This window comes from Aptenodytes patagonicus, chromosome 3 (assembly GCF_965638725.1).
Source record: "Aptenodytes patagonicus chromosome 3, bAptPat1.pri.cur, whole genome shotgun sequence".
Taxonomy (NCBI): domain Eukaryota; kingdom Metazoa; phylum Chordata; class Aves; order Sphenisciformes; family Spheniscidae; genus Aptenodytes; species Aptenodytes patagonicus.
Window position 1 is genome coordinate 37160851 of NC_134951.1, and position 144179 is coordinate 37305029.

Below are 144179 nucleotides of genomic sequence, written 5' to 3' on the forward strand. Positions count from 1 at the left end.
GTCAAACCTATGTTGCTGTCACAACCTGAGTGATTTATGATTAAGAAGTTCAGGATCATCATAGTCCTTTTACTACATCATCTTTTGAAGTGTCAGTGCAAAACTGTAGGAAGAATATAATGAAATACTGTGAAACATTGTTTAGTTTAAAGGACAGTGGCTGGCATTAAGATCGCTTCACTTTTTTCAAGTAGAAGGTTTTAAATGAGAATATCATAATAATGCTACCTAGGCTTTTTTTTTCCTCGTAGAAAAACTGTTTGTTCTTTGAGGCATGGGTGTTATATTTTTCTACATATATGAACAAAAGTTAAAAAACACTGATGATTTATCAGAAATAATAATTACTACAGAGTGTCATTTTTCAGACAAGAAAATAGTTATCCAGAGCTGTTGCTACTATAGTAGCACTTAGCTCATGAGAACCTTTATCCTCTGCTCCCCCTGGGTTATCTTTAGTTGTCCAAAACCCACAGCAGTTTGGGCAATACCACTTTTGTATACCAACTTCCAACTCCAAAGAAACACCAGTCTTTTTGATGCCTGTTGGATCCATGTTCCACTGAATAATGTGTTCATGTTCAGCTACAGCATTGCCTACCGCTCTCGTGAGGAACACCTCTTTACTAGTTGGGCTGCTGACATCCCTGTGGTTTGCGCTCTGCACACCAGTGCTGGTACATGCAGAAATTTCCAAAACAGATGTGATGCATTGCATTTTTGTATAAATTCTCACCACTTGCACATCCTCAGTTCTCCAAATATGGTTTCTAATTCATCTAAAAGATCAAAATAGTGTCTTCTTTCTATTATGTGAATTCTTAATCATAAGATTTTCTTAATTTAATTCTGATAATCTTTGCAGAGTTTTAATTCTGAATCTTGCATTATGGTATTATTTTTCCCAGATCTCAAACAAAACCAATTCTGTTATCTTGAATTCATGTAAATTCTCCAGCTAAAACTACAAGACTGGCTGTTCAGCCTCACAGCAGTCAGGCTCAAGCTCTTCCACAATTATATATTCCTTTTGTATTCTCTTTTTAAAAAAACTCCAGATGTCTCTTTTATTTTGAATGCAGTACCCCACTATTTTTTTGTATCAGTTTCATGCTGGTCTGACAAATAATGAGCATCAAGGTGGGAGACCCGTGAATGGAGAGTTACTCTGTGAATGAGTTAAGGATCTGGCTGAACCATCTTATTCAATAATATTCAGAATTAAGAATTTCAGTTATGTACAAATATTTTAGTGGTTGCATGTGCTGATTGTGAATTTTTCAACTAAAAACTTTTTTCAGGAAATACAGGTTCTCTGAAACCCTCTGAAATCCTCTGAAACTCAATATCATTTCTCAGGTCTGGGACAGAATTTGATGTTAAACACAGCTAAGAGACCTGGTAGCCCAGAGTAGCCAATAGCCCAGTGGGTATAGCCCTCAGCTGGGTCGTGTAGGAAACTAGGCAGCCCACAAGCTGGGTGCTTGCCTCTTCCTTTCTGTATCTCCTGTTGATGCTTTTCTACTCTGCTGTACATATGAAATTTTCATTAAGCGTGATGACTAGATCATCAGGTTGGCATGAGGTGGTCTTAGGTTCACTTAGTGTCACAGAACAAACTAAATGACAGTAAGGTTTCTGCATTATCAGGCATGTGCCCTAAATTTGGACTACTGGTACAAACTCTCTGTGTAAAACTAAATTCTTCAGTAGATGCCACTTCACTAAAACCCAAATGCATTGGATGCAACATCATTTTCTCAGGTATAAGATGAAACTAGTTAAGCACACTTGAAAGAAAGAGCTCTACTCTTTAAATTATTTAATCTAACATGCACCATTCTGACAGAACTGGATTAAGGTCTGTTTTCCTATGCTGTTACACTGACAGATTTAGTGTGGTATCCTCTAGTGGAGGAGTTGTGATCAGCAACAAAGAGTAGGCTGGAAGCAGTGTCAAAAGTCAATTAAAACACCAGCCCAAAAAGCACGTCTGACTGGCATCTGATATCAATTATGACAATCCCATACTCTTTTCTCCCCCTTCCCCTTTACAACGTGACTTATACACTGCTGGCAAACATAGCTAGCTCATTTGATATGTTTTACACACTGCTGTAATTGTATTGTTTGTTGTTCAAGGAAATATACTGTTTTCTTTTTATACTGATTACCTCAAGTACAGATAATAATACTGTTTGCCCCAACTTTCTGGCATTCCCAGTAGATGATGGCTAATCGTTCTTTCAACCCTACAGAAAATGAATATCATACACATCTTCCTTTACTTTCTGAGCTGTAATTCCTTGCGATCCTCCTACAGTGCCTAGAACAGAGAATGGCAAAATTTGCTTAAGAATTGGTATATTATTCTGTAGAGGCAAATGACTTTTGGCTAGGGAGGTTCTTATGGTAGAACATCGACAACACTTTTCCATTATGCTTGTTTTCCACCAGGAAATATAGCATGTCAGGGCAGACTTCTGATCTTTCAAATGATGGAAGAGGCACTAAATATTTTAAAATTATAAGGCTCATTTCAGTGGATATATGTGTATCGCGTTTTTCCATTACACTCTATGTCATGGTTTAACCCCAGCTGGCACCTGAGCACCACACAGTCGCTCGCTCACTCCCCCCACCCCAGTGGAATGGGGGAGAGAATCGGAAGAGTAGAAGTGAGAAAACTCATGGGTTGAGATAAGAACAGTTTAATAATTGAAATAAAATAAAATAAAATAATCATAATAAAATTATTATTATTAATAATATTAATAATAAAAGTATATACAAAGCAAGTGATGCACAATGCAATTGCTCACCACCTGCTGACCAATGCCCAACCAGTCCCCAAGCAGTGGCCCCCCCCCAGCCAGCTTTCCCCAGATTATATGCTGAGCATGACGTCACATGGTATGGAATGTCCCTTTGGCCAGTTTGGGTCAGCTGTCCTGGCTGTGCCCCCTCCCAGCTTCTCGTGCACCTCCAGCCTTCTCAGTCGGTAGAGCATGGGAAGCTGAAAAGTCCTTGACTAGTGTAAGCATTACCTAGCAACAACTAAAACATCGGTGTGTTATCAACATTGTTCTCATCCTAAATCCAAAACACAGCACTGTACCAGCTACTAGGAAGAAAATTAACTCTTTCCCAGCTGAAACCAGGACACTCTAGAATTAGAATGCAGTTAAAACATCTAAATTTTTAAAAGGGAGTGTGTATTTTTAAAGAATAAGATAACAGAGTATCAGTGTATAATCAAAACTGTCAGGAGATGCACAGATTTCAATGTGATGCTTTTATGTTTATGTTTTGGTGAACTGTTCAATGAAAAAGAGGTTCGATTTCATTTTAGTGAGTATGCTGACAGCAAAATACATGGCTCATCTGCATGCGTATCTATGAGAGAAAACGTCATGGTTTTATAGTTCTCAATACCTCTAAAAGTAGAAAATGTGTTTCTAAAGAGACACAAAAGTTTAAACTACAATAAATATGGAAACTAATTGTTTTCTTTATTTCACTAAGTGTGCTGGAAGGGTAAAGAAATATATGAAAGACACAGAATAATGGACTGAATAAAGCCCAGTCAGCTGGATTATCAGTGGAGGTATTGAGGTTATTACTATCATACATTGATAACCCCGTGCTATGCTCTGTACACCACTGAGTAGCAGAGGAACCTTGCTCTGAGCAGGTCAGGCTTTGAATAGACTTGACAGACACAACAGTAGAGAAGGGAAATTGCATACATCTGGGCCATACTGTGTGATGTTTGCAAATGTCTCATTAGTCTCAAGACATAGAATCATAGAATCATAGAATAGTTTGGGTTGGAAGGGACCTCTAAAGGTTATCCAGTCCAACCGCCCTACAATCAGCAGGGACATCTTCAACTAGATCAGGTTGCTCAGAGCCCCGTCCAACCTGACCTTGAAGGTTTCCAGGCATGGGGCATCCACCACCTCTCTGGGCAACCTGTGCCAGAGCTTCACCACCATCAGCGTAAAAAATGTCTTCCTTAGATCTAGTCTCAATCTACACCCCCTTTAGTTTAAAGCCATTCCCCCTTGTCCTGTCACAACAGGCCCTGCTAAAAAGTCTGCTGCCACCTTTTTTATAAGCCCCCTTTAAGTACTGATAGGCTGCAGTAAGGTCTCCCCAGAGCCTTCTCTTCTCCAGGCTGAACAACTCCAACTCTCTCAGCCTGTCCTCACAGGAGAGGTGTTCCATCCCCCTGATCATTTTCGTGGCCCTCTTCTGGACCTGCTCCAACAGGTCCATGTCTTTCTTATGCTGAGGGCTCCGGAGCTGAACACAGTACTCCAGGTGGGGTCTCACCAGGGCAGAGTCGAGGGGCAGAATCACCTCCCTCGACCTGCTGGCCACGCTTCTTTGGATGCAGCTCAGGATACGACTGGCCTTCTGGGCTGCGAGCGCACATTGCTGGCTCATGTCCAGCTTTTCATCCACCAGGACCCCCAAGTCCTTCTTGGCAGGGCTGTTCTCAATCCCTTCATCCCCCAGCCTGTATTGATACCGGGGGTTGCCCTGACCCAGGTGCAGGACCCTGCACTTGGTGTTGCTGAACCTCATGAGGTTCACACAAGCCCACTTCTCGAGCTTATGCAGGTCCCTCTGGATTGCATCCCGTCCCTCTGGCGTGTCGACCGCACCACTCAGCTTGGTGTCGTCTGCAAACTTGCTGAGGGTTCACTCGATCCCACTGTCTATGGCATTGGTGAAGATATTAAACAGTACCGGTCCCAATATGGACCCCTGCAGGACGCCACTCGTCACCAGTCTCCATCTGGACATTGAGCCGTTGACCACTACCCTCTGGATGCGACCATCTAACCAATTCCTCACCCACCGGGCAGTCCACCCATCAAATCCATATCTCTCCAATTTAGAGAGAAGGCTGTTGTGGGGGACCATGTCAAAGGCCTTACAGAGGTCCAGACAGACGACATCTGTAGCCCTTCCCGTGTCCACTGATGTAGTCAGTCCATCATAGAAGGCCACTAGGTTAGTCAGGCAGACTTGCCCTTGGTGAAACCATGCTGGCTGTCTTGAGTCACCTCCCTGTCCTCCATGTGCCTTAGCATAGCTTCCAGGAGGATCTGTTCCATGATCTTGCCAGGCTCAGAGGTGAGACTGACTGGCCTGTAGTTCCCTGGGTCTTCCTTTTTTCCCTTTTTAAAAATGGGGGTTATGTTTCCCTTTTTCCAGTCAGTGGGAACTTCACCGGACTGCCATGACTTCTCAAATATGATGGATAGTGGCTTAGCAACATATGCTGCACAGGTAGGTTTTAACAGGAAGGTTTCAGACAACTAGAAAGAAAACTGAAGGAAGAAGTGATGAGATGGGTGAGTCCAGGTAAGAAGAAGATAAAGTAGTTTATTTGAGCAAATCCTGCAAGATGAAGAAAAAAGAGGTATTTGTGATGATACCACATCGATCAAGCTTCATCTGAGCCTCAAAGTTTGATTAGGCCAGCTATATGGGCTGGCAGCCTCTTGCCTTCAATGGCATATGCAGGAATGATATAGTCAGCATTCACATATAATTGCTTCTCACCCCTCAGACCAGCCACCAGATAGTGGTGATTGTTCGGGTGATGGCAGAGAAGATCTAGCCTGAGTCCAGAGCACATGTCAAATCCATGTTATAGACCTGGAGGAAATTATTATAACCACTCTATTACCATAATGCGATGTATACATGCTTTTTGCTTTGTCTATACTTGTTTCACGTGCTACATATAAAAGCATTTCTAGAGAAAGATTATATAGCAGATCATCTCTCTAGAGTTGCTACATATGTAGACAGCAAAAATGAGAACTGGAAAAGTAGTAAAAGCAGAATGATGTTTGGGAAATGCATCCATAGCTGAATGTTCAGAAATGAACTGATAAAAGCTGGTGTTATTTAAGTTAAATTAAAAGCGTATGCGTGAGTCACACCCTGGGTAGGGAGTTACTTCAATCAGTAACAATATGTTAAAAATATTTTAGTGAATAGTTAGTTCAGTTCTTTCTTTGCATACCCTTATGTTAATTTACAATACTGGCAACACTTCTTCTTTTAATCTTCGTGATTTACGGGCTTGTTACTGTCCGATACACAATATATGTACCAAAATCTTGATAACTGAATTTCCTCAAATTCCCCATCTTTTACTTAGACAAGACTCCTAATGATGTCAGTAGAACTGTTCACTGGAAAAGGCTTGTAGTCCTCAAGGCTTTGTAAAACCTGGGCTTGGTTAGTTTACTGCTGAAAGTAATCCCTTCCAAGAACAAATGGAGACCTCCCGCATAAGTAAAGCAAGTAGGATTTTACTCCTGGAAATCATGCATGTCTGTCTAATGGATTTGCTACCAAGTATTATACTAGGTTATTAAACACCAAATTAAAGTACTTTAAAGGTCTGACAATTGCTCTCAGGAATTACCATACTTTTTAACCAACCACAAATTATGTCTTCAAAAAGAAGTTAAAAGAGGAATATATTTCAATTTTCACCATGTTACATTACCAATTATTAGTTTTCAAAAACCCAAAACATTGGGTTTTTTTGTTAAATAGGGCAATATTTCAGAGTTACATTTTAGTTCTATACTTCAGCCAGGAACACTTCATGCTTTTCACCAGAGAATCACACCTTTATAAACAATAGCTTGCTCAAAGGGTGGTTTCACAAGTTGCCTGATTTAGTTTTAACATGCTGCCCTGTTTGACTTGCCTACGGATTTGAACTTTGATCCTCTCCAATGGAGTGGAAGACTCTGGAAAGCTCTTCCTTGCTTTCTTTACCCCCAAATGAACATTTTATTGCTTATATAAAGCAGAACTATTCCTATAGTGGATGTGGCAAAGGTGACAAACATCTGTAATTTGATAATTAAACATAAACTTGGAAGAGAAGTAAAACTTCAGATCCTTGTTCCAAAATACATACAATAGGGACCTTAGCCTGCTCCTCACATTTTAAGTCCTTAGCCATTGGACTGCTTTTTATTTATGATTTTGACCAAAAAACCCATTGACATGCTGGAGTGTCTTGAGCAGAGATGTCAAGATAGTCAGGGTGTTGAAGCACATGAACTGAAAGGAGAGGTTGAGGGAGCTAAATTTGTTCATCCTGGAGAAGAGGAGGCTTTGAAGGAGATCTTATTGCTGTCTACAACTACCTGATAAAATGATGTGAAGAGGGTGGACCCAGACTCTTCTTAGGGGTGCATAGACAGGACGAGAGGCAAAATATACAAGATGGAAAATTTGCATTGAATATAAGGGGGAAAAAATCACCATGAGGATGTTCAGCCTCTGGACCAGGCTACAGAGAATTTCCTTCCTTGGAGATACTCAAAACCCAGCTGGACGTGGCCCTCAGCAGCCTGTTCTGGCTGGGCCTGCCTTGGGCGGGATGTTAGACAAGATGATCTCTGTAGGTCCCTTCCAGCCTATGTGATTTTATGGTTCTGTGGAAAAAAAGTACAATAGATTTGAGGGGAAAAAAAATCTTCTGATGAAGAAATGTTTCACTGAAGTATCCCAACTCCTCTTATTGAGGTACTAAAGAGTATGGAACAGAGAGATGTGTTTTACAAATCGAGTAAACACTTCATAATATTTTTAAAAACAGTAAACATCTTCTATCAAAATGGCACCTATTTATGTAGGTATAGTGTGATATATAAATTAGTTTTGTATCCAATAAACAAATTCAGAATGTCTCCATTCAGCCTAATGCTTTGGATTCAGTATGCTGTGAAGACAAATAGGGAAACACATACAATTTGTCTACCTCTGTCTCCTCCTGAGTTTTTCCACACTAATAAGATCAACTACTTGTCAGTGAGTTTGACATTGGCTATTGCAGACAGCCCTTCTGAGCTTGATTAATCCGAGGTCATGACTTCAGGGTGCTGTTAAAATGGAAAAACCTGAAGGCTCACTCTGTGTAAAATATGCTGAGGAGAGAAATTCCACCTAGCTTACCCAGACTAGACGTTATTCACACCTTCCCCTTTGAAACACAAACTTTCAATTCTAAGGCGTGGAGGCAAAATGGAGTGGGAGTGCTACTACATGGTTTAAGAACTTCATACATAGTAAGCAAGAAACTGCTAACTCCCTCTAGCCACTGTTTCTCTCTTTTTTCTTTCTTTCTTGTTTTCCTTCCTGCTCAAGTGGGACCCTTTGCTGCACTGAAGAATGATGAAGAGGGAAGGAGATAAAAGAAGAGGTAAAAAAGAAAGTTCCAAAATAGCCACACATGGTCTTCTCTTTCCCTTCTTTTTCTCACCCTTGTTTCTGACACACCAGATACCCCTGCCAATGAGACAGCAGAAGTGAACTGCAGAGGATATTTTCTCTTCCAGTCAAATAAAATAGCTCTTTTCCCTTGCAAATAGACAGTTAAGTAAAGGTATGTCATCTAAATGTAAGTTGATAATTCCTTACAGAAAACTGAATGTACAATGCAGGGGATAGTATAGCTTTTCAAATAGGCTGGATGCAAGCAGTCCCAAACTGCCAAGGTCAGCAAAAGATACTGCAGTACTCTACGTGAGGGATTATCGAGTGTTCTGGCACTGTGACGGCCCACAGTAAAGCCAGGTTCTCAAATGCTTGGCTGGAAGGATTGGTGCTCCTGTTACAATCAATAGGATCAACCCTTTAGCTCTTGAGTCAACAGAAAGTCTTGAGGAAAAACTTTATATAAATATGCCCTTAAATTTATTGAACTGTATTGAACTGTATACAGCAGAACTGTATACTCTGAACATCTGTAAAGGGCAAATACACTCCCACACCTTAACCTGGTTTGGAAACTGATACTGTGGACTGAGTTCTCCACTACATTCAATCACGCATTGTTGCTGCTAGACACTGCAAGACCTGCTTAAAATGATCCTGTTATTATATGATGGGATTTTGTATGCAACTTTGATGAGAAACCAATCAAGTTATACACAGTGAAGAATACATTCTTTCCATATTATTAGTTCAGTCAAGATTTACACTTTTTTTGCCTTTTAAAAAATTTAAATAAAATGAAGGCATTCTTCCTGGAAACACTATCATATTTGCTTTTTCAGATGAACCATTAATGACTGGATGAAAAGACCAGAATTAAACCATGAACTATATAGTTCTTAATCAAGAATTCTTGAATAATTGCACATTATTTTGGCATTTCAGATCAGGTTTATGTCTTAATATTTAATGACTATCTTATTATGTTTACACACTTGGAATGTCCTAGAACTGTGTCATTCCATTACATATAGCACGTATTCTTCATGTCTATAACTTTTTTTTGCTCAGGTTGTAATGTCTTTTTTTCCATATCAAACACAAAGCACTGATACTGAAAATGAAATGCCTAGGGCAAAGCTTTCATCAAGTGTCAGCAATTTATGGCGTCCAAGTTGAAAGTGAACATAGACAGAATTATGAAAAAGTAGCATTTTTATTGGAGCATTTAAAACTATTGAAGCCAACATTCCTTCACTTCGGTGGAGGTGGATTCATTCTCTACTCTTATTTTAGTAACAGATTTTTCATCCAGGAATATTAAAATAGCTCTACACCTCACAAATTCTCTGCAGCACAATTCTCGCCCTCCTCCTCTTTCCTGGCATCAGTGGTGGACTGCTTTCTCCACTGAGATTAGGATCTACTTAGAGAAAAAGAAAGGGAGACTTCATTCACTCCCTGAATTTTCATTTGGGTCATCCCAAATGCTTACTCTAGTACCAATTTATACAAGCTGAGATGAGGGAAGGAGATGTTATAATTTATGCAATTAGATAATGCCTTAAAAATATGTGCACAGCATACGAAATCAGCATTGTGTTACACAGCAGACCTCCCCCTGTTGCCAGGTAATTGAAGCAGGGGGGCATTTATATCCTTATTGCGGTCACGGATGTGACCATAGTCTAGTGTAGAGCTATCTAGGCTAGCTGAGAATCCTGTAGGCTGCTGAGGGAATTAAGGGTCACACAAAACAAAGAGGGGACAGCAGATTTGTCCATTATTTGGGAGGGCTACTGAGTGCATCTCAGACTAATTTGCTTAGAGTTAAAGCTATTTTTCAAGTGTTGGATGTCTTAAAATCTAAATATGGTTTCAGTCATTCTTGCAAAGTTTACAAATTTAGTCTGAATTTACTGGTTAGTTGTGAATCAATTTGTTTTATATGTCTCCATCCAGATAACTGTAAGGGGAAAAAGTGCTAGATTGGATACTAGTACATGCAGATTTTCTTCTCTCCTTTAACCAACAGATTTCAAATGTATGTTTGAGACTCCTGAATTTACACTTTGACATTGTAAGCAGAAAAAAAGGATTGCTTCACCAGCTTTTTTTCTGCCAAGGGCTATGTGAAAATGGGGTAGAATAGGTCTGACATGAGGGCTTTAGAGGCATCGCCTTTAGTGTTTATATACTCACGTGGCTACATAAACCATCTGACAGGCAGGGCCTTCAAGTCTCAGTCCACTCTAAATATTTGACTCAGTATCTTCGACCTCTCTCTTGAGTGCCATCAAGCTGTAAGGTTTTGTGAGGTGAAGTGTTAGGATACTCCTGTCGTAACTGCTCTGCTTTGCACGAACTATTTAAAAAGTAACATTAAAAGAGTTGCATAAGGATAGGGATTACCCTCTTTGCTGGTGCTTCAGATGTTCGTCTGGCAGGTGGGACGCTAGGGATTCCTCTCACTTTGCTTTAAACATCCACTGTGTCTACACATCTCCATTACACTTGTACCTCCTGTCAGAACTTGTTCCACATGCAGGAAAAAGAAATAGAGATCCTAAGTTTAAATCACCTGAACTGTTGTTACAATAAGCCTAAGAGGAAGATAGTGGCTACAGAGGCCTCAACCCTGTGGTTATCCCAAAGTGGAAAAGAGCATAATGGCAATTATCCAGTCCTAGTTGAGAGTCAGAAACAAGCTCTGTTTAGATGTTTAGATCATACAGGTAAGTAGAATAAGTTGTATTTGTATTTAATTTTCTCACTTTTGTCTCTCACCTGCAGTTGTCTATATTAAATGTTATGAATAAATGTTCACATCTGCATTTTATTTGCTCTGGCTTAAGTCTAACTGGAAAGTAGCAAGGCATTCCTCAGCCAAAAGCATGACAAATATATAAACTGGACATTTTGGACACTTGAACAAATGTCAATATCTGCCCAGCTCAGCATCCGTTGGTTTTAAAGAGTAACAGAGTCAGGTGGAGATCTGGCATTCTAGAGGGCAGCATAGACAGAATTGTCCTCCGTGACATTAAAGGTTGTCTGGCGTACAGTAAAAGAGCTTGCTGGCATAAGGAGGGAATGCACATTTAGGTCTTGAAGGTCAAAGAAGGATGTCGTGTTTATTTTAGATCTTAAGGTGAATCAAATCCTCAAAGTGCTTATTTCTTGCTGTTATTTAAAGGAAGCTGAGGATATCTGTATGTAAACACCTGAATTTAATCAGATGAATCTGACTTTTGTGTAATGATAAATGCTATTTAAAATGGGTGTAAAAACATCACAGGAAACGAGATCACTTTTTCTCTTAGTAAGGCATATAGCCTGGTTGTTAAGGTATTTTCTTGAAATGAGTTCAAAACTGTAGCAGCTGGACCTATTTTTCCAAGTATGAGTGAAAAATCTAACCTTGAACTAGTGAGTAAAAGGGAGAGGAAAAGAACAGCAGCAGTTTAAGGAATTTTTATTTTGTGAATCCTCCCTTCTTTGTTTTACTTAGAGTATAAAAAAAGTTTCATCTCGGGCCAAATGCAATGTGTTGTATTAAACTATTTTTACTTCATTTTCATTTCAGCAAGGATGAGAAACAAAAAATATTTATATTTTGATCCAAAATTTTTTTCCAGCTTAGCTGTTAAACAGAGAAAACATCAATTCAAACAGCCATAAAGTCCTGATATTGATCTCATACCAGACTAAATCAGGAATTACTCCAATAAAGTTATTTGGGTATGTTGGTATAAAATGGTGTTATATAAATGAAATCAGAATCAGGCCTTGATAACAGCCCCCATGTAGAAGAAACATGCTGAAACCTCATCTAGACAGGAGGAAATGAGCAGCAAAGCTCATACCAAGAAGGTATTCCAATAGAATTTAACTGTTCCAGACAAGTTCCCATGTGAAAACACTATTTCAGAAAAAAAATAGCTTTATTCCAAACTAAAGCTAAATCAGCTAAGCTGATTCTACAGTCTTAATTGCAAAGCAATTATTCTGGATTAAGGGGGTTTTTTATGCTGAATTAGTGACCTCACAGGGAGCCATTATGTAATAGTTATTGTGAAGCAGTTATTTCAGACAGCTACCAGTCAAGGCAACCCTTACCAACTGCATATTCCTTCCCTTTTTCAGTGGGTGACCATCTTCCCTTTTCTGTGTTTTCTTTTCCTTTTTATAGCAATTTTCCCTCTCCTTTACTTGTTTTAGATTACTTTTTCCTCTTTAGCTTTCTTATAAGTCTTCATTATAGAAAGAAGTCTACAGGATTTTTATTTCACATTCAGAGCAACTTGCACAACAAAGAGAAACAAAATCTGTTGAGGACAAATAGAAAGACAAAGAGATTGCTTAGATATCTTAATGATTTGTGATGTCAGTGTCAAAAATATGAAAAGTGGCATAGCTAGATAAACCAATGCTCTGTTTTGGAGGTGTGCACTGAGATATGATCCTTCAGAAAAAACAGATTTAAACAGAAAATATAGTTCAGATGACACAGATGGGGCATAAAACACAATACATTGTTTCTTTCTATTTTGGGCAATTGATCTCATAGCTGCGTCTTCCTCAGAATGGGCACAACAGGGAAAATTACCATGATCGTGTGTTCCTCACTGATGAAGTCTTTGAACCCATTTTGGAAGGAGTCGTGGGAATATAGAACTGTATAGAGTCTGAAAAACAAGACATAGATGAGTGACTAGTAGCTGAATAGAAACATGAGAAAAGCTGTATGGATTCAGATTAAAGGTCTGTTTTGCCTAGTACCCGGACTCCACCAGTGACCTGAAACATAAGCATGAAGGAAGAATCATAGAATAGAATCATAAAATCATTAAGGTTGGAAAAGACCTCTAAGATCATCGAGTCCAACCGTCAACCCAACACCACCATGCCCAATAAACCATGTTCCTAAGCGCCTCATCTACACGTCTTTTAAATACCTCCAGGGATGGGGACTCCACCACTTCCCTGGGCAGCCTCTTCCAATGTTTAACCACTCTTTCAGTAAAGACATTTTTCCTTACATCCAATCTAAACCTCCCCTGGTGCAACTTGAGGCCATTTCCTCTCGTCCTATTGCTTGTAACTTGGGAGAAGAGACCGACACCCACCTCGCTACAACCTCCTTTCAGGTAGTTGTAGAGAGCGATGAGGTCTCCCCTCAGCCTCCTCTTCTCCAGGCTAAACAACCCCAGTTCCCTCAGCCGCTCCTCATAAGACTTGCTCTCCAGACCCCTCACCAGCCTCGTTGCCCTTCTCTGGACACGCTCCAGCACCTCAACGTCCTTCTTGTAGTGAGGGGCCCAAAACTGAACACAGTATTCGAGGTGTGGCCTCACCAGGGCCGAGTACAGGGGCACGATCACTTCCCTCCTCCTGCTGGCCACACTAGTTCTGATACAGGCCAGGATGCCATTGGCCTTCTTGGCCGCCTGGGCACACTGCCGGCTCATGTTCAGCCGGCTGTCGACCAACACCCCCAGGTCCTTTTCCGCCAGGCAGCTTTCCAGCCACTCTTCCCCAAGCCTGTAGCGCTGCATGGGGTTGTTGTGGCTGAAGTGCAGGACCCGGCACTTGGCCTTGTTGAATTTCATACAGTTGGCCTTGGCCCATCGATCCAGCCTGTCCAGGTCCCTCTGCAGAGCCTTCCTACCCTCGAGCAGATCAACACTCGGTTGGACTCGATGATCTTAGAGGTCTTTTCCAACCTCAATGATTCTATGATTCTATGAACACTCCCGCCCAACTTGGTGTCGTCTGCAAACTTACTGAGGGTGCACTCGATCCCCTCATCCAGATCATTGATAAAGATATTGAACAAGACCGGTCCCAAAACTGAGCTCTGGGGAACACCGCTTGTGACCAGCCGCCAACTGGATCGAACTCCATTCACCACCACTCTCTGGGCCCGGCCATCCAGCCAAGAACAGAGCATACACATATAACATTTCCCCAAGTATTCTGCTAGCTGCTAACTATTTTTTATCATCCCTTACACTTAATGTGTTCTGTCTATCTAGTAACTGCAGTAGATCTGTATTCCAAGTTCTTGCTCAATTTCCCTTTAAAAGCATGCAAACTTTTTGAATGAGCTTTCTCTGTCATGGAGGTCTCTGTTCACGACCTACAGCCACCTCCTCTTGTTTTTGTGATCCTGACTACTGCTGGTTTCATCTGCAGACCCTTAGTTCTTGTGTTGGAAGAGCTAGCAGTCAGACAGTTTGCCCTCTCCATGCCACTCATGATCATGTAGACCTCTTTTGTATCACCAGTGACTTGTAACCACAGACTGGCAGTCTGTTGCAAAACCAATCACCAGCAGGAACCCCTGTACCTACAAAGCTAATGTTTCCTTCTTTATGTTTAACCTGTTTTCAGACATAACTTTAGGGGGCAGAGGGGAAGTTGTTGTCATAGTGGGAAGTCAGACACTCAGGAGGAAATCACTCTCTGGAACTGAAAGTTCCCTGAGCTTTGTTACTATTTCTTGGGCCTGGAGTGTTTTACACCATCGCTTCATCCTTTTGTCTTTCATGTGGTCTCATGGCATACTAGACACCTTTCCTGGTTAATAATGACCACTAGAAGACACTCCTTTCTCTCAGACTCTTCTGTTACTCTCTCTGAAACAATACGTATGGGTCAGGGAATACTCCTTGCGACTCTTTATAATGTGAATCGGGACACTGGTCACCCTATGCTTTCTGATCATTGCCTTAAAGGACAATGCTAATACACGTAAAAGTATTCATTTACACTATTTAAAACAGACTGCATAGTCACAAGGTTTAGAGGAAGAAGTGAAGAGGAACAAAAAAAAGTGATGCATCTCTTTAATTAGCATATGGATGAATTAGCCTCACTCTGTATAATCAGGCAGCCAGAATGAAAGATGCATCTCAGAATTCCCCACTGTGAGGGGAGTTATATGAAGTGCTTGTCCTCATATCATCCTATTTCTTCACATGCTTATGAAATAGGCTTGGGGATCCAAACAGACTTAGGGAACTACATTTTCTTTCCTAGTCTTATATTTGGGGATGGATTCAAATTCAATCTTTGAATCATCTACTTATGATTCACTGACTCAGTTGTGATCTGGGATTTCCTCCCATCAGCCCATTGCCTGCTTTCTCCCAGGTTGGAAATGTTAATGTCCTTTGGAAAGGACCCCATATGGTTCTTACCTGCCAAGAAAATGAATAGAAATAGCTAACAACTGTTCCCTTGCTTCATCAGGCATTGAAAAGTTGTTTACACACTGTGAGGCCCAATGCTCCTTATTGACAAGCTAAGCAAGTCTCAAAATCCATTAAAAATTCAGTGAAGTCCCTTTACTTCTTCAGCCTGCAAATACAACTTGCTACTCATTCAAACTTCATAATATTACACAATTAGCATCAATGTGGGCTCTAACCCTCCAGACATGATACAAACAAATCATTAAGTATGCAGTGGATTGAAAGGACTTCCCTCCTTTCTGAATCGGAGTGATAGATACTGTAGCAGAGTATTTTGAAGGCCACATAGTCTACTCCTGCAAGAAAGTAAGCGTAACTGGTATGCTTCACTTGCAGGATAAGTGAAGGGGGATAGAGGGAATAATTCAGAAGAATCCAGGAAAGATATCAGAAGATTATATCTGTTTTAAGGTAAGAGACAAAATAATAAATCATTATTAAAATACAACCAACAATGAAGAAAATTGCAGAAGGAATATTGTCTTCTTATACAAGAAGCAGAGCTTATATAACAAAAAGGAGCAAATAAAAATGGCAAAAGAAAACAGCAAGGGGGGCCTCTGTCACAAAAAAAGCTGGAGATCAAAAATGTAACAGGATAAGGAAAAAACACTGATTCAGCTGTAATTGAGAACAACTAGAATGGTGCATGTGTTAATCCTTTCTTAAAGTTTAGAAGAAACAAAGGTTTTCTTACACAATGATGGTGTTCAGTGTCTGAACACTCAACCTCTATACAAGTTTTTCAGTTGCTAAAGAGCAGTTACTGGATTAAATGACCCACTTTCTAACTAATTTTGGTATTTTCACTAAAATATAAAAATATAATAAGCTTTTGAAGTGGTTGTGACACTAATACAGCTTTTCTTTGTTCTAGGAATAAAGAAAATCAGAATCCTTTTCAGGCACTTAACTTCAATTAAGATTTCTTAATAATGAGGCACAAAAAGGAAAATCTCAGGAAACCTCTTGTACACATGATTCATGTCAAAGTTTTAACCTAAAAAGAAACAGTTAAAAATCTTCTTAAAATATTTTTATTTCACAGAGGTATCAGATGATGCTAGCATACTTTCTTTGAGTATGCTAAAATCACACTAATTTACAGCAGCTGACAAGCTGGTCCAGTGCTCTGGAAATCTCGTTCAACTTTTTCATGTCCACAGCATGGATTTTTCCAGAAAAATACATTTTCTTGACATTTTCTAGGCCTTCAATACACCTAAAAATAGAGGCAAAATCACACATTGAGGTTTTATGATAATATCTGCTCTTGTAATTTTAAGAAAAATAAGTACATATGAATCGTTCCCTTCAGTTGCCAACTTGAGATTTCATGAACAAATTACAATATAAATATACCTGATTTAACACCTCATTCTCCCCCTGGTATGAAGATTTATGGATGTCATCACAGCTAGGACTGTTGTGGTTACATTGTTCTGAAACTGACTTTATAATCTGTCTACACCAGTGAGAGAAATCTTACATTTTGGAGTTCTCCCATATTAGCTGAGCCTGAAAACTTTAAGGCACAGAGTAAGCAGTGGAAAAGAAGCTAAATATGTATTTTGGCTTTCCACTGCTTGTATGAACCTGGTATTTTTAAAGCCCTTTGTTTTTCAGCAAGAAATGCCTTCCCAGCAGTCTATCCTCATACAGGAAAAGAAAGAGAAAAAAATCCACAATCCAAACACTTTGACATTGCCATCTATCTTCAACTTTTATATAGGCTGAGATATTGAAAATTCTGTTAAATTGCTAGACTTGATAAAGGCCGGTGCTTTCCTAATAAATATTGTCAATTCCTGTTTCAGGCTGTCAGCAGGCTGCTAAGTAAAAGTTCTCTTTTGGTGTTTGGTAGGGGCAAGTGGCCTGGGGCAGCTACATGATCTTGGGTCGCTTCACGGAACAGAGAAGTGAATAACAAAAGCTTATTTAAGGGCTACATTCGTCACTTCAGTGCTCAGCAGTTCCTGTCACCATTGACAACAGGTTTTTGTCCAATTTATGCTCTATCGCAGAGAATCAGCCGGCCCTAAGACATTTGGTTGGAATTTCCTTAAAGTGCTTTTTAAAAACCTACAGGAATTCTGGTGCAAGTATGTCTGTAACACAATAAAATTAGTGTCAGTAGTGCTTTAAAAGTGGAAATTAATTGAATTTTCATATAAATGGATGCAGGGTTTCTCAGTGAAATGAAGCAATCTATTTTGCATAATGGCATGCATTAATAAAATTAAATACTCAGAGCTTATTCCTAATGAATGTAAACAAGTTCTCTTTGTACTGTACAACTTCTATTATGCTGAGTGCCTGTTAATGAACAGGGTGGATTTTTATTGAGTCATGAATTGGAAGAGTGCTTTTTCTTCATGTTAAAATTTTCTTTTTCCGAAGTCAATCACAGACTAGTTTCTGTTTGAACTTTCTCTGGAGTTTACCAGATGTTCTGTTTGGATTCCACGTTACTGCATTGTGTTCACTAGAGTTCACAGATGGGCTTTCAACTGAACTAATGAAAACCTAATGAAATCCATATACGCATTTACATTTCAGAATACGGTCTAATATAATGCTTTCTGTTGCTGTTTGTCATTCATGCTTAAATCAGCAGAGCAAATGCAAGCCTCTAAGAGACATTGTGAGTTTGCAAGCAGCCAGAAGATTTTGCTTCTCTTCGCTCCTACTATGTGTGCACGTGCCCCCTGCTATTTCATGGTAGCAGATAACTGCACTTTCAGTGGTGCCTGGGTTTTGGTTCTGTTTCAGCTAGTAAAATAGGAAAGCTGAAGGTCAGATAAGAGGAGTGTTCAAAAGCATGTGTCGACAGAGTCGGTTAAACTGAAAGGTTACTTGATATGAGTGGAGAATATTTTCAGGAGCAGAAATCAGTGAGGAACTGGGAAAAAAACATTTTAATCAGTTTCTGTTAAATAGCAATAATGGACAGATAACCCTGAACACTATACTTCCTACAGTCTGGTGTACGAGTACTTGACAGGCACAGAGGGTTTTGCAATATGAGGTCTAACCAGAAGTCAGTTCCAAATGGTGTTCTCTAGAGGCTGATACTATTCAGTGGCTGCAGGGATGGAATACACCCTCTGCAAATCAACAATACTACATCATGGGGAGCAGCCAGCATGCAGGAGGCCAGGGCTGCTATTCAGATGGACCTGGACAGGCTGGAGAAATGGGCAGACAAGAACCTCATGTACTTAAAAAGAAGTAGATACAAAGTCCTGCATCTGGCATAGAATAACCCCATGCAGCAGTGCAGGCTGGGGTCTGACTGGGAAAAAAGCAGCTTTGCAGAAGACCACCTGGGTTCCTGCCGGTCAACAAGTCAAGCATTATCAGCAGCCTGCCTTTGCAGCAACAAAGGCTAATATCATACTGAGCTATGTTAGCAAGAGTGTAGCTAGCAGATAAGGAATATGATTATTTGTTTATTTCCCTCTGTTCAGCCCTTGTGAGCTACATCTGGAAGTGTCCAGGTTTGGACTCCCCAGTAAAAGAAAGACATTGACAAACGGAACGGTCCAGGGCAAGGTCCCTGTGAAGATTAGGAGGCACATGACACATACAAAGGGATTGAAAGAACTGGGTTTGTGCTTCTTTGGAGAAGACAAGGTTAAGGGGGGAATCTTAATGCTGACCCCCTCTATCTAATAGGAGGTTATAGAGAAGATGAAGTCAGACTCTTCTTGAAGGTGCACAGCAAAATAATGAGGGACAGTGGCCACAAGTTGCAAATTCCAGTTAGCTATTGGGAAATAATTTTTCACAATAAAGATAGTCAAAAACTGAAATGGATCACCCAGCGCGGTAGAACCTCCATCCTCAAAGGCAATTGCAATGCAATTGGAGGTGACTGAGCAACCTGATCCAACTAGCTAGATTTAGCTTCAAATCTGACCCTGCTTCAGAATTCCCTTCTGGATCCTGAATAAATGATTCTGTGGTTCTGTTTGGATTTTTTTAATGTCTCTTAGTGACACTGTCCTATTTACAAGAGAATATTATTAATACTGAGGAAGTAATAATTAAAGTCAGTATGAATAATTTTGCTTTCCTCTATCTCCAAAGGTACTCTGAATGCTCCGTAAGGAAGAAAGCAGTGTTTTGAAAGCAGACTAATGACTTTACATTTGAAAAGAAAGATTCTTTCAATTTGAAAGTCTTTGGAAAATTCATTAAATGTTCTGGAACTTGCACATAGCCACCAACTATCCAAGTAATGAAAATGGTGGGTCCAGCAATCATACTGAACAGAACCCATCACTTCCTTTCTAAAGTACTCACATATCAATTGTATTACCTTTTTACTAAGGGTAATAGAAAAAAAGATTTCTGCATGTAATCCTGGGATTGTGACCCACTAACATAGAGCTGTAGCGATATTTTTCTTTCCTCTATTACTGAAGATGGACTCTGGGCAGAAAAAAACCCCCTGTATCCCTTTCGTGTCTCAGCATAAAAACTGGAGAATTTTTGTTCTAGGAAGATATACTAGGAAATTTTGTGACACACGGTTTTCCCACAGGGACCACCTGGCTCTCTAGCTTCTTGGTGGCTCATATGACAGAGTCTGATAGTTGGGTTTCCTGCAGTTCCCTGGTCCTATGACATCCCCAGACAGACGCAGGCAGCCAGCCTTCAGGGAGCTTCACCACCTCCCAGGGGTCCAGTGTTCCTCAGCAGGCTGTCGTAGAGCAAGGGAGCCTGGAGAGTACAATGCATTTCAGAAACATGGTCATGTTCCTGTAGTGGAAACAGAGAGTTTGGCTTTTCATCCCCCAAAAAAGCTTTTTCAAAACATCAGATCTTTTTTGCAGAAATGGTTAAGCTTCCCAGCCAGGTGGGTGTCTGTGCTGAAGATCCATCCAGTCTTGACAAAGTTTTTTAGTCTAGTCAAAGAGCATGCAGTAGTGGCTGTGTAGCCTAGGAAAGCTCATCCGAGGCACAGCTGTCTTCACATTATCCAAAGCAACGGGCAGTGAGTGTCCCAAAGACGGTACAGGTGTCAGAAAACTGCTTTCTCCTATTTTTTAAAGAAACTGATTACTCCATAGTACATTCCTACCACATCGACTCATGGAAAGATAGATGACCTGAGAAAAATCATGAAAGTAAATGAATATTACAGTTGTGCTGTATTCCCTGGAGAAAACACGTGTTTTTGGTGTTCTCTGCTCATGGGAGTGTATTTGGGGGAAGTGAGTACATTTGACTACATATATCAGTGTCTGCACCCGTTCTTGAAAATGTTTATTACTTTTCTTTATATGAAGAGTAGTTTTTGGAAATTATAAGGCATTATAATATATAGTGCAGATGATACTAAATATGATTAACATTTAAATCATTGCAGTCTGACAACAAGGATTACCATAATGAAGAGATGAAGATGTGCAATGCATAAATCACGTCCAAGCATCAGCCTTTTTAGATCTTGATCAGGTCTAAAGAGAAACATACATATGTGTTAGTCATACATCTTTGAATTACAGACGTGTTTGCACACCTCTGAGAAAACAGATGACATTCCTATATCTAGTTGGAGTAATGGCACATATTCTTGTCTATAAGCAGTGCTTTACCTCATTTTGCCTGCAGCATTTCTCCTCTTCCTTTTCATTTATTTTTCATATTCGGTATGTAAATGACTAGGGCCAAGCCAAGAAAAGGACCCAGACAGGTACTAGACAAATGGAGATAAGAGTTTCTACCTGTTGTAGTTTAACCTCAGCTGGCAACTGAGCACCACACAGTCGCTTGCTCACTCTCCCCACCCTGCTGGGATGGGGGAGAGAACTGGAAGAGTAAAAGTGAGAAAACTCATGGGTTGAGGTAAGAACAGTTTAATAATTAAAATAATAATAATAATAATAATAATAATAATAATAATAATAATAATAATAATAAAAAAATATACAGAACAAGTGATGCACAATGCAATTACTCACCACCCGCCGACTGATGCCCAGCCAGTCCCTGAGCAGTGGCCCCCCCGGCCAGCTTTCCCCCTGTTTATATGCTGAGCATGACGTCACATGGTATGGAATATCCCTTTGGCCAGTTTGGGTCAGCTGTCCTGGCTGTGCCCCCTCCCAGCTTCTTGTGCACCTCCAGCCTTCTCAGTCGGTAGAGTGTGGGAAGCTGAAAAGTCCTTGACTAGTGTAAACACTACCTAGCAACAACTAAAACATCTCTGTGTGATCAACATTGCTCTCATCCTAAATCCAAAACACAGCACTGTACCAGCTACTAGGAAGAAAATTAATTCTATCCAGCCGAAACCAGGACACTACCTTGAAAAGCTAATTCTCTAAAAAGATGAAATAAAAAAACCATAAGATAAAGATATGGCTGATGGACAGAACATGTGAGCAGATCAGCTTCAAACACCCAATTTCAGTGCATTAACTAATTTGCTTTTGGTTTTGTAGTTTATGTTGTAAGACAGGATTGTGAATCACCTCCAGAGTGCTTTGTTAGCTGTAAGACGGTGGAAGGTGTTGGAGATGAAGAAAGAAAGGAAAAAGAAAATGGCACAAGGTCTGGCATGCTGAGCGTGAAACCTACAGGGGCAGCAGTGCCTGAAGGTACCTTCCCTGCCGAAGATCACTGCCTGGTTCCCTATTCCATCCTCTTTCCTGAAAGTTGTCTGACTGGAAAGAGCAGAGGGACTGTATGAGACTTGCTCCAGTAGAATTTGTTCTCAGGGTCTGCATTTGGGCCAGAGAAGGTATGTTTAACTGTTCAAGGACTTCCCTAAAAGCCAGAATCTTCTCAGCTCGTTTGGAGGTCTATTGGAACCACCAAAATAGTAGAAAGAAGACTTCAGCGTACATTAATGTATTACTTACTTAAATAGGCTTTATCTTATCTATAGCCTTTCCTTGATTGATACACACCATATATGGGACATTCCTTGAAGGACAGTGTGTTGTACCACTGATTTTAGGTGGGCAAGCAGTAGTAATAAGACCTCTGAACTTTCCAACCATATGTAGTATACTGATTTATTGTCACAGGAAATAAAACAGAGTAACAAAGCAATTTGTGTTGCACAAGCAAGGAATAGCTTCTTCTTCATGACCACGTTGTCAGACTTTCAGTCACAGGACAAGGTGATTCCTGTAACTTGCTTGGTGGTTCTTCAGTTCCCACCTTGGTTTGCTCAGCTTCTCCTTTTATTGTGTTTTTACTCTTGATTATCATATCATTAACATCCAGCTGATTATATTTAAATGTCCTTAGCACAGAGGAACCCAAATAAAGCTAATTACTGTCTATTTTAAAATTTATTTTCTGGGAAATTTTGCATCTTCTTACTTGCCACAGTATCGTACACAACTTAATTTAGCATTGTCTCAGATTTCTTTATCATATCTCTTTACAGTAGTCAGATGTGTGAATGAATTACACCTGCTTGTATAGACCTGGAAGGAGTAAAATAGAATGAGGAAGAAGGTAGTACGTTACCTTCTCATTTAAGCTGAAAGGAGTCTATATACACAAAATGGCTTCATCTATATTCAGGTCCAAATAATCAGTTATTTGCTTCAAGACGCACCTAGAGAAAATAACCTAAACTATACTCAGCTGACACTGAGCTCATAAGTGGCAGCTGCAATGCAGGAAAGGGACCTCGGAGTTATCACTGACAATTATCTATAAACATCAGCTCAAAGTGCAAAAGCAGCCAAAAAAAGCCAATAAAGAACTGGTCATATCAAGAGGACCACTGAGGAGGAAAAAAAGAAAAAAAACCCATGAAAATAAACCCACAGCAACAGAAAACCTCAGCTCCAATCAGATAAAAACATTGTGCGCTTACACCTTCAATGCTGTGTGCGGTTCTGGTGCCCAGCCTCAGCCCATCCCCATCCTCAGGAGGTGCCCAATGCCCAGGGCTAGGGCTGCCCCCATTGCTGTAGGAGATCATGGAGGCAGGCAGTGTCAGAAGGTTCAAAAAATAAATGAGTAGATTTTTGGGTGTCAGGCTGAGAGATACCAACGGGAATGCGATATCCCTATCATTGCTAATCCAGTGACAGTGGAGGCTGGGGGCTGCCAGGGGGTGTACCACAGACAGTAGCCAAGCTTGTGTGCTCCCCTGCTGCCAGAGACAGAGTGGTTCCTTCAATGGGCCACTGGTTTGTCCCTGTCAGGCATTTGTTATTCTTTCGCGAAGGTACAGAGGGGTATTGTATCCACTCCAGAAACCCCAGCAAATCTGGAAGAATCTTATGTCAAAACAGCTGATGGTTGAGGTCTTATCTATGTCATTCAATCCTGCCCTTGGCACTGTGGGTTCAGGAGTGCCTGCTGCCTGCCATTAGTCCACCATTGCCTCAGTGTTGAAGCTGTTCAGCTGTTCAGCTTCAACAGTTCCACTGCTTCTTCATGTTGGCTTCTTTATCCAGATGGGCTGAGTAATCCGCAGCAGCCTCAGACTCCTAGCTCTGGCACGGCAGTGAACTGCCCATTTAGTAAGGAGTTACTTTAACCACATCTCTCTCTTTTGTGCTGCTTCTGAGAGCAGAAGCAGGTGATGCCTCATGGGAAGAGGCACTCTAGTTTGTTGTTTCTTTACACCTCATGCTGATATTATTCCTGGAGAAGTTCATTGCAATAGGCCCCCGCTCTGAACAGGGACCATGTCTTTCTTTTAATCTCCTGGCTGACATTAGTGCCAGTTCTGCCTTCCTCTTTACCATACAGCCTATACGCCTGAAGGACCAGAAAAAGAAAGTCCTCCATTATTGTACTTCTTTTCCTCTCAGAAAAGGAACAATCACGCTAAAAGTAATGGGGCATGCTCACATACATTATCTGCACAGCAAAAGCATGTCAGAGAACCCCAGAACTCATTAAGTTGCACAGAAAGTGTGGCCAGTTTGATGCTGTCCCTCCACTTTACCTGCAAAGTTTTTTCTATATATATAATTTGTTCATGGCAATTATATGAACATGAAAAAGGAGACAATCACCATTAGATAACATTTCAGATTTCATCATTTAATCAGCTCCTATTGCTGACCCTTTAAAAGCATTTGGACTACCTTCTTTTTTTGGTTTTTTTTCCTTCCTTCAGAAAATCAGCTGTGATATTTTCCACATGAAGCAGCAGCAGAGTGGAAGTGCTGCCTGTGGTTAATCTCCTATTCTTAGTCAACATGTACGCTGGCCCCCAGCTCACTTGGAGCCAGCTTGCTGGCTGGGCTAACAGGATTTCCAGACCTGCCTCCTCTCCTTATGGTCGCTGCTCCTCACACACCCTCAGAGCTCCCAGAAAGCATGCCAAAGAAGGGGTTGCCCTTCAGAAAAGTTTATCAGAAAAGGAGTTTAAGGAGGAAGATGAATCTGTACTTGCCCAATCTTTAAAGGAAGGCAGTGACCTCTCCATCTCCAGGACTGTCCTTTCTCAGCTCAAGCACAAGTCAATGGTCTCAGTTTTAGCATTGAAGCTGTCATTTGATAGTGGCTTGGGCAGTGCAATCAAATGAACCCTAGAACACATTTTCCTGTGCCAGATTTGGACTTTGAAACTATGCATATTGAGAAATCAGGCTGACCACATGCCGATGCACCATTGTATGGAGATGCAGCCAGAAACTCAAAACTATGAGTTTGTGAGGGTTTGTGAGAGTATGAGGAACAGACAACAGCAAAATAGGTACTGATTTTCTATATCGCTTTCAAAACTTTTCATAAAGAGAGTTGAAAAGAGTTCTACATTCTTAAATTACTCTAATGTATCTTTTAGCATACTAAATAACCTATTCCTGGAATTTAAAGACAGACACCATTGGTCATTAAATGATAATCAAAATAAACTGCAAAATCTGAAGCTCCTATACTTACACCAAATTCAAGTGACACTTTACATTTCTACCAGTGGCACAAATATATGTCTTAGATTGTACTCCTTTATGCCTCCTAAAGATTTGATGTGGGTTTAACTGACTGCTGTCTTCACTTACCATGCAGCCTTACAAAAGGTAATGACATGGTGACAGCTGGTGCTTTATTCCTTCAGCAGCCATGGGCTCTTAAAGCACAGCTGAATGTCACGTAGTTGTATTGACACACCAACACAAAGGAAACAAACAAATCCCTGCAACCACTTTAGTCAAGATTAAGTCATGATCTTCCAGAAGCACAAACTACGTATTTCCAGAAATAGTAGGCTGAGACTCAAACTCATGAATTATCTTGTCAATGAAAGAGTGGCAAAAGACCTAAATACCTTATGAACATGTTACTTTTGTAGACATGTAGCAAAACAGACATGTAGCAAAAAAGCATAGAGGTATTTTTAACCTGCAAAGGGCCATGGTAGCTGGCTGAAAGTCTACTTGCATAATTCTTCATGTTAACAGCACCAGAAATTAAGAAGTTGACACTTCTACTGCAGCCTGTGCTGTTTTTTCCTATATGCATGAAATAGTGCCAAAATATCAAGAAGACACACATTTTCTTTCTAATGGGTTGTGCTCAACTGCAGCTTCCCAGTAACTTGTTAAGTCTGCAGGGTTTCTTCTCTCTAATTTTCCAGTGACAAATGCAAACAAAGAAATGTGCTCCCAGTTGTGCTCATTGTTATTTGTTTAGATTATTAGAACTAAAATACTGAGATCTTTCAAAAAGAATGTTTGTGAAAAAAATGATAACAAAATACCCTTTAATAACATTAAGTAAAAGGAAGCACTAACGTGTGAAATCATGTATAGCTAAAACTTACTTGCCTTTTTAAAGCTTTTTTGCCTTTTAAGGTTTATTTCACTTTTTAAAGACAATAGATACCTGACAACAGCTCCTCAGCTGTATAATATTAAAGAGCTCATCTGAAGAATGAAGGGCTCCTAGAAGCAAATAAGGGGATATTGTTACCCATGAACAAATTCACACAAGGGATTTTCCACTGCATAAACTGTGACCGTAGCAAAGTTTTGGGGGAAACTAGGAAAAAGTATTTGACAAAGTTTTTCTAGAAGGTCTTAGAAATCTTAAATGTCTTATAGTCATTCAGGGGAGCTCATTTTCAATGTCTGCTCCACACTCTCATGTGTACACTTGTTCATGAATTTTCAACATATGTAAACAAAACTATCATTTTTTTTCTGGATCTTCTCTGCACTCTTTTCACATATCTGCATCTCTTCTGAAGTCTCAGTCTCTAAAACTGAAAATTATTTTTCAACTGAGGTCATACCAGCTCTGAAGATAGCAAAATACTAATTTCGCTCTCTCATATATGAGTCTTATGTATTTGCCCTTTTTTGGAGTAAGATCATATTTCTGATGTGTTGAAACCAAACATACATATTTTGTTATACATATATATATGTAGGTGGATGTCAAATTACATTAATTAGCCTCATGTTAGACTTGAAAGGTAAATTTCCTTGCTTGTGTGGTGCTGATGACAGTATTGCTACATAGTGCAGAAAGGGCTGTACTTTGTAGAGTGTAGATAGTCTAGTTAGTCTGGACAATTTTATCTGCAGACTCAGTGGGCAGGCGAGTAAGTGGATCAGAGAATAAGTGAAATTTCCTCCAGCAGACATTTTTCAGAGTGAATATGTCGGGATTGATCTGGTTGTGTTTGACACCAACTCAGAGAAGGAGACTGGAAGTGATAGACCCTGAACTCCCTTCATTTCTTTAATTCTCTCTTGCAGTGATTTGGTCACAAAGGAGCTGTAATTCAGATTTGTAACTTCTCACTCTTTTCATATTAACAAGGCTGTGCCTTGTATAATGTATCTGGGGCCACATGACCTCCATGTCAAACTTCAAGGGAGATGAAGTTTGGGCAAGAAAAACAGACGTTTGAAGAAGATAGGGGCACAAGCCTCTACAAGACAATGTAACACAGTGGTGACATGCAGTGTGATGCTGAAATGATTATTGGAATTTTTCCTAAAAATCTGTCAATATACATGAAATGTTACAAACATGATGGTAGCACTGAATCAGACAAGCTTCATTTGGTTTTGTAGGTGTAACTGATTTCAACTGAGAATCCCTCTGTGCCTCCAGAACGGATGTCAAGATATATTCCAGCATATTACATCTCTGTGCATTTGCCATGTGAGCTACTTTGATTTTGGCCTTTTACATATATAATGGAAATAAACCTAACCGCTATATTTACAATGTCTGCATATAGAACATGGCATTCTGTTCAATCCTTTTAGCACAGGGAAGCTGGACCACCTGAGACACATGTAACCTGAGAATCAAGGGAGGGACTGACATGGCCTTGAGTATGATTACAGTTCTAAGGGTGAGATGCAGGCATCTAGCTCCCCATAGAATCAATGGAAAGCAGTAAGCACCTCCACCTCGTTTTATGGGTCTTCGGTTAAATGCCCGCCATAATTACCATTGAGAGGGTGAACACCCCTTCTGAAAAGAATACAGATGTATAGTCCCTGACAAAAGCCCATACTGAAAGAATTTTGGAAGCTAAAAGGAGTCAACAGAACCATATCAGCGTTCAAAAGATGGTTTCTTAAAAGCTCCCAGAAATATTAACCATTCCAATAAAAGAGCTGATTTGGAAAGACCGTATTTGTACCCTCAAATTAAATTTCCCATGTCCTGCTGTGAATGCCATTCCTTTGAGAAGGAACCCTCAAGCTTCTATCATCGGAATCAAACATTCAAGAAATGTGACAGGGGAAGCAGAGGCGTCAGCAGATGGTAGCTTGCTTAACCCAACCGCTAGATGAAAAGCAAATATATTAAGAGCTCTGACGTCAAATGACAGGCATCTTTCCAAGAGAAATTCTGACAGAACTTCATATAAATCAAAAGACAGATTGTGAAGCTTTTTATTGGCAATTGCACTTGTTCATGAAGTAAGATAAATTAATAGGGAGCTGAAAGGTAAGCCAAAAGGCATCTTCATTTTGCAGACCTTGCCTTGCAGCTCTGGAATTTCCTGAACTGACAATTGTTAAGAAAATCCAGGGATGGTGTGTTCACATCCACGATTACCTGCAAAGAAAATTAAATTGCAATCACAAGAAGTGCTTCCTAACTAGATATTTAGATGGAATTTGAGACAAAGGAAAGCATGGGGAAAAGGTGCATTTTAGCCAGCTTTGCACTTCTCTAACAGTGGTCACAGCCAGGACCTTAATACCAAGGAAATTTAGAGCTGTTCTAAACTACTTATGCCTTGGATGGCTTTCTTTGAGTTTTATGGTGGCATATAGTCCGGCCAGGAATGCAAATTGTGATCTTGGGTTCAAAAACTCTCTGGAGACTTTTCCAGACTGTCGCTGCTATGACAATTGGAAAGCAGACAAGTGTTTCAGTAACAGAAGTCCAAGGGACAGTCTGTCCTCAAAATCACTGCTGCAAATGCAACTTTATTTGCCCAGGCCTAGATTGTTTCTCTAAGAGAGAGCTGACAGAACTCACAGACAGCAGATAAACACTACAGCCAATACGTCAATAATTATCTTGAAGGAGGCAAAATTTATTGTTTCTTGAATGTCTAGTCAAGCCTGGCAGTTTTAAAGTACTTGAAAAAAATACTGTTATGTAGTTTTCCTAGCACTGTAGGATAAATATTCTGAAGTCTACATTTTTTATATTCAAAATGATTTCACTAAACAAAATCTAGTAAAGAACTAGTAGACAGATACTGCCAAAGAGTGATTTATCTTTTCCTCAGAGAGATATCCTCCTAAGGTGCTTATCTCTCTCCTTTGACTACAGAAATCTACAGAGGAAACCTGAATTTAGGCAATGAACTTCAGGTCTGAGATGTGTTTTTAGACTATTTATGCTAGAAGCTGCTGATGGAAAAAGATCATAACATTGCCTTCATGCTTACATGTCTTCCATATACCTGTGTTTTCACTTCTGTGAAAGAACTTAAATCATTTTCTTCATCTATTCTAAACAAACAGAAGCATTTGCATAAAGTTTTTACCTTCACCTCTTTTTTCCAGTTATTTTGTTTTCATCCAAAATTGTTTGTTTTACAGAAATTAAACCTCACCTTTAGAAAAATGCATAATGCTTTTAATTAAAAATCGTTGGTTTTAGGAGTGTCCTAAACAGTGTATCCTAATGCCATCAAGTTATAAAGGGGCAGAACCCATCTGTATTTTTGGAGTTACAGGGGGATCCCAACAGCTAACTGTATTGGAAGCCGAAGTGAGTCTAACTGGGAATGGGTGGCAGAAGCACCCCATTGTGACTGGCTCAGGGGCTCTGTGCATCCTTGGCATAGACTACCTCAGGAGAGGGTATTTCAAGGACCCAAAAGGGTACCGGTGGGCTTTTGGTATAGCTGCCTCAGAGACGGAGGAAACTAAACAGCTGTTGACCTTGCCCGGTCTCTCAAAGGACCCTTCTATTGTGGGGTTGCTGAAGGTCAAAGAATGGGTGCCAATTGCTAGCACAACAGTGCACCAGCGGCAATATCACACCAGCCGAGACCCACTGATTCCCATCCATAAGCTGATTCATCAACTGGAGACCCAAGGAGTGATCAGCAAGACCCGCTCACCCTTTAACAGTCCCATATGGCCAGTGCAGAAGTCTAATGGAGAGTGGAGACTGACAGTAGACTATCGTGGCCTAAATGAAGTCATGCCACCGCTGAGTGCTGCTGTGCCAGACATGCTAGAACTTCAATATGAACTGGAGTCAAAGGCAGCCAAGTGGTGCCTGATATCACTGATGACTGATATCAGTGATCAGTGATTGATCATTAGTGATATGACTGATATCACTAATGCGTTTTTCTCAATCCCTTTGGCAGCAGAGTGCAGACTACAGTTTGCTTTCACTTGGAGGGGCGTCCAGTACACCTGGAACCGACTGCCCCAGGGGTGGAAATACAGCCCTACCATTTGCCATGGACTGATCCAGACTGCACTGGAACAGGGTGAGGCTCCAGAACACCTGCAATACATCGATGACATCATCATGTGGGGCAACACAGCAGAAGTTCTTTTTGAGAAAGAGAAGAAAATAGTCCAAATCCTCCTGAAAGCTGGTTTTGTCATAAAACAAAGTAAGGTGAAGGGACCTGCACAGGAGATCCAGTTTTTAGGAATAAAATGACAAGATGGACAGGAGATCCCAATGGATGTGATTAACAAAGTAACAGCCATGTCTCCACCAACTAGCAAAAAGGAAACACAAGCTTTCTTAGGCATTGTGGGTTTTTGGAGAATGTATATTCCAAATTGCAGTCTGATGGTAAGCCCTCTCTACCAAGTGACCCAGAAAAAGAATGATTTCAAATGGGGCCCTGAGCAACGACAAGCCTTGGGCCAGTCTGGGCAGGGCAAGATGTGAAAAATGTGCTCTACATTGCAGCTGGGGTGAATGGCCCTACCTGGAGCCTCTGGCAGAAAGCACCAGGGGAGACTCGAGGTCGACCCCTAGGGTTTTGGAGTCGGGGATACAGAGGATCCAAGGCCTGCTATACTCGAACTGAAAAAGAGATATTGACAGCATATGAAGGGATTCGAGCTGCTTCAGAAGTGGTTGGAACTGAAGCACAGCTCCTCCTGGCACCCCGACTGCCAGTGCTGGGTTGGGTCTTCAAAGGGAGGGTCCCCTGTACACATCATGCAACTGATGCTACATGGAGTAAGTGGGTCGCACTGGTCACACAACAGGCTCGAATAGGAAACCCCAGTTGCCCAGGAATCTTGGAAGCGATCATGGACTGACCAGAAGGCAAAGGTTTCGGAATATTGCCAGAGGAGGAGGTAACGCGTGCTGAAGAGGCCCCACTGTATAATAAACTACCAGAAAATGAGAAGCAATATGCCCTGTTCACTGATGCATCCTGTCATTTTGTAGGAAAGCATCGGAGGTGGAGGGCTGCTGTATGGAGTCCTATGTGACAAGTCTCAGAAACTGCTGAAGGAGAAGGTGAATCGAGACAATTTGCAGAAGTAAAGGACATCCAGCTGGCTTTAGACATTGCTGACCGAGAAAAATGGCCAGTACTTTATCTCTGTACTGACTCATGGATGGTGGCAAATGCCCTGTGGGGGTGGTTGCAGCAATGGAAGCAGAGTAACCGGCAGCGCAGAGGCAAACCCATCTGAGCTGCTGCATTTTAGCAAGATATTGCTGCCCGGGTGGAGAACCTGGTTGTAAAAGTCCATCACGTAGATGCTCACGTACCCAAGAGTCGGGCCACTGAAAAACATCAAAACAACCAGCAGGTGGATCAGGCTGCTAAGATTGAAGTGGCTCAGGTGGATCTGGACTGGCAACATAAGGGTGAATTATTTATAGCTCAGTGGGCCCATGACACCTCAAGCCATCACGGAAAAGATGCAACATATAGATGGGCTCGTGATCGAGGGGTGGACTTGACCATGGACACTATTGCACAGGTTATCCATGAATGTGAAACATGTACTGTGATCAAGCAAGCCAAGTGGTTAAAGCCTCTCTGGTATGGGGGACGATGGCTGAAATATAAATATGGGGAGGCCTGGCAGATCGATTATATCACACTCCCACAAACCCGCCAAGGCAAGCGCCACGTGCTTACCATGCTGGAGGCAAACACCAGATGGCTGGAAACATATCCCGTGCCCCATGCCACCACCCAGAACACTATCCTGGGCCTTAAAGTTTGCATGTATACTTCTCTTGCTTTAAATTTCACTTCATCTTCTCAATCCTATACATAAAACGTTGCAATACAAATACTTCTCTACCTGGACAGTTAACAGTGTTGCTAAGCTTTTAGAGGGAACAGAATGCCATAGGATACTTACACACGTTAATCCTATTCAGAGGTGTCTACACCGGTACCACAGTCTTGATCTCTTGGCTATTCAAATCCAGAAGATGCTGAAATGCATCACGCTTCCCTTCCAGTCTGCTCAGCTGGGGAATGGCATGTGCACAGGTCTTGGCTCAGCATGATGCAGGCATGCAGACAGGGCATACACAGAAGCCCAGGAACCGCAGCCCAGACAAGGCATAGGCTAACTTTCCCTGGGCCTGGATATCAATTCTAGATTTGAACTGTTTTCCAGAACTCCAGACATCAAGCACAGCAATGCTGACATACCTGTTTCCTTTTGAGGCTGCAGCCTTCAATAACCCACACCTTCCTGAGATTTACAGAAGTACAATTAACATCCCGATTGCACAGACAGGGAAGTGAGGTACACAGCTAAGGCTGTTGTTCTCTGAATCCTTCAGGCATTTAACTTTCAGCTGTCATGCAGGAGCAAAACTGATAGATTGTTATATCCTAACCACAATGCCATGTTCTAGCCCCCTGTTCTTTATTTTTTTCCTATAACATATTTTCTCAGGCATGAGAGATTGGTTTCAGCTCTTTTGGGGCCATTGACTTTGAATTAGGTTTATGAATACAAAGCAGCTGTCTGAAAGACTGTGTCTGAATGCCCTCAAAACCTACAGAATATTCTGCTCTGGGCTGAGCACCTTTCAGCTGAGATGCAAATATAGCTTTCTGCAGTGATCAGTGCACTTCATTTTAAAGCTGCTCTGTAACTAATTGGATGTGACAGAGCATAGTTTGACATTTCTTATAAAATTGGACTTTCACAATTACTACCTCAACGTAACCAAAATGCTACAAACATAAAAATGCTCCAGCATTTTTATCATATTTACCTATTGTACATACTCATTCCATACTAACTGCATTTTCCTATTAGCTGGGATCTAATTTTTTTCACAGGAAAGGAATAAGAATTGCTGGAATATAAAATTATTAGAAAAATGAATTTAAACAAAGTGAAGTGTGAAAGAAGTTAAATAAATTGGTCTTTGCTTCATAATGAAAGCCCACAGCTGATTGAGAGGAGTTAAAGGAGATGAGAGGGTAAAGGAGACTGTAATATGCTTAACTCGCAAGTATTGGCAGCTGTACAACCATGCAAGAGAAAATTTCCGCAGTGAAGATTCATCACTGTGCGCAGCATCTGAGCGTAACAAAGAGCGAGTATGGAAAAGAAAGAGATTGCCACCTTATTTGGGCCATGTGGTTCTATAAAGCAGCTGCTTACAGAGCCAGGTTTGAGTCATTCAGTTCTTTGCAAGATATAAATGAGATACAAAGTAGTTGTACCAATAAACCTTCTTGGCTGCCTTCCTACCTGTAATCTCCCAGAGTTAACACACACACGTCTCGTGAAACATGCATGTCATGAAACACTGCTACTCATGCCCTTAAATTCTGACAATTCAGACAATTTCCTAAAATCACCATTTATTTGCAGCAAGGGTTTAATATCAAAATTTAGCATTCTTAAATCTGAAGTGGATTAGACTTTGGAACTCTTAATGTAAAATGTTGTATTTGTCACAAAACTGTTGGCTCAAGTACTGCAATTAATGCTGGTCTGTGTTGAAATGTCACAAAATAACAGTTTGGATGTGCCCATGTAAAGCATTGATGAGCTATTGTAAGGCCCAAAGTGTATCCTTACCTGCATTTTATCCATAAGAGATTAGTCTCTTCTAGATAAGATTTGAGCATTTTTCCTGGCTTGATAGGTTTCTGGCTCAATCCTTACCTATAATCCAGACAAGTTTTCATACGTTTATGAATTTCTACACTGTTTCAGGCAACAGTTGATGTTTGTGAACTACTGGGTATTATGTAAATTATATAAAGTCCATTATCAAGTTAAAAAAAGGCCATAAAATAAAAATAGGCATTAGTAAAAAAGTTTAAGAATAGTATTGAAATAATTAGCACATTAGGATGTTACATGCATATTAGGATAGATAAAAACCTGGCTGGATGATCAGGCTCAAAGGGTGGTGGTGAATGGGTCATACTCAATGTGAAGGTTGGTAACAAGTGAAGTATCAGAGGGGTCTGTATTGGTGTGGTGGGTTAGCCTTGGCCTGCAGCCAGACACCCACCCAGCCACTCACTCACTCCCTCTCCTCAGCAGAACAAGGGGAGTAAATACGATGAAAAAGCTTGTGTGGTCAAAATAAAGACAGGAAGTTTGCTTACCAGTTACTGTCACAAGCAAAACAGACTTGACTTGGGGAAAAATAATTTAATTTATTGCCAATTAAAATAGATTTGGGCAAGGAGAAACAAAACAAAACAAAAAAACCCAACACCTTTCCTCCACCCATCCCCTTTTGCCCAGAGGGGTTGCCCAGAGAGGTTGCCCAGTCTACATTGTCAGAAGTTTTCAAGACTCAGCTGGATAAAACCTTAAGAAATCTGGTCTGACCTAAGAGCTGAAGCTACTTTAAGTAGACTGGACTAGACACCTCCCAAGGTCCTTTCCTGCCTGAATTATCCTATGATCCTTTCATCTTAATAATTTAGTAAATTAAAGAGAGAAGCATAAAGGAAATGTGATCATCTGACAGTTATGCTAGTATGACTCACACCAAGAATGCATGCAGTGATAAGTCCTGTTCCCACTGACATCAGTGGGAATCCTGCTTTGAGCTTAATTTCCAATAGTCTCTTAGTCAGCATGAACATAAGGAAATGCAAAATTTTGACTCCTGAAAAATGTAGAAATGGCAAAATACATGGCAGAACAGATTAAGTACTGATAAAATAAGTTCAGTCCAAAACATCTTTATGGTCTTATAAAAACCTTTTACATTATTTCAAAATGTAACATGATTTCCCAATTTAAGAAACATACTTAAACTTTTATCTCAACTGACAAAAGCTTTGTCTTTTCTGAATAATACCTTGTCTTTTTTGAGCTGTACTTCTGAAGAATCAGATGTGTCTACCACTACCTTTGGAAGCAACATTGAAATTCTGTAATAGAAATGGTAGGTGAATACCAAATATTCTGTCTCTATATTCTTACTACATTTTTTCCTGTGAATGAAATGCAATCACCCATTTTATTTTTCCTCCTGTGAATAGTTTTACGTTTAGAAAGATTTTTAAGACAAATTCAGCTGTAGTACTTCCAGGTTGTTCTTAGATATGTTGCAATCTCTTGGAAGTTATTTGTTCACTAATTCTTGGTCTGAATGTTGAAATCTTAAGACGGGCATTGAAATGTGGATATAAACATTTACATACCAATACCCAAAGCCTTTCTTTTCCTTATATGGTTCATCAGAACTTGAACTGCATAGAAACTTTAAGAAACCAGATGTTTTGTTCTCATGGACTTATTCAGTATAGTCCATAAGCTCTTCACTCTCTGTGCAAAGGGAGCTGGAAGTTGGTGATATTGCCAGATGTTACTTTGAAATTATGCAGCATGTTCTATTCTTCAAACCTACCCAGAGGGTGATCCATTTCGAGAGAGGAAATGGGGCTTTTATCCCTATTGCATGTCATTCACTGGCAATGAATTGCCAGAGCCATCCTTCACCACTGTAGGAATAGGAGTACCAAAATAAAGACAGTCCCACACTCCTGCTCCTTCACGCTTATGTATAAATACCTGGTCATCTGCAAGCGTCTCTTGGTCTCTCCTGGGAAGTTTGTGCTCTCAACACCTGTAAGTAGTCAAATACAGCATCACTGTATAAAAGGATTACTTTTCAATAATATGTGTCGTATTATTTATGATGTAGAAATTAGATTTAAATATGCCCTAACATTTATGAATAGTTGTTAAAGCAAGAATGTTGCTGACGTGTTTTTATGACTGTAATACTCACTGTTCACATATTAAAGAAGATAACTACAATAAACAGGTACAATGAAGAATTTGTTTCTCAAGGTGCAGATGTTCATTGTGGTTTGCATTTCTACGCCCAGAAATTCTTGAGGCTATCACATGTTCCATTCCTGACATTTGTGAAGGTAATCTGCTTCAGAAATGTCATAATTGTTTTTTAGCTTGTTGTGTGCTCTGGCGCAAAGAATACTCTTTCTTACAGGAAGGATTTCCATGTTTAAGAATCCAAGGAATGCATGTGGTTCTGACAGAATTATTATGTTTGCAACAGTGCATCTGTCTTAGAGAGATTAACAACATGTGAGTTCTGTAACATGGGAATCACAGAGTTTTGTGATAATATACAAAAGTTTTTCCTTTCAAATTCTCTGGTAAAAGATTCTCAATTTGTTTCATAGAAAGATAATTCTGATTATAGCAAGACTCCTATGGATACCATGTGTAAGCTCCATTTATGATAGACTGCATCATCTTTAAGCACCACTGATATTGTAGGTTATATATGCTCTGCATTTGACAGGCCTGTCAGTGTTTGAAAGTTGCTTTAACTGGTCTCACTTCAGGGGAATATATCAAGTATGAAATTGCACATCTGGACAGAGTCAGAACACCTGCAAGGTACTTCCAAACAGCTGAAGTAAATTTGAAGTTTTTGATAGTCAGTGTCCAAATGAGATCTGAAATATGACTTATTTCGTCCATGTCACAGAAAATGTAAAGCTCACCTTAGTTTAGCCATGATGACCAAGACGAACCTCTTCCCTGCTCCAGTTCTTCTTTCTGGAAACTTTTATTCCTACTGGAAACTTTTTTGTGTAACTCTTTTCTTTTTACTTGGCACTCTTCTTCATGTCTGATTGTCCTACTTTCCTGAAGGATGGAAGCAGCTACAGTCACTCTCCTACAAAAGCTATCCATAAGCTTTTCCTGTCCAGAACATTTGCAGCCATCTTGAGCCTACTGGGGGAAACGAATGTAAAAAATAGCCTTTGGCTAAGAAACAACAACAAAGATAAAAAAGGTCTCTTTCTACAAAATGATGCTATAAAAAGACTGAAAAATAAAACAGCAGTACCTCAACCAGACTGAAGGTCAGCTTTTCCTTTGCTGCTTGACTTTTCTATCACTGAATACAAACAGCAGTGTTGGATGCCTAACTATTTTCCACAAAGAACATATGCATTTTTAAGTACATTTGAAAAAAACAGTATATGTTGGCTCAAACTAAATACAGTACTGCCAGCATTCCTTTTCCTCTGTGAGGCAAGTCATGTCCCTGGAAGCTCAGAAGTGCCAATTTAGCAAAGGTCAGCATGATGCACATTTTTGGTATGTCCAGTGATCTTCTTGCTCATCACCAGTTAAGACACTAGTGCTTGTCATCATAAAAAGCCAAAAGATCAGTCTTAACACAATGTAACAAACTTAAGACAGACCTTGACCTGAAAAAGATTTCTGCTTTTTCACTTTATCCAAAGAATATTAATGTGCCCAAACTATTCTATGATTCTATGATACTATATTTCAACCAAGTGTTTGTTTTGGGCTTAATTCTCATTTCTTATATTTATTACACTATTTACAATTTCTTTTGAACATTCCCAGCTAGTAATGTATGTAATACAGCCCTCCATCATTTTGTAACTAATTATTCTTTTTTCCTGGGAATTTGCCTTTTTTCATTTGTTTCACCTTCCCTGTTGTACACATGGCCAAAACATTCAAACCAGTCTCCTAAAGTCTGCTAAGCATTCAGTGAGATGAGAATATCTGGGTAACTATATGTGCTCTTTCAAATTTTCAGTGTTTACTTCCTTTGGAAACTGACATGGGAAGATCATAGGCAGGAGTCTAACACCAGCCAGAATAAATAAAAAATAAATAAGTAACCTTATAGAATCTAGAAAATGGGTTGTACAGGGTCTTCCAATCCATGCCTCAATTGCAACCAGAAGCATTTATACCTTTGTCAGTCCTGATAGCAGTTTGTTTAAATAACTCTTTAGGAGCCCCACAACTGCAGACATTCCCTGGTTTCTGAAGCTCTCCAAAGTGTACTTCTACTCCTTATAGTAAGAAATTATCCTGGTATTTAAACTGATTTTCCCTGCTGCAGTTTATCTCATCTACTGTGGACCTGGGCATACTGTTCTATTTGTCTTTCTCGAATTTTATGTATTTAAAAATTGTTATTAAATGCTTCCTCCTCTCCTTCATCTTTTGCCCTTTGTATGTGAAGCTTTCTAGATGTTTCTTTTTTTTTTCCCCTTGCTTTTCTCTACACTGTCTCTAGTTCGTCTACACCATCTCTAGTTGCTCTAAAGTGATGTACACTACAAGACCTACTAAAAACTAGATATAGCTAAGGCCTTACTAATGTTAACAAGGCAGAAGTTTTTTTCATGTCTCTTGCAAGCTATACTACAAAATATCCTAGAACATTGCTATGTGACATAGGTCAGTAAAGTTCAGACTGGGACCTACTCTAACTGTCAAATTTGCTGAAGAGCAGCTGCTTAAGTAATTGTTCCCCTGTCATTTTAGGATTATTTTTGCCTAAATTATTATCTTGCACTTGTCGTACAGAATTGCATCCGTAATAAATTTAATTCTGTTCTTTTAGACTCCTCTTTTTGTCTTTGCTTTTTAAGGGTACATGTGAGACTAAAGCAAGTATGATTCTGAGTTATTAATGAAGAAGTGACTTCTATGACTGGCTGAAAAGACCTCATGGATTGAAATATTGTGATGGTTTTGGCTGGGATAGAGTTAATTTTCTTCATAGTAGCTAGTACGGGGCTATGTTTTGGATTTGTGCTGAAATTGTGCTGAAAACAGCGTTGATAACACAGGGATGTTTTCGTTACTGCTGAGCAGTGCTTACACAGAGTCAAGGCCTTTTCTGCTTCTCACCCCACCCCACCCCACCAGCGAGTAGGCTGGGGGTGCACAAGAAGCTGGGAGGGGACACAGCCGGGACAGCTGACCCCAACTGACCACAGGGATATTCCATACCATATGACGTCATGCTCAGCATATAAAGCTGGGGGAAGAAGAAGGAAGGAGGGACGTTCGGAGTGATGGCATTTTGTCTTCCCAAGTAACCGTTACGTGTGATGGAGCCCTGCTTTCCTGGAGATGGCTGAACACCTGCCTGCCGATGGGAAGGAGTGAATGAATTCCTTGTTTTGCTTTGCTTGCGTGCGCAGCTTTTGCTTTACCTGTTAAACTGTCTTTATCTCAACCCAACAGTTTTCTCACTTTTACTCTTCCGATTCTCTCTGCCATCCCACCGGGTGGGAGTGAGCGAGTGGTTGTGTGGGGCTTAGTTGCAGATGGGGTTAAACCACGACAAATATTTATTACCAAGTCTTGCAGTTTGAGGGGTTAGTTAGATTTTAGCTTATCCAAAAGCGAAAGAGTAATATCTTGCCCTGATTTGTATCTTTCTACCTATAGTTAAGAAGCATTTGTCTACTCTTTCAAAGTTGGATGTTACCCTTTTAACCCTTGCTGTTGATTACTCTATAATAAAATACTGCTGTGAGCTCTCTGAAGGGTTATACTTAAATTCTGTTTATAATCCAAATCTGGGATAGACTTTTGTTAAGTAATGTCTCTCATCTTGGACTTGCACCAGGACCTCTGACTTCCACTAACTGTTTTTTTGGCTTCTAACTGGAATTTAAAGTGAAACCATTGGAAGAATTATGATAGATGTGGACAATTGTTAAAAATTAACAGGAAGAAAAAGTTTGTTGTCTTTTTTCCCCAAAATACTCTATTTCAGATATATTTTAATGTTTAGCTAAACAAGTGAGGAGGCACCTTTCTTTGCATAATTTTAATAAACAAATGTTTTGATACTTCACTAATTCATTCCCAATTTCTATGAGATTTCCAAATTGTTCTGTTATGGGAAATATCCAAATAAAACACTGTCTTGTAAAAGAGAAGCCTGTTTTCAGATGGTCGTCTTCTAGGAACTCAAATTTAAATTCACTTCCTCCCCTTGGTTTCTTTGGACTAACCATTTACACTAGTCTGAGTGCTACCTCCTCTGTGGAGGAGAGGGTTCATGTTTGGGAGCTGTCTTGAGAGGATAAGGAATTCCATCAATTCCTGCAGCTGCCAGACGAGACCAGCACACTTTCTGGTCAACAATCTAACTTCTGGAGGTCTGATGAGACCTCATGTTCTCAGCTTTGAACCACTGTTTTCTCCTTGTTTACCTTTATCCTTGAGGATACCATCGAGATGCAAAGCTTACAGTGGAACAAGGAGGACAGCTAATGCACCAGAGCTTGTCTCTTGTTCCAAAAATTGGTTATGAGAGACAAATTTCTAAAACTTATACTATGAGTGCACTACAATCTATTAAATTCAATAAGCATGAAAGTCTTCAGGGTCAGGTCCAATTTTGGATGACAGCACCATATATCTTGCTAGTGAAGGTTTTTCATAGCATCATTATGATGAAGAGCTGCAGTTCATGTCTCTTGCACATCTGAGTGTGTCCAACACATTTGAGCTATTTAGTTCAAGCAGCTTTCTCAGAAAAGTATGGATAGAGGACTGTAAGCTGGCTGAATCCCAACATGACCAAGACCACGTAGAAGAAAGGCTAGGATGTTCAAGGAATACTTTAGCCTTGTGCACAAGCTCTTAAACCTTCAGTTGTGGAGCTGCTCTCATTCCATTGCATATGGAAAAAGAAATTTAGGGAATTATTAGGGATGGAAAGCTTAAATAAGGCTAAATTCCAAAGATACCAGGTGCTATTTCAAAAAGTTGGCTTCTCAAGTGGTCCTCTTCCATGAGAATGTGAGTACAGTGTGTATGATCTCTTGCTGAATCTCAGGAATCTATGTGAGAGTTTACCAAAAATTCCATAAGAAAATCGTCATTTCCCCCCACTTTTTTTAAAAAGCAGTTTCTAATGGAAACACACACAAATACGAAGTATAGTATGTTCCCTGTTCATGAGTTTTAACAAAAATATTTAATTGTGTACTATTTTAATTCAGCATCCTTAACTGTACATTAAGCCCATAGATTACTACATTATGTACCTGTGCCATGTTTTGGCTGCAGAAGGGAATATAATCTTTTCAATTAACTGCTGTGGGAACAATGCTTGTTTTTTCCTAATCCTTTCAATGTTTAAATGTTGCATTTATTCTGAATAAAATTTTGTCCATTATTACCAGTCTAGGAAGATTAATGTGGAATTTCTTGTGAAAATGCACATTTGTCTGCTGCCTAGAATAGAATTATTAAAGTTACATTTTATAAAGATACCCTTACACCTTCCTCCAAATTCAAAACCAGAAGGAACACCTCTTAATGAACTAGAATAGCATGTTACTGGGTTTCTTTTTTGTTTTATTTTATTACAGAAACATGGAAAATTGTCTTGAAAAACTATATTTATTTACTTCCAAATTAGTAACGTCTTTCAGAATAATGTGCAGTGTTGTACATAATACCACATTTTTTAAAGAATAATGTTGAGTGATTTATTGCTATCATCCTCACATTCTCACACACTTCATTTTTGTCAGCTACAAAATGAAACATTATTCAGCAATGTGATATCCTAAGACCTGTGACTTAGGATATGGATCCCTGTTCCAGTCTTTGTCCATTAATCTTCTCTAGTAAAAAGATAGACTTTGGTGAGATGAGTATGTCCCACCACAAACTACAGAAAAGTGACAATAACCACTAGCTCCTAGAAATGGGATGGAGTTCAAAATCTTAAAGGTTCTTCATCACAACTGATCTTGATGAAGCCTGGATTTCTTTGTTCTGGTTTTATTATTTGTTCATTTGTTCACAAAATAAAAATGCTTACCATAGACCTCCAAGACAACCTAGAATCTAACAATATGCTTGATATTTCCTTTGCTGTTAAATACTTGCTTAAGATTCTCATGCATACTACGACAAAGAACAAATAAATCAGTTACAATAGGAGAATCTTGTTTCCAGATTCTAACAAGGACCAGCAAAGGGAACTGCAAAAACATATGAACATAAGACGACTCCAACAAAAGTTAGTCTGTGTGCAGTGTGTTTATGTGAAAGTCATCAGGAACTGGACACAAAGGCAGCAACAGCAGCAGCAAACCTGTCTGTGCTCTGTCCTAGCTAGACTGAACCGCAAACAAAAGCTCAGTTCCAGTTTTCCTTGCAGAATCCGATGTGTCATGTTCTCCGGAATGAAAGAAATCAATAGAGGGGTCTCATCTGCAGTTGGTAAGAGCATTCCTTTCACCAAATAATGAGTAAGAGCAGAGGAGATTCTCTTTCCAAAAGGAACATATTTGCCTTTTCCATAAAATACCTCATGAGATTCATAATGTGATCTTTTTTTGTACGAAAGACCAATCTGCAAAACAAATGAGTTCTGTTTATTTGACTGAAAATTAACTGAGACCCTAAAAAAAGAAACAGCAGAAACAAAATCTCCATTTTGGGGGCAAGGGGTAGGGGGAAGAGGCTTCTCATTCTCCCATCTCTTGCTCTGGTGTGTGGCAAACTATCAACTGCTAAGTGCTGAACAACTGAAAACACGTGTACAGGTTGGGAAAGAAGCTGACAGTGTCCTGAAGAGGTTTTCAACACATGCTCATGATGTTGACTCCATCACATGCACAAACTTGTAAAAGTGGAACCACATAAAAGGGAAAACTACAATTACAGCTGATGCTGCTTAAGCCTAGTGGAGAGCCAAGATGATGTTTCAGATGGTTTGTTTATCTCCGCCTAATAGGGTTACAAGCCTCTGACATTTCAGCAGATATTTTCCACCATGGCAGGGATGAGTTAGTGGGCATTCCACGCGCATGTGGTTTTTCAGCATGGCGCTCCTGTCTTGCATCTGTTTCAGTGTAGCATTTTGTTTACGTGCAAAAAAACCATTCTACTAGGTGCTGATTAAATGGGAATTGTTCATAAGCACACAGGAAGGGGAAAAAAAATAGAGAACAAAGTATAAAATTCTGATTTTCAGTCTAAGCACATGTCAAAGTTGGACCAGCTACTGAGTGTCTTAATAAACTGGAGTGAGATGAAATTTCTGTAAACAGCATATGTACTTCCATTATGTTTCGAGGCCTGTGAAGAGAAGATATTAGTGCGGGTCTTTCCACTGCCTACAAGGCCTTTTGAGAATTTCTCTTTCTATATGACAAATTTACTATGCTTGTACATATTAAAAGGTTGGAAATTTCTATTGCTTGCCAGACAAACCTTTTGGAGAAGGTACTGGAAATTAGTTTGGAAGGTATTTTGTGGCCTGGAAATAACTACAGATTTTAATTGCCAGGTATATATATTTTTTAAAAAAAGGAAAATAGGAAGAAAAGACTTACCTCTCATAACTATATCTGATTCATTAATAAAAGAACAGCTGTTTCAGGGGGTTATTTACAACATCTTTCTTTAGGCATCTAACAGATGCCTAGGTTAAGAGATGGGGCTCCCTCTATGGTCAACATAGAGAAATATACCTCTGCAAGGATGACTGCTAGAATCAGCTGTTTATAACCTAACTTTGCTGCTCTGATTTGTCCTCTGCAGGCACCGGTCTTTCTCCATTGACAACAGAGATAGCAGATTTTGAGTATCTAACAACAGTTTCTTCCCCACCTATGTTGGACTGTAACAAAGAGCAGTGTTGTCAGGAGCAGGACATCAGTTATGTGATGGCCATGATATACCTTAAAGTAATGCCTCCATGAGGCATAAATAGACCACCTTGTATTTTTAGCCTTTTGCTTCTTGTCCTCCAAGACAGTGCCCTCTGCCATATGTAGAAGCCCTGTAGAGAAAGCAGGGAAGAATCAAACATGCTCCATATTTTGTTTCTTCTCCATGAATTTGAGTATTTGAAAAACAATTCATGCTTGACTGTTTCCAGACATTTTCTGATTCATACTAATACCACTTCTTTTTTGCAATTTAATAGTATTTCCTATAGAAATTACAGAAAACAAATGTCTAAAAATCCACCTGCATGTTAAGTAGTCTGATGGACAGCAGTTTTGATGGTGGAAGCAAGTAAAGAATTATTTCCAATTGTGAAAAAAAAAAAAAAAAAAGTATCATTAAGAAGTCCCAGCAAGATCCACTGCCATAGATGGTGGACAGGGACTGTACTACACAAGTCCTGGGCTACTTGAATCAAGGTCCTATTTCAGCTGTGCATTTAGAAATGTAGTTATAATGTTCATTACTGAGCACTGAAATGATCTTGCAAGTTATCTGTGACACTACTTAGGCACAGGCTTGAAAAACAGATTTTCTAATCTGCTAAAAGTATGAACTGAGAGTTGTATTGTACTTGTAGAAAAGGACATAGACATCACCTTTGTGTGCCCCGTTTTTAGTAAGGGAATCATAAAGCACCTTGACACATTGTGCTGATGGCACCCTGGTGATTAGATTGATTATGGAAATTGGACTTTAAATCACTAAGGTGAAAAGGGAGGTTACATTTTCTGAAGCATGTATCTGTAATTTCAAGAAATTAAGCAAGCTGCATTTCAGCTTGATCCCACAGATCTTTCTATCCCTATTCACTCTTCCTGATACAGATTCTGACCCATTTAAGCCTTGATTTATATCTAATTTTACAAATTTCTCAATGAATTCTGTAAAGGACTTCCTAGACTAAGGCAGCATTTAAAAGCAATGAAGCAATAAAAGCAATAAAGATGACAAAATGTGACCACGTAGTTTGTAAATCTATTCTGTCATGGAAACAACTGTTTCCCCTAGTAAAATGTGAGGGTATAAAAGCAATTTCTACAAATTCTCTTTTTTACCATATTGTCTCATATCAGATGATTTAATTATTATACTCAGGACAACTCAAACTATAAGCACCAAATACGAATTCAAGGTTATTGAATACAGCCTGCTGAATTTGGAGGATTTAGTATATGAATATAGCATTTCTATTACATTTGACTATCCCTGTTGAGGAAAGGGAAGGGAAGGGAAGGGAAGGGAAGGGAAGGGAAGGGAAGGGAAGGGAAGGGAAGGGAAGGGAAGGGAAGGGAAGGGAAGGGAAGGGAAGGGAAGGGAAGGGAAGGGAAGGGAAGGGAAGGGAAGGGAAGGGAAGGGAAGGGAAGGGAAGGGAAGGGAAGGGAAGGGAAGGGAAGGGAAGGGAAGGGAAGGGAAGGGAAGGAAAGGAAAGGAAAGGAAAGGAAAGGAAAGGAAAGGAAAGGAAAGGAAAGGAAAGGAAAGGAAAGGAAAGGAAAGGAAAGGAAAGGAAAGGAAAGGAAAGGAAAGGAAAGGAAAGGAAAGGAAAGGAAAGGAAAGGAAAGGAAAGGAAAGGAAAGGAAAGGAAAGGAAAGGAAAGGAAAGGAAAGGAAAGGAAAGGAAAGGAAAGGAAAGGAAAGGAAAGGAAAGGAAAGGAAAGGAAAGGAAAGGAAAGGAAAGGAAAGGAAAGGAAAGGAAAAACAGCTGAAACATTGCAAAGCGATCTTTATTTGGAACCAAAATAGGTTACATAGCAGAGAAAAAATGTGTACCGACACCAGAGGTCAGTGAAACCTATCTTGTCAGCAGGGATTGAGCTGGAGTAGGACAAAGGTACAACTTTAACCAGCATCTGAAATTCATTATATTTCCAAATGTAAATTCCAACACACGTGGGGAATTTGAGCCCTAAGTCTGTATGATATGCTGTACTTACCCCCCCCCCCCCAAGTAATCTGTTATTTTTGAATGCTTTCTTTGCTTTATTTTGACCTTTTCCATCACAATGATGTTCATTTGAACTAAATATGTGTTACATAGGAATTAACAACATATCCTCTAATAAAACTGTTAAGAAATACCATGTTACATCTTAGCCTGAATCTGCAAAGGTCATTAAAAGAAGAGAGTGGAACACAGATTATATATTTTTGTTGCTGTATATGGGAGGTGATTTACAAATTTTGTAGTGTTCTTTTTCACACAGCTATGTTTCATGGAGAATTATACCCCATCTGGTTAAACATGACCACAAAGCAGATCAAAGTCACAGAGAGATGAGGGCTGGAATGTCACCCTGGCTCAGAATAATGAAGAATAGGTTTTCTAAGGTATTATGCAAAGTTCTTAATGCCCTGTTCTTTCTTCTCCAGCTGTCATCCCCCTTTTTATCGGATTTTTTCCCCTCTATTTCTTTCCCACTCCTCTTTTTACAAGTTTTCTTATGGGAAAAACAAATCAAAGAGCTCTTAATTTGAACCTAGCTTTAAAAGCTCCAAAGCCTAAGTGAATCTGAGATCAGATAAAGTTAATAAAACCCAGCTCTAACAGGAATCATTTATGATAGTCCTCATTTAAGTTCCTCCATGGTTTCCTGCTTAGGAATACGGCTGTCATCTTTCATCTTCTCTTTTTATCTAGACTGTTCTTTCACTTATCTTTAGATGATGCAAATCACTGTAGCTCCACTGAAAGCAACTCAGTTGTACTAATTTGGAACAGCTGAGATATTTTTCTGTCCTCTGCTCTGTACTTATTTGACAATAAGAACTCTTTAAGTTACCACTTTATATTTTTGGTGCTTAGACATTTGCTCCATACTAATTTTGCCAAACTGATTTTATTTTTCATTCAAGATTGCTTTTAACTTTCCTACAGTTCAAAGATACACTCCCTTTCCTCTTCTGCTTCTCTCTGCTGAACATTTTCTTTTGGAACATCCTGTAACTCTATAATGCAGCCTCTTCCTTTGGGAGGAACCGGGCCTCTGTAATAGTTATTATGTCCTAACTTTCATTTGTCATGCTTGTGTCCACCATTGAGCTTCTTTCTCTGTTTGCACTTAGTTAGAAGCACTTAATTTATTTTCCAGTTTCCTCAAAAATAATCATGATCAAGTTTTTCCTTGTTTTAACTCTGAATTCCTTTATGTATTCTCTATAATTGCAATATTATAAACATTTACTCAGAACAGCTATCTCCATCTATCTCCATGTCAAAATACAATTGTTTTCCTCTCTCTTCACCAGAAAGAATTAGTTCTGACTCAATTTGTTAAATTTTCTTTATCATTCCTCTTTTCTTTCATTCCCACATGTGTAAGCAGGCATATTAGGTTCATGATCTGCTGCTTTGCTCAATGATAATACTCTTACCCTCAAAATGTTGTTATGGGCAAAATGGAACATACCATATATAAGAAGCTATGAATTTATTACTAGTCCAACTCATTCTTTAACAGTCAGATAATCAAAATTCTTAGTTAATACAAAAAGTCTTTTAATAATGCAGTTTAACTTGTTGCACAAAACCATCCCAAGTATCTACCCCTTTCTTATTGGATTACATTCAACCTTCCAGTATCCCTCTGGGTCCTAATGTTGACAGTTTCTGTCTCCCTCAAAAAAAAAAGGAGTGGTGCTTACAATAAGTTGTCAACATCCCAAAGTCTTCACCAGAAGGAGAGTGATGCTTGTTATGAGGGTTTCTTTCTTCTCAGGAGGTGCATGATGTTGGTAGTGATGCTGTTTTCCTCCTTTTTCTTGGGGTTCACTTCTGTTTATTTTTTTAACATTTTTAAGACAGTCTGCTCACATGTTCTTTCTTTTTACTGGTCCCCAATTATACAGTTCCATTCTCCTTGTTATCTCTAACAACTCTATCTCTTTTCTTTTTCTGACTCACAAGGTTGCACTCCTGCAGTGGCTATTGATTGACAAGTCTGACTTGTGTTTACAGTCTGGGAGATCTGGTATCATCTTGACTCTGTGCTCTTCTGCACTGCATTCTATTCTAGTCATATACAGTTCATTCCGTACAGAATAACTACCCATCATTAATGTAAACTGAAACTAAACTGCAACAACTTTAGACATTGGCTACCTGACTGCTAGACAGTTGTTGCCACAACTGAAACAAGCTAACATCAGCTCAGGCTAAGAAAAGCCCAGGTAAATCCAGAGACCTGTATTGTAGGGCTAGTACAAAAGCCAGAGTAAGGACACTGAATTTTGACTTCTTGGGAAAAATCATTGTCTATAAAGAAGAAGCAATTTTATTCAGCAATTACCTGTAATTGCAAGCCAAAATTAATACTTCTACAGCTGATAGCACAACTTAATGAAAGCCAGCCATAGACAAAAATTAACTAAATGCTGCTTTTTTGCATCATCATTGTACAGGAACATCTGCTTAGACCATGTTCCCACTGAGGAACAAAACTACATGCACAAAAGCCCCTTCGTGATAGAGTGGATTAGAGGATGGAAAAAAAATCCAGTACTTTTCCCTTATAAAACCAGAATTTAGCCATGCTCAGATGCCAGGAAAATGGCTCATGAAACCATAAAGCCTTGAAAAGGGTACTAAGGACTTGAATAGCTCCAGTATGTTTGGTATACTGGCAGCAAAATGCCTTTTCCACCAGAACTTCTGCCACAGATCACCACGCTTCTTAAGAAATATGGGCCACTTGAAGCCACATGAAAGCAGATTTGAATTCCAGTGGAGAACTATAAGCAGCAGAGAACAAATGAAGTAATAATAAATTATTACTATGTTATGTGAAAGGATAGGAAGTATAGGTCAAGAGCACCACTTTCTTCTCCGCTGTAATGACCACAAATCAATTTCCTGGCACTACTCGATGAAGAATTGTAATTCCACTCTTCAGAAATGGTTGTCCTGGTCCACAACCAATTACCACACTCACTCCAAGTGAGATTTATATTCTTTACTGGTGACTCTTTCTGCACCTCATAATGTTGAGGCAGGAAGTTCTGAAAGTTCTGCAAGATATCAGATCCACCTCGGCAACAGATCCATATCTTCCTTTGAAGACACAAAGTTACCCAGAAACTGCAAGTAATCTTAAAATAAAAATGCTGTGTTAAAGGAAAGCACCCTCACACCTTCAGAAATGTATTAAGTGAATCAGTCTAGAGTTTAGCTGCTGAAGCAGTGAACCTCACTAAATCGTTCTCACTGTTTCTCATTCCCTCCAGAGCTATTAGGAGCAAAATGAAGGTCTGATTTCAATGCCACTTTGGCTGCACTAGCATTCTTGATCTGAAACCTATATGAAGTCTATAGAAAAACAATGGCAGTTGGAACATTGGGATTAGATTTTATGTTTATACTACTATATAGAAGAACATTTGGTTTCAACTTCAAGAAAAGAGCTACTTAATTAAGGATGACATTTTCATATATCGGCTGAAATGGGTTTTAATGTCTGGGACCAGCAGTTTCCTAACAGAAACCCAGAGTAGACAGGGTGGAAAAATACTTCCCGACTGATATTTCTGTAGTGTTACTGCCATGGGACTACAGAAGGGGTAATCAAAAGGGTCAAATAGCTCCAGGTTTCACCTGCTGCTGCTGCTGCTGCTGTCTAGGAAAAGAGGTAGAAACTCCAAGGTGGGAGAGTAAAGGGGGAACAGCAGCAGATGGAAGGAGGAAGCAGCAGGCGGAAGGAGGATAATGTTACTTCCCTTGTTTTGGGTCAATTTGTCTGGTCATCTTTAACTTGGTGCAGAGACTCTGTAAGCAGGATATATGCAACTTGAAAGTGAAAAGCAATTTTTAATTGATTATCACACAAAAAATATTTAGGATTTGATGAACTGTCAGACTAAGCATCCATGTGTTCAGCACCGCAATACAGCACCCAGAAAGTCTTTGCTGGCTAGGCAGGAGGGGAAGGTTGGCCCTTGCAGCCTCTGGGGACAAGTTCTCAGTCCTGTTGAGTTGCCATTGTCCCCCAGGTCGGTCGACACTTGTGACTGATAACTTGATCCAAAGATTCCTAACCAACCTCAAGCAGACTCCCTTATTTTTTCCATTGGTATTATATACCTTTCCAAGTTGGTATTTCTCCTCTTGAACGCTTGAGCTACTAATGATCCTGAGTCAACAATCCCACCTCTACCTTTCTTCTTTTTTTACAGACCCTCTCACAGCTCTTTCTCATGACTGAGGAATTTATTCTGTAGTCTGAGCCCAGGTGACATTACCAGGGCTGGTCGGTGCCTGGGATCCTGGGCTGGCAAAGCGGGAAGGTTGCAGCAGAGCTTATGGGGACACTTACACTAAGGAGAGATAAAGGTGAAAGAACAGAGTGTATATTGAGCCTAAAATATTTCTTGCCAGGTCTGTGTGGATTCAGTGAGAATTTGAAAATATCATGCTTAAAAGCAAATAAAAAAAAGTAAATCAGAAAGTAAATCAACTGATTCTGCTGAGAAGTCTGCGTTAAGTGCTTCACCTTACACTGAAAGAGATTAGGTAGGTTGCAGCCAAGCTGTACACAATGGGAATTTTTTTAATTGTAGCACTTCACAAGTGTTTATAAACTTTCATATTTTGCATCATTCTCTCTTCATGAGTAAAGACATAAATGAAAAGGTTCATTACAGTGATCTCAGGTTAGCATATATACACTTTAAATATAGCACAGTTTTAAAAAGTTTAGTACAGCAGGCAGAAAGTAATGGTGATCATTTTAGTTCAGAAAGTTTTGAGTACCCTGACTGCAACTTGCATGTTGCCTGACAGATAGCAAGCCTGCCCAGCTACGTGTTGAAAATAGTTTGACTAATGTGTCCTTTCTTTTTAGGCTCAAACAGATGGAGGGGGTTTTTTTGAGAGAGTCATGTTCTCTCTCTTTTTTATTTTTTTGGTTCCTTTTCAAAATTATTTGACAAGAAATGCCTGAGCATATTTCAACTCATGTATTATATTCTTAAGATGTTTATCTGTATATTTATGCTTCCAGGTTGTTATAGTACAGGGGTGCCTTAGATTTGAACAGCTTTAGGTAGTAATTTACTGTTACCCTTAGCTGTCTGATACATGGCATACTTTCTGATCAACAGAAGGCTGTTGAAGGATGGGTAATCTACAGACTCATGTGAGGTTCATATTTCTTGTAAAAAGGAAGAAGTGAGAGGATTTTTTACATTCTTGTGAAAGTCTTTCTCTTCCTAAGACTCAAAGTGGGTATTTTAAATTTTTGTTCATTATCTTTCACAGGAGAAAGAAATTACCCTTTATCACATATATGCATATCCTACACCAGAAAACACCTAGACTTATTGATTGAAGGACCATGACATCCATGAGGCTGTAGCCTTTCTAAGCAGAATTTACATTTAATTTTGTGTTGCTATATTCCATCAAGCACATGTGCCTGTAGGGAAATTCAGTCCCTTTGCAGAGCCATACATAGATTTTTCAGTGTCTTATTTAATTGTACAATACCTTAAATCCCTATGAATTAAATTGCTTCCATTTTAGCATACTGGCGTGGTCACTGTTGTCTATCTTTCTCTACCATCTCATCTACTAAAAAAGGAGAGAGTATCCATTTCCTCCAGTTCTCTCCCTGACAGCATTTTGAAGTAAGAAAATAATAAGTACCTCATAAGAAAATTGTTCTCATTCCTGTAGAAGTGTATGCACGTTGCCCAAAAATACTGTGGCCATTGCAATCACTTTAATTAAAGAAAGGTGCTCTCTAAAAATAGCTTTGAACAGTACTTCATTCTTTATTCGCTGAAGAAAACAAAATTGTTTCTGAGTCCCAGACCTAAAGAATTAAGCCCATATTATTTCTGTTTATAAATCATTAGTCATAACGATCCTCAGCCAGTAAACCTCCTGATGTCAAGAGGCAGAAACATGCACACATTAGTCTGCTCCAGCTACTGCTACTCTCTGTTGGCTCAACAGCTGCTGACTACTGAATACTCAATTTTATTGCAAAATTTGAAGTGCTTTATATTGAAAAACTAATAAAGGATCACATTTATGTAATTTTTCTGACTATGTTGGAATTCAGTGTCAGAAGTAGTATCTCTTCTTTCCTCAGTAACTTTCTAACTTAACTTTCCTCTCTTCACACATTGCACAATAAAACAGTGCTTTGTTAATATTCTTTAAAACTACAGAAATATTGATGGCACAGTTATAAATTTTTAAACTTATATTATTTTCCAGAGAAATCCAAGATTTTTCAATCAGTGATAGTTCAGTGACATTACAAATTTGTAATTATATGGTAACATTTCCAGAACGTTTATGATCCTTTCTTAATTTCTGCACAGTTGCTAGCTCAACATCACATGATAGTTTGCTTCACTTCTTACAGAATTATGTTCCTTGCTTTCAATCTTGCTTGCTCTGAGCTTTGTTATTCTCTCCAGGGTAGCACTAAGAAAGGTTTGGTCCTGGTCAGTTGAATGAGCTGTTAAAATCACAGCCAATTCCCATATCACCTGTTAAAATCCCACTTCCAATCTGCTCTGCTTCCTGTTGCTGCTGTTTCCTCTCTTGTAGGCCACGCCAGGTATTCTTAGCTGAGAAGGCAGTGCTGTTTGAGAAGTTCACAGCCCTGAGGGATGGGAAGAGGAGATTCACTCCTGCCAGCTTCTCACCACAGCCCCTACCACCTTTTTTCAATGCCACCATCGCAGCCCACCTTTAGAAATAGCTGGTGCCCAGAAAACAGAGTGTGTCTGACATTCACATGCAACTCTTTCTATTGCTGATTTGCATAGTAAATATAAGCACGCATATAACTTGTAGGTAACTTTTTGGACTGTGAGCCATTTGCATTACCGTGCTCATTCCATATAGTAAAACTCAAATAATATTAATTAATTTTCATTCTAGAAATCTGCAAAACCCTATTAAATCTCAGTTAAGGAGGACTGGAAATAGGCAACTGTTCTTTCACATGGATATAGGTAGGTAACGTGGTTCCTACCCACATGCTGTGTCCAAGGCAAGGAGTACTACCTTGGTAAGGGGAAAAGTCTGGGAGCTAGAATACCTGTATTCAAATTCCTGGGACCAAGACACTTCTGGATGTTAATTTTTAATGTAAGTATAATATTACTCATATTTCCTACATCCATAAATTGCAATCCTTAGAATCCAATATGTGTAAAGGTGCTTTGAATTACTCAGGCAGAATTCACTATGTTCTATTATATTCTGTTACTACTTTGTAGTCGAGTTTTATTGCTACAATCATTTCTTCATCTCCGATTCCAAGTATGGTAACTGAAAATGGCATATTTCTCCTCTAAGTCATTTCTGTCACTCATGAGGTCTCTTGGATCTGTGTATTTAAATAGTTCAGATAGGGAAAAACAGTGATGTTTTGACATTTTGGTTTTTCGAATGTGCTTTGGTATTAACAAGTAGCAGAAAGCTTCCTGTGTTAGGCAATAAAGCAAAGCATTTTTTTCCATAAGTGGAATGTCATGTATTATCAAACAGAGTTCTCCCTGTTTCTAATAGTTTTCCCATGTGTTTATTTAAAGGGTCTTGCTGAATCACAGCTCGAATATTTTGATCCCAATTTATTTTGAGCCTTTTATTAGATTTGGGTGAGCTGCGAACTTGAATAATTGTTATTATTTATTAGTATGCTGCTCCAGTGGTATGTATGTGGAATAGAATATTAAATATTTAAATTGTTTAGATGACATTTACCAGAATAGTCATCACAGTTTAGTTAACAGAGAAGTTGTCTTGTGATATTTTGCTTATGAAAACACAGAATAAATCTCTCGGAAGCAAAAGTCTGACATTTACTATCATTCTTTGTTTATATTCTGTAATTTAACATTCACATGTCTTCTCCATAGATGTATGGAATAGTTGCATTAAAATCCATACTCAAGTTACATTTTACACAAATACAGCTTAAGACATAACATTTAAACTCTGTACGCTTTAGGTAGGGTTTACCTGCTCACCATGTAAACAGTGTTATACAACATGCTCAGGATTTATGTCCCAGAGTTTGATGTTTTAAAATGCAGACATTTTTTTCAAAATGTTATTGACTTTGTGTGTTTTCCAGTAAATCCTTAGAAATCCTCAACTCAAAACAGAAAAGCTTTACTTTTTTTCATACAGTTAAGAGTTACTCTGTAATAAAGTTTCTAATCACATTTGTCCCTTATTGACCAAGTACAGTATTGCAGTATTGCCCCAATTCCAGAACATATTTGGGTGGGTTATCTCCTAGTTTGGAAACAGTGTGGACACACATTTTGGAGACTGCTTCTTTGACTGTTTATATTTACATTTTTCACATAGTTTTATTAGTGCTTTGGATAAAAATGGATAAAACTTTCACAAAAGACACAAACAGTTACATGTCTGTGACAAAACTTGTAGGGATCCTTGCAAAACTACTACATCTATAGGTTTTTTCAACCTTAATAAAGTTAAAATAAATTGGAAATGAGAGAGAAATTAAATACAGCAAACGTGACAGCTGTATTTACAGAGATCAGCATAGACATACACTGTAATTCTGTGTCCTACTTAAAGGAATGACATGTCTCAGCTATATTCTAGATTGCGTGTTATCTTCAAAGGTCACCTCTCTCTTTCAGTTTATTTGAGATCTTTTTTACTAAGGTCCCTTTTCCCTTTGTTTAAGATACAAGTATTCAGTTCTTCAGGAAAAACATGAGTTAGTATCAGAGAGAATATTCATGAGAACTAATCTCTTCCCCAGCTTCTTTAGGCAAAAAGAGAGAGAGAAAAGACAGACAGAGAGACAGACAGACAGATTCTCCTTTGGAGAATGACTCAAGACAGGAGCTTAATTTAGACTGGTCTCTGTGTTTAAAATTAGCCATTGTGAATAAGCCTTGTTTATCCACCCCTACCAGTACTGAGATGATAACATAGATGATCTTTAAAGGTCCCTTCCAACCCAAACCCTTCAATGATTCTATTAAAAAATAAAAACAACCACTCTAAAAAAAGGGAACCAAATACTAGCCCAAAAGAGGCATATTCAACTGTGTACTTAATATAAGCATGGATGTAGGAAATAAACATGCACAATGCAATAATTTCTCACAAAACAAGAATTCAGCTTTGTCTGTTATTCCCCTTTTGGAGAAATCAGACCTGATCATCCTTTGCAGGGTTCATCAGCTCTGAAACATTCAGTCAGATTGATCTATTGTATTAGCTAAAGATATATAGGTTTTCTGTAGTCCCCATGGATTCATGGAGCTAAAAACCTACCTTACTGTTTGTTGAGTTTACAGCAGTACATCTGCTTATTGCTATGTGACACAGATTGGTTTTTATGGAGTAGTGACACTAATTAATCCAATATGTTTAGAAAGGAATTGAATTTCCCCATTAGCATGAAAATCTAGGAAATATTTTTTCTGTAGTTAAGGTTTTACAGAGAGTTATATTTATGAAATTCAACAAAGAAACGTGCAAAAAGAAAGAACTGTTCACAGGATTAGTCAACTGCTTGTTGTTCAATAATCATGAAGAGACTTTTTATTTTAATATTCTTAGCTAGTGAGATGATTACACGTCTTCATTTTCATTTCTTTTAATTTCCCATGTAGGTAATACACTGCTAATTTGCTTATTAGCAATCATAACAACTACATTGTAAAATACTAATTGTTGATTGTAGAATAAAAAGAAGTCTTCAATCATTTACCTTTACTTCTTGCTGACTTTCACCCACTTTATTCAACAGTTATGCAACTCAAGCTTGTGGTTCTACCTTATGAAGTTGCTTCTCCATACCAGTAATCTAGTTAGTAGAAGCACAACTGGACAGATAATGCTCATTAGATATTAAAGTTGAATATCCTCCATTCTTTTCCTTTGATTTTTGAGGATAAGCATTTGACTGTTTCCAATGCCTTTAGGATGAGTCCTGTTTCAGGCTTGATACTTTGTCCATTGCTCTACTGAGAACTACGTACCCATGACGGAGCACCTTTGCTCAGCAACTGGACTATTGAAATCTCTGGACACCTGAACAGCCTGGCAACATTACAGAACGTGTACAGTGCAGTGATGGTTCTCACCTGACACCTCATCTGAATATCACCAGACATTTTCTAAAGAACCAAAACATGTAGGCTGTGCTGCAAAAGCAACCCACATCTGGGCACAGTGCAGGGGCTGGTAGAAGGCTTAGCATGGGGCTGTCTGCTCGTGAACCTGGCGAGTGGGGCTTCCTGGCACCGTGTCCAAAGGGAGTGAAAGACCCACTCTGCCATCTGCAGCCATTTATTGTACGGACTCCAGTGCAGCACCTCTGCCCAGCATAGGACATTGACTGTTTAACTGGGAGGGAGTGTGAAGACGCAAAAGCAGAACATCTTTTAAGAATAACAGATTGACCAGCCCGTGCTTTTGTCAAAGATGGACAGTGTGTTGAGAGGAGGAAAGTTGGGCTGTCAGTTCATCATCCAGAGAAGGACTTGACTGGGGCTATCACAGCTGTGTAAGGGGCAGAAAGGATTGATTTTGCTACCTGAGGGTTACTACAGTTAACTAAAATGTTTCTTAGGTTGTTTGGCTTTCTCTCCCTTTACGATAAACTCCTGTTAGCTTGAACACAGTTGTTTAACCCATTTCCTGTGAATAAGGAAGATGTGCTCTTCCTTAAGCATCAGGACAATGCAATTTACTTCTCTAGAGGGCTGTGTGCTGACTTAAGCTGCAGATTTTGTGGATTTTAAGTCTAGAATCTGATTCTCATCCCATGTTGACAACACTTGGTCCCTAGTTACAGAAGCAAACTCCAGGAAATGCACAGCAAGTGATGATATTCCATTTCCATTTTATAATTCAGTGGCACTTTCTGACCTTGAATTTACATTGATCTTTGCTTGCCAACTTTCCTGATAGAATCTAGCTGAGAGAGAGTTAGGAACTGATGATGATCACTGGGTAGTTATAAGGCAAAGAAAAGTTGTGTCTGAACGGCTCTCATCAAGGCCAAACTTAATAGGAATCCAGATTTGATAGTTATTTCAGTATCGGTCACCTGTTTTATTTTGCAGCAGGCAGAATATAGAAAATAATTAGGCTAGAAATCCAAGCGCTTCTAGCATGTGTCACTCCCCGAAATAAGTTAAGGAAAATTATTCTGTGTAGTGGATTGCTCCATAATTGTCTACTTCAGGTTTCCTGTGTTTTCTTCTGATACACTTAGTACCACTCACTGCCCAGGGGTTGGGACATAAGGGTGCAATGGATATTTATTTTAGCCTGGCACTCTTGTTCCAGAGAAAAAGCAGTCCATGAGGAGTTTCTGTACTGTCATAGCTCGGAAGCCTGATGTGCTGAGGTGAGGTCATAACTTCGCTAATGTGACCGTCACAAAGAGGTGTTTCGTGAGAGAAGTTAGCTTCAAAGAGGCGTTTGCTGGAAGCCATAGCAGGCAATGATCAGCTAGCAGAAGGGAACATAAAATTGTAAGTCGGGACAGAGTCTTGCAACAGGGTAGTGCTGTCACAGTCAATAGGGCTTTATGGAGTTCTTGCAACACATAACGGGGACAAAAGGCATGGCCAGGGACAGACAAAGGACCAAAAAAAAAAAAAAAAAATCAGCTTCGAAAGAGAAAGAAAAAAGGTGAAATCCATAAGAAATCAGTTGACCAAACCCAGCATAGACAGATGTGTCATCAGGGAAGAAAATATTAAAAATTATCTCGGTATGTTTTCCTTTTTATTTCAAAGACTTCATAAAACATAAAAAATAGCTATTTTACACAATGCTTCATAAAGAGGCTGTGCTCAGGTCAGCCCTTTTTCTCTTGCATGCAGTTGTTTGATAATCATCTGCTACAAATGTTTCACAGCATATGGTATTCCCAAAAACAATGTTTCAGATCCAATAAAGAAAGCCACTTGCTGTTCTTGAAATGTCATTCCAGACAAAGCAACTCCAACTCAGTAGTTCATAAGGCATCAAAGGCTGCTTAGTTGCAAACAATCACTGGGAGTTAGTATTTCATTGCCTGCAATCCTTGTGCAAGTTGGACTGATATTATCCCAGTTTGCAAAAAGACTGCACTGAGATGATCTTGAGGGCAACGTAACTTTCCGTACTAGGAATGTCTGTGGATCCCAGAGCAGGTGTTGGGATTAGTCACTTTAATGCTTTAATTCCTGTTCAGACACCTCTGGAATTCTCAAGGAACCAAATACTTTTTTGGCTGGAGGGACGTTAGGTGCCCATTCTAATTTTGAATTTCGAATGTAAGATGTCTGTCTTTTTTTCCATGTGCAGAAGATTGCACAGATCCCTCAGACTTTCCACTGTATTTAGAGAAAGGACTGTAACAGCTGTTTGCATTGTGGAGTCCAGTGACTACTAAATGCTGAGCTAAGTTTTACACTTCCTGCAAGGCCTTCCTTTCCAGTATGCACCCTCATCTTCACAACAGTATGCACCCTCAACTTCACAGCACTTATTTTTTCAGGAAAGGGGATCTTCCCACTTGCTTTCTTCAGAAATCTAGTTTTGGACAACGTTTTAAAGCTTGAACAGATTGTTCCATGTTTATCTTCTGTTTAAGTAACTAGTTTTTCAAAACAACAGCCCAGTCAGATCATTACCCTCCAGAGACTTGTATTCCCTTTGAAGCAGCTATTTTTAGATTGTCACTACTGCGTCAGAAACACAAACTCCTGTTTTCTGTAATGTATGTGATTTTTCAAACAATGTTTCACATTAGAAAATTCTGCCTACTCCACAAACATAGAGGAAGGGAGGTGTGGGATTTTCAGAAGCCACCTAGAGCATCTGGATGCCAAGTTTCTATTGATTTTAATGAAAATTTGGCACCCTGACCCTTCAGGCATGTTTATACATTTTCTTTTTACAATACACACTGCAGACAACTTGCAAATGTTTTTCACTAGAGCTTTTTAAAGTTATTTTTCATAAAACACAATAATTTTATTATTTCTCACTTTACTGATGCCACTTAGAAAGCAGAAAATATGCTTGTTCAGACCGCAAAGATAAAATCACATGGAGAAACATCTTTACTAGGAATTATTAAGTTCATAAGACTTTAAAAAATATGGATGTTTCCTAGAGACACTTTCCTTGCCTTGGAAGGGTCTCTAGTCTTAGAGCAGAAGATGACAGACATGTAAGAGCACTCCTGGCTGCCATCACTGTCCTCTCATCCACATGTTTCCACATGGCCTATGAACACTGTACTCTTCCAATAGAAGGAATTGAGAGATTTGATTTAGAGCAGGACCTACAGCCACCCCAGATCCCAAACCTGTATATCATCCTTTGGCTTTTCAGTGTTTGACTTTTTTCACTGGCAAGAAATTCTGCTCTGAGAAAGTTTAACTGATTGAAGTTAATATTGTTGCACCAAAAAGTTTTGGTTGTGATGAACCAAGTTTCTTCACAGATATAAAAATTTCACAGCAATCCACATCACTTTTGTGCAGTTTCTTAGAAAGAGACAGTGGGAATCTCCTGCATGGCTAAGCAGTAAAGGAGTAAGCATACTGGGAGCAGCAAAACTTGCTCAGCCCACATACAAACATAGAGATGCTCATGATATACATGCAATGGGCTTGGTCCTTTTTTGGTTCTTCTGCAGAGGAATATGAGTGCTCTGGATGGGAAATGGTGTGTGGAGTGGACCTTCTACCAACCAAAATGAACCCTTACTCATGCTGGATTTAAGGGCAGCTTCTCTGGTTTGGCTCTGTTTTAGCTAACAGTGTGTCATATATGTCAGCTCTTGTAAAAGGCTTCAGTAAAAGCTAGGAAAGCTGCCAAGAAAACCAAAAGAAATTTACAGCCTTTCCCAAAGTGATACTGCTGGCCTGACGTACACAACTCGCAGCTCTCCTTCACCTCTCAGGCTGATTTCAATATTGCACCTTGACTGACCAAATTTTGCATTTCCTGTCACTGCATTCACACAGTTCAGTATACACTTGATGGAGATGAATATCTGAACTCTGGTTTTCATACCATAAATGGCACTCAGTTTATTACCAGTGCTCACACAACATGTTGTTCTGCTGAGTCAGTGTACTTAGGGGAAACATTTTAACATCTCTTTCAAGCTGATACGTGCAAGATGGGAGTATTTTCCCCTCGCAGATTTAAGAGAGGAAAAGACTTCATCAGCTAGAACCCCATGAATGTTCAATGGCAGTTTAACAGAAGCACTGCACTGCTGGCTATCTGGCTATCAGTCTGCATTCAGTTAAAAGTCTTGGCCTCACCTTGGACCTCAAACATAAACCTGGATACATTCTTTTGATTTGGTGAAAGTTTACATCAAACATTCAATTATACTCTAGCTGTGTTCCTTCTCGCTACCTCACACTCCCACGCAGGGTCAGTCTGACACCCACATGCTCAGGATATACAAGTGTCTTCAATTTTTTTAACCTTTTTTACCATAGAATCATAGAATCATAGAATCATTGAGGTTGGAAAAGACCTCTAAGATCATCGAGTCCAACCGTCAACCCAACACCACCATGCCCACTAAACCATGTCCCTAAGTGCCTCATCTACACGTCTTTTAAATACCTCCAGGGATGGGGACTCCACCACTTCCCTGGGCAGCCTCTTCCAATGTTTCACCACTCTTTCAGTAAAGAAATTTTTCCTTACATCCAATCTAAACCTCCCCTGCCGCAACTTGAGGCCATTTCCTCTCGTCCTATTGCTAGTTACTTGGGAGAAGAGACCGACACCCACCTCGCTACAACCTCCTTTCAGGTAGTTGTAGAGAGCAATGAGGTCTCCCCTCAGCCTCCTCTTCTCCAGGCTAAACAACCCCAGTTCCCTCAGCCGCTCCTCAGAAGACTTGTGCTCTAGACCCCTCACCAGCCTCGTTGCCCTTCTCTGGACACGCTCCAGCACCTCAATGTCCTTCTTGTAGTGAGGGGCCCAAAACTGAACACAGTATTTGAGGTGCGGCCTCACCAGTGCCGAGTACAGGGGCACGATCACTTCCCTACTCCTGCTGGCCACACTATTTCTGATACAGGCCAGGATGCCATTGGCCTTCTTGGCCGCCTGGGCACACTGCCATGTGTCACTGGCAGTCATGTTAATTCTCCATTAGCCTCTGCAGCTCTCACCGAATGCCTTTAGGAAAAGACTGCAATGGACCAGAAGATCAGTTGTTGAGTGAAGCTATCTTCACAGTGTTACCTATTTGCTGGCTACGATTGCAGCTCAAGCCTAAAGGATGTTGGGTTGGGCCCAGATTCCAGTTAAGTCAATGGAAAGATTCTCTTTGACTTCAGTGAACTTTTGATCAAGCCTATTAACCATAAAATAAAATGTTCTTCTTGTACAGACACAACAAGGACTTATAGGTTACTTGGCCGGTTTGTTTCTTATGTCTCATATTTCTTATGTTCACGCTTAACAAGATTTTGTAATATTGCAGATATGCAAACATTGCTTCAAAATGTTTCTACTATTTGGAAATGCATGTTTCCATAGAAAGATTACATTATATGGGGCCATGTTGCTTGTTTCAAGGAGATCTATAAGGCATATTGCCTAAGATTAACAAGTATCTGCAAGAGACACCAGTACGCAGATCTTCCACTCACCATCCTCCTTTGTTCACAGTATGTATGCCTCCAACTATTCAGGCCAGAAGTTTTGACTATTCTTAGCAGCTTCATAAACAATGAGAACTAGCCCTGCAAAAAATGTACATATGAGAGGAAAACTTGTTTTCCTGCAGGCCCTGGTTCACCCCTTTCACCTGCAATTCAGAAGGGAAATAAACTGCTAATTTCTTCAATGTTTGTTTTCTCCTTTGTGCTTGCTCAGACAATGCACTCCCTCCACTGGCATTAAAACTATTTAAATCCTTCAAATCACCTTCTGACTCTCTCTGCCCACCAGTTTTGTGCCAAAATAAATGCACTGTTATCCGCTAAGTGTAGCTAATGAGCACCTCAGAAAGAATTCAATGGCTTTGAAAGTAAGTTTAATAAAAAGGCCAGCTGACTGCAGAAAGAAAACAACTTTCCCTTCATTCAGTTTCTCCTTGGGAAGGCTTTCATTCCACCTCATTCATTTTCACACTAGCTGAATGAGTCCATGCTTCTGGGCCCTGCTGGGTTCACGAGGCATCCTTTACATTAAAGACATTGTATATAATGTCTGTTTGCCAGCAAACTTATGAGAAGGACACAAGCAGCAGGGGTCAAGATACATTATTTAGTAGAAAGCAAAACAGTAAATGAAAATAAACTTCTGGCAGGCTGGCACTGTAACAGGATGAAGCAGATGGATTAAAAGATGTGGAGATAGAAATAAGCTGTGATGAGAAAATACAAATCAACATCCTTGCAAATAATTTCCATGATCAAAATGATAGCAACCTTGCCTTTGATATGACCTTTCTCTCCTCTCCCTGTATTAAAAGGACATTGTTCTTTTTCTCTCCAGAGCATAATTACCCTGGGGAAGTCTGAACTCGGCAAATGAGAATGCTCCCTGGCTGCCAGGCGTGGGTGAGCACTTCGGCGGTGCCCTGGCTGCATGTCAGGATGCGGTGTGGGCGTACAGCATCCACCCCGTACGTGCCAGCTTCTGCTAGAAAGAAACACAGGCTCATAGGAAGAGGGTTGTAATGCACTGCTATAAGTCTGCCAGGCTGGATAACAAGGGTCTGCGGGGCACACTGCAGAGCAGACCTGCCTGCAGTATCGACAGAGGTAGAGTATTCTTCTCTCCATTCGCCCCCAACATTTTGCCCTGAATAAGAGAATAAGATTAAAAGTAACAGAAGAATCCTTATGATGGGGTACTATATTCTGCTGAAAGTACTCTTATGACACCCACAACCCTCAGATGCAATACAATTTAACAAAGGTGAGAATAGTATGCTGAATAATTAATTGATTGAGTAATTCCTCCTTTTTATTGTTTGCTGATTGCTTTTTAAGCCCTCTAGTCAGAAGGCTGAATAAAAGGACAACAAATTGTGAAAAATGAAAAAGCAGAGAGATCATGATCTAGGAGCAGTCACTGAATGAGAGGGGCAGATCCCAGCTGGTCAAAATTGTCACAGCTTCACTGAACTTCATGGAGGTATGACAGCATTACGTGAGGTGTTGCTCAAACTATTAATTAAATAAGTAATAAAAACATCTATACTTTTTGGTAATAACCTTATAGGAAAGTGCAAATCCTATACAATGGTGGGTGCTGATAATATAGTTGAGAAATTTAAAATGTCTGATTTATTAAGATAATGACAACTATTCTTCTCTAAGGGAAGTAGGATTTGTGAGACAAAATATGCTGAATCAAAATGTGAATATGTTGAGGAGAAAGGTAAGACTACCTCTCCATAGTATTAGCAGGCTGAAAATTCATGTGAAATTAAAGTGAAGATGTTGCACACATCAGGATGACAGAAGACTGATGAAAGGTATACACAGAAGTTAGAAATATGCACAGAAATCAGGATGGACAGCTGCGACTTGTAGGTACTTTAATTTTAACTTGTTCCCCATCCTACAGGAACACACACAGAAAAATAATATACAATTAAGTAAAGGAGAAACTCATTAAACACCTCATTCCAACTCAATATGCTTTTGCTTGCTTTTACAACTGCCCCTAATACTGTTCCTCAACCTGTTTTCAATCACATCTAAGTCAGTTTGAATTGGAAATGAAACGTAATGAGATATAGAAATGTTTCTACAAATATTTAACCACAGACTCAGGCAAATATTGAGTTTATTCTCCTAATTCTGAAATTCTGTTTTTAAACTGTAAAGTAACATCAGCTGTGCCTCTTCTTTATAATTGTATTCTGCTCATTTCTAGTGATTTTCGCTTTCTGGAAGTTAAAAACAGGTGGTGCTTTTGACTATTTTGTTTTCCTTGTTCAAGACATTTCTCAGAAGACACGTCTCTTCAGTGTAATCCCTGGCTTGCACTCTGTCTTCCATCTCAAAGCCTAACACAGCAGGCCCAACACTCCTTCCACTTCTGGCCAGGGACTAAAAAGAAAAACAACTTCTCTGAAACTAATGCCTTCTTGATTTATTCAAAGGCTTTCCATGATCAGAGAAATCTATTAAAATAAAACATACTACAAACGCCAGTAAAATCTAAACCTTTTCTTCTCTTGCAAATTAAGACAGACTCCATTCAACACAGCTGTCCTTCACTGGACAGCAAGGTACTTACAGACTCACTGCAGTTTCTGCCTCTGCTAGCATCTTCCTCTCAAAGGTTAGTTTACATCAGCTAAAAGTCTGATTTATTTTTTTTTATCTCAACATTCTGAACTGTATCAAAAAGTTACTGGGCTGTCATCTGGAAGCCAACCCTTCATGACTTCAGGTTATAGCCCCTTAAGTATTTGCTGGACTATGCCTTATGTATATAGTGTGCTGCTTTCCTGCTTATTTCTCTAGAGTCCATTATTAAAAAGCATGTGAATATTCTCATTGTTCTGGAAATTAACATAAGTAGGCATAGCTTCGCATGTCCATCTTTATAAGCAATTCATGTATTTACAAAAAAGTTACAGTTTAATCCTGCAGTCTCCTCATTTTTACTTCTGCAGGCCTCAGCTTTGTAAAGATTTAGACACACATTTAACATTAGCAATTAGAGGCCAGCATGTACTATCATGCACTTACTAGCAACTCCACACCATTTCAAAAAATGGTGAAAATATTAAAACACTTCCTGAGTTTTTTGTTATATGCTACATGCGCTTGGAAATAAAGGTACTCAACTTCTGTTGGCTTTGGGGGGAGCCACAGGCTAGTGGCTTAAGACGCCACTGCACAGTGTCTTGCATAGAATTCCTTTTCTTAATACCTTTGCCAACTTCAAGTGTTGAAGTCAGTTAGTGATTAGCAGTGGTAGTTAAGGGGACCTGAGGAAACCCTTTCATGAAACATATTTGAAAAAGAATCTCTCAGCCAAATATATACCACGGCTGACAAAGGCCCTTCTGCACAGACTAGAAAACATTGATCTGCTCAATCACAAATTCCATCTGATGAGCTATGCTCAATTAACTATTAGAAATTTTGAAAAGTTGGATGTAGTCTATGGAGACTACATCCTCTTTTCAAATAAGTTTCCCATATCCACCATTGGCTTGAATCCATTGAAAAGGATTCAAGGTCGGGAGACCTTATTGCAGCCTTCAAGGCTGCAATATTGTATTGAAGTATTGCAGTACTTCAAGGGGGCTTCTAAAAAAGATGGTGGCAAACTTTTTAGCAGGGCCTGTTGCGACAGGACAAGGGGGAATGGCTTTAAACTAAAGGGGCATAGATTTAGACTAGATATAAGGAAGAATTTTTTGATGCTGAGGGTGGTGAAGCACTGGCACAGGTCACCCAGAGAGGTGGTGGATGCCCCATCCCTGGAAACATTCCAGGCCAGGTTGGACGGGGCTCTGAGCAACCTGATCTAGTTGAAGCTGTCCCTGCCCACGGCAGGGGGGTTGGACTAGATGACCTTTAAGGGTCCCTTCCAACCCAAACTATTCTATGATTCTATGATTCTATGAAAATCACTTCAAAAACCAAACGGCTGACATCACTCCTCTGCCGAAAACTCACAAAGAATTTTTGCTTGATATATACATATATGGAGTCGTATACACTAAGGAAAACTTTGACCTAGAAAACTGATTGCGGTACAGTGAACTAAAAACATAAAAGTTCTTCAAACTCTCCTCATCTTGCTGCAGCCTTACCTGATTAGTGGTGCAAAGATCCTAAATAAGAGGGGAAAAAAAAAAAGGAAACATAAAATATCAGACTAGTTTCTTCAGAAAAAAATATTGCTTTAGAATCTCAGTCTAAGATCCAACTTTCTATAAATAGAAAATATTGTGTACAGCAACAGATGAAACATGTATGTGCTAAAGATTAATTTGCACTCTTAGTAGCATTTTCATTAGAAACAGTTCTACCCAAACTTTCCAGCTAAACACATTTGCATTTATATAGCAAAGAGTTGGAAGAATTTCAGGAAGCTCAACGTGTCACAAGAAGTGGTAGAGATGATGCAGGCATCTTTTCCTCTGAAATAATAAATAAATTCACTGCCTGAGTTCTGTGCTACAGCACTTTGAGCTTGGAGGCACCTCCAGTTTCCAATATGTGTAAAACAAGTCAACAATAATTTGTAGTTCCCAAAGAATTTATGGCATTTTCTGTATGAGAAGGTATGAGAGCTATAGGATGAAAAGTAGTGTGCAGAGTTAACTAGTTACTGATGAGGACTCCGAGAATATTTTGGAAAAGTCTGTGCAGATGTGCTCTAAAAAAATAAATAAATCCTTAAAGATACTCTCATGGTAGTACAGTTTGATATAGCACCATTGGAAGGAATGAATAACAGCAATTTAAAATTCCTCTAGACACATTTAGAGTCTCTTATGCACTTAGTCAACACACAAAAGTCAAAGAGTTCTTAACATGGCAATATACCGAAAAGAATCCAAACCTAAGCTGGCAGCACACTGTAAGCAAAAAGGGTGGTCAGGAGAACATGTAGTTACATTAACATAGACTCTTTCCAAATTCACTAACTCTCTTAATTTAGCACAGTGTTTCATGGCAGTATCAAAATTTTCCTTGCCTTAAGACAATAAGAATATTTAAGAAAATGCCCTGACTTCAACTGCTTTTTATTTTTTAATTATGTAATTCAATACATGTAAAACTCTATTAATTGCTAATTGTCTTCCAGTCTTGAACATCATTATGAGTGTAGCTGCCAGCTAAACCATAAAATTCAATGTGGTTTGTGAAAGCTATTATGTACTTTTATTATTTGCTTCCCTTTTGTGTTTTATATACTGGTAAGATTTGAACTTGTCATTAGAGAGATAAATTTTAAAAGTTGACAGACACATTCCTTGAAAGAGCCAGGAGAAACTAGTAATCTCATTTTAAAAATAGGAAAACTATCTATTAGTGTCAGTAAATCCAGCATCAGATATCAAGTGATCAATAACTTTTATCCTAGCAGAGCCACAAAGAATATTTGATCCATTTAAAACCAATTGAACAGCTGTTATTGTCAGACTTCTATCCTGAATTTAATATGCACTCAATCCTAATCCAGCACAACATTTTAGAGCAATACACAAACAAATGTCTTACCTCCTTGTAACTGAGGATACCTTTTCATGTTATTCTTTTTTTGATTGTCATATGGAAGTCTGATACTGTTTAAAATCATAACATGAACCAAAATAATCAAAAAGACTTCATGGTATCTGTCAGCTAGTTATTATTTCATTCCCATCATAAAATAGCATATGCTTATTTTTCTATCTTTCTCTCTCCCTATTGATTTAACTGTTGACAAAGAAAAAATGAACTGGTGCAATAGATGCTATATTTTTTTGATACAGGGAAAAGCATTCAGACAAATGTAGCATAAGTGGAGGAAAAGAAAGAGAAAGCTAATTATTGCATAGTCATGGTGTTACAAAGGACCTTCTTCTGTAGATGCAGAATCAATTTTCAAGCCAGAAAAGTATTGGCACAAATTTACCTAATGTTCCAGTAAGCAGATTCAAGAGGCATACCTCATGATCTTGGAATCTGGCTTCCTGGAAATTTCCTCCTTTGGTGTTAAGGTGTATTGCTTTCTGTCCATCTCCACAGGAATGCAAAATTTGCTAAAAAGAAAAGATTTCTGCTAATTCATGTCACCAGGAAACAGAAACAACTTTCCTGTACTAGAATTGCATATTTATAGTCCATAGCACAGTGCATAACACTGAGAATTCTTAGGACCTTTTTGAAACATGAGATACACTGATGTTAATGAGTGGGTGCAAGTGGTGTAACAAGAACTATGGACGTAATACTTCTCCCCCACTAGTATGCAAGAATTCTTCTACATTAGTGGTAATAGTCCTTTAACCTAGAAAGAGTCTCTTGCCATGCAACAGTTTCCCTATGCCTGGATTGCGCAGCAGATACGGGGAACTGATTTGGAAAAATAAGTTATTTATAATTAATTGATGTATCTGTAAAAATGAGGCAGCCTCCCAATACTTGCGCTCTTCTTTAGTCAGATGGAGTTGACTACAAGAATGGCAAGTGATTTTATGAGCTTCTGGCTACCCCATGGACTGTGAAGACCTCAAGAATCTGCAGAGTCTCAGGGAACACTCTGGGAACTGTTCTGCTTTGGCCCAGAGGGTAAATGAATGAGGAAACTTCACGATGCAAGCCTGTGAGGACCTCCTTTCTCTTGGCCATGTCTGTACTTTCTCCCCAGGGAAGGGTGTTGATCATTCCCCTGATTTAGGGCATAAGGATTTGGCTCTCCAACAAGTGACAATATAACTTACAGTCTTAAAGGTGGAACTGAATTGAAAAGCTGCCAAGTAGTCAGAAGTGCACTTCCGAAAAAGTCAGCTGCTTTATTTGCCATTTACTTTCTCTCCCAAAAAGGTTTCTTTGCAATATGCTCATCTGTATAGCTCTCTCATTCATAGCCTTCTGCTTCTTAGACTTTGGAAACATCATACTGCTAGGCCATGTTTTAGTAAAGTGTCATGTAAAAAGGCAAATGTAAGCTCAAATCAAAAGTAAGACAAAGCTGATTCAAAAGCACCTGTAATGACTACACTTATGTCTGCGCACCAGAGGGAATTCACGTGTAAAGTACAGCATCAGACATACAGCTTTGTTGAGGGTGTGAATGGACGCTGACCATGCCAAAGACTGACTTAAGTCGGTAGGATTTTTATACAATCTATTTAATCACAAATATCTTTAAACATAGTTTAAAGTAAATCTTTTTGAAACTCTGCACTTAAAACTTAGCCTAGATAGTACTCTGTTGAGTACACATTTTGAAGGGTCCTGAAAGTTCTTCAGGCAATCAATTGTTGCCTGTCTTTTCAGAAAAGGATCTTTTACAGTCTTTGTAGGGGTTCTAGTGCATTCTGATATAAGATAATTTTGATATTTTCAAAGCAAAATTTTCAACGCAAAATTTTCAACCCAACAAAAAACAATTGTTCACAAAATATTCTGGAAAAATGTTCCCTTTCTAAACAAACCTGATTTTTAATAACATTTTCATGAATAAAGTATCAAATAATCCTAAGAAAATATCTTTGCTGTCACACAAAAGGGATTTCTCTGACATACCCACATAAATTTCCTGTAAATGTATGTATTTTTTGTTAAGCTTTATAAAAGGAACTTGCTCTGCCAAGGGGCAAAAAAACCTATTTTTTCTTTATGCTGATCGACCTACCACTTTTGAGAAGCTTTCCTCATTGGAAAATACTTCTAAAGCTGTCCAAGGTCAAAAAGAAAGTGCCGTTTGATGGGTGTTTGGTAGGCTGTGTGAAAGGAATCTGCAATCTCAGTTTAGTTTCCAGTCAACAAATGTCCAACACAGCTGTCATTAATTGGCATTCTCTTTGGCAGCCTCTGCAGAGAGGCCAAAGGCTAATGTACATGGAAGCTGACCTATTTTCTGACTTTATTAGTAGTTCTGCAGAACAGGCTTCTCAGTGTGAGGAGGTGAACACTGGTTCTTACTGCCGTTGCTGAGGCTGTAGGCTTTCTTTGGATAAATAAACTCGGTTTCCAAAGCTCCCAGTCTGGCATCTTTCATACACGCTAAAACCCAGTCAAAAAGAAATATTCATACAAATAGTAACTTGATGATACACTGTTTGAAACAAAGCATATTAGCACTCGCGCTGAGAAGGCTATATCTGTTAAGTTTCTTTCCAGAAAGCTATTTGTTAATTAACTGATCCTGTCTCTTTTTCCAATAATATTTTCAAGTAGATAAAGACATCTTCTGCCAAATACTACTTCTCATTCTGTTATTCAGCTGTCTGTAATTTCTAACACCCTTAACCATGCTGATTTTCCAGGCAGTATTTATTGAACTTGATAAGCACAGGGCAACGTCTTTGTAGGCTAACCCATAATGAAGTACTACTTCCTATCTACGATACCCCATATGCCCATTCATTTTCTACATTCACTTTTCTGTAATAAGCAAAGTTTTCAGTACCGCTGACAAGCCTGTTTAGAGGAGAAGCAACCTATACTCCCCTCTGCTCCTACATCAAACAATTTGCTAGCTATGCCCCAACCAACAGAAAAATATTTATCACAGGGGAGAATAAAAAAGAGACAAAAGGTGCTATTTTGGGGGGTTGTAAGTACAGTTTGCAATCATGGTATTACAGAATATTCATCCTCTAGCTTGTGTACTGAGCTAGCTTAATATGGAAAAAAGTGGAATATGGAAACTGAAAGAAATTAAGTACAAAACGCAGTGATGTCATTTCTTCCGTGCATACTTGTACTTTAAACTGTGACACTGTTTTTTTGCTTATAACAAAAATCCTAAACTGAATACAAAACACTACATATTTGCCAAGCAGATGTTGATATCACAGTCTAGAAGTAAAAATTAATTTATTGAATGCAAAGGACTATATTTATTTACTATATTTCTATGTTTGATGAACCTGAAGGACTCACATTCATTGAAAGGAGGCATATACATCAGTGCAAGTAAGAGATAGACGTTGTGCAAAAGAATGTTTCATGTTCCTTTCCAATCCAGTTTTCTCACTTTAAAGATACCTTTTGAACTTAAAAGAATTTGTTTCCATTTCCTTTTACAAAAGATTCATTTCCAGCTTTGTGAGCTTTAATTTTATAAGAATCTTCTTGGCTTAAATCAGCTTCTGAATTGGACATATTCATTTTCCTTTTGCTCACCAAGCAGACAAGTATAAAATTCTCCAAGTTTTTATTAAAAGCATTTTTTTTTCTGTTTATAATGTTGTTGTATGGCTTTTAACATTCATGTATGCTTTGGGCCATCAAGACTGTTTTTCATTGCTCTAAATGTGCTTGTTTATTTACCCTTCCTATAGTTTGACATCTGATGTGTTGAATTTTCTCTATGGAAAAACATTAAAGGGAAATTACTCACAGTACATTGCTTTTGCATATTTTTCCCTCATAAAGCACATTTTCATACACAGCAGACCTCTTGATAAGGTGAATGCTTAAGTGCAGCATATAGTTAGAACTCTTTAACCACTGTCATACCACATGGCAATATTCAAGGACAGGGTAACTGATCACTGGTCACCCACTCCAATCTCTAATAAATTTGTCTTTTAAGACTGTTCTTTCTGAGTGCCACATAAGCACATGTTTTCAACTTAAAATGAATCACCAGTCAGGACAACATATCAAACCAGCTGAAATAAGCTTGATAACCTTTTCCAGCTGGACTGGATGAATGAAATACATGCCAAACCACAGCACGTGTGCTTTTTTCTCTTTGGTAAACATGGAAGTTTTATAACTATTTTATCAGGTTGCATGAAAGTTATGAAAACAAACAAACAAACAGAAAGTGAGGTATCCTTCATTGTGTGAATAGATATGAAACAACTGAGCTTCATTTAAGCATGAACACTGTCAATCCGAAAGGTTTTATGTGTGCCAATTATAAGAACTTACATGTCACAAACTGTATGTCTGGTCATCTTTCCTGTAACGTACCTGTTAAGATTCCTAAAAGTATCATTCAGAGTAACTGAGCATTTACATACATGCCCCTTGTCTTTCTGTCCTTCTGTCTCTCTGTCTCTCTTTTTCCTTCAAAGCTAAGAGGTTATGTATGCTCCATGACAACAGCAAGTTGCCATAGTTATAGACGGATGTCACAGAGGAGACAGTGAGAGAATTAGACAGGAAAAGGGATGACACCAACATTTTCAAAGAACAAATTCCATGTACATTCTAGGTCTGTCATTTGCCCTTCATACTTTGAACTGCTTGAGGCTTTTTTCTTATGATTTTCTCAAACTTTCCGGTTGCTTTACTTTCAATGGTTGCAGCTTCAACAGCAAGCTTTCATCACACCCATACTTCTGCTCCAAATATGGTTTTCAAGGAGGAAAACAGGGTCTAACCTCTTCTCTCCAAATTTGAGTTTTCCACGGATGGTCAATGCAAAATATTTTCCCCTTGCAGAGATGCAGCCCTGGACCCTCTGCCTTTCTATTGCTGATATACCAGCTGAAGTATTATTCTTCTTCCTATTGCATTCATTACCTGTAATTTTCTTTTGATGACCAGAGTCATCCACTATTTTAGATGCATAATCACTGATAACTTCTTACAATTTAACCTATCTTTGAAACTACCAGAGGCCTTGCCTACACAATGAGTTGCTTAACCTACAGTATCATTTAAAATAATTTTACTCATGTCCATGTGCCTGCAGGCCAGACTCAGATTCCTCCTGCCTACCTTTACAGTTCTTGCATGTGCTGAATCACTATCTGGTGATGTTGATCTCTCCCCGGTAGTTGAAGAAGTTAATTAGACATCTATCTAGGTCCTTCCATTAACTCACAAAAGTAAGACAGGATGAATTCAAATATCTCATTAGTTTGAGACCAGTTTATTTCTACTGAATTTACGTCAGCTTCTAAAATTAATTTTGGCCTCCTTACCCAGGGGTTTGTACCGGGTTTGTACCAGATTTGTAAAAACAGTTTAAAAAATAATGCACATTGCTATAGCTTTACAGACAAACAAGGCCAACCTAAAAATGTTTCTTAACACATTTCAGAGAAACAAAAATTAAGGAATATGGAAAAAAATATTTCTGTCATACTGTCACAACACATTTATTGCACTCTAACACTAGTGATTTCAATATTATAATAACAAAACACGCCAGTTTCTGGGGTGTTGAAATATGTTCTTCCACACTGAAAGAACAATACACGATTTTACAAAATAGACATCTGCTCATTTTCAACATTGTTCTCCTTCTTATTCAAAAGTAAAGCTACCCCAGCCATTTAAAGGATTTGCTTTTTAAGCAGTCTCTCCTGCTCTAGCATTGAAAAGGTTGAGGTTATAGAAGAAAGTATCCTAGTCTCACATTGATATTACCAGAGTTGATGAGATGACTGATGGCAGGACTATGCTAACTTAAGATCTAGACATTCTTTCCAAGTCACCAGCAATGGAGTTATCATACCTGCATGACTCAGTGGACCAGCTTAGCCAAGCTAAATTTTATGAGATGGAAATTATGACAGTCTTTAATTTCTTGAGAATTCAGACAGTAGTTCAACATCTTGTTACAAATAAGTAGAGCTACTTAGCTTCATAACATCCAAGACTGATGGTGATCCAGCCCATTCAAAACACCAGTCCTTCTGCTAGTGGCCAGTAGAACATAGCATCATGTTCTGAATGCACTTTGGTGAGGATTAATAAAGCCATACTTATTTCAGGTTTAGGAGCAAAACGTACCACAGAAACATTAACATGGCTTATTGGAAACTGTATGAAATAGGTATTACAGTGAAATGAAGGAGTTACCCAAGCTGTTGGAAATTAGGCACATGAATTTCCTGCAATTTATAGTAACTTGCAGATATGCCACTCAAACTGCATTTCTGTCAGATCTCATAAGTTCAACAGGGTTGGGTCTGGTTAGCAACAGATTCAGAAATCTCAAAGGGGTATCATGCATACAGCATGAAGCAATGCTGACAAGTCAGTCAATGACTCTTTTCCCTTTGAATCTATAATGACACATGGTCTCTCAGTGTGTAATGTGCCATCACGCTGAGTTGGTAACATCTGAAGGAGAGAGATTTTAATTCAAATAAGTAAATTCTGCTTTCTTGTCTCAGTTTCAACGGGGTATAGTATTTTTCTTCACATCCTGCCCTCTGAAGAACTCCTGTCAAGTGCTGGAGCGCGTTATGAAGTGGTTGCAGTGCTTCACCCCAGAGGTGGCCTGAACATCTTCAGGCACTCTGCATTTGGTAAATTACCTACATTTTTACAAAAATGGACAAAATGACCAGATAAAACTGCATACTGTTTGACATACAATTTTAAACTGAGTCCGGCCATGAACCTTTGCTATTAAATTAGTTACCTACCACAATGTTCCTTCAGGCACTTAAATCTCATTGCATTATTCAGCTTAAATTTTTTTCTCCACTGCTGCCTTAGCAAAATCTGTTCGATATTGACACTACTTATACTGTACTGTCTTCTACCTCTGATCACCCAATTCCTTAAAAAATATAGCTGCTCTATGAACTACAGGATCTCCTTTTCTGAAGATAAATGTAAATCACAAGGTTTTTGGTGGGCAGGACATAAACTCAAAACATGAAATCATGCTTCACATCTCCATATCAACAAATGTTAACCATATCCTACAGAACTGAAACAGGTTATTTTCTAAAAGGGACCTTTTTTCTTCATTAAGAAGGAAGCAGAGTACATCCGAAAGGAAAGAGTAAGTACATGAAGAACCAGAACTGGTATATAATTTCTTTTTCTCCTTCACAGAATTGTTACTTCATACTAGAGCTGACATCACCAACACTCACTACCATTCAGTACGTGCTTAGGATAAGAAAACTTATCTGCCTGTATGGTAAAGACAAAGAGAATTGTGTGAGTGTGTAGCACAGAGAGAGAGAGAGTGTGTCTCTGTGTGTGCACGCGTGTGCGCACGTGTGTGGGTGCATGCATGTGCTCCCGTACACATATGCGGAACATGTAACTGGCTAGCTGGGAATCTGTAATTTTCAAAGAATCTGATAAAAAGGGAAGATGCACATAACGGACAGGCTTAGTACATGAGAAGTCATTTCCGAGCAGTGAAGAATCTTCACCTTACAAAATTTATCATTTTTGTCAGTGGTAGGGATGAAAGATGACAAGATTGGTAAGTGCTGAAGACCAACCTAGTCATGTTGAGTTGGTGACAAAGGACATGCTGGATTGCTGGTAAACAGGCACAAACAAACATTGAACAGTCACACACCAAAGATGGGAGCCATGCTTATGGTATAGTAGATTCTACCCATGGTTGCAAATTATGTCTTTGAGCAATCCAGATGATGCTGGAGTATAAAGAATTAATATGATTCTTGCCTTTATAAACAGAGAATGTTTATAATGTTTCAGCTCTCAACAGCGTGCCAGCAGAGAGGCTACATTGCATCCACATCTGGCACAGGTATGAGTCCAGTTGGAATATTATGGACAGTTGGATGTCCATATTGTTGTGGTTTAACCCAGGTAGACAGCTAAGCCACACAGAGCCACTCACTTACTCCCTCCCCAGTAGGATGGGGAAGAGAATCAGAAGAGTAAAAGTGAGAAAACTCTTGGGTTGAGATAAAGACAGTTTAATAGGTAAAGCAAAAGCTGCGTACACAAGCAAAGCAAAACAAGGAATTCATTCACTACTTCCCATCGGCAGGCAGGTGTTCAGCCATCTCCAGGAAAGCAGGGCTCCATCACGCGTAACGGTTACTTGGGAAGACAAAACACCATCACTCCGAATGTCCCCCCCTTCCTTCCTCTTCCCCCAGCTTTATATGCTGAGCATGACGTCATATGGTATGGAATATCCCTTTGGTCAGCTGGGATCAGCTGTCCCAGCCGTGTCCCCTCCCAACTTCTTGTGCACCCCCAGCCTACTCACTGGTGGGGTGGGGTGAGAAGCAGAAAAGGCCTTGACTCTGTGTAAGCACTGCTCAGCGGTAACGAAAACATCCCTGTGTTATCAACACTGTTTTCAGCACAAATCCAAAACGCAGGCCCATACTAGCTACTATGAAGAAAATGAACTCTATCATCTCAGCCAAAATCAGTACACGCATTTAAAGAAAGCTGTTGATAACTCAAATTATTCAGGGAAAAGCCAGAAGAATGACTGGAGGATTGGAAACAATATTTTGTGATGAAGAACTTGAAGAGACCAATATACTTAGTTTAAGAGAAAGTTAGTGTCCCAATTACAGCCATAAAAGCATTGATAAGGAACAATGTTTTTCAATAGAGGATTCTTTCAATAGAGAAACCTGCAGCACAGAACAGTGCTTGGATGGTAAAATTAGACAAATCCAGCTTAGGAAAAAGTTGGAGGCTTGTTTGAGGCACTTTTTTCCTTTGAAGCTAATTTATCAGAGTAATGTTTTGCTAACAATTATAAAAGCCCTTGAGGAGAAGGTAAGAAATATTGCTGAAAGCCATGCTCTAGTTCAAAGCAGAGAAGGCCTATGGCTTAAGTGATATAGGAGGTCAAATTCAATTATCAAAGTGATCCCTTCTGGCATTCTGGAAATGGCATCTTAGATTCAATCTTTCTACAACTGAAGTTTCAAAAGTGTCTAATATCAACATTAAAGAAGAAAATATGAAAATCTAAGCTTTACTTACCTGCAACTTTACAATCCAGAGCCAAAGAACACATGGCTGTGACTTTCCTATGCTTTGTTCACGAGCCAGAGGCAGACATGAACACCTGCACAGCACATATTTTTAGGAGGTTTTTTATTTGCTAGTGTGTGATCATCTAAAAAGACCTTCCTGTAGACAGTTTTGCTTATCAGGAGATCAATAGTATTTCTGGCTATTTTAAAAAGAATTCAAAACAACAACCACAATCTACAATACAAAACCAGATCAGGAAAGAAAACAGAAAGGAAATAATATGCTTTAAATGCAATAACAAAAGCCATATCGCACTTTTCTGATCTGCTTAGACTGCACTGTAAACCCAAAAGGGATGTGAAGCTTCCAAAGCCAGCTATAATGTTTTTATTTATTATATTCTGTATTGGAGTTTTATATCTAAATCAAGGATGCAGCTTTTCATAACAGTAGTGACAACAATAAAAACTGTGTAATCAAATAATAGTTTAAGTGCCCTAATTTTTAAAGCAACAGAAGCTATGTTCCATCTCAAGACATAAATATAACCCCAAACGTGCCTCTGAACCAAAGAATATTCAGTGGTAGCTTCTTTTTTATAATTCACCTTAAAGATGTAGGGTGAGACTGAGCTCTAGATATTCTACATGTAGGTATCTACATGTGTGCTAGAGATGTTCCAGGGCCCTAGAAATTCCCAAGACATTGAGGTTATTGACTGGCATCTGGCTGCCTCACATCTCTCATAGATTCGCATCTGGCAGTCCAGCATGGATGTATCAGACGTTTTTCACATGGCATCTGAAATGACTCCAGAAGCCTAGGTGAGAGTAACTGAAATTACAAGATTACATTATAGTTGCTGGAGACCTAGCATGCTACTCAGCCACCTAAACTTAGACAGGTAGTACCATTTGACACTCCATAAAGTACCTTAGTCATCTGCACAGTGTAGGCAGATATGATATTGGGGATATGTGGAACACCAAAACTGGTACCAGCTACCTCAGTTTGGACTGAACCAAGAGCCAAGTCAGTACAGTAAATGTGAGTGGAACAACTCAGTTGATAAACCATTAGGAGCAGGATTCAATTCAGTGTCAAGACACATAAATTTAAGTGTCTACATGTAGGTATATACTGCCATGGCAAATGTCAGAGTTCCCGTTATTGTCACTGGAATCTAGTCAAGGCAGTCAAGGAAGCTTAGGAGGAAATTCAGCTCACCCTAAAGTAGACACTCAGTGGCTAGTCCACTGACAGCTCTCTAGGTTCTATCATGGCATCATCTCTGTCATTATCTATCACCGATCTTCATTTTCTTTAATGGGAGCTTAAGCACTTACAGCATCAGTGGTCCACCTAAGGGTAGACCCTAGATTTAGGTGTCTTATTCTTGAACTGAATCATGCCCCAGGGTCTCAAGTTAGTTGCTTAAGTATAGGTATTTGCGATGCCCCTGCATATCTCACACGGTTTCTAGCTGCCAGGCTGGATGGACTCAGTTGTGCTATAGGTCCTGTGCCATATCTCACAACATCAGATGGACAATTTTAACGGCACAAGGCTTCTGATTTTAGGTAGCTGAACCAGATCTAGATGTTTCTTTTAAGGTGACCTGAAGTAGCTGATGCTTGAAACCCCAGTGAGTATGAAATTTGTGTCTTCTTAGAAGTCTCTGAACCTCAAAAGGATGAAAGAAATTCCAGAATGATATGTTTCCTGCAGAATTTACAAGTTCATTCAGGACAAAGTGATTCACAAAGTTTATTTGATTTCAATAAAATTCTGACTGGAACCAGATCAAATTCAGATTAAATTCCTCTTGTTTTTCTGCCAGAAGGCTCCATTTCCAGGGTCCATCATGCACTCCCACAACACAGGGCGAGGAGCCTTCTCTTTTCACTGAGAGTGTTGATATAATTTGCTTTCATAAAAAAATCAAACTGCAACCAAAATATGGAAACCGTTCAGGAAACGTAATTACCTTTCTCCATGCAGTTCTGCTCAGCACCTTGTAGGAATGCAACCCAAAAACAGACAGAGTGTGTTTGAGTTCTGCTATTTCCTGTCCATCTTCAGTTACCGTCATAAAAGAAATTAACGATAGACAAATCTGCCTGCAAAAATAGGCTGGAAATAGGCATTCTCAAGGGATTTCTAACATCTTTGGCTTCCCTTCAGGCTGGAAATACCACAAAAGCAACCTTCTGGTAGTGTTTGTATTTCAGCACATCTGTTTTTATGGCCCATTGGAACCAGGAAGTTTAGAGAACATAAAAATGAAAAATCACCTCAAGAAAGTTAACCAAAGCATCAGAGGTCCAATTCAAGTTTTAAGAAAGATTCAATTCCATTGTTATTTTAGCCTATGTAGTCACCCACCCCTAATTATCAAGTCTGTTGCTTGAAACCTCTGTTAAATAAATATGTAATGGCATAGTACAGAAGTGAAAAATAATTTTCAAATGCTATTTTTTGCTAATGTTTGGTAGGTCATCATCACTTTCTATTTATAGATGGCCAAAGTAAATCAGAAATAATGGATGGCACTCCCAAATCAGTGATAGGATCAGTAGCAGTGAGGGTATTAAAGCCCAGAGGTTTTACTTCTATTGCCCTCCTAAACCTTAATTATATTCTTTCTGCTATCAGCCATTATTCAGCTTCTCTTCTGTGATATTCTCTTTTCTCTTCATCTTCTACTCACACTTTTCAGTAGGAAAATGCTTACTGAAGATTGTAATGTAAACAAGACTGTGGAAAGGAACAAAAATCCATTAAGGTAATCTTACACTCTTACAAGATGCCTGGGGTAAGAAAATACTTAATTTACAAATAGCTCCAAGCATTTAATAGAGCTTTCCATTAGTACAGAGATGTAGGAAGTTTAACCACATATATAGGTATTTATTGTCTTCTGATTGAGATAATTGCTTAGAAAAATCTGGATTTCCACATTTTCAATTACTTGCAGGAATCTATACACAGTATAAAGTATAGTCATTTGTAGTAATGGATGTAGGAAAGGGCCTCAGAGAAGAAAACCTGAAAGGAGCAAAGTTTCTCTAGTAAATTTTCAGGATTTGTAATGGTACCTATGTTTTCTCATTAAAGAATTTTGTTGCATTTTTCAGTCACGCATGTCCACCTTTGGAGAAAGATTTTACAGAGCAGATGACCCCAAAACCTTTGATAATTTCTCTTTAGGTCTGCGGTCATGAAGTTCTAAGGCATGATCAACAACCCTTTAAAAAATTACAGTGTCCAAATTAGTTCTTATCCTCCCATAACCAAGAAGCTGAAAGCTATATGCCAAGCCAACTCTCCTTCTATTTTCCTTGGATAAAAGAAAATCCACAAAAATGTTGATACTTTCTTTAAAAAAAAAACAGTATTCTGAAACACCAGCACTAATTTCTGTCCAGTTTGCTCTAGCTTTGCCAGACGCTGTAAGGAAAGTAATTTCTTCCCTGTGATGACTAAATGTTCCCATTTTGATGACCAGTGTCATCTGCAGTCTGTTAGATGTGCTTATGCCTAATCAGAAAATATCTAACTAACTGTATACAGTTAACAAGGTAATTTTCTCAGTGGAAGGATCTTTAAATATGAAGTTCTGTGTTAGTTTTATGGATATTTTTACTACTTCTTTTCAGAATAACTTACTGCATCACTGACACAGGTATTTCTACATGGAAACGCATTCAAACACCTAAGCTTGTGTTCTGCCTGTACATCACATAAAATATGCCTGCCTGGCACCCAGACACGAATCTCTGTCAAGCAGGAAGATTCACCTATGCTACAATCACGAAGCAGGAAATTTTCTAGTGCCAGGATAAAATATGTCTCCTTGGCATGCACAACAAATGCCCGTATCTCATCCTAACTACTTCCACCTGACACAGATTTTACAAGACACTGAAATATCAACTTGATGTATGTGATCAAAATATGATTCCTTTCCCTGCCATGTCAATCCACAGTTGCTGTGCTGTGAGGTTGTAGCTGTACATTTGCAGGCAGGCTCTAACCTACTTCAGGCATTGCAAGCACTGTCTGTAACTGGAGATGTGGCAGATACTCCAACTTCTGCGGAACAAGTTTTGCTAATGTTTACCCAGTACATATGCATTTTGTTCTGCTTGTGGGATCAGAAAACCCAAAGGCCACAGACAGTTCTGAGGTTAGTGGAGGTTGACAGAGGACAAGGAAAGAGGACAAGGAAAGAGCTGGCAGAGGAGGAGGATGTGTGTTGTAGTGGAGCTGGGAGTATTCTCCATGCCCCCCTCCTGGAGCTCAGTGACAAACTGCTCCTCATTTTAAGACAGCTGGTGGCAGTGTGTGGAGTTACAGTTCAGGAAGCAGCTCATGAATGCTGGCTGAGGGGTAACATTGTCAAACTGCTTAAGTATCTGAGAAGCCACAGCCACCTAAATTCATTAACAGTTCATTGTCAGGAGAGGAAGAATTGAGGTTTATTTTCAATGTTGTTTTGGAAAATGGTAAACTTTCTGTTAATAGAAAGACTTTCAAACACAAATGCTTGAATTTTGTACAACACTAAATGTCTAAGCCATTATTTGTATCTTGCCCTCTTTCTCCAGCTTCCTCCCTTCCTTTCCTTCCTTATTCTCCCCCATAATTAGAAAGGTAATGGATGGAAAAAATTACAGCAACAATATTCATGGAATGATTCTTTTTCCATTGAAGACACAAGGGAACCATAATCATACATTCCCAATTACCAAAGTTTCAGCAAGTGTTTGAAGAGATTAACATAGATGATCACTTAATGTTGTTTTCTTCATTAAATATGCCAGGTAAAAAATGACAGAATTTCTACTGTTTCAGGTGGAGAGTGATTGCTAGCTCCCCACAGAAGAGGAGTGCTCCAGCAATAGAATAATAGAAGAAGGAAGCAATGTTTAATCTCTTACTTAAAAAAAGAAAAATACAATCTGTTTACACAGAGATCTTTCTCAGCTGTATCTCTCTTTCCTGCTAAAAGTCTTGAAAAAGGTGGTTGTAATGCAGTGTGCTAAGGTAATACTGGGGTTCTTCACCAGAGCTGTCCATTTTCTGATTTGGAGATAGGTTTAGAGCCAAAATTGCCATATTTGCAACAGTCACTGGTTTCCTGTAGATTAACAGTACTGGTTTACCATTCCTATTTTGAAACACACGGATTTAGAGATAAACCTGCAGATGCTAAACAAAGTTAAAAGAACTATTTTGAAGCAACTCCTGTCTTTCTTCACGAATGTTTTGGAGTTCAATACTCAGAAATGGTTGGTTTGCGTGGAAGATACCCAGTGCAAGGTTCTCTCCTCTCTTTCCTCCTGCCCAGTGTGTTCGTAAGTACAGAAAGACAGGTTGGATATACCTTCACTGGGCTGTATCTCTACCTCACCTTTTCCATTGATGTAAGGTAATTCATCTTTGGGAAGAGAACAAGCTCCATTAGGTTTGGTTTTATATCAGTTCTTCTGAAAGAGAATATACTTAGATGTTCATATTTGGGAACTGAAGTTAATGCAGGTGAAGGTGTACCTACCAATAGCCCACTATAGGATTCTGATTATTGGGGTGAGGGGAAGGAGTGTTAAGGAACTGGTTTTTTCCAAGAACACACTGCATAGTTTATGCCTGAATGATTAAAGATAACTGTTTTCTAGATTTACTGGACATGCAGGAGCTAAGAGACCTTCATTTTAAAAGACAGAGCTGCTGGATGGATGTTCTTTATGAGATAGTCTTTGTTTTGGTATTTGTTTCTGAAATCCTTTCAACAGATGTACTAACTTTCCAGGCATGCTACAAATTGTTTCTGTTCTCACAGAGTTTTCTGAAGGAAAGAAGAAAAAGGATTGAAGAATCAGTTTTCATATGGTTTGATGCAGTGGGAAGAAAAATTGTATCTAATAGTCCTCACCTCTGTCCCACCCTTCCTTGGAAAGATGAGTGCAGAGCAGGCCTAAGGGAGCAGAAAAGCCGGTGATTTGAATAGACACTACTAAACTGACATAAGAAAGTCTTGCAATTTGCATGTTGTTACAAGTCAAGTAGCAAGGCAAGTTTCTGCTTTTTACTTTCTTTTCACAAGAATGAAGCAGTCAAAAAGCAACTTCCCTCTCACGCACAATATTTCAGTGTAAATTTGCAACTTTAATTTCCAAATTTTGCACACCACTTACAAAGCATGTTCATTCAGCCTCCACCCAAGCAGTGGACTTCACCCCGAATTTGTTTTCTTTTCATATTTTGATGCTTCTACTACTCTTCCTCTTAAGCAAGCCAATTACAAAAGCAATACTTAATCTGAAAAACCTAAAACATTTAAGCTGTTTTTTTAAGGTTAGCTACTGCTTTTCATTTTAAACTTTTTCTTCCCCATCTCTTCCTTAACATTGGAAGGAACGATCAAAGAGAAACTTGTAAATGTCAAAATATTAAGGAAAATAACTTGTATTTTTGAGAGGTCAATGACTCCCTCCAGCATGGCCTGCAGAATGTTACTGAAAGTGAAGGCAGGTGTAATTCCACTAACACAAAAGAATTAGAATTTCGCTATAGTTTTTCCTATGCACATGAAGAGGAAAAATATGGATTTCTGGTGATACTAATATGTGAAATAAAACAAAAGAATGTAAGTAACATAATGTACAGGTAGATGAGAGCAGAGAATAAAAGGGACCAGTTCTTTTTGGTTCACCAGTAATATAAATGAGATTGCTTCACGCACTGTCAGGAAGATATATAAAACTCATGTGAAGGCCTGAATAGCTTTGTTGTATACCACCTGAGGGGGGAAAGGGAGGAAGGATATAAAGCCTATCCCAAATCTTGATGCAATGAGATAGAATGCTTTCCACCTCTTTCTCTTAGTTTTCTACCTACACGTTAGAGTAATGTCTATGAGGCAGGCAAAAAACTGAAAATTAGTTGGCGGGTATAACTGTAGTTTTGTGATATCGTTAGCTCAACTTGTCATGACATTCAGTGCCAATTTCACACAGGCATAATACTTTTGTGGAACTTGTAATGAGTCTCTGCTCAATGACATTCATCTTTTATATCAGTAATAAAAAGTACAGTTTTGTGCAATGAAATATAGGTAACCAAATATCATACTTCCAGATGAAACCAGCTCATTACACTAGATACATTTTGCACAGAACTGTCTGCTTTTCTATTGATTTAGCAATCATCTGAGCCTGGTTTAGTACATCAGATTTTAGCAAGTGTTTTGGCCCCTCCTGAATTATCTGTGAATCACAGCTTAGATGGAAGTTAAATACCTCTGTCCCTGGACCTTGAAATTCCTGAGCTTATGGGGATCTAGGCTGAAGAGCTGTATTGGGTTTATGTGGCAAGGTTTTGGTAGCAGAGGGCTGCAGGGGTGGCCTCTGCTAGAAGAGACCAGGAGCTGCCCCCATGTCACACAGAGCCCATTTCAGCCAGCTCAAAGATGGACCCACCTCTGACCAAAACTGAGCTCATCAGCAACACTGGTGGCACCTCTGTGATAACATGTTTAAGAAAGGGTAAAAAACACTGCGTAGATGTGTGAGACAGAGTGAGAAAATGTGAAAGAAATAGCCCTGTAGACACCTAAGTCAGGGAAGGAGTGGGAAGAGGTGCTCCAGGCACCGGAGCAGAGATTCTCCTGCAGCCTATGGTGAAGACCATGGTGAAACAGATTGTCCCCCTGCATCCCATGGAGGACAACAGTGGAGTAAATATCCACACCCCAACTTGTGGAGGACCCCATGCTGCAGTAGATGGATATGCCCTGAAGGAAGCTGCAGCTCATGGAGAGCCCACACTGGAGCAGGCTCCTGGCAGGAGCTGTGGCTTTGGTGGGTACCTGGCAGCCAGTCAAGATTAACCCACCACAAAAGCACAGACTGATCTATGGATTGATTGGCTGTTGTATTTTATGACTTCTGGCAATACTTTAATGGACGTCACTGAGTTGGGTTTTAAGGAAGAGGAGGCTGAAATCTGCCTAGACCAGAATGTAAGTGTAATTGTCTGAATGTGTCCGTGAAGCATTTTAGGAGCCTAGTTACAAAAATTACTTGGACACCCTAAAACAGATGTGGTCAGGACTTGTTCTTCATAAAATACTAATGCAAAAAGTTTCTCAGCTCCAGGATGAAATTTCCAGCTGCATGATAACCACACTGCTCATCTTTGTTATCTGGATCAGGAAAAGCAATGGCTTTAAGGAATGCGTATGTGCCCAGTACGTCTTTAAAAAATCTACAGATTTGGAGAAGTATATGATCTGCTTTTATAGATCCTAAAGTGACTTAAAGTAAAGAGGGTTACATAGATGTTGGCATCTAGAAATAATTTGTCTAAGCCTGAAGTATTTACTTAGGCTGTCTTTCTAGTCAAGAGAGAAAACATTTCAGAGGGCTATTCATTTCACCTTAGTATGACATGAATTAATTAATCATTGGCTACAAAGTGAGTTTAGAATAATGTGGATGGAAATGACTACACTTTGGCTATTTCAGAGTAGGTGAATTAAATCCCATCCTAAAAAACTTAAGATAAGGATTTCTTACGTTTAACCTAGAATGTGAAATTCCTAATTCTAAACCCAGACAAACAGAAATATCTGAAAAATAACCACTTTTCTTCCAAGTTTCTGTGAGGTATTACAACATTTCTTTCTCTTATAAGAATAATTTCATTGAAATCACTGTATCTTCTGCGCATCACATTCAGCTCTGGCTCAACTTTGCTAGTAATAAAAAAAAATATATATTACCTTTTATAGGGGGTTTTACTGTCTGGTTATTCAACCAAAATAAACAGGATACAGAAAGTAAATGTTCTTATTCTAGTGCAATTCTCTTTGCTTCATAATCTAATGTCAAAGAACATTATTGAATATTTTAATATACATATTCACTAGTGCCTTTACAAAACAGCTGCTATTATTATTATTATTATTATTATTATTATTATTTAAAAAAGAAACAACCTTACTAGACGTAAGCAATTCCCAGAATGGTACATTTTAAATACATTTATTCTTTGATATGAACACACATTCAGTAGAACAGAAAGATTATTTGGCGGAAACAGGTGAAATATTCTGGATAGACAAGTCTATACTCAGTTAAAAATGTTTTCCATTTTGATTTACACAAATATATGATACTAAGTGGAAATAATGGCTAGGAGCTTGTTGAACCATAGTAGAAAAACACAGACTTTGTTTTCTGAAATACCTATAATACCTTCCAAACTCAGTTAAAGAATAGACTTTTGATCATTTAAAAAGGCAGCCCCAGACATTCTCCATCAAGATATTAGAGACCACAAGAATGTGGTCCTGTCTGAGGTCCTGAAGACTTGTGTGTGTCATCCTTGACACTCAGCATGGATGAAATGACACAAAGACAGGAAGATGATTCTGGCTGTAGAGCTACAAGTATGCAAAAGGTACCCAACTAATAACTTGTCTTTTTACCTAGCCCATACAGAAGGATGCTTGAGTTTTCATACTGCTTTTGAAAGATGAGGATTAAGGGAACAGTGTCCAAGGTTCTGTCTGGACAAGGTGAAAGCAAAACTAGTAGAGAGGGTACTGGAAAAAAATAGAACACTCTTTTTTCCTACTAATAAATTGGTAGTCCAGGTTTAATATACAAATGTCTGTATTTCAGGTATGTTCTTAGTCCTCTGTCTTATTCTTCCCCTCCAATTGCAAAAATGGGGTGATATTGCTGCTAAATGTGTTTTTTCCTGAACAGCTAAACATGCACACTCGCATTTTTCTTTCACACCCAGACCCAGGCTTTCTAAAGCCCTGTGTGGGGCTATTCCCGAAGGCCATTCACAGTGAATAGTCACCAGGCCTGCCCAACCTTCACAAGTGTGACTTGAACTACAGGCTTTGATTTATAAAGCTGTACGAGCATTTCTGTGCAAAATGAATGCCACAAGATCGTCTCCCGGCTCCATGTGTTAATTAGTCTATCTGGGATGGCATGCTAAGGAATTATGTTACCACTGGTACTCAAACAAGCTTTCATCTCCCACAGCAATATATCACGACATGTTCATATAACCTGGCTATTAGTGACACCATCTTTCTCTTCATGAGTACCTCTGACAGTTTGTTCCAGCTGCAGATGTCAAGCTAAATGTCAACAGAATTAAATATTTAGCTTGCTGGTTCATTTTCTCAGCAAAAGGCCCACTGCGCTGCAATATATATCCCCTGGGGCCACAGTACAAAGCCCATTTCTTTGTTCGAGATTATTAGATGGGGCAATGAAGCTTTGAGATATATAACTTCCCTTCTTAGAGAATAGATTAAAAATGGAAACGCAGTGTCTGGCAATTAACAAATTTAGTCTGAAATATAAATAATAGGCATCTTTTAAATGTGAAACTATAGTCTAATATTTTCAGGTCAAAAATAGTAGATGTTTATTTGCTGTCAATAGAATTTCACTGCATTGTAACAGGGTGAAATGTAAAAATCTTGACCAACCTTCACAATAAAAGTAATCTTTTTAAAACAACTTGGGCAACCAAAAGTTTTACATAGTATTTAGTTTGTTTAATCTGTTAATATAATTACCTTGCTATCAGAAGAAAATGCCATCTCAAATGAGGAAATCAGAATGCATCATTTATCAAAAGTTCAATCAAAATATTGACATCTTTAAAACTTTTTTTTTTAGCTGAGAAATTTGGTGACACTCACTTTTCTCAGGAACACTTCTTTTGGCAAATCAGGATCTTTCAGATGCCAAGACTTCTTGAAAATGCCTCAGCTGACCGAGTAGCCTGTGAAGGCATAGTCCTTTTACAACCTTGAGATAAAACTTTTCCATACTGTCAGTAAAGACTAATTTGAGTTTTCTCCTACTCATACCTTTTATAAACAGTGATTATAATTAGGTATTCAATCTTTTCTGGTCTTCTTTCTCACACAACATGAAAAGAGAGAGCTGTTTTCTATTACTGGCTTCCATATGACATGCGTGGCAAAGTATTCATGTTTTTGTTTCCTGTCATGATAGTCCACCATTTTCCAGTTCCTTTAGTTCTACTTACATTGCACGCAACATGGTTACGTTTTCATTATTTGATTAACATCTTTGGGTTTCTTCTGACCTGAAATGACATAAATTATAAACAAATGACATTACAAGCCCAGCTGTGTGGATCCACCTCATTTTCTTTAAATAAATGCTTTTAAGCTTTTATATCATTTAGCTGAATCTTTATAAAAGATTTTTATTAAATCTCTACAGTTAAGTATGCTACCAGTGTTTGTTCTGATCCCATGCTCCTTTATTAATGATAACAAGTAACTGCATTTTCATGCAATATTTTCTATTAATAACCCAAAAAATCCAGATTTAAAAAAAAAAATCCATTAGGTAATCATAGCCAGGTTAATACAGTTGCCGCACAAAAATATACAAAAGTTGAAAAAGGAAGTGAACAAAGCTGTCTTTTGCACTGTTCCTTTTCTGCAGACTTAATAAAAGCAGACAGTAAAGGACTACTAATTTAAAATATAATACAGTTCAAACCTGCCTACAATTCTGTAGAGGAGCTATGTTCTTCTCAGGGCAATGAATAATTACAAAAAATGTTTCTGAATTTATGAAAGTACACAAAGGCTTTTAACGGAGAAAAGCTACCAAGTCTTTATTTGACATTATGGATAAAATGGGCTTTGGCCGACTTCCAGATCCCAGATTATAGTCTACCGAATTTAACTGGTGCATGCTGGATAAAACTCATTAGCTCAACAGAATTATAAACGCTTCAGTTTATTCCTTGCTGAAGTATAAGTATGTCCTTTTCCCCCTTGATGTGCTTTCGGACTCTGTGTCCTGGAGATCCCCTTTTAACAGAGCTGTATTTTGACTAAAATCATCTCAAGCCATTAACAGATGACTGAGTGAGAAATTAAGTGGCTTCCAAATTTTTCCAAGTATAGTAGCTTTAAACATTTGTAACAGATGTTGGATTAAATGGTGCTGTCAAATTAATTATAGAAACCAATACCAAGCAGTCTCCATCTTTGCTCTTTATGTTCCACATTCCTCTTTTTCTCTTTCATGTCTTATAAAAGCTCTCATTAAACATATTTTTCTAAGACAATACAGGACATGAAATGTCAATTTTATTTAAATTAGACTTCAGAGACTTCATGCTCTCTTTTTACATTTATAGGTTCATAAATCTTAACACAGCATGATACTGTATTCAACATTAAACTAATTTACACTATAGGGAAACTTCTATCTTGAAGTACATTTTCAGTACACTAAGTGAAATCTTAGTTCTCACACTTTACAAACTTATTTTATCTATATTAAAATTGATTACCACTAATAAAGTCCAGAATTCTGTGTTACGTTATGTGATAAAAGGTTCATCTCCATTCAGACACAAGGTTACAGAGGTACAATGGTGGGCAGGGGATCACCAATAACCCCATCAGAGACATGAGCCCCCAACCAAGTCCTTCTCAGGGATGTCCCGGGGGAACCATAGTCTAGGGTGAAATCCATCATGACGAGTCAAGTCAAGAGGCTCTCTGGATCACCTCACTGCCTACTGCCCCATAACCCACATATGGGACTCATTATGGGTGCAGAAGAGAATCTTGAGATTGTACAAGGCTTATTATGGGATGTTTGGGGGAAGAACTAAGGGTGGGGAAAGGGAGAGATCAAGGTGGTTTGTGGAGGAACAAGCATGGGAAAATAGATGAGGGGCTAAAAGGGGATGGTCACATGTAAACAGGGGCTGGTCAGGACACTTGTCTGGCCATGTGCTTGTACAGACATGTGCCGGACCAGTGCAGCCTGTCCTGTCTTCTTATTAAACTCCATTTCTGTTTCCTGGGTAGAGGGACTCTCTATTCTGCATGCATGTGTGAGATTTGGGAGACAGCTACTGAAGCAGCCATAAGTCTGTGCTGGATACTGGAGAGACCAAAGGACCTGAGAGTTGGCTACTAGAAGGACCAAGAGGTCCAAACCAACAACTGAGGAGATCGTGCATCTGGGTGGGTTGGTTGAGAGACCCACCTATTTGCTTGAGTATGTCTGTGTGTGAGGCAACTGGGGATGGGAGGATCCAAGGGCCAGGCCCTGGGTAAACCAAGTCTGAGGCCAGTTACAGGAGAGATCCACAGTGTGTTGGTGTGTGTGGTGCGTGTTGGTGTGTAAGGCAGTCTGTACTGGAAGCTGGAGCAGGGCTGTCGCCCGAGCTATGGAGAGATCCATAGAGCATGCATGTGGGTGCTGGTCTGCATGTGGCCATGCAAGGTAACTAGAAGGCCAGGAGGTCCAGGATCAGGAACTGGGCAGGCAAGTGTCTAAGCCTATTACTGGGGGCATCCATATTGTATGTATATACGAGTACGGATATATGTATATTTCCCACTAACTGGAAGATGTCATGAGGGGGATAGGATTAGGCCACATGTGCCATCTATGTTTGTGCCAGTGTTTCTGTATGTTAATTAGTGCATCCAGATATATGTGTATATATGTGTTGTACACACGTGTATACGTGTGTGTACCTATTGAGAATACATGCCTAGGTCCAGCCGCACTACAGGATGGCCCTGGGGACATGGAGCTGTGGCAGCCTCACCTGCCGGGCTGCCGGATTTGGCAGCTCCCATTGCATTCTGAAATATCACAAATGCCATAAGCATGTCATGTGGAGACTCTTAAAAATACGAAAATATCTTAAAAATAAGATATCTTCCATTGATAAAGGCAATATTCGGCTTTGTTATCAAGTAAAGACAATTTTTTAGTTGGGTGTTTCAGTCAGTTATTTCAGTTTCAAACCTTTTTGTTTAGCTGGATGTAGTTCACAAATGGTAAGGAAGGAATGTGAGATTTGGCCATCATTTGAAATCTCTAAATTAAGATTAGGTGTTTTCTTGAAATACATGCTCCAATTCAGCTACAAATTTTTAGAAAGAACAGATTGTGAAATTATATAATTTACATTATGCACCCAATTTGGTTACATATACCCATTCCTCACTTCTGGCTGTGATAGCTGTAAAATGTTTACTGTATAATCCAACTTCTGCAATTGAAAATCTACATGTAGGTTTTGTGAAACCATAAATTTTTGCACGTTAATCATTATTTGTTCCCAATGTGTTTAGCTATTCATATATTTTATATGACAGATATTATAAATTTTCACTGGGCAGCCTTATAAAATATATTACCAAATGTCACATTAAAATTAATTCCATGCTTTACCGTTCACAGGATTAATACATCACATTCATACATGCTGCCATGCTGTATAACACCTTTGTCAAACTTTTCAATGTGTTCTCATGTTTTAAGTAGACTGGACTTGTATGGCCTGCATTTCCAGGCACCCTGAAATGTAGCTTTATAAACAAAGATATTGAAAGGGACGTGCCTTGTTTTTCCTGTAATTGAGAAAAGTTCTGCATGTCCATAGATAATGTCAGAAGTTGTGGCTGACATTAGACAGAGCTAACTACGTGTTACTGCAAATCCACTACATTTTCAAGGCCTGAGAAACAAAGGGATAATTGTTAATGCTTGAGTTTTGTGTGGTAATCATTAAATTATCTGGTATTTATGTGGCAAGTTGAAACCCATATGATAATACCAATAATAAGCAACTGCTTATGTGTTTTCAAATATGACTAATTTTTCACACTGAAATGTCTAAATACATGCTAGATATGAAAACAGGTATTAATAAATATGAAACAGGCATCTTCCCTTGCAATAAGTGCTTCTCTGACAACTTTACCATCCTGTTACATTACCTGTCACTTTTGGAAAATGCTGGGTTTGTAGCTACAGTAGAAATGGGAATCAATGCACAGATTACACACAAAATTAACAGATAGAAATATTACTTCTCTAGGCTGTCAAGTTACGCTTTCTGCCACTATTATATCACGTTGAATGAAATTTTCTGCTATTGTCAAAATATTCTGTTGCATTTGCTGAACTGAAATTTGGCACAAGCTACCCAGCTTTCTGCTTCCATTGCAGCCCTTTTGGATTTTACTCACCATCTGTAAGGACCACCAAAACATCTAGACCTGATGTGACTATCATCACCAGGAACATGTCCACGTGACAATACACCTTTTCTGTATGCTCAAAAATCAGAGTTTGCATAATGCAGATATCCAAATGAACTTTCTTCAGCTGTGGATTTAGTTACAATAAATGAACAATCAGCTAACAAGAATTTTAGCTTGACTCTTTTCACAGGTTTAAATACTGAGAGGTTCCTTCTTTAGAAAAGGTTTCTCCATATTCCATAACCTTTCTGCCTGAGACTTGTGAGATAGCTGGTATGTTCCTAATGACCTGCCAAGAGCTCACAGTTAAATCCCCCCACCGGAAGTTTTCTGAATTGTTTTGTTGGCATTCAGCCATTTAAAGGAATAACACCATCCTAGCTTCAGAGTTAGTCAGATTATGTGTATAAAAACACATATTATGATATGCTAATCATATCTGCTAGTCTTCTGACCTGCTAATCATTTCCTTGTAAGAATAGCTGAAAATGACAGGCAATTTTAGCCAGTGGAATATGCACTCAGAATCAAGAACTAGTTTTTTTTAAATGCTGTAAATACTCAATCCCAGCCACCAAAATACTAGTTGGATAATATTTATGTATTAATTTAGCAGCACAGGATAATCCATCTGAAAGAAATCCCCTCACTCATATAAGACACCATAAAGATTTCATCCAGGCGTGCAACTAAAGGAACGGAGGCCTTCCCATATAGCCCTCCTTAGGGATGCACTATCTTCTCATCTTCCCAGGTTCCTTCTGGACTTGATGCAGAAGCAGAAAATGAAAATCCTACAACTCCTGGACCCTAGAGTACATTTGGGAGATTCATTTTTCAATGAATGTGTTTATTCTATACTTACTGATCCCACTCCTTCAAATCCAACCACTCGTTCAAAGGGTAGTACGCGCTCAAGTTGCTTTAGTGGGAATCTTAGGTTTTAGGTTTACCTTCTGCCTGCTGAGATCCTGTACACAGGAAACATGATATATGGGATATGTCAGATTATGGAAGAATCTGAATTTTATGTTGGATTGTCCTGGTTTTGGCTGGGATAGAGTTAATTTTTTTCCTAGTAGCTGGTACAGTGCTGTGTTTCGGTTTTAGTATGAGAATAATGTTGATAACACGCCGATGTTTTAGTTGTTGCTAAGTAGTGCTTACACTAGTCAAGGACTTTTCAGCTTCGCACGCTCTACTGACTGAGAAGGCTGGAGGTGCACAAGAAGCTGGGAGGGGGCACAGCCAGGACAGCTGACCCCAACTGGCCAAAGGGACATTCCATACAATGTTACGTCATACCCAGTACATAAACTGGGGGAAAGCTGGCCAGGGGGGGGGCTGCTGCTCGGGGACTGGCTGGGCATCGGTAAGCAGGTAGTGAGCAATTGCATTGTGTATCACTTGCTTTGTATATTATTATTATTATTATTATTATTACTATTTATAATATATATTATATTTATATTATTACTATTATTATTATTATTATTTTATTTCAATTATTCAACTGTTTTTCAATTATTAAACTGTTTTTATCTCAACCCACAGGTTTTATCAATAATCTGGATGAGGGGATCGAGTGCACCCTCAGTAAGTTTGCAGACGACACCAAGTTGGGCAGGTGTGTTGATCTGCTCGAGGGTAGGAAGGCTCTGCAGAGGGACCTGGACAGGCTGGATCGATGGGCCCAGACCAATTGTATGAGGTTCAACAAGGACAAGTGCCGGGTCCTGCACTTCGGCCACAACAACCCCATGCAGCGCTACAGGCTTGGGGAAGAGTGGCTGGAAAGCTGCCTGTCAGAAAAGGACCTGGGGGTGCTGGTCGACAGCCGGCTGAACATGAGCCGGCAGTGTGCCCAGGCGGCCAAGAAGGCCAATGGCATCCTGGCCTGTATCAGAACTAGTGTGGCCAGCAGGAGGAGGGAAGTGATTGTGCCCCTCTACTCGGCACTGGTGAGGCCGCACCTCGAATACTGTGTTCAGTTTTGGGCCCCTCACTACAAGAAGGACGTTGAGGTGCTGGAGCATGTCCAGAGAAGGGCAACGAGGCTGGTGAGGGGTCTGGAGAGCAAGTCTTCTGAGGAGCGGCTGAGGGAACTGGGGTTGTTTAGCCTGGAGAAAAGGAGGCTGAGGGGAGACCTCATCGCTCTCTACAACTACCTGAAAGGAGGTTGTAGCGAGGTGGGTGTCGGTCTCTTCTCCCAAGTAACAAGCGATAGGACGAGAGGAAATGGCCTCAAGTTGCGGCAGGGGAGGTTTAGATTGGATGTGAGGAAGTGTCTTTACTGAAAGAGTGGTGAAACATTGGAAGAGGCTGCCCAGGGAAATGGTTGAGTCACCATCCCTGGAGGTATTTAAAAGACATGTAGATGTGGTGCTTAGGGACATGGTTTATTGGGCATGGTGGTGTGGTGTTGGGTTGCTGGTTGGACTCGGTGATCTTAGAGGTCTTTTCCAACCTTAATGATTCTATGATTCTATGATTCTTACCATCATGTCATTCAGAGCTCCATTTCTGTCCATGTTGGCGATGCTCATGTTAGTGGTTACCATACTGCAAGCCTCGTATTTGTCACTGATATTCACAGATTCATTCCATGGCCTATGGATCTTGACCTTCTGTGAAAAGCAATAAAGGAATAAATATAATTCATCTCATAGTAGTCACACAACACCATAAGAAATTTTCCCAACTCTAGTGAATTTAGTAGGGCCACAAAGTACCTCAACTAATCATGAAAAGTAGCAGGAAATAAGCCAAAAAGTTATAGTTATTTCAGTTGGCATAAATGAAACCAGGAGGAGAATCACTGGGAGCATAAAAGACTATTTTTTGTTTGTTTCCCTTTTAGTTTTTCTGTTTAATCTTCGGCACAAAGCATGAAAAACACAGCAGGAAACATTTGGGAGAAAACAAAGGCATCTGCTGAAATCTGGCAGGGATTTATTTAATTTCTACATCTCCTTTATTAAGTGTGGAATTATTAAAACCATCTTCCTATGCATCTCCTGACTATTTTGGAGGGAAACATTTTGAGACTCATAAAACTTCCATTTCAGTTAGTCAGATTGTAGGTTTCTCTGGTTATTCTAGATGCATTTGCTAAAATGTTAATTTAGCAGTACGTTGTCTCCAATACTTTTCTGCAGGGCAATATTTGCTAAGATGTTTTCTATAATGAGTGCAATGCATTTCATCAATCCTCAAAGAAAAAATCAAAATATTATCAAATTACCAGGAAAAATAAAATAGAAGTATTGCACCCCTTTTCCTTCGAGTTGAATGTTTTTGAACTGGGACACATTTCCTTATAGAGATTTCATAAAGCCTTGCAAGTTAAATGCAAAGATTTTGTACCAGATAAGACCAGCATCGCTCACATTAGCATAAAACTGAATGAAGTGTATGCAACTAGACATCTTTGCAGTAGGGTGCCAGAGAGGTTAGCCTCTACATTTTGTTCGGCTTACCTGCCTACCTACCACACTTCCTGTTATTATAGGATCTTATATGTACTTCATTCAAACTGCTATAATTTCTTTCAAAAGAAATAGGGCAGACAACATCTTAAGCAACTCGAAATAGTGTTTTTCAAAAAGCCCAAGACAACCTACACAAGATATTTTTTTTATTGCACTGTACTGGATTATTTTCCTGCCCAGATATATGATATATATCCAATTGTAGTGTTTCAAAATAGTATTTAGGCTTATTTAGCTAAACATTTCCTTCTTTGCATACTCTCACATGCACATTTTGTGGTCTTCTTCAGGGACAATTTCTTATTGGACAATTTCTTATTCTTCAGGGACTGTTACCGGAGAAGTAGTGAATTACAGAATCACAGAAGTGTTGGCCAGTATGGACTTCTGGACATCATCTTGTCTAACCTCTAGGACTACCACCTGCATGAGGTGGGGTCAGCAGTAGCTTTGACTAGCTGAGTACTGTGAGCCTCCAAAGGTGGGGGCTTCACCACCTGTCTGAGCAATCTGTTCTAGTGAGGTACTACACTCCGAGTTGAAATGTTTTTCCTAATGTCCAGCCTCAAATTTCCAAGATGTAAATTGTGGCCATTGCCCCATTGTCCCATCTACCAGTGCTGAGAGGGTTTGGCATGTGTATTGCAAATGTCATAGCCCCGAGGACACTGCTAGCCCTGCCTGGCTCCCTGGGGCAACACTCACCTTGCGCACAGCTCAGGACCCTATGTCAGCCCCCAGGGCCATCAGCCCCTGCCCCAACAACGCCACAGCAGGGCCAGTCTCCAGCTCCCCACAGCCCAGACCTGCCCAGCCATGGGCTCCCTGAGCTGGACCCACCCACAGGCCCACCACCCAGCCCAGCCTCACCCAGCCCAGGCCCAGGGAGGTTCCTGACACCAGGGTCTGGGGCTGTTGACAAGCTGTTGATATTGGCTATATTTCCTGAACTCATGCTATCCTCATAGAACAGTATTTTCTGTATTTATGACCTGAATTTGCTAGTAATGTAAAGCAGTTGCCTCTCACCCCAACTTCTTGTCTGTAATGACTTTAACTGAGGAAAATAGAAAAGTGTTTGGACTCACAGGGCTCAGGGAACATGGGAAAAATACAGTTGTGTTTGGAGTAAATTCAAAATTATCTGAGTTCTATTCCTGACGTACATTTTCTTTTCTAAGTGTCCTTGAGTGGACAGAAAATAACTGTAGCAGGTACATACAAGTAAAGTGATGGCAAGAAACATGTAAGAAGCTGTGTGACAGATATTCAATGACAAATAGTCATATTGTTTGCTCCTTTTAACTGGTTCATAACATAAGCAAAGGGATCATTCTGTTATACTGAAAACCCATCAAATTACAAATCATAACTGTGCTTTTCTCTTTTATATAGTACTATTTTTTTCTACAGAATTGTTTGTTGCTGGAAATCTCTGTAGCTGAGAGGTTAATGGGTATCAATAAGCATCATAATTTGTTAAGGATAATGAAAGCAAAGATGTTTGTAATATATAGATTTCCTTTTCGGGTCCATAAACCAACCACTAACTGACAGAATTTGAGAGAAATATTGCTCTTTTTGATTTCTCTTAGAGTTCACTCAGAACTGCAAGGCAAATGAATTTGTAGTGTAGATGACTATAGAAATTTCTTTCTGGAGGAAAGTTTTAAAGAAACATTAGGGAAGAGCGCTCCTTTCTAGATATCAAATATAAAAGAAAAGCTAAATTGATTTGATTTACTTATGTAAAGGGAAGGTTTGGCAAACTCCTGCAGCCCTGCCTCTGAGCAAATTCAAATACCAGAACCAACGAGACTGAAAGAAGCCCAGATAAATTTATTCTGGAATACATTAGAAAATAGTAAGGAAGTATTGTGAAATATGCAGTATACTCTGTAGTTTCTGGTCAAATTTATTAAGACTTACAGCTCTTTATAGAGGAAAATGTTAGTGTGTTGTTGTGGTGCATCAATCTGTTCAAATATTGTTTCTAATAAAGGAACATTTTTAGGAAAACAAAAGTGTTCTATGTTTTCAAGACCTCATCTCCAGTAATCTCAGGCTCTCCCCAGCCCATGGATATACTGCCCAGACCAGCAGCACCCTGTATTCTGAGGCAGGGTATTGGCTTCTACCCCAGTAAGGTGAGACATGCCCAGTGGTGAAAAAATTAATATGGGAGGCAGGATGCAGGTTATCATTCCTCTTTTCAGATTTGCTATACCCCATCAATAGCAAGACGTCTTTCATCTTCTGCATGGACGTTAAATTAGTTTAGCTAACACAAAACAACAGGTCAGTTTCTCTTAAATGGTTTAAAATGCAAAAAGAGTTTATCCTTTGTTCTGACGCAAAATAGGTCAATTTTCGGGCATAATGTGTGTTTCTTGTCACTTATGAAAGTAATCATTATAGTGAATAGGGCTTTGATAGACCAGATCCATTAGCTGTGGTATCATTTTATTGACTGCTGGTATGCTTAGCTACCATAAAAACAGCCCAAGGAGCTTGTAGTCTATGGTTGTGCAATTAGGCAGAAACCGCAGGAAGGCAAATCTTTCTCACACCGGTAGTGAATAAGCGGAGCTGAGAGCCATGACAGGGAATGTAAATAGCCCTAGGAGAACAAGATGGAGCTGAATGGGTGTACAGGGAACTGGAACACAGTTTTGTGCTGAATTTCAGACTTCAAATATAAGAAGTAAAGCTGCAACAATACAAATTGAAGAAAATAAGAGTTATAGCTGGAAAAAAACCCAAGAGTTACATCTTGGATAAATCATTTAAAATAAGAATTTCCAAAAAGGTAGAATGCAGTGCAGAAGAGAAATTTGTACTGCCCCTTGGAAGGTGGAAAGAGTGGTCCAATACATTTTTCCATCTTGCATGTGCATTTGTGCATGCGTATTTGGATTTAGAATTATCTTCAATACATTATTTCTACATCTGCTTATAACCCAGATTCTCAGCTTTCATTTCAAGACATTTTTTAATTTTCAAATGGAACATACAGGGTTTACATTAATCTAACACGATGGGCCAAAATGTTCCTCCTGAAGACAATATATGAGGTGTTTGGAAATGCTTTCTTTATGATATTCTTTACTGTGTACATGGATTCTGGCAGTTACCTTCCTCTTTCATTTTATATTTTAACCTGTCCAGCTGGAAATGTTGCCTATTCTCCCATCAAGAAAGTAAAAGTTGCTATAAGAAAAACGCTATGTAAAAAGGATTTTGACCACTCCGTCTACATACTTGCTACACCTTAGGACTAACAGTGGCTTTCAGAGATAAAAACGTGAGGATGCATCAGCAGGAAGAAAGGGCCACAGAGGCATCACTGGTAATCTAAGGATGAGAAGAAGTCAGCAACTGAGAGAAGAAGGTGATGAGGAAAAAAGAAATCTGTAATCCTGACCATGCCTCCAAAGCTTGTGAAACCTAATATATGTAATACTTTTGGTGCAGTCAGTTTAAGTGAGGATAGAGCTGTGGGGAAGCTGCAGTGTTCCTACTTGTATGCCTCTGCATAACCATGTAACACCAATGTTTGGTTTTCTGTTGTGCACAGAAGGGTAATCCAAGTGCTCTGCCAACTTTTCAGTATTCCCTCCCCACTCAGCACATCCTTGCTGAAGGTACTTGCTGTGTGCACTTCCCTGCACCGGAGTTGCAGAGCACAGGATTTTTTGAAATGGCCGGGTAGATAGTCTGGCAAGATTTGTTGCAGTCAGGTTTAGATGTCTACAGTTTAGATGACTGCATTCAAACTAGTTTATATATAGACTTTTATTCTACATAATGGAGAAAAATAAGTGCATCTACAAAGTGATTCATCTGACTGTAAAATAGACTTCTAAAATAGATTGAATTAATTATGGCATAGAACTGACTATTTTTCTGTTAGTTGTAAAGATACTCAGATCTAGGAATAAACTGAAAGATCTTTAAACTGCAATAAGATAAATCTTATTCCCTGTATCTTGAAAAACATCAAATATGGACTTTGTAAAGTATGTCTATTTTCCCTCACTGTGACTTGCCCTTTTTTTTTATGCTACTCATGGGGGATTTTGACCAAGATGAATGATTTCAAGGATTTTTATCTCTAGACTGCTGTTATGTTTATTTCTGTAGTTTCTGTGCAATAGCAAACGTTCTTTTATTTGCCATTGCATTTTTGCAATGTGTGAAAGATATTCCATCCACAGTCTGGACACTGTGTCATTGACACAAGTACTGCTAAAGTTATGGCACGGACAACTTGCTGCTTCTGTTTTGTTTCATACCCTTAACACATTAATGTCAGTTTTGACTTTTATGAATATTTCTAAATTTATTAAAATAAAGTGGCCACATTTCTCTCCTTTTTCTTATTCTATATTACATTTGAAAAGAATACCACCAATCTGCCCTCCCAGCAGGTGTTTCTCAGTTGCACTGTACTTTTCTGCTCCGCACTTATTCTCCCTTCTCCCAGGCACATTACCTTTCCAATAAATGTTAATCTGAGGTGGCCAAGCCTTTGCCTCCCTTTTAAAGCTATGTATGGCTCTTCTTTTGTTGCATTCAACCTCCTGATCAACCTAATTTTTGATCACACCTCTTTGTTTTACCATCTGCCTAGTGCAACTTTCATCTGCTCTTCAGATGTCACATATGCCCTAGCTAATAGTTTTCCCAAAGTCAAATTGCCTGTAGTTGGTCATTTTTCTTGTAGCCATTTTGAGCTTAATCATATAGAGAACGATTCCCTCAGCTTGCCAACCCCGCCGATGAATGCAGCGTTCTCTTATGAACTGTATAGATGTAATCTATTCCTCGGAAGATTAATCTTTCTATGGAGTTATTTTTTCCACATCCTGACATCAAAAGTCTCAAGTAACCTGTCTAAAATTTGTTTTCTATGGGCTTCCTCAAATATTTTTTCTTTGGAACTCTACTTTGCATCTGCTTCAGGCGCTGCGAGGAGGAATTTGGTTAACTTTATTCACCAGTCTCATTATCTGCAGTGTTTCCAGTATTTAATTCCATAGGCTGATTGCTTCTGGAGTCAATCTGAATATAAGACATGCCACCATTGCCTGTCTTGTACTAGACTGATTGCAGGAATGGGGACCCACAGAGGAAAAAGTAAAGTAAACAGGATCTGATTAAGGCTCTTTTAAAGCATGTGCTAATCTCAGAAGTTCAGCTAAGTGAGAAACTATCTTAGATTTAACTTCCTCACCTATTTTAAAGGCATAGATTATTACTTACCTCACCATTCATGACACTATACAAATAGTACATAGCTGACAGATTGGACACATTTATTAGATAATTATAATCTAAATATTTATTCTTGGGTCTTAGTCATTTTCCAGTCCTGGTGAAAATTTCATGCCTTTTGATCTGCTTATGTGATGCAGTCAGGGAAAGGAGATATTTTAATTTTAATTTTCATAATGAATACAAGTATAATAACCTGCTTTTCTTGCTGAAAATACTATGGACAACATGACTAATCACATTAAAATAAATCTCCTATTTTAAATTTCTTAACTTTCTAGTATTTTATTTTCAAATTCTTCATTCTAGCTATGACTCCTGCATAGACTGGAGATACTGTGGAGATTAATTAGATCCACCATTTCCAACTATTCCCTCTCAACATACACATTCCATGCATATTGTTTAATTTACAGGAATGTAAAGCTGCATAAACTGTACCAACTTTCAGGTTCTATAAAGATATTTAGGATATTGAAGTTTTATACGGTTAGAGGTTTTGTGTGATTAACAGATCACGAGTATCTGATTTCATGATCTTTCAAGAATATCCTATTGAAAATATGAAAATAAAGTGTCTGTACATTACAATGGATTAATACAATTTTTTTTTTGCTTTATGATGTCTTGTCTATTTGAATTTTATTTGTACATGCTGCCATTTAAATGAAACTTACCCTGAAAATTATATCTCTGTGAGTAAAAAATAGTTTTACATTTAGTTAACAAGACTGTAACTCATACTCTAGCGCCACGTAATTGCTGTCAGTTCAGTATTAACTGAAGCCAAAGGTTTGACTACGTATACACATTTCCACCTGATCACTTCTTACTAATAAAGCACCCTGTTATCACCTTTCAGAGTTCTCTTGAGCAACAGTTTTGTACATGCTTCAAGTAGATTCTACCATCTGAATGCAATTCTGTACCATGAACTTTGGCGAGCTGGTGAAAATTAAAGATTAGGTTTCTCTCTCCCCAGGTGTAATATAATTCTCCCTGCTTCGAAATATTTGCTTTTCAGATTACTAAAATTGTATGTTTACTCTTGCCAAAACTCTACTGGAAAAGGGAAAATAAAAAGGGACATGATATTCATGCAGATTATAACAAACATGAAGCTGACATTTGCAGACACTAACAAACTAACAAGGAGGGATGCACTTCTTTGCCAGTTTAGGTAAACTGCAAGATTTGCACTGGGGAAAATACACAGGGACCTCTAGTAGGTCCAAGAAGGCATGAGTGCACTGGCAGTATTACAAATCACACTTACGAGCTCACTTCAGTGAATATTCTCTCAGTTAAGGATACTACTCACCCTTATTTGGCCCTGGTCAAGCAACCTTTATTGTTCTAGTCTCCAGTTTCCATCTGGCAAGCTCTCCCTCATGAATAATTATTCCTTTTAGGATTATATGACTCAGTGCTGAATTCAGTCTCCCCTTTATTTTACCTTTCCATCAGTGCCTCCCCTTGCTGTCTGCCCTTACTCTTCTCCACCCTCATCTTTCCATACTTTGTCTTTTGCTCCTGATCTAGTCTCACCATCCTGCTATCTTCATGCGGCTTTGCTAGGGACATAAATAGGGTGATTTATCTTCCTAGAGTCTGATAGAATATCCTGTCATTCTGCCATGGAGTTCAGGTGGAAAAGGGTATACAAATGAGATTTTTGGGAAATTATGCAAACAAGAGACTTTTGTTAAAGACCTGTGATCCCTATCCTCTAAATTGGTATGTGTGTGGTCTGGTGCTGCTCAAGCAACCGTGACTTCAGTTATAAATGGAAGTTCAAGCAATACTCAGTTTCATTAAAGGTGTCAATTACTGCAACAATAACATCAGATCAGGATGTTACTTGCAGGATGGCCTGCAAGTAATGTTGAACTGAAAAAAAATAGGACTGAACACTGCAGAAATTTGAAAATTGGTTACTTTTAATTCAGTGATAACATGGTTTGTCGAGCCCAGGAAGAGGGGGAACACAAACTGCCATTAAATTTTCCCTTAAGAACATTTTTCAAGTTGATGCCCAACATTTGGGGTTTGAAATCGGTAAAACCTAGGAAGTCATGTGACCCTTCCAGAAACTTTCTTTTTTTGGTCAGGCCAGACAAAATTGCCTTGAAACCGAAAACTGAATTATACTTCTTCACACCATTTTTTTCAAGTTTTGAAGGTCTGTGTTAGATTTATTTTGAAGGAAAACTGAAGTCACCTTCACTTTTACTCAGTTTTTTCATCTGTTGAGTCAAGACTAGTTCAGATTACAAACTGAACAAGCTTTGTGGTTTGATTAATTCATGTTTCCTTATGATCACTCTAAAACCCCACCACACTATTCATAAGATTCAATCAATGAGAACTACATGCCAGAATGAACTGTATGGATATTGTCTGTCAGATTACGTTGACAAATCAACCTGCACTTTATCTTGTCTACTTAATGGTATCAGGGGCTCACATTCACATCCATCAGCACAAACTAAAACCATAATTTACCAGTTATTTGTCAAAACAGTTGTGTGTGTTTGGTTTAATTGGCTGCCTTTGTCTGTCTAGTTTAAATACAGCTATAAGTCAAAGACACTTTTTACTGCCTTAAAGGAAAACTGTACATGACTTAATGCAGGCAGAATACCTTTAGCGATATTCAGAAAATAAATCTGCACCACTGAACAAGAGCCAGCAGCATGTAGGGTACATGGCATTGCAACAGAGAATTGCCAACTGCTCCCACTTATGCACTAACGTTGCCAGCTTCTCACACAGGCTATCCTAAAACAAATGCCTGAATTATTCTTCTTCCAGATGCCTCCCTGGTACACACAACCCTATCCAAGCACATGTGAAAAGTGACACATGTTGAATCTCATTCACAAAAGGCCCTCCACACTTGTACTGGAACACCTCACTGAACACGGTTTTTGATTTCTAATGCTCATTCTGCTCTCCGGGGAATCCTGCTGTTATATTTCAGGCCTGGTTTATATCACTATAGTCATAATCAAAATTATTGCTTCAGTCTGAGAGCTTAAAGCATTTGTTAAACATAGCTAATGGTGCACGACTGCATGAAAGCTGGATTCTTCATATCATATTTCAGGTGGAGAATCTGAAAAACTATTTCAGTAACAGTCCTAACGCCAACAGACACATCATAAAATCTTTCTGCTTACTGCTAACAGCAGTGGGTTTAGAGAGTGATCCTTCTCCCACCAAATTAATGAATAAAAGTATTTTTGGATTTAGTGATCCATGGTGATCCAAGTTCCTAAATAACAAATGTACTTCTTTTTGGACTTAAATAGGGGAGAGAGAGTGAGAGAGCAAGAGAGTGAGCAAGAGCCAGAGAGATTACCTGCTTTTTTTATTTGTGGACCAGCAAGGCAAGAGGCTAATACAAAGGGCATGACATGAAAATTAAGAGGAGAAGGTTTAGTTCCTGGCTCAGACTCATACTTCTTTAAACCTTGGGAAACTTTGAGTCTCAAGTCCTTTTCTGAATTCCCATCTCCCAGTGTGGTGCTGGAAGGATAAATTCCCCTGAGGCTGGACAGGACCATGTGGGAACCAATAAGAAAAAGCTCCATCCTAATAAAGACAATCATACTTGAAACCAGTTACTTCTAAACAGTCAATCCCTGGTTAACAACCACAAAGGCAAACAATGAGGCAAAGATATTTCTTCCCCAAATCCATCAAAAAAGTAAGTGGCAAGTACCTCTCAGTGCATAAATAACCATTTGCATGTTTAGAAATCTTTATGAGTACATACAAAGGATTACAGTCTGTCAAGGAGCTTAGAGTAGAGAACAGTGGTACTGAGCAGAGCAAATGATGGGTCCAAGGACTTGCCTAAAACTTGTTTTCTTACAAAGGAATTAAACTGATGTTATTCTATTGTGCCTAAAATGTAGTCATCTTGTTTATACTGGTTGCTCAGCATTCCTGTTCAGTGGATAGACACAGTCATCTTCAAATGGCAATATCTACCCTGTCTTGAGTCAGATGTCAAGAGCCTGCAGGCTGAGTTATCCGGTGGACATGCCTATCTCTCCATTCACAACAGGCAGAGCTTAGGCAACCAGCTAAGAGTGCATGCCCTAGCTTTTAGATAGCTTGTGTTTAATGAGATGAACCTTGACCCTGATCACCATTTTGCAAGCTTCCAAAAGCACAAAAGCTTGCTGAGCTATTTATTTATAGTCTAATTTGAACCCTTCCCTACCAATATCTTGTTGTTCAGCACCTGACTACCAAAACATAAAGTTTCACCATTTATGTCGATCAGACAAGGATCTGACTTTAAGATCAGTGCAGCTGATGTTAATCAAAGATTTTATTATTTATGTGTTGGCCATTTGACTGGTATAGTGTATAAAATGCACAGTATGGCACAAAAGAGAAACTGTGTGAATACTCAGCTTAAAGGTTTGTTGGAAATTTGAAACTCTGATCAGGTTCATTAACCTTTTCAAGCAAACCTGAACCAAGAGATAGCTCAGGTTTAAGAGATGTACAGCCAGTGCTGTAAATGGAAACACAATGCTGCACAACAACATGGAAGATGATATGGTTTGCACCACCCCTTTTTAGTAAGAATTCTATTTAACTTGAAGTCTGAACAGTTTTATTATTATTACTGTCAGCATCTGACAACAAAGAGAAGCAGCATACTCCTAAATGAAACTCTTCCCATCCCTATCTCCTCTAAGAGAAAATTCAGAGAAGCAAAAATTAAAATATAAGGCAAGAAAGATTTTGTCCTTATTTTAAAATGAAAACAATACCCTATTTAGAGCTGCTGCTCCTTCTTCTGGCTTCTAGCCATGCCCTTTGTACTCATACTAAAATGATGAACAACTATATTAATATTTTATTGCTCTTTAGTACTACAGCATTGTATATTACTATCAGAAAGTCAGAAAACACAATGTTCCAAATCATCCTCCTGACCCAGAAAATCCTCCCAATAACCATTTGTACAACAGCAAGAGGGGAATTGGAGGGGGTGTGAAGCTTGCACCATACCTTATTTAGGTATTTAACAGCTAAGGGGACAGCTGCTAAGCCCAGACAGATACCAGTTGCATTCAGCAGGTTTTTAATGACTAGAAAAAGGGCTTTACACTTCACATCCCTGTGGAGCTCTAGCACTGCAGAGGTATCAGACAAAGGGAGAAGATGTATTCTTGAAAGATGAAGTACTTCTGGGTCAAAGTCAACATTGTAAACTTGATAGGTAACGCCAGTATAGCCCACTCATACTAACGGAGTAAGATAGGGAAATGTTCTCCTGTGGTATAAAGGACATCAGATGCATAAGGTCTGGAGATGAAAAGCAGGATCAAATTACAAGCTTGGGGGGGTCTCCATGGGAAATAGATAAGTATTACATTCTCTTAGTGATACAGTAACTCACATTCTGCACCAAGTTGTTGAAGTGATATTCAAGTGTATGCCCTGGACAGAACATTTAAATGTTGCAAGCATAAAGGCAAAATAGCAATAGGTGCTTTGATCTCTTCTGCTTCACTCCCGTGCCCCACGTATTAAAGCCTGTACTACAGAGAAGTTTGAACAAGTGATCACTTTCAGACCGCTAATAATTTGACAGCCTATAAAATATAGGGAAGCTGCTGGTTGATCTTACGTGCTCCTTGGATTTCTATGTACTTACAAAATAAGATATATATTCTCTTGGTCACTCCCTTTTTCCTAAACATTTGTGAGCTAGTCAGGGACCTGAGAACGTCTCAAAGTGAAAAGTGACACTAATATCTCAGGAGAAGTGTTTAAGGCAGAGGCCATAGCAAGCTCTCTGTTGGACTCAGAAGGTGATCTATGTCATATGGTTTAAGTAATACAGAGATACCATTCCATTATTTCCATAATATTTTTCAAAGCAGTTGAATGTGGATCACTGCTGTGAGTGAAAATGATATTCACAATATAAGTGACAAGACATATTTTTCCGCTTACCATATAAAAGTTTTGTATTTGTTCGCTTTTCCAGCTTGATTCCCTTTGTGTAAAAAGAATCCAATATGTTTTGTTGTTTGTATGTGCAAAAATAATTTATCAAGACTGATCAGCTGAGAAGTCTTCAATGATTCCAAATTAGAATCCTTGTTCCAAATGCTGTGCGGTTTGGCAAGATGTCAGCTGATGTCCATTTCTCCACCTGAACTTTGACTCTGATGAGCTCTTGCAGATCCCAAAACTAACCATGACACAAGCATTTGATGTTGTCTTTAGAGATAAAATAATAAATGCACTACATTGCCACCTAATAAATCTTTTTTTTCTGTTTATATAAATGCTAAGAAATAATTGCTCTTTCTGTTGAAAGTATCTCAAAGACAATCCATAAAATTTTCTTCCTACCCATGCAGCTACATTTATTTGAAGTTGAAATAGTAGATGTAAAGTGAGAAAAAGCATAAAGGTAAGCTTTTCTTATATCTGTCATAAGAAGAACACTGAAAATAGGAAAACAATTACTATAATTAGATAAGAAGCACAAAGCAAACAAAAGGTAAAAGAAAAATATGTGTTTTTTCTCTCTTTCTATTGCATTTTTAGTTTCATTTTACCCAGGGACACAGCCAATAACAAGTTGTCTCATCTGGCACATTAGGATGTTTTGTACAACCATCCATTTGGTCTCTGAAGAAAAAGAGGATCAGTTAATTTTCCATACTTGGATGAAGTTATTTTTGATAACCTAGTTAGTCATGGGAGTTGCCTAGCATTTTTTCAGCGGGTCTGAGAAACTATATCCAGTTCCAGATTTCTAACTGAAGAAACAGAAGAATCACTCAGTGGTGTGCTGTGGCTTTCAGGTCCAGACTGTACCATGGAGTTGGGTCAACATCACATCCAGGATGCATGGAATGAACGTTATTGGAGTATCGGGAATGTGCCACATGGATAACTCTATGCTTTGACCTAATTCTAACCTACTTCATCATCACTCATTCAATGGTAAATGATGGGTCAGAATTTTTATTAATAGGTATAGTTACACATGAAACTTACATACAAAAATTTCCAATGTTAACTATGTAATCTGCATAAGGGACTATGTTTACAGAAAAATGACAGTGAATTCCAAAGTTGCACATATGTTTCTTGACATTATTCGTGTTTTCAAAAAAGTGGCTTATAGTCTATTTCTTTCATGCTCTGTTTAATATAGTCCTAATTTTGATGTATAACAAAATTTAGAATTACTCATTAACATATTTAATGAGATAATGAGATTTATTCTTTCCAAAGTTTATATTTTATTCTTTGCCTAACTTCCTCAGATAAAAACTGGTTTGTGTAATTTTAACTGCATGCATAATTAGGCATTTGCCCAATTCTATATGAAGTTTACTCATAGAAAGCCTTCTGCAAGCAAAATCTGAAACTAGACATATGGAGAGACTAATTTTTTGTGTGTACCAAAATGAAGGAATTAGTCATTGCATTAGTCCCAGCTTCTTCTTTATGATATGTAAAGAACACAGTGCTGAAGAGATTCCCTTTGTTACTAAGTCACATCCCACGTTATTGCAGGTAGTTGGACCACCTAATACCTTTCATAGGCTGATGAAGCTATAGGCTAAGGCCTCTGTTCTACCTATACTTTCTCAATCTTTATTCCTCCTGAAGCAGGCACAGGAATATAGTGAATGTATGACAAGAGGAAAGAAATAGACCACTTATATCAGTTGGCCTTAAAAAAGAGCACAGTCCCGAGTTTCTGGGGCTTAGGAGATGCCTCCACTTCTGTAAAATACAGTCCCATGTATAAGTTTACATTAAACTGTGACTTTCATCTAAATTTTTGCTCTGTAAGATGACATTTTTGCCTCTGCATCACTGGATGCCAGTTGCCTTCCAGCACAAACATACTCACTTTGCAACTAAAAATATTTTTTCCAGTTGCTAGGATGGCAAACAGCATAGGAAGTGAAAACTCAGGCTATTGCAGACATACTGTGGCTAGTGTGATGAAAAGATTTACTTTATTTCCTTTTTCCAAAGCTTCTTACCTCCTGCTTAAGAGTCCCCTTGTGGACAGTGAACACCAGATCTTACAGTTCTGAAAAGGTGGTGATAAAACCTGAGTCAAGCCTTCCATTAATGAAGAACATACCACAGGATGAAATATCGGTACAAAATAAATATAAATAGCCATACAAAGAATAGGAAGTGTTGCCTCTGACAAAAATCCATTTTGCCCTCTTTAGACATTCAGCAGCCAGTCTTTCAGCTTTCTTGAATTAGCAAGATCCCATGTAATCCTTCAGGAATGCAGGAGGCTGTCTTCCTTAGCTTTCATTCTTCTACAGAGAGAGAATCACATGGAAACACTGGTGATTCTTACATTCAGATGCTTGTTTTTCATTAAAGATAGCATTTTTTAAAGACCCACCTGTTGATATAACAAGATAAAGTCCATTCTAAAAGGTAATTCCTGGTCTTTTATCACCAGAATACTTTTGAAAGTTTCTGGTTCAAATCTCAGTCAGTCTCTCTTGATATCACATGGATGGGATCAACTGACCCCTCTGGGCTCATTCAGTACTTTGGTAGTTTGGCTCTGTGATTCCAGTCAAAATCTCAGTTCCAATCTTCCCAACTCAGGAGGCCCTGCTGGTTAGGACTAAAAGGTCCTAGATGAGAAAAGCTTGAGGTAACAGACTTCATCCTATTTACAGCCCGCTGTTGGAACTGAGCCTAGTTTCTTGAGACATTCATCAACATACCAATAACAAATGACAAAGCAATAAGCATTTGTGGGGGGGAATAATTGTATTACCTTTGTTACACACACCGCTTTACCACACTTCTTGCTTGTCTAAGCACAATTGTGTCTCTTCAAAATCACACTAGACTTTTGACATGATATACCTATGTAGTTCCTTTTTAACTCTACAGAAGTGATTAATCTAAAAATATGTTGAAGCGGGGATAATGTCTTCACAAGATCTGTTGTATAAATTTTGTTACCAGTGTTTTTACCTCTACACACTGCTCTAACCAGAAATGTGCTTACACCACACAAAAGATGCTGGAAACCAAATCCTGCTAAGAGTGATCAGAGCTATTTCTACTCTTTTGCCTCTGATGTTTCCCACACCCTTGTCCACACAAGATTTTTGTTGTCTTTGTGTAAAATATGGCCCTTCAAGTAAACAAAGCATTGCTGCTATGGACTTAACCTGAGTTTCTTTATGACTTATGTTAATCAACTACCTGCAAGCCTATTGTTCTCCTGAATTTCCACAGTGCTTCTCTATGGATCATATGTGTTCTGAACTCAGGTTTCACATTATTTTGCTGCTTGCTCTGAACAGTTCTGTCATTTTTCTAACAGGTTCAAATGGCTTGCTTGTCTGTTTGCCCTTCTCCTTTTCCATTTTTGCAAGGATTTTTATTCAAATGAAATTTTTAAATGCCTATTCTATTAAATACCCACAATCTTTTGGCTGAGACAAAGCCTAACACCAGCTCAGATGAAATAGCCCAAAACCATTAAAAAAGAGATGGGTAAGTATAGCAAAGCTCAAAGAAATATGATTTTATGACACTCTTGCCTTCTCATTACATGTTCTGTCACATTAAATAATTACTCTGAGCAGTCACACTTCATATCCCCAAAACAAAGATTTTCTGACTTATGCATCTGTCCTGGTTTCGGCAGGGATAGAGTTAATTTCCTTCCTAGTAGCTGGTACAATGCTGTGGTTTGGATTTAGGATGAGAACAATGTTGATAACACACTGATGTTTTAGTTGTTGCTAAGTAGTGCTTACACTAGTCAAGGACTTCTCAGCTTCCCACGCTCTACCAACTGAGAAGGCTGGAGGTGCACAAGAAGCTGGGAGGGGGCACAGGCAAACTGGCCAAAGGGACATTCCATACCATGTGACGTCATGCTCAGTACATAAACTGGGGAAAGCTGGCCAGGGGGGCCGCTGCTCGGGGATTGGCTGGGCATCGGTTGGTGGGTGGTGAGCAATTGCATTGTGTATCACTTGCTTTGTATATTATTATTATTATTATTATTGTTGTTGTTGTTGTTGTTGTTGTTGTTGTTGTTGTTGTTATTTTATTCTATTTCAATTATTAAACTGTTCTTATCTCAACCCACAAGTTTTCTCACTTTTACTCTTCTGATTCTTTCCCCCATCCCACTGGGGGGAGGGGAGAGTGAGCGAGCGGCTGGGTGGTGCTCAGTTGCCAACTGAGATTAAACCGTGACAGCATCATTGAACCGTCAAGGAGGACACATTGTGCCACTGGCTCCATGTACCAGCTCTGTTATTTTCAAATTCTGCCTTTTGTTAGGGTTTCGTGACACCTGGTTCCAATGAGCTCCACAAGTGCAGCCAAGAAGAATGTGGCCCTTTGGGACATTAATAGTTTTTTTGGTGCAGTAAATGTAATAAAGGAACCCAGTCAGATTTCCCAAGATGCATTTCAGACCCGAGTATTAAGCATTGTTTTTTGTCATTCAGACGAAAAGAGACAAGCTATGTGTAAGAGGTAATCTCATATGGTTGCTTTCTGGATAAAATACACTTTCTGTGGAAGGCTTTCCTTTTCCTAATATATCATTGCAATACTTTGTGTGATTCATAATGTAAATGTTTCTTTTTCACATTAACAAAATCAGTGTGAAACATGCACTGCAAAGAAGAAAACTTCATTTTCCAAGATTTTCATCTCAGCAGCTTTCATAAGAAAAAACATCATTTTTTTCTTATAAGTACAGTACCAGTAACTATTCCCACATAAAAACAAATTACATAATTTTTAGCAGGATAAAGTTTGAGTTTTATTTTAACTTTTTACCTTCAAAATTATGCAAAAAATAAATATCTCCAGTGTCTTTCAGAGGCCGATAAAAGCTCTGAAATTCCTTCCCACATTTGTTTCTTCCTCTCTTTCTTCTGGTATATCGGTGATCAGTGCTCCTCAGTGTAACATGAGATATGTAATAGGTATAGAAGGAGCAGCACACCAATATACATAGGTGGAACAACGAACAGCAAACAGCAAATGTTCTTTGTCCTCTTGAAGGTCTTATCAAATCCATAAAATTTTAGCTGGAGAAATGTAGTGACAAAAATATTTGCCTCTTACACTTACAGCAAATGTTTCTAGCTTACAGCAAATGTTTCTAGCTCCCAAGTTGTTAAAAAGAAAATTTCAGCATTGGGTGAAGCATCAGAAAATATGGCATGTGCTCTCACGAGATGCTCTCTCTTAATCGTGATGAATCTTAAAAGAAAATACAGAACTCCTATGGGATTCAAAACGCTTTCTCAAAAACAGTCATATCAGAAGAGCAGAGCAATTGTGGAGTAGACAGTGAAACATCGCAGTACTTTCAGCCACACTTTTCAGCAAGACCCATAGACTGATGGAGGATAATTGGTCCACTTCCTAAAATGTCTCCATTTTCTGCATGGGTCTTTCCTGTTGGCCTTGCTTAAGATTGAGGTTAAGAAACAACATGGTTTCCACAATCAACAAAAATGTGGTGAAAGTCACTTTTGTATTTTCTTTTTTCCAGATGCAACCAGTACCATCACAAAGATGTCCCAGTGCCAGCTAGATATCTGTACCCAAATAAAGAACTGCCTGTTCCATGAGAGACCGGACAATACTGAAGATAAGATACTCTCCAATGGAAAAAGGTGCAATATCCAAGAAGGTTGCTGAGAAACCTCTTGTTCCAAATAAAAGCATCAATAGGTCATTGTCAATGCAGAGAAGGTGTCTGCTTTAAATTGGATACCATAAAAAGCCCACAGATCTACCATGTCAGATCGTTTTACAAGAGAAGCAATTCCTTTCTGTTCAAGCAGAATACAAAATGAAACTACAAATTTCAACAGCACTGACCATAAAATATATCCCATTTCATAAGTACCCACTCACCTTCTGCATGAACTTCAAGATTATTCAGTCTTGCAGACTACTTCAAGGGTAAATTCATATATCTGTTCCTTCTTAACCTCATTGGGAAAATGAAGTCAAAACTAATTCATTTTACTGAAGTAAGACAAATTAATTTCAAATAATAGAAGAAACTTTATTTTAGGAATGACCTGAGATAATTAAATGGTGATGTGAAAATAGTTGCTTAACCTCCTTTGAGTCTGTTTTCTCTTAACCTCTTAACCATACCAGCAGACTGTGCGTGGCATTCCCAGCAGAAAATTAACATATTTTCCTTAAGAGCCAAAGGAATGTAACACAAACATGCGAATAACAGAAGTTAAAACTGCATGGCTTGGTTATTTTAATAACCAGGCATTATAATGATGAGAAGGAAGAAATTATTACTAGTTGATAATGCTACTTTCATTTGCAGTGGTCAACAAAGGAGTTGAGATGTAGACAAGAAGCACTAGTCAAAGCACAGAAGCAAGCAAACAATTTCACCAAGTAAATAAGCAACTGAGGTGGCTCTGGAATTTGGATCTTCTAGGCGCCAGGCTTATGCACTTGCAAGGAGGGCATGTGTTCTTTAACATGACCACTGATCTAGCAGTTATAAAATTTCTCTTGCATTGTTTATGGACATTTTTTCATCTAGTTTATACATTTTGGAAGCCACTACTAGTGGGCAAAAGAGAATATTTTAAATATAAATACCCCAAGAACATCAATGACAAACTTAGGAAAGGGAATATGGTCTGTAGAAAGAGGAGAATAGGGCTGTGTGCAAGAGACTTCTAATCTTCAATAACACGGAAGACATAATTTTGCAATGACAGTTTTGAATAAATGAAGGTCAAAGCCAATTCTTCTTTGATTTAGGCACTAAATGCTCATCTCTGCCCTAAGAAGCAATCCTGATATCTGCTTTACAGTATTTCTTGCCTCTCACAGCAGCTAAACTCATGATATACCCTTTTTTATCTGTCCGTGAAGATTGCCTCCCAGGTTAAACCTATTGTCTGACTCACGCTTAGGAAAGCTTTGTTTTATGGAATAAATGTCTGGGGTGCCACTGCAGTCCAAATTTAGGTGTGTCTCTAATAGATCTCTAGAAAGCCTGAAAAGTTAGTTCTGATCACAACTATGTCATCTGCCATTGTGGTTATGCCAGCACTTGCTTTCTGCTCAATTTTTAAATAAATACAGCACTTAAAAGAAGATAAATTAGCTTCTTCTCAACCTGAGGAACTTCAATAATTGTCCATAAGGTACTCTAGAAACATGTATTAAAGCAGGGCCACTCTTCAGTCAAACATGCAAGAGTAATTGGCCATGGGTCACAGAGATCCTTAGTTTACCAAAGTGATCAGTGTACTGGGCAATACTCTGTCTAACTCTAAATGATGTTTAGGAGGAGAACTAGTGTTCTGAAGCAAAAGCAAATGTGCTCAAGGAAGCTGCAAGAAGTTCAAGACAGTTTTCTCTTGCATACTTTCCTTCTGGCACATTCTCACTGTCCTGCTTTCCCAATGCCTCAAATGCATCAGGGAACACTCTGGCTCCTCAGAGTGCTCCAAAGTCTGGGACACACCACACTGTCCTGGGACCTGGGCTCAAACCCATCAGAATTTCTCACGCTGCATTCTCTGGGTAAGTGCTCTGACTACTCCGTTCAGGCAAAAGGCATGTGAAAGGGACTACTGATGCATCATCCTTTTTATCAGTTTTGTCTTCTTAAAATGCATCTCTACTCTAGTAGACATCAGCTCCCAGAAGAGGAACTAGTGGACTTGTGCCAGAAATCTTTGGCTGTAGAAGATTGGCAGAACTGAAAAATAATTGATAAAAAGTTGAAGAGGCTGGCTTGGTGATAATGTTAAGTGGCAGAGGCCTACAACAGAATAAGAGATGGAGCTGATGAAGTAGATGTTAACACTGAGCTAAGCTTGAGAGTCAGTGAGGTGGACACATCAAGATATGTTGAGGAAAAGTAAAGTATAGGAGAATTAGCCTAGGAGGTAATTGCAATGAGGAATGGATTGAGGTGGTAAGAAACCATTCATGTACATGGACTTGTGTAGTGATCCTGACTAGAAGACCATTGTACATCCAGGAGCTAGTGATCCACATATCATTTAACCTGAGTGAGCACAGGCCTGTGCTGTGCTGTGCTGTGCTGCACAAACAGCATGGCCGTCAGGCCCATGTTGTGCTGTGCGTATTCCTTGGCTGCAGGATAAACCTTGCCAGGTAATTGTAACAGAGGAGCCTGCGGGCAGCTCACTCTTGGTACCGGCAATTACACCACCTGCATGTCCTTGCCTTATTTAAAAGTGCAGCAAGAAGTTCTCACATGAACCTCTTTTCTGTTTGACAGTAGAAATGATGAGTGGAGTTCTTTTCTTCTAAGAAAATCCTGTTATACCTCAAATGACCAAAATGGAGTAACCCTTTGCACAGCATGCTGCACATTCATTGGAGGCTCGTTCGATGTTTCACAACTTGGGGTTCCCAGCATCTACGGGGAAGTAAGATTTCTTTATTGTATTAGCTCTAACAAATAGCATTTTAAATGATACTCCACAGAATCTGAGCACCTTTCTTACTGAGATAATAACAGATCAGCACCTCCTGGTGTGAAACAGCTAACACAGAAGAGTGTGGTAGTGGAGCTTCAGAGAAGGGAATGGTGAAGAGAGATGCTGATTAAGTAACTATGAAAGGGAAGAAAATCATCAATGAGATGAGAAGGTGAGTAGGAGCTGGGAAAGGTCAAAAAGACAAAACTTCAGCAAATCTTCTATAGCCACCATAGACATGAAGTAACTTGTAAATGAGCTAGCATCAAACTAATTGGATTATGTGTGACTCACAGTCCAATGCAATAACAAGAATGCTGTGAGCTAGTTTATCATTTCTCAAGCAGCTTCAACAACTTATTTTAAGATTTGTGTTACTGTAGCTAGCCTGCAGTATTTAGCTGAGCTTTGTCAGTGTAAGGCTTGGATATTTTTACATTATGCTGTAAATACACTAATGGAGATATGAAGCTGAAAAATCCTTTTGAATGGGAGAGCTGAATCAATGTTTCAGATTAAAAAAAGTTGCAAAGGAAGGAAATACTAAGAAAGGTCATCACTTGAAATGGGTGTTTTCAACAAGGAGGGTGGAAAATTCTTAGGCCAAGAAGAATGAGAAACAAGAGGCAAAATCTTTCAGGAAACACTAATGGAAGAAAAGATGATAGATGTTGGATAACAATGTCAGATGAGATGGTGTTGAAAGGAGGAAGAACAGAGGAGACTGAATGACTGGAAATTGTACTAATAAGAAAGAAGTAGCCCAATACTTCCACCAGGATGACATTCAAGAGTTGGATTATGAGAACAAGAGAGGCTTCCCTCGCAGGAGCGAGCTATATGGGTACTATCAGAAAGAGTGATACAGGTCTTTTTTCTATTACAAGAAGCCCCAGATCTGATGTTATCCACATGGTCACAAAAATCAGAGTCTCTTCACATTTTAGTATTAAATCACCACTTATGGATATTGTGGTTGCTGAAAAAAAGTGAAGTTCAGGTACACCACCTGGTTTTCAATGAAATGCAGTTGTTAAGCATAGTTTTCTCCAGGAAGTTTGCCAAAAGCACAGAAAATTCTGGGGATTTTCCCAGTATCCCATAGCCAGCAGAACATACACTTCATGTTTTAGTGTAGAGTCCAAGTTCATGGAAGTTCTTGGAGACATATGAGGAACATATTTTGCCCCAGGTCCTTTTGTTTTCCAGCCCATTCTGATCTATTCCTTAACTTTGGTTTACTAAAAATACAGTGCATTAGCATGCGATACATCTTCATCAAGATACTACGAAAATTAGTAAAACAGTGTCTTTAGGTAGGCAAAGTTCTTTTAGCTTCAGCCATTGGACCCAGTCTTCATATTTTGAATATGTAAATTGTAAATAAAATAAGCACTGAATTAAAGCATACCAATTAGTATGTTAATCCTTTCATTTTGCATTTCAAATTGTAATCCATTCATTTCCTAGAACACAGCAATTAAAAAGAAGAAATAACTGAACAGCTTCTAAAAATATTTTTGCTTATGAGAATGCAAAAATAAACACATATTTAGGTAACAGGTCTAGAAATCAAAAGCTCTCACCCCCATTTCTAGCTATGACGTCTCCTTTCTAAGTCTAGCAAATTATCTGTGTCTCAGTTTTCCTGCCTGCTGCCTGTGATCATAAATAATTTGGTCACAGCATTTATGAGAGTCATAACAGTGGTAAGGAGCCGTCTTCATGACATTCAAAACTGAGAATGAGGAGGCTGCAGTGGTTGCTGAGGAGACAGCAGGAGCAGACATTGGTGAAGAGAAATTGATGCAATTTTATACTGGAACGTTATTGTTCACCTCAAAATGTAATCCTAGCTAAGTAAGTGCTCTGTTTATACATTCTCATGCTGCTTATAAACTGCCTAAATGGAAATCCTCTGGTGACCTTCACTGACAAGACGCATGCATATAAATTCACAGAGTATATATAGTCCTGCCTAGTCTCCCAGTGTCCAGTCACTGAACCACGGCACTGTGCCTCTACTGCCCAGCCCCAGGTTTCCCCCCAGTGCACTCAGGTAACAAGTGGGGCATGCAGTAGAGAGAGGAGCTGAAAGGCATGACTCAGTCCTACACTTCATATAGAGCTATTATAACCAAAAAGAATAATTTATAATTCTCTTATTACTCAGAGACTTGGGAAGCTGCCATTTTGTCTGGCACACAAGTAAATGCAAAAGCTGAAAAAGATAAACGCAGCTGATGAAAGCTTCTGCTCTCATTTACTTGAAATTTTCATTTACTTGAGCAACTTAACATTCTCCACTGAGCGGAGTAATTCCTGGCTTATCCAAGTTAAACGAGAGAAGAACTGGGCCTCATGAGACTAGCTGGAAAAGTTTTCTGGATGTATGTTTCAAAAAGGTACATACTCAAAACAAACAGCTCCAGATGTTCTTCTTGATACCAAGGGAAGTTAAACTTTGTGATCATTTGTTTAATTTGGTTCACTCAAGCAAAAGGAAAATAGAGGATTAATTCTTCAATCATAGTCTTAGTCATCATTGTTTGTCATATGCATCCAAAAAAACAAGCAAAAAGACCAGAAAATGAAGCAAAGCAATACCAAAGACAGATAAATTCAAAATGTGATCATAGCAGAGTTCTATGGTATCTAAGTTTCTTGGTTTTATGTTTTATTTTTTTTAATTTGGGCAGATGTTTTCAGTATGCAACAGACTGGTTCATGGTTTGCAGAAAACTATCATTCTTGTAATGCTCTCTTAAGCAACAGGAAAAGTTACACTTAATAAAGGAAATTATTATAAGCAAGTTAAGCCCTCTTGTTTTACTGAAGTTATCCAACAAAGGGAAGGGAAGGGAAGGGAAGGGAAGGGAAGGGAAGGGAAGGGAAGGGAAGGGAAGGGAAGGGAAGGGAAGGGAAGGGAAGGGAAGGGAAGGGAAGGGAAGGGAAGGGAAGGGAAGGGAGAATGAGTCAAGCGCTTTGGTCTATTTGCATTCCTAACATATAAAATAACTGAAAATTTATGTATCTTAGGGCTGGAACACTATTGCTGGACTTGATTCTCCTTTTATTTTGATCTACATATGCCAAGCTATCACTTCATACAGAACTCAGAACAAAAACACCTCACAACCAGAACTCTAGATTTCAAGACTCCATTTTGGTGGTCTGTCTTGGAATATTTTCCTCCATTTGTTGCATTAAGACCAAAGGATTTTACAAAATTACATGCTGGATGTTAAAGAAGAAAACTGTATCCAAGAGACAAACAGCTTGAGTTTCATAGCTATATGTTTAGTTTTGTGTAAAAACGTGCATTTGAGCTGCTAAATAGCTCTCCTGAAAGCATTTCACGTGATATAAAATGAGTAAGATACATATTATCTCATGAGCTAATAATGAACTGAACAGTCCTTGTTAGTTCTTTCTCATACTTATTTTACAGGCTGTTAATTTTATTTAACTGTGTGGTTTATGTACATGCAAATCATCAGCAATTGATGTACAAATCTATGGAGTCATAAATTCCAATATACTTCCAATATGTCAAAGCTTAATGCCAGCAAGGAGATTCTTTACTAGTAGGAGTCTAAAAACGAGACTGGAAGGCAAAATGCCAGCACGAAAATCAAGTCGATACTGGTTCTTTACATAGTTCCCCATCATCCCCACTCCCATTCCTTCCTCTGGTGTGCTAAGAACTCTCCAGAAGGCAATACAATTTAAAAATCCAGCACAAAACTGCATGTAGACAAATATCTGTATTTAACATGAACACACTAGATCACATACCATTGGTACCGTATCAGTTGCCCTTAGAGTTCCCGTGTTAAAATACCTCATTCAGACAATCAAGATAAGCATAAACAAGCAGGATAACTCAAGAACGTTGTTAAAGAAGTAGATTTCAGATGGTGTGTTTGTATGCAGTGTGAGAAAATGACTAGAATCCTGGACAATATTCCCAGCTAAGTTAAGCAAAACCAGTGAAGTTTTTAGTTCCAGAAAACTGCTAGAATGTCTCAGCTCATTCCTGAGGCAATACATGCTTCCACCCCCTTCCTTCTCTTTCCCCTAACCTAGTGGGGTCCTGGGGCTTTCTACCACACAGAGCAATCGAGGACCAGTAAGCTCCATTTCAGCCCTCTATTTAAAGTGAAGATTTGTGTGGAAGGGTGTATTGATGAGGGAGTTCAGGTGCTTCTTGCTGGACTGTAGATTAACCAACGGCATTGGTGCCAGTAGTAGCTGACAGAAGTTATCCCACCAGGGTATGAGGCAGTCAGGGGAGGGGTTTTACCCATTGATGCTTGACTTTATCCTAACGGGTTGCACCTGTGGGACTGGTGACATTTATACTGGCATATATGGAAAGATACAATGACACAGAGCAGTAGCAAAATCGATTTGTCAGAGGCTTTTTGCCTGTACTAAAAGCCTGGAAAGGTTGTTGGCTGCAGCAGCAGCAACTGCCAATAGGCAGACTGGCGTGTATATGGCAGTCTTGGAATAGCAGCAACGTTTGTCTCCCTTCCTGCTCTACCATTTCAGCTCTATCACTTACCCTTCTCCCCCATCCCCAAAACAGGAGCGTCTTGGCCAAAACACGGTGGTAGAATTTAAATTTTGCTTCCAGTGCTGAGGAGCTCTGAGCTGCTCTGCTGGCAAGACAGCTTTCTGTGGGACTGCCTAGCGACTACAAGCCAAATGATGCTCTCTCTTTTATTGCATTTGCCAACTCAAAATGAAAGCTAAAAGAATTCTTTTTCAGAGGATTTATTGCAATAATAACACCACACTGAATTCGGTCGGGATATGACATTTTAAACTGTAAGAAGAAAACTCTATAAAACCATGGTAATAATGGAAACAATGATGACTGCCATAATATGCCAGTTATCTTTGGAACTGATACTTATTCTTAAACAGTCTCAGTGTTCAACCATAGTGACCCTGATTGATTAGGTCATTCCAGGCAGGGCTCCTGTAAAGTATGTGACTTCTTGAAGTCTGTTTCAAATTTATTTTTATTTTCTGAGTAGGCTGAGCTAGTGTCTGTTCAGATTAAAATAGCAACCAAAGCAGGTTTTACCTACGTTTAGACTTACATTTCTGACAGCTTAATCCCCTATAGTTCTGGAGGTTTTTTAACTGGTTTACTTTGGAGGACTGAGAACAGGTAATCTATCTGGAATCAGGAAATGATCATCTGAAATTGTAACAGGTAGCATACTTATAAGACAGTTTCCTCTGAATTGACAAAAAGTAAATGAAAACATAAATATTATTTGTTTTCTTCTTTAAAAATATGCCTAAATTTCCATTGTCCCTGCAACATTGTGTCTCATTATTTGTGGAATGATTAGAAGGCAGTCTTCTATTTTAGCTTTGCATAAAACCACACAATGATAGGTTTTTTTCACTTTATTTTATATACAACAGGAAATTATTTAAAAACATTCTTCAAAAAAAAGTATTATAGTTGCAAATTTGAACATTAAGATTTTAAAAATGCCAAAGTTAATTTTACTCAATCATCCTTAACGTATTCCTGTCATATATGTACGCAGTATCTTCTGTCTAATCTCCATTAATGAGAGCTTGCCCAAAGTCTCCTAAGAGCTTTGCAGCAGTAAGTTTGTGAGGTGAAACCAGCGGGGTCAAGAACATCAAGAACGTCAGGTTGGACGGGGCTCTGAGCAACCTGATCTAGTTGAAGATGTCCCTGCCCACTGCAGGGGGGTTGGACTAGGTGACTTTTAGAGGACCCTTCCAACCCAAACTATTCTATGATTCTATGATTCTAAGAAGCTACTGTGAAGATGGAAGCAATGGAAGCAATCCATTACCTGGTCTTCTGGGGGCCAGCACAGGGCCAGCGTTGCACTGAAAAGCATTGCTGTGGTTGAGGCAAAAGGTTTTCTGATTCACAGTGTCCCTTTACAGGTGTCATTAGACTTCTACATCTTTGTGATGCCTCTTAAAATCTAAGAGCTGCTTCCCTAAAGAAGGGTCAGATAGAAACAGCATGGACCCTTTTACAAGGTGAGCACATCTTATGTTGTCACTGGCTTACTTTCGGATTTATATGGGGCTATGAATGCAAACCGATTACAAACTGCTCCTTTGTCTATTACTGAGACACAAACTCTCCTAGACACAGGCCCCAAGTGAGAGTGGAATTAGGAGCTATGGTCCTTTACATGACACACACCTTTCCTGAGTCTGCTTGCTTGTTTGAAGCAAAATTATATCAGCATGTTGAAGAATTTTAAATAAAAATTCAGAAATAAGTATAATTGCTAAAAACACAGAGAGATAAGAGGTACTAAATTCCAGGATGTTCCAGAATATGTTTCCATCTTTCTAGTGTCCAGAGACAAAAGAAAGCTTCCAAGAAGTAGACCCCATCCTGTCCCACTTACCGATGCAGCACTCCAGAATTAAACTAGTGGTTGGTTTCAGTGGATGTATTGTATCATCCCCGGTTCACCTTTATCCCTAGTCTATAGTTTTTACAATCTTTGCCTGACACCTGCTTCTAACTTAATCATTTAGTATCCAGCATTTTTCCCATGTAACCATATGCACTTTGTTTATTTTTCCAAACTTTTCTCCAAACAGTTTAAATTGCTTTCAGACTTTCAGTCTATGCTTTCAGAGCTGGGATGTTGGGTTTTTCCAGCTGAACTAAGAAGCACCAAGCACACTTTTTTTCTCCTTCCCTCCGTTTCTCTGCTTCAGGTTAGAAATGGAAGCACAGAACAGGTCTTTCTACAAATCCCTACCTGAAGATTTATAGGCTGATAGACCATCCAGCTCAGCTCCTTGCACTATGGTTTAACAGGTTAAGTACTCCTTTCTGGATTATTCATGATTAAAGCCACCAATGAAATAAAGAAAGTGGTTTTGACCCATTTGTTCGTCTGTGCAAAGAAACCTAGCATTAGGCTGGCTTGTGGGCTATGTTTATTAGGAGCTCCTCTGCACACCCCAACTGGCAACTGTCCTTCCATCTAAGTGCCACTTTTCTCCAAGGAGGATGGGATGTTGCCACTGCTGAGCACACCTCCCATCCTATAGAGGTTCTGTGTTCTCACAGGACTAATGAAACTCCCTTATTTTTCCACGTTATAGACAAGGTGCCAGAGGTATGGTTCTGAAGGTAGAATTTGCTCTCAAGAGAACCTTCTCTTTGACTAATTTGATTGCAGTCTTGGATAAAGTCTAATGTGGGAAAGAAACTGTTGAGAGTTTTGTATACGTTTTTCTTGTTGGGGCTTAAGGAGACTCTGGAGTTTGAAAGGCCGCTGCCCAGCTTGCCACCATCGCTAACATGCCAGAAGTAATTACAGGATCTCTTAACAAAAAAAAAAAAAGAACTGAATGTTCTCAGATCCTCTGACCATTTCTTCCATATCATCAGTAACCCCAACTATTCTTTTCTTTTTGTTAGAGTAGTTCTTTCTATTCTTTTCTCACCTGTATCTAACACAGACCAGAACCCAGATTTTTCCTAAGGAGCTTCCAGTCTAGCCATTTTTCTATAAAATCTGGCTGTAATTTATTTTTTCATCTCCTAAGGCTTCATTTCCTCCTTTTTCCCACTACTGCATTGTGCAAAAGATGATGTAACATGTCTATTCTTAACCTCAGCTATGTCTGTGATACAGTTCTTTTTTCATGCTAAGGGACTTAGCTATGTATGTTAGCTTTTTCCAGACATAAGTCTATTTATTTTCCTTCTTCTGCCCCTCAGTATGTTCTCAGAAACTAGGAATGTGACCTAAATGCTATTTATTTTTTTCTTGTCCTTACTGAACTGTTGCCACATTAAACTATTTGCTATTGTAGATAGTACAGTAAGCCTCAGGAGCTCACTGAAAAGTAGTCTCCACAGTGCTTTGCTTCATACAAATGCAGTTCCTTCTCTAACAGGCTTTAACTGCTGAAAAGACAAGAGACAACCGACAGGGAAAGGGACAGAACATGCAGAAGACTGAGCCCAGTGATGGTACACAAATGGCTGCATTAGCTCCTTTCCTTTGTTAACTCCAGATGTGTCTTCATTAGAAGGGGAATTAGTTAAGAAAAGGGAAGACAAGGTAAGGCAAAGGCAAGGCAAGGCAAAGAAGAGAGATCTTCAGGTGAAAAGTGTATGTTGGGGATTTCATTCCAGGGAACCTGAAAGGATTATCCAGATACTGAATCTCAGAATAGGTACAGCTGTGCCTTTCAAGACTAAAAATAGCATCTGAGTTGTAGTTTGCAGTTTCAGACATGTATACTTACACTGCTTCCATTCTGATGTAATGGTAATAATCTTTTGTCAAAAGGGAGATAATCCACAAGGGGTACAAGGTTCAGCTGAATTTTGCATTAAAAATTCTGCATGCTTATAAATTGCAGTCTGCCTTCTAGCAGCAGGGCTAATTTTGTCCAGTACTTGGTGGTAGCAGAAGTTGTTTAGGAGATGATAATGGCTGCAAAGGGGCTGTGAAGTAGCCATAATAGCGCCGTTTGCTAGTAAATCAAGCATACTGGTCTCACACACTTATTGAAGTTTCTATGTGTAGGCTCTGTGCACTGGTCTAGATCTTCACCAAAATTAACAAACTAAAATCATCAACTGACTTTAAAAAAGTGCAGAGCAAATTGCTATTGAACTGTTCATGGCTGAGTACAAATCAGCATTACCCTTTTTCTTTCTTCTCCAAGGTCCTCTCCAAATGCCTGAGCACTCTTGGCCTGTGGACAGCTCTGAGCACCTAACTGAGGGGAAAAGCACAGCTCTCCTCCCTGAACCAAGCACAGCCCTTAGTTCCTGGTTACAGACATACTCAAGAGAAGTGCAGAAGGGCATGCTTGCTTTAAAGCATATGATTAGTCCCATGAAAATCAGTGGTGCTTAAAGTTAATCATAGTTTCAAGTTCTTTGCTAGACCAAGTGTTAAGCCAAGGATTTGTCAGTTGAAATACCTAAGCTGATCTCCACTACCGTAGTGTCTCAGGAAATAAGAAATTACTTCTCAGCAAAGACAATGATAGACCACACAAAGTCAAATTTAAAGTGCAGACAAGAGAGTGCAAAAAGGCAACCCATAGAAGAATGTGACCTGGTATAAATGCAGTTAGGACAAATTTTGAACTCATACATAAGCACAAGCAGAATTTCATTTTTTCTAAAGCATTTAATCCAAAATTCACTGCTCTATTATAGAATTACCATAACTTTTGGAGTGAAATACTATTTTTGCTAGTTTATAACTTTGTGTTTGCCAAAAGCCAATGTTATAATCAACTAAATAGAAGTCCTCTGCAACTGCAAATAAATAAATAAATAAATAAATAAATAAAAGCAACAATGACCACTAAATGAGCAATCTGAAGCCATTCCAACTCTAAATCATACTAATATTTTTACCAAATGCAAATGTGTAAAGAACAGACTCATTTTACAGAAGGACCCAACCGTTAATTTTGTAAATGAAGCAAATCAAGTTGGAATGAAATATTGTGCATTTAATCTTTCCAAGAGAAAACTAATCTCATGTACAGTTGGCATTTCTCCAGCCATGAAAGATCTATGCTCTCCTTAGGCCAGTAGAGTAATTTTTCCAACAATAAATACAGTATATGAGTAAACATGTTCTTTTAAGCGCCTTCAACTTAAGTGTTTCATCATCAGCTAACAGAAAATTCAGGATGACTATGATTAATATAGAATAGCACAACTCAGCCAGTGTAACAAGATGAGGCTTTTCTGTTGGGAGTACTTGGAGAAAAGGTGAGACAAAAGCTGAATCATTCACAACGCTTTTATAAGGTTTACTCTGTAGACAAATACACATACTCCAACATAACACAGCTATGTGTTTGCCACAAGCCAGCCAATGAAAAGATAGGAAAAACAGAGCATCAGACTGAAGAAGGAAGAAGGAAATACATTTTTTAAATTATGTATGCATCTGAAAGTTCCTCAAGATTAAACTACCTGTTCTGTTAGGATTTCAATGCCTGGACACAGCTTCCTAGAGGACTTTCTCCACAAGTTGTTACAGGGGCTGAGGTGAAGCTGACTCATCTGTAGTCCCTGATTTCTCCTTCTTTGAAGATGATTCACCCCTTTTGGAAGATGCGTGCAATGTTTGGCTTGCCATTTTTCAGTGGCAACAGAGATCAGCCTTGCAAGAACCTCAGCTAATTCACCACGTTGCACCCCACATGGTCCCATGGACTTAAATATGTTCAGTTTACTCAAGCTGTGCCAACACTATCCTCCTTTACCACAGGTAGTGTCCCTCTCACCCCAGATTTGCTGCCAGGCACAGAGACCTGGGAGGCCCAAGATTAACTATAGTTTCTATCATTCATTCCTATAGCTGCGTTACCTTTCCAGTCCTCAGTGGCAGAGCAAACTTTGTCAGTGTATATAAGTAATGCACCTTCCTTTTTGAAGGTCACCATCCATAAGATTCCATCTTCCCTTTGTCCACTATATATCTTCTCTCTCTCCTAATCTGTCTTTAGACAATGGGAATTTTCCTGATTATCCTGTCAAAAGAGCTAGTCTGTGTTAGATGTGATATATGAATATCACCTTCAGTGTCAGTAACTGAAAAGCTATTCGAAACATAATAAATATCTCACATTGGGGATTTCTCATGTCTCATTGCTAGACAATCGCTTATTTCGAATGCTATATTCTGTCCCATTCATATTAATATCACAGGTGTTAAAGCAGCATAATATTTTCATGCTCTAAATAGTAGTTTACCTATTCATTTTTAAGAAGTTATTTTTTAGTTCTTTTGAGAATAAAAGTTTCTAGTTTGATGTGGAAAACTAAGGAAAAAAAACCTTGCTTAGTTACCTGATACAGAGATTAAATAAAATGTTTTATTTTTAAAAATCATTAATAATTTTCTGCTGCTTATTAAACAGTGGAAAACTACCTGTAACTAAGGAGAAAAATTATTCCCAAAGAGGTTCTAAATGTCATAGAAATGAAATTGAGCTGAACTCTCTTTCCTAACCTCTTTTACATTATATATGGATTACACCAGAGTGCATATGCTATTGCACGCACCTGCAATATCTGCCTCAAAAAAAAAAATTAGATAAATGACACCCCATGCAGCAATAACACTGGTCTTCCTTTTACAGTACTCCATGTATTTCCTCTTTGTAGTCAACTTACTCTTTGTGAGATGGAACCAGACCATCAACGCACTTTTGTTTTCATCTGTGATCATGTCAGACTGTCCATTGTGAAAGAGTGAAGATGGCATACTAAGATCATTATGCGAGTCTCAAGCTATTATTATACCAAATGACATATTTCTGAGAAGTGATTTTTTAAAAGCTTTTTACTCCCCAAATCAAACCATTTGGGAGTAAAAAACAACAGCTTGTATTTCTGCTAAGTATATAGTCTGTGGTTAGATGGCTGAATGTAGATTTAGTTCATGACCATCATGTGTGCACACTTAGGGTGAACTCCTGGCTGTAAAGAGCCAAATTTTTACCATAACATTCTTCACATTTGTCATGCAATGACAAGCACTTTTCATGCCCAAAATAAGTTACTATTTCATGAGTCAGGGGTGATAAACATGAGGTTTTTACGCCTACATATCAATTGAACCTGCCGAGCTGCAGAGGTCATTCTGTTATATCGGACAATGTTCTAGAATGAACTAATGGACTTATGCAAGTTTTATGCTTACAGTAATTTTGTTCGTTTAGAGTATCTGTACTTAGAATGGAAAAGTGAGCTTGTACTAGCCTGTCAGTTTAGAAGCTCTGTATGGTAAGCTTTTTGGATTATCTATTCAACATCTACCAGAGTCATCATCCAATTTGAAAATGACCTATGCTACCTCCTGGACAAGAAACTGGGTAGGAAGTAGATGGAGTAGCCTTCTGGCATTCTCAGAAATCCCTTCTGTTTCTTGAGTAACAGAAGATAAAAAGGTGGAATCTACTACAAATGAAAACTTGTTTTATGTGAGTGGAGAGAGAAATGTATAATTTGGGTATCGTGGTGTCATTTGCCATAAAGAGATCATCGTACAAATCAGACGGTTCTTTTCTCTGTGGCAAAGGTTAGCCAGAAAGGTTTTGCAGCTACCTAAATAGACCAGAATAATAGCATTGTCATTACAGGAGGTACACTAAGCTGTGTACATGAAATTTGTGACCTCATAATAATCTAAGCACAGAAGGAAGACGTCCTTCTTTAACATCTATATAACAATGCTGGGAGTCTAGGCTGTCGCCATGATGAGTGGCACGGAGATGTCCACGTGTGAGAAGGACTACAGAGCAGGTAGTGCTGCAAAGTGGCAAGATGAATCTTATTGCATGAATATTGCAACTAATCCTGTAATTTGCCTTTAGAAAAACAGAACGACTGGAAGAGGGATGAGGGAGAGGAAGTAACAGTTCACATCAAAGACGCTACAGGCACAGAGGACTCCAAACACTGCACTATGAAAGTTTATGGACGGAAGTTCTGGTTAATGAAACTGAAGAAGGTACCTTTCTGTTACAATCTTAATCTTTCATGTACAGTGCAAACTGCTCCTTAAACCACAGCTGAGATGCAATAGGAAGAAAACCAGTGTTGCCAAGAGTGACTTCAACTCAAGGGGTCTTTGCTGGACATGTTGAGTAGCCAAGAGCAGACAGCATGAGGTAACTCAGTATTTGGGCATTATTCCTACTGGCAGAGGTGCAGCAATTACTTACCTAAAAAAAGATGCCAGTGATCTTAATCTAGTTAGATTTCAGTTACAAGAACAGAACACAGCACTAACCCATTATCAGCATACCTGAACACTGAAGTGGTAATTTTTACCGAATTTGAAGCAACTGATGATAACTGACAAAGCACATGTGTTTAATGTGGAGTGTTTTAATAAAAGCCAGGAATTGTTCATGAATAGCCTATAAGGTATCCCATAAAACACAATTCCAAGGACATGAAAAAAGGTTATTCTGGGTAGGAGGCCAGTGTAGTTAAAAGGAGATGTTGAAGACCTGCTATAACAGAAGGAAAGCTAATATTGAGAGGACTGGATTACTGGTACATGTCCATCTAGATGGCTCTGGCAAAAAAATGAATTACAATGCAGAAATGGCCAATAGACATTTATGCACTGTATGTGGAAAGAAGCATGCGGCTGTATGTATCCCAGATGCTGTTGCTGCTGTAATAGCAAGTTTACCATGTGTAGCAAAGAAAGATGTAAAGGAACATCTGTTGAAATTAAACATTTGCAAATCAACAGGCCCAGATAACTGACACCCAAAAGCCCTAAGAAAACCAGCTGGGAGTTTTCAGAACAACTCATGTGATATTTAACAAGTCCTGGGAAACTGAAGAAACTCCAAGTGATTGGATAACTACAAATGTGGTTCCAGCATTTAAACAGGATAAAATGAATAATCCTGTGAATTACAAATCAGTTAGCCTAACTTATAGGAAGGTTAAAATAAAGAAATTTAAATAGATTCATAGATACATGCAAATAAAGATAAAACCTGGAATTTAAATAAGTCAACTTTGTTCACAGACAAAAGTCTTGTCAGAAAAAAAATTGTGATCTTTATTGACAGCAGTACAAATCTGGTTTCCAAAAGCAATGGCACTGACATAGTGTATTTGGAAGATAACACAACCCAATGTTTTACAGTCAGTACTCGACTTATTACTATATGACATTTTCAATATTGCATTATACACTAATAGCAGGACAAAAATTAATTTACTTGAAAGCTGTCTTGTTGACAGAGCTCAACATACACTTCTCAAAGCTAATATGTAAAAAAGAAAGGATTATTAATAAGAAAAGTTTTTGGATCAATGCTAGCAAGTATTTTTATCTTATCAAATCTTTTGGTAACTTTTTTTTTTTTTTAAATTGGCATTACAGTAAGTAATGAGGACAAGTAACTGATGCAAAGCATTCTAGATCATTTTCTGAAATTGTTAGAATGCAACCAGATGTGTTCAATACAACTAAACAAAAAGTATTACCTCTGGGAACGTACCATGTGAGCTATGGAGCAGGGTGCATTGTTTTCAGAGTAGAAAACAGTGATGCAAAGTCAGATGTATGGGACTGTCACCTGGGGAAATGCTCAGTTCACCTACTTTAAACAAATCAGGATGGAAGCAGTTTATTGATTTATTAATGACACGTAATAAACCAGTAATCAGTGAACTATATATCAGTATCAGTTATACAGCATAAACCACCAGACCTTCATGTGGAGATGTGGGTGCTCCAGCTGTGCATGCACCCCTGCCACTGCCAGCACCCCACCAAGGCACCACTGTGGGCAGATGCCCCACATACACCCCAAGAGGTGTTGCCCTATGCCACCCCTGTGCTGTTCGTCCCTGGCTGGGTGCAAGCTGTTCCTGTGCTCCACAGTGTGCTGCTGGGTCCGGCCCAGGCAGGGCTGGGGATGCTGCGGAGCAATGCCTGGCTGTGCCCAACCAGGATCACTGCTCCTCCTCCCACTCCAAGGCCTCTCCCAACACCCCATTACAGGTTTTAATGCTCCTGTGACACTGCTTCTCAAGTTGATGCCTTCTTTGTTTCCAAAGTCTCTGTAATTCACTGGATACTCTTTAATTGGCTTATTTTCATCTTGCTCTTTAACATAATCAGTTTGGGGCAAACTTCCTCTCAGTTTTGGGTGTCCCATAACATATGCTGTTACCCTCCCATACCAGGCATTGTTATCAGGCCATTTTGTCTTGGATTTTGTCAGAGATTTCAAGAGTGCCATAAAAATGGTCTGGAATTGTAAAAGATCTTTTGCCATATGTGCTTGAGGCAGCCCGACAACAAATGTGGGATTAAACACTGGAAGAGTTGTCCAAGGTTTATAGTGGATGGACATTTGGTTGGAATTTTTGAGGAAAAATGAGTGCAGTGTTTTAAAAAACATGGTTTGTTTTCTGCTCACATCAGGTGAAGGCAGAGTTGAGATGGCTGGCTAGGACAACCCTTTCTAGTACTACAATGTAACATTCATGTGTTTATAGCCCGATAATACTTATTAATAAATTCTTAGGTTCAGAGGGTTAGTAGTAATTGCATAAGATGACTTATAAATGAGGAGAATTTTGATTAAACATTTTTTATCTTTCTCTGCAGCATCAGACATTGATCACAGAGTGCTAACCTTAGAGCTGAAGACTGCAGCATCTTGAGAAAGATGGATCAGTCTTCAGCTGTGCATGCAGAAGCCTCCCAGGTGCCTGACTGAAGTATGCTGCACAAAATTTATACTGGTCACTGGTTCTCTTTTTTTTGGAAGAAGCCTTTTGCCTTAGCAAGCTTTCCTCTCCTTCTGTAGCCTGATTTACCGTTCAGTGATCATCTGGAATCTCATATCTGACTCACTGACACCATTTATATTGGTCTCAACTATTTTGCCACTATCAATGGAATATTGGTCTCTTCTGTTTTTTGTTAATGTCTACTAAAGCTTTGCCAAAGAGAGTGTTGCATTTGGGTGAAATTACCTGGTCTGTAATATACATATTAAATTTAGGAAACATTGGATTTCCTCTTGATATTAATTTTTGTGAAAATTTCTATAAAAACATTAATAAGTCTTAAAATCAGAAAAGAATTAAAAAGCTTGATGAAAAAATAGGTAATGATTCTGATGTCACAAAATAAAAGATTTGGGAAGCCTGGAATCTAAATCAGAAAAAGAAACTGCTCGGTTTCACTTAAATGAGCACAGATGGTCAAAGTGAGCACTACTTTGTAAGAAAAGCTTTGCCAGAAAAAATAGTGATAAAATACTGTTTACACTGTGATAGTGGGTGTTTTTTTTTAAATTCTGCGAGAGCATATCCTCATTTGAGACATAACCAACAGCCTATTAAAAATTAGAGGCTTTGGATCAGTCTCAAAATCATTGGACATAAATGGCAATATTGATTATTAACTCTGTAATATTATGCTGTATTTGAGTAACAAGGGTTGAACAAGGAGATGCCAAGAAGAAACCAGAGAGCTCATCAGCTATATGATTATAGTGATTAGTGGCATGGAGGGGAATTGTAGTAAACAGCAGGCAACAAAGAACAAGATGTGCTAACTAAGCAGCAGGGCAAACAAAATATTTGAAACTAGAAAAATAGCAAAAGAAGAAAGCAGAAGGAACAATTCCATTTTCACAAGTCAATCAGCAATGCTGGAGTGAATTTGTATAAAATTCTGAATTCTAATCTTACATTTGTAGCTGAGTTTAGATATTTCATGCCTTAAAATGTCTATTTTAAATTTTCCTCTAGAGAAAAAAAAAACTTATGAGTAGCAATTCTGTATTAGTTGACACTATCAATGCTATTATATGCTTAGTCTATGGGAGTCTACTGATTTGAGAACATTTAATCTTAGCAAATAGAGCTTCAGAGCAATCGTTGAAGTATTTCACATCAGAAGTATCACATATTGAATTCCTCCTGTTAAATCCTAAAAGCATAGATAAGCAACTGATGGAGCATTTCTTCCTATTCGCCTACATTTCACTGTAAATCACCAAGGTTTTTACTTGTTCTAAATTCATGTTTAAAAGCCACCTTACTATCTTTTGCTCAGTCATCAGTATGCCATCATGTTCTGTATTAATTACCTTATAAATTCACCTTTAATTCATATTCTTTGATATTTACATCTCTTTTTCTCATTCTTCAGGTATTCATTCTTCATATTCCCCTTGTCTCTTTTTAGAAGGATGGCTTCTCACCCAAAGTAAATTTTTGCAGTTCTGTTTTTGGGGTATTTGGTAGGATAAAATGGAAAAGATTTTGGTTTTCGATGCTTTTCCATATTTTAAGTTTAAGAACTCAGTTGTTTGTGCTATACACTGTGCTATAATCTATAAGCAGCCCATATAGAGTTCTTCTCCCTGAAAAATTTACTGTTTGGTGCTGTTGACAGCTTTTTAGATCCTTTCTCTGCAATACACACAAGAGGGAACCTAAGGCTCCCCCTACCCTGATGTGGAGTCCCAACACTGACTGGAACATATTAGCTGACATTTACATTGGTGAAGCTAAGGGATATTGGTGGCAGGCTGCCTGCATCCATTCAACCTGCCCAGAGGGTCTCTGAGCCACTTGATAACTATTCCAGATGGTTTTCCCCCTCTGTAATGCACTTTGCTTCAATTTAGGTGGCTATACAACTACAATTCAAATTCAACCAAATTCAGCAGCAACCCTGAGCTCCTGTTCTACATGATCTGAACAGACTTTCTGTGTGTGGCTCATGTGGAGAGAATGATGAGGCTTGGACCTTGTGTCACCACTCAGGTCACTTGTGCCCAATGGAACCAGGCAATCGAGCCATTCTTGATCAATATACTGAGAAAAGGCAGAGTTGTCCAAGCAGCAACATTTCACCTTCCCACCCAGGTATTGGTTGCAAATTTGTGTCAGAGAGAGAAGTATTCCAGGCAGGATTACATCATCCTGTAGAAATGAGATGACCAGGAATGGGTCCAAAACATCTGGCTATCCTCAACAGTATCCCCAAGGTCATAAAAGAGTTCACTAACCGTAGCAGGGCAATAGGCAGGATATGCATTGTCTGACACACGGCACATATGGCTGCTTGAACCACAAGGATACTCAGTCACACTCTAAGTCTTTGTTAAATCATCATGAAAGTTTCTTACACCATGATAGGTTACACTGGCTGAGTACCTGACACCTGTTTCTGGAACCAAGGTGACTTTAATACTACCAGTGCAACTTTATTTCATTGTGAACAACTTCATCTACATGTACACTTCACTTTTAAGTGCTTAGTTAAAATATTCCTGGCAGATACCTGTTTAACCAATCCTTAAAAGCCTTTAACAATATAGGCAAGTATTACACAACCTTTTTAGGCAATCTATCTTGGTATTTCACTATCCTTAGAAAGTTTTTCCTAATGTCTAGCCTAAGTCTCCTTTGCTGTAGTTTAAGCCAATTATTTCTTACGTTATCCACTACTGATATATTCCCTTCCATTGTGCAGTAGCTTTTTAAATATTTGAAGTCTGTTATCATGTCTCACATCAGTCTTCCCTTCTCTAGACCAAACAACTACAGTATTTATATCTTTCCTCATCCCTTATATTTTCTAGCCGCTGACTATTCTCACTGCTCTTCTCTTTCAAACCAATCTACACCTGTCTTAAGGTATAGTCCACTAACTGGAGACAGTGCTCCAGCTAAGGTGGTGCTAATGCTAGGTTGAGCAGGAGCATTTCTTCATGTCTTACAAAAGACACGATTCTTTATATAGTCTGGTATTCGGCTTGACTTCCTTACTACATACTGTGATGTTGTTGATTGTCGTGGTTTAACCTCAGTCAGTCGGCAACTGAGCACCACACAGCCGCTCACTCACTCCCCCCCTGCCCCCCGGTGGGATGAGGGAGAGAATTGGAAGAGTAGAAGTGAGAAAACTCATGGGTTGAGATAAGAACAGCTTAATAATTGAAAATAATAATAATAATAACAATAATAATAATAATGTAATAATATTAATATACAAAGCAAATCACGCACAATGCAATTGCTCACCACCTGCCAACCAATGCCCAGCAAGTCCCCGAGCAGCGCTCCCCCCGCCCCGAGTCAGCTTTCCCCCAGTTTATGTACTGAGCATGACGTCACATGGTATGGAATGTCCCTTTGGCCAGTTGGGGTCAGCTGTCCTGGCTGTGCCCCCTCCCAGCTTCTTGTGCACCTCCAGCCTTCTCAGTCGGTAGAGCATGGGAAGCTGAAAAGTCCTTGGCTAGTGTAAGCACTACTTAGCAACAACTAAAACATTGGTGTGTTATCAACATTGTTCTCATCCCAAATCCAAAACACAGCACTGTACCAGCTACTAGGAAGAAAATTAACTCTATCCCTGCCGAAAGCAGGATATTGATACATGTCCAGCTATGATCCACTACAACCTTGGGATCCTTCTCTGCAGAACCAGTAGGCAGACAGTTGTTTCGCATCCTGCGTTTATGCAGTTGACAATTCCTGGCTAAATATAGAACTTTTTGCTTATCCTTACTGAACCACATCTTATTTTTCTCATATCTCCTCTCCAATTTGTCAAGGTCCTGGCTAAATTCTAACCTTGTCCTCTACTGTGCCTTTCCAGCTTGGTGGTATCTGCAAATGTAATAAAGGTGTTCTGTCTTCCATCATTCATGTCATTAATGAAAATGTTGACTAGTGCCAGAAGCGTTGTATAGTCCTGGACACAGGACAAAACTTCCTTCTTTATTTAAGTGGATTGACAGTCAGCTTCTTTTACCTTCTGTCTAGGATAAGTCACTGGGATAAATAGATTAAATATTGCCTGTATTGACTATGCTACTAGCAGTAAACCATAAAACTCTCCTAGGCAGAATTTTATTTTATACTTGCTTAGTGCTTGCTGTATATCTCAGCACTGAGACCTCTGAAATAAAACTTTTGACCTTTCTTAGACCCATTACCAAGACTTGCATACTACACCAGCTGGATATCTTTTCCATTCTTGAGATTTGAATGCCTGTGTGGCTGGTTGGACATCTAGACTAGACACTCAAATTTGCCTATATTTCAAGGAAATATTTTCACTGCTTCCTTTTCTACTGAGGCATGCCTCGGCATGCCTAAACCTTCATGTAAACAATTGTGCACTTTTATATATTAGTTTTTCTCCAGTTATGCTACCTTTGCTCTATAAGTTCACAGGTTTCTTCAGATTGTTTCTTGACAGATTAAACTACCTTTCAAAACTAATCAAAGCAGATTAAGCTGCTTTGTATTTGGCCTGCTCTTCTTCTCTAGATCAAAATGTCATCTATGCAGACATTACAACCCTCCATACCATCAAAAAAACCCATATTTTGTATTTTCTAATTAAAAAATCCAGGACCAAAAGAAATTCCAGTAGGATCTTCAGGAAAGAGTAAATTTTAATTTTCTAAGAACAGCTCTCAGAAAGCTCAGGTAAAAATATTTGGCACTGACCATCTCAACAGATATACATTCTCCTTCATCTATTGCAAATATTTCCATTCTTTATATTTTTTTATTATTTTGAAGTGAATTTAAGTGTATATATAAATACATAGACAAAGACTTCTGTCTTTTCTTTAAATAATGCCCACCATGTTTATTGACACTATGGGTCTTGTGTGTTTCTCTCTGGCTTCTAGATCAATATATCTTTTCATCCCTTGAATTAGTTGAAATTTCATAACATTATTTTTCATTTATGTACTGCACAACATCATCAAACCTTCCCAGTCATTCTGGTTCCTCACCACTTCTTCTCCCAGCCTGTCAATGAGTCAGACTTTGATCTAAATAATAGGAACCTTTTCTCCTGGTACTACTATAAATTTGTTATTTCTCATTTGCTATTCCCAACCTGTTTAGCTGATAGTAGCAGAGATAATTGTGCTATTGTGAGATACTGGCATTCATGTGAGGATTTATGCAGCTCTGAAAAAGACATGCAGCTGCAAAAAGTACATATCAAACCACCAGAGGATAATCCCAAAGCATAATCACCAGCTCAGACTACAGCAAGAGCCTGCTTCATGATGAAACAGGATGTTAAAATTTTCAACTGCAAGTTTATGGCCCGGAAGACCGAACGTCCAAGATTTTCATCCTACTGAAGGAAGGGCTTTACCATGATCTGATAAGCAAAAAGGATAGATGACTTGCTATTCAGAACCTGGCTATGGATCAAATCATGATAACAAGATGGAAGAGACCTAAGATAGCAGCACATAAAAGTGTAACCAGAGCTTTTTACAGCAGATGGGTTTGGTGCTGAAAGATTCAGAAAAGAAAGGAAGTTTTAAAACAACTAATGACTCCTTCCACTCTTCACAGCTTAACATGACAAGGAATCCATAATGAGATGAACCACACAGGAGTGCAAAGACACCTGGAGCTGGCTACAGATTTATTTTATTGGCCTTGAGCAGCATGAGCAGTAGAGAGGAAATATCAGACAAGTGAGAATTTTTTCAGAAGAAAGGCTAAAATTGAGACGGCTGCCAAGCCATTTCCAAATGGAATTGCTGGAGTGGGTTCATACCGGTGGGATAAACCCACAGGTGATAGCTAGCGTTCAAAAAGGAAAATTCTTTTCTTGATTCAACTTCGCAAACTTAGATGGAGAATTTTGAAACTCCAACAGCATGCTTCAAAATTACGGAAAAAAAGCATAGTATCTTCTGAAATGATAGCTCTGTGACACTTCATGCAAATTCACTGGTTCCTACCACAAAGTCCAAGACAGCCATTACAGGCATACATGCTGGATACCAGAAAAGAGGGACTGCTTAATGTAAACCATTTGGGGAACTCTGAGCTCTATTCAGACTAGCTCCTGCACCTACGATGGAGTGGAGTACACAGTTGGAATTTAAACTCAAGAGAGTATTAGCTGCCAGCCAGGGCTGCCAGACCCTACATTTCAGACTGAAAAATTCTCCAGTGGCTGAAACTGGAGTTTCAGGAGTTCTCAGTTTTAAGCCCCTGCAGGAAAGGACATTTAAAAGTCTTATATTGCCTTCATTTCTCGGAAAATGCCCAGTTCATCAGACTATTCTGTAGCATAGCCTGCGAAGAAGTTGGAGCTAGGGGACACTCTCCATCTCCACTGCAGAAACTGTCACTCTGCAGAAATAAATACAGAGTGTATGCAAGAAGCAGAGATACAAAATGGAAACAGAAGAGTACACAATACTCTCTGGGAATTCCTGAGTTTTTATGGCATGAGCTTTGCATCAAAGAGTCAGTAAATAAAAGTCATGAAGGACGCAGACTAACGGGGAAACCAGAAGAGTATCACTTTGCAAAGTCGTACAGTGCTCAAGGCACATACTAAACTCCTATGCCTTAATATATAACAGAATCATTATTTAGCAGAAATATTGGCACAGCCTCTCCTGTTTCTTACATCCTGTGACTTGTCAATAGCCGGAAGCTTCAAAGGGAAACTCTAGGTTGGCTTCTTTACTTACCAATGCTGGCTCCCTTCTAAGACGTTGCTTAAACTAACAGATTTTCTGCCCTGAGACAAATGACATTTAGCTGTTAGCAGAAAATGTCTGTGCCAAATGGGACAGTGTTTTGAAATAGTAGGAAGTCAACAGGAAGACAATTAGGCTATTGTGATTATATGGAAGGGTTCTGGATAGATAAAATATGGCCTTCCTATAGGCATTTATGTGAAATGTATGTTGTGTTTCTGCTCTTTGTTTATAATACTATGACTGATTTCAATTAATACTGGCAACATGAAGACAATTTATTCAGGCTTATGTGGAGGTTCATGTTGCCTGCCAAGTTCTCTTTTTTTTCTTTTTTTTTTTTAATTTACCTTTAAAGATATTTCTTAAAATTTGCGTTAGAGAGATACAAAAGCAAAAAGACATACTGATTTTTCTAAGACTATTACAACCCAAATGCTAATACTGAAACCTTTAAACAAGGTACTTCATGAGTTCCTGTACACTGGTATTTGTTTGACTTTTGTTAGCATCTTTTCTGGGCTGAAACACAGTATGACTAACTATATTCCTCTTTCTAAGTCATGTTAATTTCAGTAAGAGATTGGTAAGTAAAGAATTCAGCAAGGTTGAATTTGTATAGCCCACAAGTTGGATTTAGCTTTCAAAAAATATTTGACCTATTCCAGGTCAAATTCACTATGTAGCTGCTAGTTTTAAAAATAAATAAATAAATCCAAAGCCAACAACCAAATAAAACCCCTTTAAAAAACAAAACCACAGAAAATCAACATTGTATATTATACTAATGTATTTCCACCCACTACTTTTACATGAGTTCAAGGTTACCCAAGTTCATTATGATATTCCATTATCAAAGTTCAATTTTCTTTCATATTGGTAATGGAACCCATAAACAATGGAGCTTAGGTTTTTCCACCTCACTAATGAGAAAATTAATAGAAACCAATCCCTGAACTAACTGCTGAGGAACTCCACTGTGATTTCTGTCCCGCCTAAATTTTCCCCAGGCAACACATGTCCTTAAGAGTTCTCCTGAAGACACTTCTTATCTAATTCTGGCCCAGTACCCTTATTCTTCTCTGTGGAACTGTATTATGTGTGTTAATGAAGTCCAGATAGATTAGATTAATAGCTGGGGGGGAGGGTGTCTTGGATGTTTGTTATCTTGTCAAAGAAGCTTTTGGATTATTTTCACATAAATCCATGTGGCTTAAAAACCCATTTTTCCTGTGGTGTTCATCCTTTCTTTCAAAATATGTTCTAGAACCCAAAATACAGTTTCTCCTTCTTAAATATAGATAATTTTATTAATTTCTTTCCTAACAGATTGCTAAATAGCCTATTAGGCACAGATACGGATATTTCTTATATTTGACAAGATCTTGAGAAGCTGGTGATAGCAATCATGCTTCTCATGGGCAAATTCTTACTGTAAAGACAAAAATTGTAGGGAATGATTGTACCACAGCTAAAGGTAGTTTCATTTAAGTCCTGCAGAAAGTAATAGGAACCATTATACTTGAGGAAGATTTCATTAGGTTTGAAACAATAAATCTGAGATCATGTGAGATTTAGAAAAACTCTCAACCAAATCTCATAAGACATAATAAAATCACAAGTGTTGGCAACAATCTTGATCCATCTCATAAACTCTAGATAAATATGAACAGATGTAGATAGTGTAATTAAATTGATTGGGAAGTTTATTTCCCAAGAAATCATTCTGAGAATCAGAATTAGACACAGACCCCTTAAAACCTAATTGATTTTTGAAACAACTTAAAAATATTTATAAGCTTTTTCCCCTCTGAGGTCTTTCTAATTATACTTTCCTGTTCTGAAGTGTTTTTCACTCCCTTGCTACTATATGAAGTATTCACTTTATCAATGATAAAGGGGAATAGCTTTTCTAAAGAGTAAACAGTGAAGCTGAGTATAAACAGAGTCCTATCTAATATACCAGTGGAAATTTCCCTTAAAATAAGGGAAATAAAATTGTGCTTTAATCATTTTCAGTTGCAATTTTAAATGTAACTCAGAGCAATAGGTGGTTAAAAGTCCAGAACTTTTTAAGAAAGAGAAGTTAAAGGTATAATAAAGAGTTAAACCAGAAGAGAACCAGAGGAAATCAGGAACACACTGTTGAAGCCACTGGAGCTATTTTCTGAAGCCTGCTGTGCTATTGAGATTAACTTCACTGGGATCTGGAGACCAGGCATTTTTAGGAACAGACAATAATCCAAAGAAGCTATTGTAGCACTGTGTAATGTCAGAAGTTGGGAACATTCTTTTTCTTAGCCCTCCCAGCAGTTCGGTCATCCTAAGTAAAATGTTATTAAATAAAAAATGCTTTTAGCATTTTTCATATGCTTACCTCTTTCATATGTTTTTGATACTTTTTTTTTTTCTAACATGGTGCCTCTATAAAAACAGAGCGCTACACAAATAGAAACAACCATCATCTCGAATCTCATGAAAATGTGAATTAGAAAATACGTAGCTGACTCTCAGCTTCCCGTATGAGCTAAAAGGCTCATCTTGGGCCAATAAAGAAAAGAAGGGTGAAAAAATTATAGAGATTTTATTTCCTCCAATGTTTCTATGGTAGAACAGATGAACATGAATTCTGTCCTCAGTTAGGCTGAAATTTGTCAGACAAATGACTACAATAAAAAGAAGCGGCCTGTCCACTGGGACACCTCTGAAGCCTAAAACAAAGGTTCATGACAACTACATGAAATCACTCCAAGAACTGGCAAAGGTGCTGAGCCTCAGTAAGGGTTATTCAAAACCAAAGAAATTTAGGAAAGGCTGGCTATTCAGGGAAGCTGGAAGAAGATCTAGAGAGCATTTTAGTGCTCCAAGAATAACCTTGTTGCCTAAATTCAACATACTGGTCAATTGAAAGTCCATCTTTTGGGTGACCTTTTAATCATCTTTTAGTCCATCTAGTGCATTTATGTACTTGAGATACCCTGCACACCTACAGTTCCTAGCCTTATCTAGTTGAGTTGTCATGTATTAACATCTTTTGCAATGATTTAAACTCCCTCTCCAACATGAAGCTGAAACCCAGAAAGTCATTACCGCAACTGTGTCTCTTGTGCATCCATATATGTGAGGTGCATTTATAGCATATTTCTCTGAGATCAGCTGAAAAACCCATGATAAGTTTCCACCTTTCAGGTGGCATGGAGAGCTGATCTTCTTTTAAGACTTACTTTTTGCATATCTGATCTATTTTGCCTGAACTATCAAACAACAGATGGTGCTGGAAAAACATTCACTTTCCATACCTCTTGTTGATGCTGGAACCATGGACAGTCAAAACCACAGTGGCAATGGGTGCTTGACTTAATATTGTAATGACTCAGGAACTTTGCTGGAAAGGCGGAGAGGTGCGGTTCCAGTCATTGTTCTCTTCAGTGTTTCTGTTTTTCATCCAGTGGTGATCTGAAGTAAAATGCACAAACAGTTCTGGGCGCATGGCCCAGGAGCCAAGCTTTTCCAAAAGCAAAGCAAGTTCTCTAACCACTATGTTATAAAGCCAGGCTGTTCTCCTTGTGCATTCCTGTCTGTACCATAGCCCAGCACCACCCAGAGTGAGGATTGCTTCCTATGGAAAATGTTGGGTAGTTGGTGCATTTCCTGGCCTGAAAGCCAGGTCTCTCACTTCCAGGACAAGTACTCTAATTGTCAGACCAATGTCTAAAAGCTCTTAATTAGATACTGGGATCTGGTCACCTAAATCCTGTAAGTGGTTTCACGCTCTCAAGTGTAGTTTTGCTAAGATGTCAAAGTTCATACAAAAGGTGAGTATGATAGTTCAGATACACCCCTTTTGGGATTTGGGGGGTGTGGCTGACCTGACATACTAAAACACAACAAAAATTAAGGGTCTAATTTCCTCATGTGTAGGAATTAAACCCCTTATTCATGACAGGCAACAGAAGAAAAATTACCACACCCAGGGACACTTCTCATTTCAGGAATTTCTATATATCACTATAACCACCAAACTTCATGACTTAACAATGCCACCTTGCAAAACCACATGTGCCACTTTCACAACCTTTCCCTCAAAAAAAGGTTTGCCTGGAGATATAACAATAAAACCATACTTGAGAAAGCAGCATAACCACTGGAGAAATGAAAATTAATATTCATTCACTTGGAATCAATGCCATTTTTAGTTTATGTGGCAGCCGGGTACAATGGTAATACCTTTGAATATAAAAGGTGTTACATAGCTAGCTTTTACCATACTTAAAATGCAAATTTATGCATCACAGTGAATAAAGGAACTTCACAGGTTCATCTCTCCTATGAACTATGTCATCATTTGTTACTGTATATATGTTATGACAAAAACTGATTAAATAGATATGTTAATTGATATTGTTGTCCAGACCCTTCTTTTAACCAGACTTTTCATCCATGTCTCCCACATTCCATTTCCCACTTGCACATAGCGAGTCTTTGAACCTAGGAGAATCCATTTGTGCCTGTGGTTATGTGGTTGCCACACCTAAGCTAAAGAAACATATAAAAAATTTCCTGGATCCATACCAATGATTCTCTTTTGAGAATTCCTGGAAATAGTAATTAAGAGTAGGCCAGAAAAGAATATTTCATCGTAACAAGTCTGAATTTCACTGTTTCAAATAAAAAAGCCTGCCGGAGACCACAATCATGTCCTTCCAGTAACACTAAGAGAAGGAACGATTAAATGCCCCTTGTTGAGCAAAAAAAGGATATAATGAAAGCCATGGCCCAAACCAAACTGAAGGAAAACACAGGGGCCAGGAATTAATTAGTAAAGCTATTTCTATTCATTTGTCTGAAGGAGCTTAGGAGTAGCCAGCAGACAGGAAGAAACTGAGGAGGCTTCAAAACAATCAGTGAGAGTGTAAACTTGGAAGAAAATAAGACAAAGTGGGAAAAGGAGTTTCTTGGGTAGAGCACTGGACAGAAAGTTAGGTTGAGAAAGCAAAGCAAAGGAATTCCCCTAGGTGTCTTATTCTGACTGTGTTCTGGAAAACAGAATTTTTTGTATGGGTTGGTAAATTATCACATTAAAGAACCAAATAATTCTAACATAGATTTGTCTTAATAAAAGCAATAAACGAAGCCCCAAATATTGGTCAGTTTCTTGGGCCAAGTAAATGACACTGTAATGTAGTTATTCTGGGGGTTTACATTGTATCTCCTCTCCTGATTCCTCAACCCAATGTGATTGTCCAATCTCAAAGTAACTTGTTGACAAGTGTGTGACTCATGTATATGTCTTTCTGTCATTGTTCCACAGCTGAAGAAAGAAGTGGAGCCACAATACTCTCATCTCTTCTGCTTCAGCTCCCAAGGAGAAGGCATAGAACAGAACTTTGAACTATATAGCTGCATCAGCCTGAAGTGAAAGATGACAAAATGCAACTTGGACAAAGGAGATAGATAGTTACAGAAAGGATTTCTCTGCGTATCTGTTATTAAGAGAGGAAAGGAGTGAACAGGAACTTTTCCACTTAATGTTTTCACTTCGATTGACTGAAACGAAGATGAGTCCTTTCTGTTCTTGAATAATATGAATAGTTAAAGCTCTCCTCCCACTGCCACCATGAAATTCATGAAGCTCTCATAGAATTCAGTTGTTGAAGATCAAGTTTTCAGTGCCTGACAAGACCCAGAATTTGGAAAATTGCCATTTATCAAGATATAAAATGCCACTGATGATGATGACAATGAATTGCATCTAGGGGACCAGACCAGTATCTGGAGTTTGACCTTTTCGTACCTAGCACTTTATCCTGTCCTTGGAAAAGCTTCAACCCCTCCTAGGCAAGTGTTATCCACACATAGATGGAGGTACTTTGCATCCATCACTATAAATATAGTTGGTGCTTTTCCAGTAAGAAAACGTTGAAGAATCCCAGCCAATTCAAGTTTCACAATGCACTAATGATAATTGCTTTTGCCTACACTGGGCATCCAGTTTACAGTAATGTCGTGCAGACCATATTTTACTAATTTGTGTGTGAGATGTCATTCTTGTATGAGGCTGTTGAAAATTCTATTGTCCCCACCCTCTTCCTTAGATGCTATGCAAATGAGCTAGTAAAAGGATCATTTACTTGGGTGTGACTTGCTAGCAATGGAGCTATACTAGCTGTTTCTCGCCATCTTGTATTGTAAGATCGTCTCAGTATTCACAAATCAGCTGCACCAACACCCTTCTGGACAATGAAGTTTAGGAAATCAACCAGATTCTTCTTGTTCTATTTCTGAAGTCCTATATTTGCCCTCCTTAGTTCTCAGAATCTACTCCATCATTCTCTAATTCTTAAGAGATTGCCTTGGATAGTTCTTTAAATGTTGTTGGGTCTTTAATTTATCTCATGATATCTATAAAATTGCTTGTCCAAAATGCATGTTGACTAAATTGAAACACAGCAAATTATATCGTAAATGTTGCAGAGGAGGATTTGGAAGAGAGGATGAGACTGTGACAAGAACAGAACCATCTGGGAGTAATCACCTGCACCAGTCATCACCACCATTAACAGACTTATTACTTGGTTTAATTATTTGTGCTTTCTATAATTAAACAAAATAATAGTTTATTGCAGAAACATAATGCACCATCCTTGTATATGTTATTCTTGTAAAAAGCAAAATTAAAAAAATTGAAGCTAAATTTGGAAAAGATGTAAGTTTCTTGTAATATCCAACTCCAGTGTTGTGGTCCATCATATCATTTTTATTTCTTAATTATTATTGTCAAAATTATTAAATTGAGGATGTCAGGTTGTGGGCCTGTATGAGTAGGAATACCGTGGTGCAATACAATAATGGAAGATAGGAAGGTCTGGGGGAGAAAAAAATCATTTCAGCTGGTATTTAGGTTGGTAATAATATGCCCATGATATGATGATCACATTTACTACTTCACTGGCAATTAGAAATTCCTGATCAAAGACAAGTCCATACTACAAAAATGTGATTGCTTGCATCTCAGCTGAGATGGTTCATTTTATTAAGCTGGTTTGTGCTTTTCATCCAACAACAAATTAAAATAGAATTTGGTTTTAATAACTATAGGTTCCTGCAGATCATTCATCTTGGTATGCTGTGAAAATTATCCTTTGAAGGTAAGTTAGTTAAATTCCCTGCTTAGCAAACATTCAGGCAACATTTTCTTCCTACTTGTTCTTACTTGTGTTCAGGAGGAAACCCATCAGGGTTAAATTGAAGATTTATGTGCTGATTACTCTTTCAACCAAAGTAGTGGACTTATTATGAGTCCTCTTTCTTTCTCTATACAAAAGCAACCTTTCTCCATTCAAACTAAAGTACATGTGATTA